General features: G+C 45.3%; 2 protein-coding genes across 5 annotated transcripts; both read right to left on the bottom strand.

The window, feature by feature from the left end:
* Window positions 1-54,408: 54,408 nt before the first annotated feature.
* On the bottom strand, window positions 54,409-73,370 carry MAB21L3 (mab-21 like 3). Its single transcript, XM_061454038.1, has 6 exons — window positions 72,167-73,370; window positions 68,024-68,164; window positions 63,241-63,532; window positions 60,222-60,403; window positions 59,269-59,463; window positions 54,409-56,456 (listed from the first exon to the last, which is right to left on the bottom strand). The coding sequence occupies exons 1-6, from the start codon at window positions 72,212-72,214 to the stop codon at window positions 56,223-56,225; spliced, it is 1,092 nt and encodes a 363-aa protein (XP_061310022.1). The 5' UTR covers window positions 72,215-73,370; the 3' UTR covers window positions 54,409-56,222.
* A 10,094-nt stretch (window positions 73,371-83,464) lies between these two features.
* Window positions 83,465-121,865, bottom strand: SLC22A15 (solute carrier family 22 member 15). 4 transcript variants are annotated; one of them, XR_009743501.1, is made up of 13 exons: window positions 121,538-121,865; window positions 111,628-111,840; window positions 108,226-108,358; window positions 107,049-107,213; window positions 105,898-106,027; window positions 104,013-104,228; window positions 102,643-102,783; window positions 101,796-101,881; window positions 100,319-100,439; window positions 99,337-99,409; window positions 95,802-95,990; window positions 92,359-92,692; window positions 83,465-84,589 (listed from the first exon to the last, which is right to left on the bottom strand). XR_009743501.1 is itself a non-coding variant. In XM_061454040.1 (13 exons), exons 1-13 carry the CDS (start codon window positions 121,622-121,624, stop codon window positions 84,568-84,570), a joined length of 1,659 nt encoding a protein of 552 aa, XP_061310024.1. In that variant the 5' UTR covers window positions 121,625-121,865; the 3' UTR covers window positions 83,465-84,567. The 4 variants fall into 4 exon arrangements, 3 of the variants coding, with proteins under 3 accessions (XP_061310024.1, XP_061310026.1, XP_061310025.1); XM_061454040.1 differs by having other exon boundaries at window positions 92,610-92,692; XM_061454042.1 differs by having other exon boundaries at window positions 92,610-92,692; window positions 95,865-95,990.
* Between the last annotated feature and the right edge of the window lie 9,476 nt (window positions 121,866-131,341).

Genomic DNA, 131,341 nt, shown 5'->3' with positions numbered 1-131,341 from the left:
GGGGTAGTTGATGCATTTCTTCTCAACATGAAACTGTAGCATGCAACTGTAATTCTGTAAACTCAGACCTAGAGTCTCTTTCAGGAGAAAAAAGGGTGTCTCAGATCTGTTCCTGGCAGTGATTTAAACAAATTGCAAATCCATATAGGTCAAACTCAATTTTATTATGTCAAAACAGGCAGGGAGGGTAGAGTACTTGTGTTTTCCAACTGTAATAGGTATCGGTGAGATTAACTGAAGAAAAATCAGGAGAGCTCTGTTTTCAGTATCTACAAGCAATTACAAACTCTTTTTGATACCTTGGCAGGGTGACCAAGAGCAGCAGAGATAACATACAGGGAACTTCATTCGTGCCAGCAGGTCAGATTCAAATCAGGTTTTACCTGAAAATTCCTGCTCTTTGGCTTGTATTTCCCTCTCATTTCATTCTGGGAGTAACCGTGAATTGTTACTTTGCAGATTTGCAGCAATACATCGTTGTTCCCTTCGAACCGCTTGCTCTTTGTGGTGCGATTGTGGGCTGCTGAAGAGCAGTTGAATTCCAGGGGTAGGCAGCACAGCATGCACTGAAAGAAGGGTGGGCCTTAGGTAAACAGTGCAGGGTGTTAGATGCATGCCTGCTGCTGCTGCCCTTCTGCAGCTCTTTTTACTTTGAGAAGTGGTTTAGGGCAGAAAGTTTTATTATGGCCTGTTTAAGGACAGGAAAATGGAGTCAGGCATGCAGAAAAGCTTTCGTAGGTTCTAGTTAAGAGTCCAAAGATCTAAAAGATGTTTGCCCTTGCTGCTACATATGACAGCTTCTGCTCATTCATATTCCTGCTTCCAGTAGCACAGTACATCCAGCTTGACACAGAGAAACAAATCTTCTTTATCTCTTTGCAACTGCCACAGCCAAGGGCTACATTTGCTGGGAAAACTAGGATCCCAGCAGTGGATACTACCCAGAATAGGAAAGAATGTCATCTCCTGCATGTATTTTCTTCCTGTGACATCTCCCTTGCTCACCAGCATTTTGCATGTGTTGCAACAAGTGCCTCACTTTGGCCTTCACCTTGAAAACCAAAGCTTTGGTGGCAATGAATACATACATGGTCTGCCTATGTTCAGTGCAGTGCCCTTCCTGGTTGGTAAGAAAATCTCCTGTGGCTCCACTTACTCAGCAAAACATAAGGAATGGAAGCTGGGCTGAAATAAGCTATTTTCCTTTATGCACTTGCACCTTATTTCACTTGTCTCCAGAGGGTGGGGAAGACTAAAGCAGGCAACAAAAGCAGTAGCCGTGCAGACGAAGCAAGATGTGCTCCACCATGATACCTCTATCAGTGTGGTTCAGAAAGGTGCTCAAAAGGGATTTGTGCTTTTTGAAGGATAATTCCACTAACAGGGGACTCAAAGAAGACAAGGTGGTTGCATATAACTGTATTTCTATCGACCTTCCCTCTGTAATTACAGATTTCACACCCCCTGCTGTTGTGTCCCTGCTTTTAATGAGATCACTTTAAGAGATAAGGCAGTGACTCCATTAAAGGAGTGCGTGTGAGGGAATATCTGACTATGAGGTGAGCAAAGATCAAGATCCACTATACCGATTGCATTTAGTTAAGTTTCTTCCTCTGCTTTTTTTCTCCCCCCATCTGGGTGTACAAACGTTTAGCATTTTTGACAGTATTTTGTATTGTTCTGAGCCCTTCCGTGCCATCCAAATGCTGTTGCAAAAACATGACAAAGGCTCCTCACAAGGGAAAATGAGGGCTGCAGCCTTTGACACTGCAAATAACTGGTATTACCTTCCTTTAGAGCACTGGTGTTGAAGGCTACAGAGGCGAATGGCAGAAATATGCAGCATTCCTGTCATTTCAAGTGCCTCAGTGCTATGCCTGTATGAAATTCCTGGGCACTTGGCACTTCCGTAGGTGGGAGCTCCAGCTGCTCAGCCCTCCCAGATAGTAAACTCAAAGTGCTTCACCCCACAGCTAAAAACCTGGATTTTTTGCATTTTACCAGAGAGGAGGTGGAGGCCTACTAGAGTCATGCAGTGAATCAGTTCAATGTGTGGAATTTAGGAGAGCGTGGCTCCTGTCCGGCTGCTAGGAGATGGGGTTTACTACTGGTTCATAAATCCCCAAAGACTGCTTCAAGGAGGGGGTGTGCTGTGAGAGCACAAAAAGCAAAGCCAACACCAACAGGTTGAAATCCACTATTCAAGGATTTGTGCTTCTCCAAGAAAAATGTTGAAGAATCCAGAAATGTAAGAAATAAAGGCTTCAATTCTTGCTCTGGGCAAAGCTGTAACATGCATCGAAGTGACACTTCTTTTTAAAGCCCATAATCATAACCTATCATTCCATTTTTAGTTACCAACGCTGGTTTTAGTTTGCTCTTCTTTGCCAGTGGGTTATCTGAGAGATAAAGCAGCTTTGTAATCCCTAGACTCCGTGGAACCACAGTGTATATCTCTGTGTGCATGTTGCCATTCCAGAGCAGATAAACTAAGTGCCATGGAGCTTACACCTTCTCTGCAAATCGTTTGAGCACTAGTGGCTGTAGGGAATATATCTAAAAGAGCATAAGGCTGAGCCAGAAATGTCTGCATGTACTCTTTGTTTAGGGTTTTTTCCTTTTCCTCCCCTTTGCACCTGCTTGTATTCAATGGCAGAAAAGTGATAGCATATAAATACATACAAGCTGGTGAAAAATGCCACTTTTTTATCCATACCTCGACTCTTTTTTACCCAGCTGAGAAGTTAAGTGGGTGTATTACTGATAAGTAAAAGGGAGTTGAAGACTGTTGCTCAAGGGTGGAGAACAAGAAATTATAAAGTGTATGTCACCATATGAAAACCAGTTTGACATTTTACTGTGCTACAAATACATTTTCAGGCATTGATAATTTCCCATTAAAAATTTTGTTGTTAGAAAAATATGATATTTCCAAAGAGAAAACACCTTAATGTCAGGATGTGCCAAAGTGCAACCTCTGCTCTCTCTACCTGACTGCGTGCACTGTGGTGCAGCCTTCAGTTGTAACATGTGAAATGCTGCACAATGAATGAGAGGGAGGCAGCTTTAATAGACAGTTTTAACTTCACCTGTCATCATGCTTCATTTTCCAAGACTAATGTTCTCTGAGTTCAAAAGCCCCTTTTAGCAGGACAAACAGAGGTATTAGAGGAAAGTAGGCTGACAGAGACCCTTGCTGGCTGCAACCACAGAGACCAAGGTCAGCATGAAGCTCAGTGCCTTCCCTGTTGACTGACAGCCAAGTAATGGTGATGGCAGAATCTTAAGACCTGGCTGGTGGTGCTCAACCACGTCAGCCGTACCTTCTAATATCTGATCTGGCCTACAGGATGGTGTGCCTCACTTCCCCATACCTTAAACAACCAGTAGGGGTACTAAAGCTGAGCCTTCCTGGTAAGAAACAAAGAGTATATGGCTAAAAATTGTTGATTCGAAGTAGCCTGAATGGGATGAGTTTCTAGGCAAGCTACATAAGCCATCAAATTGATAGGACACTGCGGGGAGGACTTAGAATATTCTTCCCAGCATGACAGGGATGGATTTTCTGGAGGTGGCTGCTTCTGTTCCCGTACAAATGATTACTTTAATACAATAAAAAATGAACAATGTGAGCTTGGGCACCTACAGCCTTAAATAGCCACATCTTTAATTTTCATTTAAGTCTGTATCCATCAATAAAATATTTGATATCGTTCGCTAGACAACTGAGTTCTGCACAAGATGTTCAGTCTGGCCCTGGTTCATCAAAACACTTTAGTGCTTTGCTGAATCAGGGACTTGCTTCTCATTAGAGCAGGCATTTTTTATTCAAGGAAGGAGAGATCATGGTGCAACCTCACTGTGTGGTCTCTTGGCAAGTGCTGCGCACAGTAATAGGTTATGGATTAGGACCCTATTCTCAAGGCCCAGACTCTCACTGTGGGTCTTCCACCGGACACATTTTTCAGCCTGTAGTTATCAAACTGTCATGGAAGTACTTGAGCTTTGGGAAGGAGGTAGTTGCTGTTTAGAAGTGGTATTGATTTGTTTTATTGGGGGTTTTTGGTTGGTTGGGTTTCCCTGAACCAAGGAAATCCTTCTGTGCAGCCTCAGGATTATAGAGGGAAGATTAAAAGTGCTCTGACACAGAATCACTCATTGTGCAGGTTCACTTTTGGGATAATCCAACTCCCGGGAAGACTTTCACAAAGAACTACAAAACCAGGTATTGTGATAAGGCAAACACTGCAGAGCAGACATTGTAGTAGTTCCTCTACGTAACTGTCTCAAAAGCAGTATGTGGTAAGGAAGAAACCAAAATGAGTAAAGGCATATCCCCAAGGTGCATTTGAAGGATGTGTCACTAAGAAAGAGGGAGAGTAATCTCATTCAGGAGTCAGGCTGTGCCTGGGTGTCCCAAAACATCCATCACCACTAGCAGGGCAAAAGCTTTGCCTCACCACCATAATCTCCTGTCCCTTCCTTCTGCTGCCATGGCACTTGCTAGCTCTCCCAGCAACTGTGTTAACTCAAATGCTGTGAACAAATAGTATGAAGCAGGTTGGAGAACTGATCCCAGTTGAAACAAACATGTAGAAAGCATCCCATGTTTTCTTCTTGGAGTCTTTTACTCAAGGATCTGCTCTCACATCAGGTCCTCACAAACAGCAGTGCCAGCACGAGGCGACATTGCTATAAACTGGCATTGCCATCGTGGCATGGGAGCCAGGATCCCCACATTTGCTTATAATTGAGTATAGTTCCTATACAGGTCCCATAGTTTAGGCCAAGTGCTTCACAGTTGTTAGGTAAAGCACATGGAATTAGTAAGAAAATGCTCTTATCTGCCTGAAGCACAGTGGTAGGGCCTCAAGTAAGATGTCCCTGGGGTCCTGCAGAAGTGACAGAGCCAGGGAAGGACCTAGGAAACACCCCCTTCTGGATTTGGGACAGTCTGAATATGGTCCTAATCCCTGATGCTCAGAAGTAGTCCTGGAGTTTATGTGTAGAAAAATTGCTTGTCAACTTAGCTGGATGCATAAGAAGTCTAGCAAAGAGCAGGGATGTCACAGTAGTTCTCCTAAACCATGTTTGTAAAAGGGAGTTTTCTACCCTGGGAACCATGAAGCGCATATGCATGGTTGGTGTTTATACACAGGGCTATTTCAGGACAATGCAACTGCTGGGAAAAAGGGTGATTAAAAAAAGGTTTTGAAATAGGCAAGACAGCTCCATAAAATCCTCCACTGCCTGAGATGGAAGGCCAGCAAAAATAAGCCTCACCATCAAATACAATTCATTTCAGCTCTTGTGGTGGTGAAATAAAACAAGAGAACTGCCAGAACAGTGGGTTGCAGTTCATGGCACGAGTGCATCAGTATCATTATAGCCTTAAGATAAGCAGTTACCCTTAGTAAGAAATGCACATTCAGCAGCAAGATTGTTCTGTGCAAATGGGCTATAGCCAAGGACGTGTTGTATTCCCAAAATGTTTACTGCCCAGAGCAACTCCAATAGGCATGAGCAAGCAAAGCAGTGACCAGCTATAGATTTTTGCTTCAAGTTTGTGAGTCTTTCTTGTCTGCAACATCATTTTAACTCAGTAACAAGTTCTGTTTGCAGAACATCTTTCTCTTCAAGGATTTTACAAACTACCTGTTTGCACTGATCACTGTCCCAGAGAAAAAGAATAGAGCTGCTTTTCAACACTGCAATATTACTCTATGGAAAAATAAGGAAATTCATGACAATAAGAGAACCGATGAGTGAGAGGGAGAACTCAGATGACAGACATAGCTGACAAGGTTGCTGGCTCTTACAAAAATGTCATTATAAAAATGTTGTGTCTATATGTTCAGAACCCAAACAAGAAAGCCTAAAAAGCAGCCTCGACTCATGATAACAAATTTGGAGAAGGGTTCCTCAGCATGATGAAAAAGTAGAGCAACTTTTTGAAAGCAAATACTTAGAAATCCATTCTGTTTCTTGTTGCAAGAGCTCAGCCTAACCTCCTCACCATTACTGGCATTACTTGGGATTTCTGGTGTCCTCAAGGACAAGTGCTAGCCCAGAGATTTTTCCAGCAGTTTCACACAAATGTGTGCATATATTTTTGCTTCACATTTTAAGTAAATCATGGATGACTCCTTACTCCAACAGTAAGGACAAGATGTAGTTCCCCTCCAGTTTCAGAAAGAACATACATAAACCTGCAGGTTTACCTGAGTGGCGGAAGTTTGTTAGACCTGGGAAAGTTAGAGCGAAGTCCTAACAAGTGTTGTCTGTATTGTTGCTTATTCTGTGTAAAGACCAGAGGACCCGGGAGGTACCATACTTTAATCAGGTTCAGCATGTATTGCAAAGAAAGGGTTTGAGTGGAATGGGCACGAATGTCTGTCATACCCACAGGAGCATGTCTGGACACTGCTATCCTAGCACCCCACGTATGCTGAGTGTAGCTGTGGTCTGACTACAGAGCAGAGCAGCGGAGAGCTCATTACAGAATGATTTGGGTTGGAAAGGACCTTAAGATTTTCCAGTTCCAACCCCCTGCCATGGGCAGGGACACCCTCCACTGGGCCAGGTTGCACCAAGATCCGTCCAACCTGGACTTGAGCACTGCCAGGGATGGGGCAGCCACAGCTTCTCTGGGCACCTCACAGGGAAGAAATTCTGCCTAAGATCTAACCTGAACTTGCCCTGTTTCAGTTTGAACCCATCACCCCTTTTCCTATCACTATAGTCCCTGATGAAGCAACTTTCCAAAAGTTGGTGCAGCTCAGAAGTGGCTCAGACTCAGACCAAGGAAGGACCCATGTTGTCTCCTCCAGGCATGCAAGTCACCCCATCTTTTTTGGCAGCCAGCCACCAAGGAGAAGCTCTGGGGAGGATGCTGCTCTGTTTCTTTCTCCATCCCCTGGCTTTGGGCTCTGTAGACTGAGGGGATTTACAGCCCTGCTCAGAGATGTCCAAAAGGCTGCTCCACATTATCTGCCCAGATGTGCTTCTGATTTATAACTTTTACGCACTCCCCTGTATCAGCAAGACACCTCGGTGGTATCTCTGTGCTGCTGACGGGAATAGGGTGGCAGGTCTGACTGGGGCCAGACACCTCCACCCCATTGTACCAGGCAGACTATCATGCAATTGTCACACTTGAGTAGAGCTTCTGGTTGCCCAAGATAAGAGTTGCACATCAGCCAGAGGCTGTGATAGGTCCTGTCTGAGGGATTACACCCAGATTAAGAAAAAGTGAAAAGCCTGAAGTACAAGCTGGCAGTTGACAGGAACACAGACCACGCATATGGGAACAAGTTATTGTTGGGGAAGATCATGTGGATGCATCAGTTCCCTTGGCTGCACAAGGCGATACCCACTGAAAGGAAGATGCTGTCCACTTACCATGAGTAATGAGAGGTACACATGGGTACACCCTTCTGAAAGCTCACTCATGCTCTCATATCCTCTTTGATGCACTGTATTAGCCACTTGTGGATTTACCCAGCTGGCAAACTGTGTCTCCAATTGCAGCCCCACAGCAAGAACCTCATTGTGTCATTATTTACATTGTACAGAAGGGACAAAGAAACACAGCATAGAGGGGCAGGGTGGGATTCATGATGTTTCCATACTCAATTCATTCTACCAACATCCACCGCTGAACTTAGAAGTGAGGTGTCACTCTGGAAGACCCCACATTTCTCCTCTAACTTTGTCCCTGTTCAAAGGCCTAATTTTTTTAAATAATATAAAGTTAGGGACAGCGAATTGCACCAAAACTTGTCATGCCCAAGCTTCTTGGAAAGTTTGTGGCAGAGCCCATCTTCTGCTTGGGATACCAGGCAAAGTTGAAAGCGCAGCCTCTGCTTAGGTGAACATCGTCTCTTCACCCAGATATTAACGGTTCTTTTCAGTGTCTTTCTGGCACCAGCTGCTTTTGGGCAAGTGCAGCTTCTTTCATGCAATGCATAGGTGTACATTTGCCATAATGTTGGGTTAATAGTGCCTGAAGTTGTAGTAAATCTGCTGACTTGTAGCTTGGGGTTTTCCCCTGAAGAAGAGTGAGGTGCCTACCATTGTGCTTTGCTCCCAGCACTCTCCTGTCATCCTCTTTGTTCTTTCCCACAGGCTGCTGAAAAAGCAGCATTCCCTGGGGCCATAGTGTTAGCACTGAGCATTCCAAGAGGCAATTACAGTGCTGATGGTAGACCAGGCGAGCAGCTCTGAGGAATAGCATGTCCCAGGAGAATGTGCTTTGCTCCTCCAGTGAACATTACTTTCTACAGCACGCAGGTATCTGCCAAGTACATGAAGTACATCAGCCCAACTCCCTATCCATCAGTGTGGGGTTTTTAAATGATTATATAGTGGTTTAGGTGCGTTTAGACCTTGGCTTGCCAGCACATAGCTATTGTCTGCATGGGCTTGTCCTCAAGAAGCAATGCAGAGCCCATTAAGGTTAGTGATAGACCTGAGCTGCATAATTGAGATCCACCCTTAAGCCACAAGATGTTCTGATCTAACGCTCAAACCCAGCAGATTCCTCTGTTGCAGATAAAAGCAAAAACCCACCAGAACCAGCATTTCTAAAGGCGATTTCTCTCAGTTCTAAAGAGCCTGAGGATTTTGTTTTAGTTTGAGGGCTCAGTGTCACTTCAGATCTTGTTCCCATCTGTGAGCGTTCAGGAGGACTGCTGGATGCACTAGCTTCTTTTGAGCCTAGTCTCTAGCTGCATTGTAGAAGTGTTTAGTGGGGAGAGGCTAATCATGAGCTGAGTGAATACCTGAGAAAATTAATTTTAAGGCAGATCTGTGAAAGTCTTTTCTTGTGCCAGAATAGCAATATTGTTAAGGAGCATCTTCCCCACACACACACGCCTCTCTTTTTGGCAGAGAAGTTGAAATTTCTGTAATAGTAAAAGCCTTTAGTGCAATGCTGTTGAATGCATTTATAAGTCTTTTTGCCAATATATAGTAATTTTTGTTTCACTTACTGAAATCAGCTAAACCAACAGAACTCTCTTGTGACAGCAAAAGCAGCTGTCCCATGAAGAAGGTTTGCTGGGATGCTCTTCTGGAATACTTACACCTGGAAATTTTAAAAGTAATACCTCCCTGAAATAAACATGTATAAATATGTATACGTTGCAAAAAGGTAGTGAGGAAAACAGCCTGAGTCATCTCCAGTCTATACCAATAGAGAGATGACAAAGCTTTGCCTTGCTTCCAGTTCCTACATAGCATGAGCTTCCTCTCTGTTATTTATGCCTTGATAAGTAGGAAGACACCAGTAACAAACACCACCAGCCTTGTCTTCATTCTTTGCAGCTTATTACTTCAGAGTGTGCCTCTCCAAGGACATTGCCAAACTCCCCAGACAGCCTCCTCGAAGTATGTTCTGAAGATCTAATGCATGTCACGCCCGTGCAATCCTCTTTTCCTGCATCTCCAGGCAAGGGCACGTACTGCCCATAAAAGCATGCAAATCATTCCCCAAGAACTGTACCAACAGGTGAAAGAAAGTATTTCCTTGCCCTAAGGAAGTTACCAGCAATGAAGAGATGGAAAAGACTGGGGAAGAACGGGAGGGGGTCAGCTCTTCCCTGGCTGAAATAAGGGGGCTGGAACAAGATAGGTGATGGAGAAGCCAAGCTCACTGTGCTGGCTGGCAGGACCAGGGAATGGTGCAGAGGGCTTTCCTCCTGGCTCAGTGTACCCTGAGCTGATCATCTATGGTGACCCTTGATGGGCTCAGGGTGCTGCTGGTCCAACGGGACCAGTGTGGCTCAGGCACTGCGCCTGGCCTGAGCTAGCCTGTCTCTCTTAGCCATCATGGAGGGACTTCATCTGGCCAAGCTGCCAGCTGCCTTTGGCCAAGGCTACTAGCTTGGACCTAAGAGACATGTGTGACTTCTGGGGCCTGACTTAGTGCCCAGGGCACTGGCAGAAACACATTATTTCAGCTGCAGTGGGCATGGAGGAGGCTGCTTGGAAGCAGTTGATGTTCTGCTGCTGGCCTTTACAGGCTGGAGTTACTGCAGAAACAGCCTTTTGAATTTTACAGCTATTTTCTAATCTTACTTAACAGCTTGCAGAAATGTCCCTTTTCCTCTTGCTTCATTTCTGGGACGTTTCCCACGTATACTTCCAGTCTCAAAACATAGGCTTCCCTATGCAAGCTGAGCACATTGAGCAAGAAGCTGGCATTACTAAATTGGAGCGGTACCATCTTCTCCTGGAGAACCACGGCAGAGGAAACAAGCTTTGAAAACCTAATCAACTAGTCCTACAGGAAGTCACGAGACCAGCTCCACTCAAGCTAAAGCACTGAATGCTTAAACAACAAATTGCGAGGTTGATTAAAAGGAAAAAAAGCCTTTTAAATCTGTATTGGCCAATACAGTTCTAAAGGGAGGTTTATTGTTGTAAGTGTATATACTATAAATAAGGGGGTTATTTGATGTTCTGAGAGTTGTGCAACAGACTGTTCCATGCAATCTGTAAAGAAATGGTTTTAGCATGAGTGAAGTGGGTGGTTCTCGGGGGCGTTGGATTTCACCAATATGCCGAGGCTTCTGGGAGAGCTTCCACCCTAAAAAAGATGGATCTGTCATGTTGGGTTTCCTGCCTCTCCCAGGCAACTATGTGAGAAAAGGGCATTACCTCTGAGAGTAGAAGCAGGGGCAGGGAAGAATGTTTGGGTAAAAGAGGAGGGAAGATTCACTTACTGGTCTTCCAAAGGGGGAGCCTACTCTGCTTTGGAGTTTAAGAAATACTTTTCATCCATGTTGCCAACACATGCAACAGCGTATCAGGGGTCAGCTAGATTCTAGCAGCACTTTCAGAGTCCTTGACAGCAAAACATGAGTGCTTTCAAGATCTGTGGCCATCTAGCAATCCTGAAATCAGCTTATAAGATAGCAAGAAATAAATCACAGCACAGCAAAGACCAGTGTGTGATCAGACATGGGGACTCCAGACAGGGTGCCATGAGGCAGCTGTGGCAAGCTGGAGCACAACAGAAATATGTCAGCTCCCCTTCTTCACCTGAAGAAGGTGTTCAGGACTGTAGAGGCACTTGGGCAGAACTGGTACTCCACCTCATGCTGTTAACTTCTAACATTTCCACTCTCCTGTTGTGCCTATGGAGCCCAATTTCTTCTGCAATAGATTGCAAAATGTCTCTTCCAGATGTAATGGTCAGAGAAGGCTGGGGTGGAAAACAACCACGCAAGCGGGTGCAGGTTACACATCTGATTCCTGCTGGCAAGTAGTGCTCATGCCTCTGTTGATGCAGGATTGTGTTGTTTGTTTGATGTGGTTGCGGTGGGAAAGCCAAGCTCCTTGCTGTCAGTGCACCCAAGTTAAGGAGCGTGAACTGGGTCATTGCCACTATAAAAGTGAATGCCTTGAAGCAATATCGTAGTGTAATGAAAAAAGGTAATTAAAGTACTGCACCTAATTCTGTGCTTTGCACTGCGTAGCTGAGTAGTTACTCGTACTAGACCTTTACACCTGTCTGACCACAAGACTAGATTTCTACCCTAAATCTGAAGGGGAAAGAAAAGCTTGATCCAAAGGGTAGGGTTTAGAGCTGAACCATGAATAAGATCAAGCTGTAAATTTGTTTCCTACTGTGCCATGCACTTGTATACAAGGTGCGCCCATGCTTCCTCCTACAGAGGTACAGCCAGGACACCTCCGGCTCCCATCACCCAGCCCCACACAGAGCTGACTGAATGTATACCCCAAAAGGCTGCTTCTTCCAAGGAATTGGAAGATTCCTTGGAATCCCAATTGCCTCACCCATCAGTTTATGCTGATCTAACCCACCTGTTGCTCTGAGGCATTATCATACATACCCTGCCCTGCCTGAACTGCAGGGACTTTTAAGAACTGATGGAACTGGTGGGTGGCAGTGGCAGAGACTGTGAGTTCTTACTGGAGGACTGCTGACCCTTAAAAATTTGGAACTATCTCCCCAATGCCTACCATAAATCATTCTTACTGTAAATCAAGCCAGGCCTGCCTTGCTTCTGTGAAGATGAAGAACAATGCATCACAATATGTATGAAAGGGCAGGCTTTCTGGTCTCTCCCCAGTTGCTGTGTCCATAGGAAAACATGCCAGGCTCCATCACATGTTCTTGCTGCTTTCTCTTAAAGTTTTTCTCACCTGTCCAAGCCTTTAACCTGATATAATTCAAACTCAGTCTTGATTCTGACACCAACATAAAATTCCCCATGGCCTTAAGTTAACAATTCCCTGGTGGAGGAATAGAAAACTGAAATGTGGGCCCCATTTGTCTATGACAATACTTGCCCCTGGGTCATAACTTCATAGGGTCTTTTAAAAAAGAAAGACTGAGCAAAACTCTTGCCTTTAGCTGTCTCTAAAGCCTGGATAAGCCTACACTTGAAATGAGTACGTGGGCCCATAAACAGAGCCTGACACACATTAATTCCTGAGCAAAACATTAATAATTCAGGAGAATTAGAACTTGGGATGCTCAGCTTGATTTACCAAAAAGGTTATGTCTACAGATTGAGTTGCAGGTCTTAGCACTGAGGCTTGCATGCCCTCTGTGGTGGTGGAGCTGGAGGAGCTTTTGCAGATGGCATTCCTTCTCACCCTCACATGAGCATGCACAGCAGAAGACATGGTGTGCATTACTGCTCTGGGTTTCAGTACATCTACAAGTGGTAACCAGAGCAGCCATAGCAGAGCCACGGGAAGGCAAGCTGAAATCGATCCAGGAAACATGCTAACATCAGTTATCCTGTTGCAAATCCCACTGAGAGGATGTCAGCGCAGCAATATCAGAGCTACTGAAGAACAGGCCTTCCACGTTTGACAAATACAAAAATTAATGCAAATCCAACAAGTCTGCAGCTTTCCATTCTGCGGCATAGACATTCCAGGAGAACATGGAAAGTGACTGCAAGAGAGCTGAATCTCAAGGGTATCCTCTTGACCTCTGAAACATGGCATCCAGGAGGAAGGCTGACACATCCAGAGTGCCAGGTGATAACAGAGGAGGACATTCCTATCAAGCTGACAGTCTGAGTGTTGGTTGCACAAAAGTTCTGACTGGTGTAATTGCATCTCAGGACAGGGAGGAAAGTTAACAGCCTTACAGCTACCTACTACAGGCTAAAGGCACTGTATGTGCCAAGTCAAAGAGAAAAGGTAGACTGATGTGCCTTCAGGCTCCTGTGTTCTTAGAGAAAGGGACGGTTTCAGGGTGTCTGGGATGCCTGAGTGGCAGGAAACGGCACTGGAGAGCACACAGCAGCACAGGCACAGCTGCACTTTGTACCACCGCAGTAAAGCCAGCCCAGCTGCCCCGACAGAGGATGCTGGGCTGGCAGCTCTCAGACAAAGCCCTACCTGCCAGGCACCCTGCACCACACAGTCTGTGTGTCCTTCCACCCCTGGCTGAGCTATGGAGGGATGCGGAACCACCAGCAACGCATGATACCTTGCACATGATACCTTGCCCCAAGACCTAAGATACCTGGTGCTTCACCCAGCATGCAGAAGGCTACATCAGCACCTACCTGCGTCCTCAGAGGGCTTCTGGTCAGCCTGCCACATCCCCAGGTGCTCAAGGCTCCTCCACAGCCTCAGACCTTGTACAGAGGGTGTGAAATCCACATCTTTGTATTCATCTGCCTCTCCCACCATACCACAGGGCTAGCAAAAGTCATGCTCCCAGTGCTGGGTTTATCTCCGGTTCTCAATGACTCTCAGCTGTGTCTCACTAATCAGAAAAAGGCAGTGCTGCCAGGGCTGTCTTGATGTTTTTAGGGTTCATCCCATTTGTGACCTTGCCTGAAGGAGAGGGGAGATAGAGGTCAGCCCCTGATGAGTGGTCTGACATGGGGTGGTGGGGTTGGGGAACTGCTCCTCCTGCTTGCTGGTGCTGGGGCTTCACTGAGGGGCTGCTCTGTTTCTAAAAGCTGTTCCTGGCAGAACTGCTTTGGAAGCTGTGGTTTTCCAATTGCAGGGGCTACATCCTCTCAAGCCATGCTTCTTGTTCCCTTTGCAACTTACTATAGCAATGAGACAAGAAACAGATAAGGCTGACACTGCTAAGGTACTTCAACTGGGTTACCTGGAAAGCAGTACCTAGATGACAACTGCTACTGAGATGGGATTGTTCTGACTGACTTCTGCTGGACTTGTCTCAGCTTTACCTGTTCTCTGCCTCTTCAGATGACAAGAGTTAATGTCCTTATTCTCCCCAAGTTGGGCAAATATCCAGCTGAACATGGGGAGGGAGAAAGGACAAGGGGTTATTAGCAGCCTCAGGATAATGTATGAGAAACTATGGGCTGTGTCCATCACTCAGCTCCACCACAGAGGCTCAGACTGGGTCAACACTGTTTCTGCACTTGTAGAGCATAGATAATCAGTCCTCCCAAATCTGTTGCTGGGAGAAAGTTCATTATTGCTCATTAAAGCCTTTGAGGTTTTTAAAGGGCAGGCTAGCTGGCCCAAGTACTGGAAGTCTATCACGCAGCTGGAAGGCACTCTGTGACTTGAAATACAACAGCCCTTTGCAGGGGGGAGGATCATAAATTCCACAGGGTACCAGATAAACTGGAGGAGGTAAAAAGACAAAGGGGCAACTGAAATGTCAAGTCCCTTCCCCCCATCCCCTGCCTCCTCCCTCCCACCTTTGCCATGCCAACACAACAATAACGGTGTGACAGCCCTCTCCATCACTGCTCCGGGTGAAAGCAGTATAGGGTTATGCTGCACCAGGCTTGCTGCCCATGGACTGTGTCTCTCCTTCATCCCTGTTCCTCCTCCTTGGTCAGCAGGTGGACAGCCTGAGCAGCCCCTTTCCTGGGAAAACAGAAAGAGGAATGGTAATAGAGGGGGAAGAAAGACAGGGTTGGAGGAAGGCAGGATGAATGGAGGGTTGCAGTATGGAGCGGGATGAAAAAGCTGGAGCTGAGCAGAAGGAGAAAAGAGAGTAAAAGAGGAAAGGGGAGAAAGGAGGACACAGACACCTTTGCAAAAGAAAGGCAGTGGGTGGAAGCAGGGAGCAGGGTCTGGCAGTGGGAACTGGTGTTTGCGCACACTCCTGGCAAGTGGGAAAAGGTCACACAGAGCCTTCTTCGCAGCTCACACATCTCTGGGCAGGTGCCTTGCACACCCAGAAGGTAGCACTGATGCACAGTTACAACCTGCCACCTCTGGAGCAGAGTTTTGGGACCAGACCAGAGATCCACGAAAGTAACACCACCTTCATTTGGCACAAGCAGTGCCCACTTTGCTCATCTCCAGCCCTGGCTGTTTGCCTTCCCTGCTGTGAGGTGGTGATCACTCACCCAGTGGTCACCCAACTTGTTCTACTGCTTTGGTTGGATAACACGGAACAGTTGCAGGAGCCTGGAGAGTTCCTGTAAGGGTGAAGTCAAAGAAAACAAGTCTGTACTTAAAAGTGCTACCTGTGTAATCATTTTGGAAGGGGGCTGGGAGGAAGAGGAAAGGCAGCACTTTGTGAAAGAGCTGTAACAGCCCAAGTCTAGGTACAATTATGCTGCAAAGGAGCACTTTTACCAGGAAAGCTTATTTCACTTGGAAATTCCTGCAAACAATGCCAACAACTGCTTTGCATGGAGAAGTATGTATACAGGAACCTAGATATGCACCCAGGCCACTGTGGCATAGCAAACTCCTGCTCGCCAGCTGCATATTGCCTGGGAAGGAGTATCTTGAGTTCAAAACACATGCAGGGTCATTGAACATAGACAAACAAGGTACAATCGTTATTTATTAGTAGTTTGTTGCCGTCAGTACTTTGACAGTGAGTCTAAGCTCTAAAATGTGTGCTGTGCAAGGAAAATGGAGGAGAACACACACAGCTTTGGGAATAGCATGTTACTCTTTGGTGAAGGCAAAGTCTGCGCTGGTTGCTTTTCAGTGCACAGAGGAATACCCCCAGTATGAAGAAAAATCCCTGTCCACACTGCTGGGAGACTCCTCTGCTACAGCTTCCCAGGGCAGGTACTAGCCACAGAAAGGGACAAAGCCAGGGAGGCTACAGCAGCTAGACTGACTGACTTCAGCCTGGCTCCTTATGCTCTTGGACTCACCTCCAAACTCTCCTTCATTCGGAAACATTAACTCCAAGCACCTGCTGACTGTATCCGTTTTTCACAAGTGATGCATGCTCAGGCTTGGAAAACCATGGGTCATTAATGGACCCGACTGGGACAGTCCAGGAGTGCAGGCTACTCACAGCCCAGAGGCTAAAAACTGCATTCCCCTGAATGAAGGGTAAAAGAATTTGCCTCTTTGTTTTAGGGATTGTTCTTCCCAACCCTAAGCACAAGCTGAATATTCATGAACCTCCTATACGAATTAGTTATCTTTTAAAGGCTAACACAAAGTCCCCATTCTGCATGGCGTGCCCAGACACCAGACAAAGCCAAGTATCTGCTGTAGCAGTGGGTTTCCCAGGGACTCTGCATGCTGCCTTAAACCAGTTTCGTTTGCGTATTAAAGCAGGATCAAAACTGAACAAAGACAAAGATCCTCCCAGAGCTGTTCAAGGCAGCTGCAGCTAGTTCTGTCTTCTATATCTCTTGACCTAACATGCTTCCCAGGCTACCACATTGTGCAGATGGGAAGCCAGAAGGGAAGCTAATGTGATTTTTATTGTAAGTGCTGCTCACCTGTGCAGTCATCTAGTTTAGGTGAAGAGTTCAGGTTGCTAAATAGCTTGCCAGCAAAGGTTCAGATTCATGTTTGAGCTGTATTTGTGGTAGGAACAAATGGGTGTGTATGAGCAGAAACGTCTGTAACGTCTCATTTGCGGGTGTATGTGATAGCATGCAGGAGGGAGATGGGCATCTCTGGGTGGGGCATCAGAGGACATCCTGAGGACATCGGACAATGGTTCATTATATACATGATGGAGCTGGCACAATGGCATTTAGGAAATGGGTATCACTGGGAAGGCAGTCCCAGGTCCAAATGAGATGGCAAGTGTCTAAAAAGAGGTGAGCAAGTGTGTGTACAAAGAGACGAGCCATGCCTACTGTATGTACTAGGTTTGTCTGGGATGGAGCTGGCAAGTTAACTTTCTCCATAGCTGCCCGTATGGTGCTGTGTTTTGCATTTGTGGTTAAGCCAGCACTGATAGCACACCAGTGTTTTGGCTACTGCTGAACAATACTTGCACGAGTGTCAAGGCTTTGTCTCTCTCCATCCTGAACCCCACAGGCAAATAGGCTAGGGGTGGATGAGAGATTGGAAGAGGACAGCTGGGACAGCTGACCCAAACTGACCAAAAGGATATTATATACCATATGACTATACTGTGTATCATACTCAACAGTAAAATCTCAAGAACGGGAGGAAGGAGGGTGTTTATAGTTATGGCATTTATCTTCACAAGCAACCACTATGTGAACTGAGGTTGGGCTTCCCAGGACATGGCTGGACATTGCCTGCTGATGGGAAGTGAACAAATTCCTCTTTTAGCCTTGTTTCCACACCCAACTTGTTTTTTATTGTTAAACTGTCACTATCTTGACCATAAGGGTTTTTTTCATCTTATTTTCTCCCCCTGTCCAGTTGGGGGTCCAGGTATCCTGCAGCCACCAAGGGGCAGAGAGGGGATGTCCTTGGTCAGTTCCCACTGTGTACCCTCCACTTGTGTGCAGATGGCAGAAAGACCCTAGTGCTCTAGAGAACAGTCCTGGCAGATGTCACCAAATTCAGAGCTTTTCTGGACTAAAAATGGTTGGACTCCACTTGCTCCCTCTTCCCAGCCCCTAAATGGCGTTGCCCTTACCCTCAGATGTTGAAGGACACCAGCAGGACTGCTATCTCCACAAGCCAACTCCACACCCCACAGAAGCCACAGGCACAGACATGGTCACAGCATGGTTTATGGGGTCTCCAGACATAAATGCCTTCTGCATGCACCTGACATCCCCATCCCCTCTCCTATCTTCCCCAAGGGCTATGTGTTTTAATCCCCACCTTTCTACCTCACCCTCTCCCCCTGCAGCCCCACCATATCACAAGACCTTGGCAGCCTCCTATTCCCTATTTCTCTCCTTGCACTCTGGATGTGCACAGGGAGAGGAGGGCATGAATGGCAGGGCTTTGCTCTGTCCTCCCCCCAGCTCCCTATTCTTGCATTTTTAACTCTCTGACCTTCATCCCTTCATTGCTCATCCAACATTCCTGCTGTTTTCTTTTATGCCCTTGCACCCTGACAGCTCTCTGGTTTGGTTGGGGTCAGCTGACACCCATGCTAAGGGGTAGGGTTTTCCCCAGCAGTTCTTGGCCAATGGCCACAAAATGAAAAGCAGCAGGAGATGGGTGGTGGAAACCCAATCTGGCATTAATGAGAGCAACAGGAGCTTGGCCAAACAGTGGCATAACAAATGTCACCGTGTGTAGCAAAGCTCCTCTTTAGCATAACACAGATCTCAGTTACACCTGGAGCGTTCAGCCTCCCAGCTTTGCCTTTTCCCAATCAGCTGTCTTGCAGAAGGGAGCATGAAAGACCAAAGTCTACTTGTTATAGCAAAAAAAATAGAAACTTACATATCTACTTTAGTTGGGCTTGTGTCTTGTCCTTCCCTGGAGCTGATGGTGTCCAGATGGAGCTTTCATCCCTTGAATGTTCAAGGCCAGGTTGGACGGGGCTTGGAGCAGTCTGCTTTAGTGGAAGGTGTCCCTGCCCATGGCAGGGGTTGGAACTGGATGAGCTTTACGGTCCCTTCCAACCCAAACCATTCTAGGGTTCTATTCTATGGTCAGGCTAAATAACCTGGGACTAAAAGGTGTGGAAGAGGGCTATCTTGCTTCTGTTTGCTGGGAGCCCTCTTCCCCTGTCAGCTGGTGAAGCTGTCAAGGTATCCATGGGCAGGGAGGACCAGGCAAGACACAAATCATTGTTAGGCTTTGCTAGGAAACAACTCACTGCACGGATCTGAGGTCTGCTTGGACTTTGTAGGACTCAGCTGCTTTGGGACCTGCCTCCATTGTTGCTCTTCAGACCACAGAACCTTTATCCTTTCTTTATATAGGTGCTTGGTGATGCTGCTAGCTGCAAAACACTCTTGGCTGGCCACTGTCTTGCAAGGTATCTGTTAAGAAACTCCTTCTCAAGGTAACTCACTGCTATATTGTACAGCAAAACACACATGGCTTTACACTATCAGTTGTAGTTTATTTCAACTCCTCAGTAAGCAAAAGTTCACGCTTCTTCGCAACCTTGACTGATAGCAGGTGTAGCAAAGACCTGGTCCTGGTGTTCCTGATGTGCATATAATCAGAAGTAACTGTGTAGTTTAGCTATTACTATACCCCTACACACAACTTTGGTCCCTGACTGGAAGCTTGGAGGCAGTCCATAACCTTTGTGAAGCCTTGGGAATTGACTGCAGTCTGAGGAAGCCGCCGTCTACACAAGCCAGAGACATCAAAACAAGGCATTGCCCACATGTTCTTTGCACGGCATTGTTAACTAAGGAATGACATATAATATGTGGTCATATCTATCATCTCTTTTGCTACACCAGCATAATTCAGACAGTCAAAGAAGTTATGTCAGTAAAATTTCCCAAGTGGACAAGCCTCATCATGGTTTTCTGACAACCACATAATACAACATTTTCACACTGCTCAGAGCAGCTAAGCAAGCATCAGACCTGGCTTTCAGTGTAAGAAACCCTCTGAACAAAAGCAGCATGTTAAAAGGTAGGTCACCTTCTGAGAGTTTTTCCACCTTCTGTGGGATAAGGAAATGCCTGAATGCTTCCTGCCCTTTTAGAACATGAATTCAGAATAAATTTTGCCAGGGACTTAAAAAATTGTCATTTGGAGCTGGCAACCCGGTAAGACAGTCAGGGAGCGTTCGGTCTGTATGCATCAGGAGAGTTTGTATCGGCAATTGCAAGTAGAGATGCAACTTGTTCAGACCCCAAGTGCAAAGCAGACCGGCACAAGAGTTTGCACAGAGCATGTCTGTTTATACAGATCTCCACTGCAGAATTCTCATCCTGGGGCAGGGAATCCCACTGGTACCCTCAATAAAAGTAATACATGAGCATTCATGGGTTTGAGGATGTTTCTTTCTCATGCAGCCTGAGTAAGGATCTGTGAGGGCGACCACAGCTCCAAGGCCAGTGAGACAGATGCTTTGGCGGTGGAGATGAAACTGTTCAGTGCTGAGCACAGAGAGACTGAGCTGTCAGAAGCAGTGCTGGGCTGGTTGTGGATGACATGGTGTGGTCCCCACGTGTCAGTGACCAACCCAAAACTGCCACTGGGAGGGGGCACCCAACCACCAACATGAAGTACACCCTGATTTGCAGCGTGCAATTGCTCTGGTTGTGTAAAGCACTTACCTGCTCTTGAAAGCTTGTATGAGTATGTACTGAGGGGGATTACAAAGCTTTGTTATGCAATGACAACAGTACCCCACCAAAAGCCCCAGCACAGGGGCTTCATACTGGCTGTGCATGGCCTTCAGGAGGTAGAACTCCCCAGCAGTAGCACTTTCATGCTAGCATGGATGCCATACCTAGCTGCATCTTTTCTGGTAGAGGCAAGGAGCACCTGGCAGAGGGAACCCTAAAGCTAGGCATTTCCCAGGTCACCTCTATGACCAAGGTCACCATTTCATTACCATACGATTGGTAGCTCAGAGGCTCCTCTTTCTGAGTGCATGAAGAGGATGATACTGGTACAAGCACATGTAGGTGATACAGGCCACAGTCCTGGCTGCAGGAGAAGTGCAAGGCATGCCATTAAGTATGTTTGTGTGGTGGCAGAAAGGATGCTATGACTCTGCAAAGCAGCTAAGGGGAAACCTGTGGAGGATGGGGCCAAAGTCTTATGTCCTGTCAGCAGGCCAAAATGAAGCTATCCACACTTAAGTCTCCCAAGCATCTTAAACATGCCCCAGGCTTCAGCCTGAATAAGAAGAGCTGTTGAAATGTTACCTGAAAACATGATTTTGTCTTGCTGAATGCAGTGAGACAATACTTCTTGCCACTGCAATATTGATGGGGTGACCCCCAGGTCTTAAGCGTAGGAGGGTTAGACAATAACACTAGAGACAGAAAGTGTGTCCTTGCAATAGGTTGGATATGGAGCAATGTCCTGTCATAAACAAAATTTAGCCTCGCTTACGTAGAGGGGATTAGCCTAGGTTTATCATACAACAGCTTTGCAGAAACCATGGACCAAATCCTGACATTTCACCAGCTTCAAGAGTGACGCTGACTCAGAAAACAGTTCAGTGCAGTTCTACTTCTCTGTGGATGAAAAGAATTGATTTCTCTGTAACATGAGAGGAGCACTGTACCTGATTGCTTCAAGGCTGTGGTATTTGCAACAGGGATGGGACTTCGGCAGGCCAAGGAGTAGGAGGCAAGAACAAGCCATGAGCTGTGTGTGTGAAGCCACAACAACAGATGGGGCTGGAGGCAAACCACCCAGATGAAAATTGTCCATGGGTGAAGCAAAGACCTGCTTGCAAAAACCTGTGTCTGAACTTGCCCACACAGAGTGGGTGCTTGAGTCTCAGTCCAAGACTTCCTGGAAGCTCAGTGGTGTAAGAGGTAAGAGTCAGAGCAGAAGAGATCACAAGGTTCATATCGGTAGAGGACACAGACCAGGTAACAGGGTCCAAACCCAGCAGCTTCTTTGTCCTGTGACTCATGAGGATGAAGGCAGTTTTGGGGAGCCACAGCTTCAAGCCTTTGGATGGTTTGCAAAAGGGCATCTTGGTGCTGATGCATGTGAATTGCTCTCAGCTGAGCAATGTGAGTGCAGAGCACTGGTGGCATTTGACCTGTCATGTTTTATCCACTCCCTCTCTATCATCACCATCACAGGCAGTGGAAGATCTGCAGAGAGGGTGGCCCAGCTGCTCCCACCACGGCCAACCCCCAAACTGCAATGGGAAGTCTAGAAAGCATGGCTTTTGTTTTCATCCAGTCTACAGGAGACTGAGAGGAGCCACAGTAATAAGCTTTGAACATGTGAAAGGTCACTGCAAAAGGCAAGGGAGTAACCCATTCTCTTTTCCCACTGGGAAAAGTCAAACTCACGTGCCTAAAACACAGTAAGATCCAGCTCAATACCATGAACTATCTCTAAATAATAAGGTGAATGAATCACTTCCCAAGTAGGCTGGAGGATTGGACTGCTGTTAAAGACATGTTAAAAAACATCTGCCAGGCATGGGCTAGGTTTACTTAATCCTGCCTTGGAAAGGTGGATGGGTTAGCTGATCCCAAGGTCCTGTCCTATTCTGTGTTCAGTGATTTCAACAATCCTCATAGTATCCAGGGACTAAAAGCTTTGTAAGACCCTTACTGGCTTGTGTTTCTTCCATTAAAAGAAAACAAAACAAAACCTAAACCAAAACAAAAACCCTACAACAGACTCAAACATGGTTTATTTAGGAAGGAAATAGATATTCAGGGAAGAAAAACATCCTCCATTTACTCTGTAGCCAATACTTAAGGGAGGACTATGAGAGGAACCAGGTCCTGCAATGCTTTCTAAAAGCAGGCAAAACTTCTTTGGGAATAAAAAGATACACCACAGCCAGCATAGCCATATCTCCTGTAAACACCTCCAGTTTCACTTACTGGTGGCTTTCAACCTTTCTGATAGATCTTCACAATATTTTCTCCCTTTGAAGGCACAAGCCCCACGCTGTGAATTTAAACTGGCCAGCAAGTTTTCTCCTTAGCTACCTTTCATGGACCTTTCAGAAACAGCGTCTGCAGGGCACAGGCCAAAGGTGACTTTGCTGAAGAGAGTTCAACTCTAATCTCTTTAAGACCAAGCGCAAGGGATCAGGCACCTGAACATGCTAGTGCCTGGGGCTCTACCTTGGATTATGCTCCTTGTGTTTTGAAGCTCTCCTTCAGGACAGACCAAAACAGGAGCAGTTCAGAGTCATGAGGATTGTGGACAAGCAGAGGGAAAAACGATATCTTTTGGATGACACACTGGTGTATGAACCCCCCCCCGGGGCTCATCAACAGCCTCATCCTAACTGCCATGCCATTTCTCACGCACGCAGAGCTGTGGCTGGCCGCTTGCTCCGATGCTGCACATGGTGTCTTCCTGGGCCGTTCGCAATCCTCACGTGGTACCCTGGCACACTCATCTCATGATGGTGTTACCCCACAGCTCTGGAGTCAGGGCGAAAGCCTCATGGTGGTTGTATGTGTTCCTCACCGCTGCATTTCCCAGGGGCTGCCAGGAGATTCTGTTTCAGCTCATGCTCTGGAGGGCTGGAGCATGGTGTAGTGCAGCTCGAAGCATTGTGAGCAGAGACCGAAATGGGTTGTGCTTGGCAAGCACAATGGAAAGGAGAAGAAGGGTGACCTAGGAGCATTGCTGTTCTCACTTCATTTTTCCATTGCATCTGCTGCTCTTTCTTTTTTTTTTTTTCCTATCAAGTCCAAAGAGAGAAACAGAACAGAAACAAAATATAAACAGGTTCTCTCACCATACATACTGCGGGAGGGGAGCACTGTCAGAGAGAAAAGCAAGAAGGTCTGGGTTACAGATGTATCTCCATCACTCCCTCTTCTGTCCTTCCAAGCCCCCCTATGCTGGTCTTGCTTTCTCTCCAGCATCCCACCACCACAGCCATTCAGGGAGCTGAGCTGATGTTTGCGCTGGTGCTGTGACAGGGTACCAAAGAATTCTATCACTCACAGGCTGGCTCTGAAGGCACATTTTGGAAGCGCCTCAGCTCTCCCCACAGCGTATTGTCAACAGATACAATGGCTCAAATACGACAGCAGTTGAAGGCAACAGGAATGTTATTGTCGTCTGCGTTGCTGGGAGCAGCTTCTGGCTGCTCTTTGTGTGCCTTTGTGAGGTGTCGACAGGCCCATTGCTCAAAGCTCAAACCATAGAGAAGGTGCCCATCTCCTGCAGCAACACCTCCAAACTGTCCCTGGCAGAAGGTGAATGTCACTGGCGTTAACCTCCCCTAAGGAAACTCAGCCCTTGCCAACTGGTCTGATGTGGCCCCTCTTTTGGCTGGCTCAGCTGAACGGCCAAGGAGTGAGTGGCAGATCCTGTTCTGAAAAGGAGCACGCAAAGGGAAAGATTGCTTTGCCACTGCCTGGGCCCTGCCTTACCTTCCCAAGGTGCAGTGTGGGGCACAGAGATGTGATGTGTCCATCAGGAAACCTGCCTCTCCCTTCCCTGCTGCCAGGTCTCCCCCTCCCCTTGCACCTGCCTCCATCTATTCCCATCCAGCAGGAGAGCTGGAGCACATGGGTTATCCACTCCAACGGTCCGGCAACCTCAACTGCCCATTTCCATGACAGTATCATGGCCCACAGAGAAAGGTTTGCAGAGTATGCCAGAGAAGTCCCTAGAGAAGGTCTATTTGGAGAAGATTCTCTTTTGAGCCAGAATCTAACCCAAGGGACCCACATGTCCTAGAACCGGATTCAGGGAAAAGGCATTTCTTTTCCTGTATTTGACTGGCAGTGTTACTGTCCTGGCAATAGGCACGAGGCAGACCCCTGAACTTGGCTCCCCCTTCACTGGCAGAGCTGCAGGGGCTGAGGGAATCACAGCTCCCACAAGCCTCAGGGCAATTGTGTGCTTGCTTGCAAGAAACGTCTTGGAGCTGGAGAGCCCTTTACTTAGACCTGGAAGCAGAAAATCCAACATTTCTTCCCTCCATAGCATGGCTCTGAGAACAGTCACCATGTGATGAAACCAGACTGCAGCCAAAGAACACACCAGTCCCAGCGCAGGGGAGGAGACTGTTTACACCCTACTGCTGTGTGTAACCTCAGGAAAGTCATTGCCCCATTGTCTGCACCTCAGACCTCCTCAAAGTAACCTTTCCTGATCTTATCATAGAATCAGCTGGGTTGGAAAAGACCTTTAAGATCATCAAGTCCAACTGTTCCTCAATACTGCCAGGGCCACCACTAACCCATGTCACTGAGGGCCTCGTCTACACGGTGTGTGAACACTTCCAAGGATGGTGACTCCAGCACTGCCCTGGGCAGCCTGTTCCAATGCCTGAGCACCCTCTGGGGAAGCAATTGTTCCTCAGCTCCATCTAAACGTCCCCTGGTGCAGCTTGAGGCCGTTTCCTCTTGTCCTATCGTTTGTTCCTTGGGAGAAGAGACTGATTCCCCCACTCCATCCTCCTGTCAGGTAACTCTAGAAAGCAATAAGGTCCCACCTGAGCCTTCTCTTCTCCAGACCAACCCCCCCAGGCCCGTCAGCCATTCCCCATCACACTTGTGCTCCAGGCCCTTCACCAGCTCTGTTGCCCTTCTCTGGCCCCACTATGTGCTGCGGCTGCTGTACCCCTTTAAATGCTGCTCCTTTATTCCAAATGTCTCTCGCAATCTTCCTGTAACCTGAGCAGCCAAAATTGGGTGCTGGCACTGGAAAGCATTTACATAACATCCCTGAAGTGAAACCCTTTTGGCAGGGGGATGTGAAAGGAGATAGAGATGGGAGGCTCCAATCCCTGGGGCTATCACCCCATAGCTCTACCTAGGAGCCTGGGAAAGAGGAGATGGACGGATCCACTGAATGACTGTCTCACTCCCAGCTGTTGTTCTCCCAAACCATCTCTTCCATGAAGCATGGACAGATCTGGACAACAAGGTGAGGGCACTGCTGATAAATGAAGCAAGCCAGACCGTCCGAGTCTGAAAACAGGAGACCCACACAGACCCTGTTCACCCTTCTCAAGCATCGCCTTTTGGTCTCCAAAGTTGTCAAGTTGGCCACGTGTTCACTGAACTGTACCATATCTTCCCTCTCACGGTACCACCCCAGCGTGAGGAGCGTGCAAACACAGGGAACCCCCCCAAGCAAAGCAAAGAAGGTGCTTGGTGATGCACAGCCTGCAAACCTCACCACACTTTGGACCAACAAACATGCCGTGCCATGTTTGTGTGGCTCCTCCACCAGCCAGAGCCCCGCTGCTGCTGCCAAGGGCAGGGCTTGGCTGGCTCTGGCACGTGTGAGGAACAGGGCATGCATCCCACCCCTCTGCATGGGCTCGGGCTCGCTGGCATGTGCACTGCTGTGCGGTGGGACCGTGCAGGCTCGAGCTGCCCTGTCTCCTCCGGGTGATATCTGAGGCTGGTCCCACCCCTGCTGCCTGGGTAACCGCTCCGACCTGTCAAGGCAGGAGTTTGCCTGCAGCATCGTTTTTCTCCCGCCATGCAAATTAATCTGCTGGTAATCTAGAAGCGTGATCTAACCGGTGCTCTGCACCATCTACCCTTGTGGGGGCTGCTGGGGTGCCTGTCCTCCTTTTCCCCCTGCTTAAAAGCCCTGCAGTTGCCAGCTCTCCATAGCTTCCCATCCCCATCCAGAAAGACTTGGCTTCCAGCACTGCCAGCTCACCTGTGAATGAATGAACGCATGCCCATCAGCTGCTTGCTGCTTTCTCCTGCCTGAGCCATGCAAAACACTTTCACCTTGGCTGCAGAAAGCCTTGTACCATTCTTCTTCCTAGCCCTTGTAAGAAACTGCCTTGCTTTTCCCTGCTGGGTTGAGCACATTCCTTCCTCCCTCCCTGCTTCGCTCTATCCTGCAGCAATTTCCAAAGCATTTTTGTGGTATCTGAGACCCAGAGACAAATTTCATGAGATGTGGAGCTGTGGTTTCTGTCACATGCTCTTAGCTCCATGTCCTCCCTACTGCAGGGGGTGGTGGGTCCACAAGGGCACGGACACCAACCGTCTTCCTCTCCTGAGGGTCAGGGCGCACTTACTGTTTCACAGCTGGCTCCTTTTAAGTAGAATTAAATTGTTCTGATTGGGAAAATGTGGTGCCTGTGCTCTCTCCCCCAGGTTCCTGACAGTCACAATAATAATTATGTGGCCTGGGAAACAATGATTATTAACCATAAGCCTGGGAAACTGCTTTTGCTATTCAGCTTTACGGGAATCCATACGGCTCCCATCGAAGGGGATTATTTACCCTAGGCCCTGAGAAAAAGCTGAGGAGCATCCGTGCTCCTTCTGGCTATTGTATTGCTGAATCCCACACCGGTGCGGGTGGAGAGCAGTTTCCTCTGGCTGTCATTAATCCTCGCATGTTTGACTGCCTCAGCACGCGGCATCCTTTGGATCGCTGGCTGCTGGGAAGCGGGGCCATTGTTTCAGGGGTTTTATCCCAGACGGAGGACTTGCTGGAGCTGTGGAACCAGGCTTTGCAGGCGTCCTGCTGTTACAAAGTGACTGGCTCGCAGCCTGATGGTTGTGCAGCCCCTTCCTAGCTCTGCTGCCAGGAAGCAAGCTGGATTTGGCCCCGTTTTGATGAGGATGAAGGAAGGACTGGCTCTGTATATAAGTCAAGTATATAGTATAAGTATAAACCATGCTTGCCCTGCAGGAGCAAGTTTCCCCGCATGGCGGCGAGGGGGTGGCTCCACCACAATCCCCGTGAACAGAACAACTGGGACCCCCCTTGCTTCCTCCTGGTCCTTAAACCCCAGCCCGGTCTTCTAATCATAGAATCATAGAATGGTTTGGGTGGAAATGACCTTAGAAATCATTTAATTCCCTGCCACGGGCAGGGACACCTTCCACTAGACCAGGTTGCTCCAAGCCCTGTCCAACCTGGCCTTGAGCACTGCCAGGGATGGGGCAGCCACAGCTTCCCTGGGCAACCTGCGCCAGGGCCTCAGCACCCTCATAGTAAATAATTTCTTCCTTCTATCCAACCTAAATCTCTCCTGTTTAGGTTTGAACCCCGGGGTTTAACCCCTACAGGGCAGAAACGGGAAGACACAGTTTCAGTTCAATGCATGAATTGAAGTGAGGGAGATGTTCTCTTTCTCCAAGAGCTACAACAGAACTTACAGAGGCTTTTTAACAGGGATGGTGCCCATGGCATGCATGTGCACACATGTGCATGGAAGGAGTTGAGGCATGCAGGGAAATCCAAACAGGCCCTTCATTCCTTGCTGTGGGCTTGCAGAGCCCTTTGTGTTTCCTCCTTCTACAAAAGATGCTTGCAGTGGCCTTCAGAAAAAGGAAAGAGGAAGACGTGGGAGATCAGTATCAGTGATTCAGCCATCACCAGACCATCACCGTTACACACAGAGGAGCTCAAGGGCAAACCTGCAGTAATGAACCTGCACCTACAGGTCAGCCATCAGCAGGATCTTGAGCTGCCCTACAATAACCAAACAGTGTATCTTCTGTTGGATGCCATCAAACCAACCCACTGCCTCCCTGGCCAAGCTAGAGCAAGAGGGCCAGTGGTTAGGAAGGGCCCCAGCTTACCAAAGCGCAACATCGATCCCTGCTAATCAAAACCTCCCATACTGTGTCACAGCCCCGAGCTGTGAAGCAGTGAGCTCTGCAAATGATTTTTACAGTGAAATCCTTAGAGGAAGGAAGAGAAATCTGAGCGTTTTCCAAGTCAGGGCTTGAAAGGGGGTTTATAGCCCCGATGGGAACATCTCTTTCCAAGGTTGCCTCTGCCCCAGCATGAATTACGCTTTAGGAGCAGCTTAGAAGGAAGCTGTGATTTTTTCCCCTTTGATAATGGCAGGTAACACACTGATCAGCCTGGAAAGAGCTGCCTTTTGTTTCTCTAGGTGGGACACGCAGCTGGGAATGCCTACACGAGGGCAAACCCCCACATTGCTCCCAATTCCCACCCCTCCCAGGGCTGCTGCAAGGCCATGGAGCAAAACAGCTAGCCCCTACTGCCCATCCAGGTCTGCCATTGCTATTGGCAGCTCTCCTGGCAAGAGGAGCCTCCCTCCTCCTTCCCTCTTTGAGAGCCTTGGGTGCAGCCACAGCTTTGCAAGTGGCAGCAATGTTATTTTGATGTCGCATTCACTCCTTTACGGTACCTCATAGCTTTGTAAGATGCTAATGGATGAGGAGAGGGCTGAGAAAGCCCCCTTTTATACCAGCCCAGCAGTGATGCCAGATGCCGAGCCAGGATCAGGTCCGTCTGATGGCCCCCATCAGTGGAGCTGTGCTACTGATGGCAAAGGGCATGGGGAGAGTTTGTGGGTCTTCTCAAACTGCACAGCATGGGGCAGGTGCAGAGACCCCCAAGCTGGTGCATCTCATGGCCCTGTGCATGGTATTGGTCCAGGGCTGGGATTCCTGGGCTCCTTCCCCATACCTTCAGTGTGGAGCTGCAGGGACCCAGCTGTGTACCTGGCTTGTAGGGATCACAATGCACTAGGATGGCACAAGATAACTGGCCCAAAATTCCCCTGGGAACCTGTAGCAGAGCAAAGGTCCAAGCTCTGCCAGCCTGGCAACTGCAAAGTCACCCTTATCCCTGGAAAGTGGTACCTGCCTTTGCAATGCACAGGGGAAAGAGGTGATGCTGGTCTTGGACATTGATCCCTCCATCCTCTCCCTGATGTTGTCCAGCAATCAGCATGCAGGAGAGCAGAGGAACTGCCTTCCCCTCCCACATGCTCAGCGGATGTGGAGTGCGGTGGCAACCGGACAGAGCTGCTTTCTCCAGCACAGTGCTGCTATTGTGTGGCCAGGATCTGGGGCCTGTCATCCCCGCCAGGCAGGCACAGTCGGGATCTTTCCAGCCCAGCGGCACAGATGACAAGGTGAAAGGAATGGACAAGCTTCCAGAATGGGCAGCCCACCTCTGCATCTCCCCATTACATTTTGGACTTCTGTGCCAAAGACAGTGCAGTGAGAACGCTAAGGTGGGGCTAAAGAAGGAAAATCTGAATGGAGAGGGAAAGGACAGGAGAGTGCACTAAGATGTGAAGGACAAGACTGAGCCAGCAAGGCAAAGCTGGGCTGGGAGCTGGAGAGGAAAAGCTGTGAGCCCCGTGGGAGCCAGGCTGTGGGAAGAGACAATGTGATGGAGGGGAAGGAGCCAGCTCCCGCTCTGGGCCACACAAGCCCTGCACAAGGCTGCAATTATTGAGAGGAGACAGCATGTCTGCCCTGGGCTGGGAAGTCTCTTGCCACAGACACAGGCTTGCACATGGGCTGGTGCAGAAAGGAGCTCCATGCCCCTCTGCACAGCATCCCTTCAACTTGCACCCCCAAGGGCCCAAAACCCTGAAGGGTGGATGCTGGCAGCATCCGTGGAAATTTCCTCCAAGGTGCAGGAAGCTTTGCTCTCCAGCACTGGGACAAGGTGTCTGGTGGTGTTTTGCGCTTGCCATTGTGGCTTCATGGTCACACCAGAGCCCCCTCTCTAGGTCAGCCCTCCTCTCCTAAGGAGGCAGCCCCTTTCTGCCTCCTAAAAGATCCACTCAGATACCAACATCCTCAAGGCAAGGCATCCTTCAGCAGGCTTCTGGGATTTTCCCGGGCGAGGGATGCTTCAGACACATGCGACTCCCAGCACAAGCTGTGGTTTTAGTGTCCTCCTCTGCACTGTGATTATCCAGCCCCCACTGGAAAACTAAAGTTGGTTTGGAAACAAAGTCTATGGGTTTGGCTTGGAAAAGCTCAAAAAGTACCATGCAAGGGTCACAAACTTTTAACACCAACCACATTTGGCTGAGGCTGTACATGAGGAGGAAGTCAGAGAAGGGATAGGAACACACACCTTTTTCTGGTACCGCAAAGCTTGGCTGGGAAACTCTTATGTACCTCGCTGTCTCTGGACATAAAGGTACAAGCAAAGGGTTAGATACTCTAAAAAGAAAGCAAACAAGCAGTGCAGCCAGAGCAACTTGTTTCCAAATTTGCTTTTACAGCTCACCGCCCAGCCAAGAGGCAGATGAAGCAGAACTCTTGCGACCTTCCGCTGGAGTAGCAGCAAAGGGAGATGCTTGAAAAGAGCCATCAACTCACTGGAGGGAAAGAAGAAAGAAGAGAGCCCTAAGTGGGGTTTAAAAAAACCCAACAACAGTGGGGTTTTTTAAATGTAAAATAATATACTTCAGACTTGCAGTGGTTTTCTGCTTCCTGCTCGACAGTTTTAAACCAGTACAACTGCTTTCCTCTTTTTGTGGTCATTTAACCCAGGGGAAATTAAATATGAGGCACGGGAGGAGACCTGCAGCTTTTCCTGCCATTCTCACCTGCGTGGGAGCGGGGTAGCAATGAGTTAAGGCAGCACCACGTATTGACCGACCTGTCACAGGGAGAAGCATGGAACACGACCGCAGTGTATCCAGAGCTGTGCAGCAATAACAGCTAATTTGTTTTTGCCTAAAGAGCGGTTAGGGTTGGTTTTGTTTCATTTTAAATAAAGACACTTGGGCTCCAAAGGTCATTTCCGTGGAATAACAATGCTCCTTTCAGCAAGGGGCACCGGCAGGGTCTCCGTTACACCCAGTGTGCCTGGTCTGGTTTGAAAGCCAAGCCACAGCTCAGCTGGGCGAGTGTCCCCATGCAGCAGCTGGCTGCCCTAGTGTCCCTGCCACAGAAAGCACAGGCACTTGGGAAGGAGTTTTGCCTTCTCCACTGCACTGTTTGCAAGCACGCTGTGCCTATTTGAGAGCAAAATGAGGATGGAATCCAGCCCCTGTCCCCCTCATCCCTGTGCCTTCTGTGTGAACTGGCACAGAGGATGATGCATCCCCAGGGTTGTGCATTTCTCTCATCCTCATCAAGTACAGCATGAGGATGAGATATGACCAACAACACTGATATTAAATATAGTCTATTTGCAGCGTGTGAAGCTTTTCCAGGTGCTGCTGGCCTTAAATGGCAGGTGAACATGCCTCACTGACTCCAGTGAAGTTGGTATCATGATCTGTATCCATGCAGGTACATCAAAGCAAGGTGATTTATCCAGCTCACACAGAAAGCTTTCAGCAGAGCTGGAAGAAAAAACAGGCATCTTGCTTCCCTGTTCCAGTTAGATTACATAGTTCTTTACCTATATGGTTCCTAATAGCTACTCACTCAGGCTTTCAGCAGGCAGAAAGTGATGGCGCTCTGAAAGAGAAAACTTGAAGCTTTGGCTGTTCTCTGTCTTACAGGCATAGGTTTGCCACAGATTTTCTCTCTGCTGTAGCACAGTCCCCAGCATCACTTTCTGTGAGTCAGATAGTCTTCAAATTTCAGGTCATTTTGCTCTAAAAGTAAATTATCTTTTATTCTGGGTGGGGAAAGCATCTGCAGAAGGAAAAAACCTTTGGATTAAAACCAGCTCCAGCCCTTAGTGAGCACTGCTGTTTGTCACCCTCTTGGAAATTTATAAACTCTTTTCTCTGTATTTATCTAACTTTGCTATTTTGGGATTTGCCATCACTGTCTGCACCCATGATGTCTGGAGGGAGGAGAGAGTCTGTGCTGCTTGGCTGGTATTTTTGGCCAGTGCATTAGTCATTACTGGGAGCTTGGGTACCACGGGAGGATGAAGAATGGAGTCCTGATCCCCTCATCTCCCTGCCTCCTCTTCCTCCATGGCATGCAGTGCAGTCCCCAACTGAGATGGCCAGTGTAGGTGCTTCTGGGAGTGCCAAGGAGGAGAAAGGAGGAAGCCAGGATGGGTAGCACAGCCAGCTGCAGTGGCACTGTCTGCACCTTTTCTCCCCACCCCAGCTCTCTGATGGCCGCAGGAAGGCTCACTGTGGCAGCTCAAAGAGGTCTGCACTATTTTGCCTCCCAGGAGCACAGCAGGACCGTGATGGTCTGTCAGAGAAGGCAGTTTCCTCCTCTGCTTTTCCCAAAACTGCCCTGGCAGCTCCCAGTCAGCTGGCTCCAGCATGGGGCAGAACAGCACAGGACAAACATGGACACTGTGCATAGAAAGGAAGGAGCTTCATCAGCCTGCACCCTTCCACAGGGAGGTGTGGGTGCGCACATATTGTGTGGATACATGTGTGTGTATGTACCTTAATGTACTCCAGCTTACAAAACACTCATAGCTTTAACTTTTTTGCCTTGCCAGGGGCCTTTGCAAACCAGCTCCAGCCATGGTTAAACCAGGCTGCCCTGTGCTGTGCCCAGAGGTGGGCTGCAGAGGGAAGAAAGGAGGGGGAAAGTCACCTCCACCCCTTTGTTTGCAACTAGGGTGCCTCAGCAGCAAGAAAAGAGATTCGTCTATATCCCCTAAATAGCATCAGTGCATGTTTACAGCTGAGACTGGGGATGAACCCCATCATTGGGCAGCAATTCACCCCTGTCCCCACAGGCAGCAGGGCCACAACAAGGAGATGCCACCATGGCTCTCCCATGCTGTCAACAGATATATCCTACCCCAGCCAGGGTCCCGGTGAGAGCCGCTGTGCATCTACTAATCACAAACACTCCAGGTTTCTTGGAGGCTTGTGGGAGCAGCTTTTTATACTCCAAGAGTTTTGATTAGGGCTTGTCTTCCAGTAGCCAGGAGGTCACAGTGTCTGGATAGATCACAACCTGAACATCTGCATCCTATTACACAGCACCGTGATTATTTTTCAACATTCCCCATGTCTTCCAGCAGTGACAGTAGTGATTAAAGCCTGGAGTGGATTCCTGAGTAGCATTTCAACTTCCTTTACTTTTGCATCCTGACCGTAAACAGGAGAAGAGGGCTTTCCTTGGGCACTAGGTCAGGAAGCCCGTGTGCCTTATGGTGATACGATGCACTGATGAAAGTCCGGAGATGTCAACTGGTACAAAGCAGCTGAACAAACCTGCCAAAGGATGCCAACAATAGCAGGATGTCACTGCGGCTTGCAGGGAGGATGTTTCCATTCACTGGTTTGGCTCACGTGCCAAAAGCCATCCACTGGTCCAAGGAATAAAGCCATTGTCTCCAGGAAGTGACCACGAGCAGATCTTGGTGGCTCAGAGCGAGTGATGGGGACTTGGTTTCCCATCCTCAGTTCCAGAGCAGTGAGAGGAGGTGTGTGAGGTGAGCTCTGGGCAGGGCAGCCCCATTGGCACTTGCTCTGGAGCTCCTGTTACAAGAGGGCTCCATAAACCTTCCTGTTGAAGACTGGGACTTTATCATTCTCCTTCTTGGGGGAGGGAGGGGAGAGGGGTTGAAGAGATCAAGGAGCCAAGAAGAAAAGGATTAGTTGGGTCAAGCCTATAGCAAGAGGCTGGAGCTGCCAAGCAAGTATTCCAGCCCGGAGACAGCCTCAAAATGTCCTGACCAAGTAAGGATTTTACTTCCTCTCCTCATTATGCGAGGAGGCATTAATGAGCCCACATTTCTGGGCCGCGGCGTTTGGGCTTGTGCAGGTCAGCATTCGACATTCAACCAACTTCTTTCACGGTGATTTTTGCTGCGAGGTTTTGTAAGGCAGCCAAGGGCAGGAAACTGTCTATAAAATGAGCACAACTGCTCCGGGTGGGTCCCGGCGCTGAAAGCAGCCGCTGCCTATGCTGTGCATCCAGCCAGCAAGCAGGGAGGAGGCTGGACTCATCCAGCCACTCGCCCCTTCCCTTGGGAACAGGAGCTGTGGCACACGCCTGTGCACACGCCCTGCACAGCAGCTCCTGCCTCTTCCCCTCGCCACGTGCCTCTGCAGCTCTCCCCATCTTTACCTGCCTCCTATTCCTCTGCTTGGCTATGTCTGCCTGTCTTCTCCTTGATGTTTGCAGTTGTCCTGTCCCCATCTGCCTGCCTGCGTGTGCACACACATTTGCATGTCTCCTGTAGCCGCAGAGCAAGTCTTGCTCGGGTTGCCTAGTGCTACACGCACATCTACGTGCACACTGCTTGGTTACGCTCCGTCCACCTCCCCACGCCTGCCTGCATCTCTGCTTGCGTCTGTACATCTCCCTCCACCGGCTCTTTTTGTCGTGGTAAACAGGACAGACATGTGCATTCAAGCTACGTGCATCCAAGTCGACTGGAATACAGTCGGATAACTGGGAGCTGAGTCCCAGGGATGGGGAGGAGGAGGCAGAATGCATAGGGGAGTGAAAGGGCTATGGAAAAGGCCTAGGGGACAGTCCACCTTCCTGCTGCCTGTGTGCTGCTCTCATGGAAAAGATCCTGAGATAAGCCTGCTCATTAAGATAACGACTGGGTGCCCTGGAGCCACCAAGCTGGAGAAGAGCCCAGCTCTCCTTCACCCTCTGAGACAAGAAAGAGCGAGGGTGTCCTGGGGCGGCCACCTCTCTGAGGCTAATGGGGGGCACAGATGTGAATCAGAGCTCAGCCAAAAGGGAAGGGCTGCAGGGGGTGGGAAAAAGCAGACACAAGGCAAAAATACTTTTGTTTCAGAAAAATGTGGGATGAGCAATTAAGTTAATTTAAAATAGGAGTACTATTGCATCCCTCCCTCACAGAGAAAGGGCTGGGACTGCATGACCTAGCTTGCAAATACCTCCACAGAGCCTCAGTTAAAACTTTGCCCCACACACAACGATGCTGGACATCACATCATGCAGCAGCTGAATTGACCCCTGCAGTGGGGGACTTCCTTGCCTTGCCTGCAAGCATGGTGGGGTAGGGGGGATTGAAGAGGAGGAAGGATGCTGCAATGAAGGCATGGCAGGGCTAAGCATCCAAAAGCACTAGCTTAGGGCAGGGGAGCTGGGGTGACTTGAAGAGTACAGAGGACCATGATGGGCCAAATTAGAGGATGCAGAGAGATGTAGCTGGGAGGAGGGATGGAGCAGGCTGGCTCTCGCCTCCCACATGGCACAGGCCACAGGAGTGGTCAGAGCCACCCCAAGGCAATGCTGGTAGCGTTCACATGTGTAGGGAGGCAAGGCAGTGGTTGCACCAGCATGAGGTGCAGGGTGGGGAGAGAGGAAGAGGCAGCCACAGCCCTCAAAACAAGATAAACATGACTCAGCCATACCAGCTGATGACTTGGAGGGGTCCTGGAAGATGTCAATGTTTCTGTCTCACTTGCTGGAAAATACCCAGCCTCTCACACATTCTCTGATGGAAAACTACTGCAGCAGCAGTGGCAACACAGCCAAAACCCGGGCAGCTGGGAGGGCTGGTGAGACTGCCTGTGATGCCCTTCAGAGGGGCCATGGTGCTGGGTGGTACTGGAGCCAGGTACTGGTGCACACCAGCCATCCACCTCCCTGCATGGCTTTCCAAGTGTCCCTTGTCCCCTGCAGCTGGGGCCAGCTCACCCAGGAGCAGCCAGCTCCTGTGCTTGGGTACCTCAAGATGTAATCCACATCCTTGGCTGCTGCATCCCACCCTGCCTGTCTGTGAGCCCCACCATCATGAAGGGCAAATCCTGCTGGGTTTGGCCTTTTTCCTTCATCTGGCACACTAACTAAAGGGTGGTTGCTTTTCTTTCGGCATCATCCCTGATGCTTCTGGGGATTCAGTGAAAGCAGCAAAGCCACATGCAGCTCTCTTCCTGCCAGCAGAGAGGAACCCTGTCCCAAGCTCCTGCTCACACTGGACATATCAGCTGGTGGGCAGCTTGGATTTCCAGCTTATTTCTGGCCTTTCCTCACACATGACTATCAGTTAATTTAAAATACATTTAAAAGGATCAGTACAGCCTAGACTAGAGGTCAAGACAGGAGTGTCTGCAGCTACAAGTGCTCTCAGGTACAGCAACAAGAGAGGGCATCTTCACTGTCCTTGGAGGAAGGAAAGGTTAAAGTTTTCACTACTTTTCTTCCTCTTAACCATCCCATTTAACTCCCTGTGCCTTCCACTGGTTTCTTGCTATCTACATTCCCTCAGATGACTGTTTCAGGGCAGAAGCCCACAGGCACTTGCAAGGACAGAGCATGTGTGTGTATAGGCACTCCCGTGCTCCCCACATCCAGACTCCAGCTGCTTTGTATAGTTGTATGGAGACATACCCAAGGGCACATTGCAGGTTAGGAGATAAGCAGCCCTCCCTTAGTGAGGACATGATATACCTGGCAAGACTATACCCCTCATGGGGAACAACAGGCTCTTTTCACTCCAGGCACTGGCACAGCCGGGAGCAGTCACAGGACACAGGGAACCACAGATGATAAATCGGCTCAGCACCATCAGCCATAAGAAGCTGCCAGGGGCATGGGGCCACGCTGATGAGGCAGCCCCACAACAGTGGCTGTTGGGAAGCCCCAGGATGCCCCACGTTGGATCGCGCCAGCAATCACAGCAGGAGAGCAAATCTGGACAGTTACAGCTTTGTTAAAACTGGCTTTTTCAGGGAGGTTTAGGTGGGAATTGCAGCTTTCCAGCTCTGAGGGGAAAGCTGCATTGCTGCCTCTGGTATCTGCTGAGGCAAGCCCATCCCAGAGGGAAAGGGCAGCATTATCACACCAAGAGACTTCTGCTTGCTGCATGGGAGGCAAAGTCCCTACTGAAAGGGGCCAAATCTTTACTGTGCGTATCTAAAAGCACTGAATTATTAAGGAGAAGAGATATCTTAAGGCTGCAGGTGGAGCAGAGAGCCTTACAGATAGCTGGTATTAAGTGTAATGGACCTCTGATTGGAAAACCACCAGATTGCTGCAGGATTGTTTCTCAGCTGTGTATCAACATAAAGCAGCTGACACAAGTGTGGTACAGATCACCGTCACCCCAGGGAATTACTGGGTTTGATAGTCCATTGCAGCCTTTGGGAGCACTACAGTGAGCATGTGATGAGGAGATACCCCCTCCCACCCTGTTCTCTGAGAATATCCACACTCTAACTCTTGTTTTTGCTGGATGGGCCCAAAACAGCCTTGCCCTGTCTCACCAGAGCAGGCAAACAGCCCTTGCTAGCCTACAAAAACCCCCTTTCTGAGCATTGGGTAAGACCAACTGGTGATACCTGACATGGAGAAGCACCATCACCTTAAACAGGGCTTGCAAGACACACAGGAAAGAGAAATCCAAGCATGTTAAGATCCAAGGCTTAACATCTCTGAGCAGCTAGGATAGATGTGTGCAGCGTCTGTTCTGTAAAGCTCAGGCTGTTTTTCAGCAATGAGGAAGCCCTCAAATACCCTGGAACCAGACTTCTTCCCACCCTCCCGCTGCCACGTGATGAAGGTCATGCAAGAGCTAGCTGTCGTTTCCAAGCCTTCTGGATTTGCCAAAATTAGGCTGGATTTGTGGAAACTGGCTTCCTGAGACCTTGGGTACTTCCTGCTTCGAATACCAAGCCAAAAACAACACAGCAGCGCTTGCTCTCCTAAGTTTTGGTATGATGCCTTTAGTCCCACACGGAGCCACGAGTTGCAAAACTCATTGGTTTTGAAATCTTGAAGGTCAAATGGTTTTTGAGCTTTTTTTTTTTTCCTTTCCAAGGCTGCTCAAGCAGAACATTGCTATGACACTGGGAACGGGAACATTTGGGAAGTCGATACCTCAAAGAAACCTCATCTTCTGGTTGCTAACACCAGCACCAGGTGAGCCTTTGCTATTAAATGACATCCTGAGGTCAAAGGCATCTCATCTAACATCAAGCACTTGCAAAAGCTATTGCTGTGTGTTATGGGGCTCACAGAGCCCCATAATCTTCAGGCCTAGGGGCCTGAAGAGGAGGAAAAGACATTGCAGCTGACTGCCCTGCCACACTGAGACAAGAAAGCCTTTGCTCCAAGACATCATAATTACATACAAGAGGAACAAGAAAGGTGAAATAAACAGGGTGGAGATGAAGCCAAAGGCTGGAAGAAAGCACGATGTATACCAGGGCTGCAGGGACTGAGGCTTTCAACTCCTAATTAACAGACTCACTTGTCTTATTTTCTGCTCTAACCACCATATTAGCCTTTAAATATAGAAGGCTCCTCCCTGGCTATGTACACAGCCAGCCCTGCACCACCACCCGTCTCAGCCACGTTGCCACAGGTTGTATTTTCAGAACCACTTGATGGCTGCATTAATGGCTGCCTTTTTCCTGCCAGCTCCTCAGCTTGCGGGAAAGGGGAGGAAGGGGAGTAATAACAGTAATAGTAAAATAAAATCATATGTGAGACTTTCAAGTGTCGTGAAGACGGCTAAAAACAACCCCAAGCATGCTTTCTAAAGGAATCTGGAGGATTTGTATTCGGTATTTAGTGAAGCTTGAGGCTCATTTTTCACACTTCTCCCTCCCCCATCCCCCGGGCTTGGAAAAATACTTTATTATTTTTAAATGAAAATGTGGTGTTTTCATAATTACATGGCTCCAAGCTCTGGAGCTTTACTGGAACGACTACGACTGTGAGTGCCTGTCAGTGCTGCCCAGTGCAGCCACCTGCACAGATATCCTGAGGTTTCCATTACATTTAAGATGCAGAGCAAGGTCTGTCATCTTCTCTTTAGTGTTTCAAGGAGTAATATTAAATATGAAAATGACAGAAGTGATTTACAGATAGTTGTGATTGACAGAGGGGGAAAAATGGTAAGCTAGAGCTGGGAAGGGAGTATTGGGGAGGTGGAATAGGCATGACTTGATTTCTCCATCACCCCACAGAGCTACGGCAAAGCAGCGCTTTAGCTCAGAGATGAAGCGGAAACCCAACCCCACCAAAGGACAGGGCAGGGTTATCTTAACCTCTCATTGAGAGCCAAGCCTCCAGCCGCACTGCAACAGGCAGCACGCTGGTCTGATGCTGCTCCTTGCTGCAGCACAGCTCCTGCTCCCACCCATCACACGGATCCAGCCGTGGCAGCGCTCCCGCTGCTCACAGATTGGAGATGGTCCCTCGCGCTCTGCTTACGCTGCTCTGGACGCAATGACTCAGCTTCACCCCGGCTTGTTGCTGCCAGTTGTGCTCTGGGAAAACAGGGCAACGTGAGTCATTTGGTCACAGCAGCGCAAGGCCAGAAGCTTTGGGCTCACCTGCACATACTGTCCTCACCCTGCTGGCTGCAATGGGACCATGCTCATCATCTGCCGTTCCCACGTCTGCAGCTGGAAGTATCTATCCTACCATAGGGACACATGGAATCCCAGTGGTTTGGGTTGGAAGGGACCTTAAAGCTCATCCAGTTTCAACCCCTGCCATGGGCAGGACACCTTCCACTAGACCAGGTTGCTGCAAGCCCCCTACAACCTGGTCTTGAACACTGACAGGGATGGGGCAGCCACAGCTTCTCTGGGCACCCTGTGCCAGCACCTCACCACCCTCACAGGGAAGAACTTCTTCCTTATCTCTCATCTAAATCTGTCCTCTTAGTTTAAAACCATTCCCCCTTGTCCTGTCACTACATGCTCTTGTAAAAATCCCTCTCCAGCTTTCCTGTAGGCCCCTTTAGGTACTGGAAGGCTGCCTCATGGGGGCCCGCCAGCATGCTCACAGGAGGTACCCATCTCTCTGCTAGCAGCAGCAAGGGAGCATGCTTTTTACTGCGACTCCTTTGAGTGGGGAGCACCTGTATGGGCCAGGGGCCAGGTCCTCCCTGGCACTGGATGTACTTCCCACGCCCCATCACCTTGCTTACTAGGAAGGGCTGACTTCTGTGCTGCAAGGACATGTGGGAGAACAGGTATCCTTGCCAGGGTCACCCCTTCCCAGCTGCACCCAGGGGATGCTGCGGGGTTTGGGGCTGATGGCAGGGCAGGGGACTGCTCTTGGGGCACATCGCAGGGGAGCAGCAACCCAGCACCATCGCCAGGGCTGAGCCAAGCTGTGCCAGCAGGGAGTCACACCAACCCCCTGCTGCTCTTTGAGCCCAGCCGTACTGCCTTCAGGAGTCACATTACTCAGGGCTGGGCTGACTTGCTGACACAGGGCATGCCCTTGCTTAGCAATTAATTTGGATGCGAGTCGCATTTGCATGTTAATCACCCTGCCTAAGTAACAACACGTGTGGAGTAAAGAGCGAGCGCTTTTCCCCTACTCTGAAATAACTCCATTTATAGACAAGCATTTCAAGATGGATGAGGCTCAAACCAGATACCAAGGTACTGCCTATGGTTTCCCCACGCATCACCCCAGCTTCGTTGAACGGCTGTGTGAAATCAGGGGAGCCCAGGGATGATCCAAATCAGAGCAGGAGGGCAGAAGGACTGTGCTAAGTAACGATGGCTCCTGCCCCACACTAGTTACCCTCATGCGTGGACTTTCCTTCATGCTGGCACAGCACCAGCTGCCTCCTTGAACTGGTATCTGGGTGGGAAGGAATTTGGACCCGGTGGATCTGATTACCATCGCAGAGCACTGCTGTTAAGGAGGCACTTGCCACCATTAACAAGCTTAATGTCTGGCTTTAGGGCAAGTGATTGCATCCAAAGTGCTTGGCTGCATCGGGACCCCACAGTGGGATCTGCAGCGCTTAGCATCCAGGAGCCTGCACTGTGTGGTCTGGGGAAGTGGAGGGCAATGAGTGTCCCTGCAGCTCATCTGCGGGTTTAAAAGCTCTCCCCGAGAGAAAGAACAAGAGGGAACTGTGTAAAAAGGCAGCTGAGAAATATTTAAATATTTCAGTTTCCAGCGTAACTTGAGTCATTTGGAATGGAAATTTTCCATTGCCCAATAAATCCAGCACGCTCATTTAAAAGGGAAAGAAAAAGGACAACGCACCACCCACTAGCAGGTACATGATGTTCTTGGCCCAGGCTGGTGCTGAGGAGGAGCATGGGGCAGGCATGGGGCAATGGGCACGTTTGCTGCCTGTGGAGAGCCTGCTCGGTCATGCTGGCACAGGTAACGCAGGGGAAACAATTCAGGCTTGGATCAGAGCAGGTGGGAATAAAAAAAACCTTTCATTTTTGGATGGAATTAAAATGAGGAGCTTTTCAGGAAGTTTCTTATGGAGCTGCATCAGTCTGAAGCAACGCTTTGCATTACCTGACCATGAGGGCAGATTCAGTCCAGGGGTGCAGACACACTCAGCTGTGGCTTCTGCCCAGTGAGGGAAGGAGTTACTTTGGGCAAGTACCTACTGCCTTGGCTGGGATGCCTCTGGTGCTGGGTTACCCTGAATCCAGGAGCCCCTGTCAAAGCACAGGTAACAGGACAAAGGAGCAGCTCTACCTGCCCCAGGACTTTCTGCCACTGCCCACAAGTTGAGCTTGTTCCTGATGGTACGCTTCCCAGAGGACCACATTCCCCACATCAGGTTTTGGGGGAAAGGAGGAGGCTTATGTGCGCATGAATTGCTATTTTCAAGCAGGCTTTGGCTACCTGATGTGGCTCCCAGATTCAGGATCCAGGGAGGGAAGACGCTTGTGAATTCTCCATCCCTGGCAGTGTTCAGGACCAGGTTGGACGAGGCCTTGGGTGATGTTGTTTAGTGTGAGGTGTCCCTGCCCATGGCAGGGGGGCTGGAACTAGATGATCTTAAGGTCCTTTACAACCCTAACTATTCTATGATTCTACGCTGCGGTACCTTGCAGCCTCACAGAGCCAGCCATTGCCTGGAGGAGCAGACGACCCCAGCATGCAATGGTCTCCCACAAACCAAAGTCCCTGGATGCCTGGTGTAGGCTGCCCTGGGTCTTGTGTGGGGGAATAGGGCTCCCTCTGCATCCCTTGGAGCATCCTCACATGCCTCCCTGTTAACAGAGCCCCAGTGCCTGCCTGCAGCCAGCAGCCCTCCCAACACATTTAAACATGCCATCAACTATCAGGAAAACTTTTTCAGTATGAAAACCACTTTGGTGCCTGAAGGCTTCTCCCGTTACATGGTGTAATACCAGCAACATGGTGTAGCTCTGCTTCCGAAGGAAGAACTTGCACAAGGACTGTGGGTGCAGGGGCTGCCTGCAGCTGGCATGGTCACACACATGTAAAGTTAAGTCAACGGAGCAAGGCCCGTGGCAGCGTTCTCTTCCCCACTGCCAAGTAGATGAGGGGCATAAGGGAGAACACAACTGAGGTAACCTGGAGCCCCCCAGCCCCTTTGCCTCATGGCTGTTACAGGGGAAGGAGTGCAGCGGTTGCATTGTGGCACTCCGGAGGGCACGAGTGGGCACTTACCTGCCCCTTCCTCATCCTGCTCCCACCAGACCCTACAAGCTCAGGGAGCAGAAGAGGAGGAGAGCAAGGGGGGGGGGGGCTCTTTCCGAAAGGTAGAGCTTGAGCTGTGGGAGCTGCACACCCACTGTCACCCTGATGGAGACCAGAGCACCCAGCTGCTGGCAGCAGCGATGCCCTGCCCCAGATATGGGGGAAACAGATACAGGGGGAGCCCCTCCACATGGGGATGCAGCTGCAGTGCACAAACTGCTCCCAAATATAACATTAGGCCCTGCAGTGTTTTCATGAAGCTGATACACAGGCACCCCACAGCGAGGCTCTCCCCCAGGCTGGCCAGGCCAGGTAGCAGGAGGGGGGCAGAGAAGCATTTATTGCCTCCCTGCAACAGGTAAGTGTGATAGTGTTCATTCACACACTGACACCGTGTTTCTGAGCAGGTAGTGATAATGGTACAGATGCTGTCATAGCTTCCTGCTCAGGCTGGAGGAACAGAATTACTGCAAGTATGGCTATTTCTGGTCAGTCTAAGAATCACCGTCTTTCCAGTCGCTCCTGATCCTGCTGCAGGACCACCTTTTAGACAGAGGCCAGGCCAGTAGTATATATAATGCCCTTCTCATGACAGTCTTGCATTTACAGCCAGGAACAATTGAAACTAATGAAACCTATTTACATCCAAGGCACAAGAAACACTGCAAACAGAGCACTGCAATTTAGCAGGAGATGGCTCTATAATCACCAAGAAGGATTTAAACAAACAAACAAAGAACCAAACAGAAAGGAAGTCAGCCATAGTTAACTGTATCAAGTAACAACACAGCATCACTAACAGCAGCAGCTTTTCTGTATACAGGAGCAGCCATACAGTCACAGATAACTTTCTTAGCTCAGCACACATTAAGGAGTCAGAGGGCTGAGAGAACTGGGTCCAGGTCTGCCTCCCCCCCTCTGCTGCATCACCTTGGACAAGACGTTGGCCATCCTTTCACCCCATGTGCAAATACAGGTAAGGAGAAGCCTGGAATATGCAACACTGCAGTCATGCTTCCCTGCCCCCTCGCAAAATGATTCACAGTACTACCTGTGCCAAACGGCCATACGTGGAAGAAACTACAGCTCCCCCACCTTAAAAGCCCTGCTAAACCCAGTTCAAGTCTTACCCAGTTCTTGCATGCTCTCAGAGGTGAGCTGATGCTCATAACACACTCCATCTTGCCCAGGCCAGGATGAGGAAAGGGTCTGAAGATGCTTTTGGGGATGTTGTGGTAATGAAGTGAAGGGAAATGGAAGGAAGAAAAAGAGGGAATCCAGGTGATTTTAATGATCATCTTCTTTCAAAGCACTACCATGTGTCTCATATCACAAGTGTTTCAATGAGGCTCCAGCACCTGTATTTCCTTTGACCAGGGTTTTGTTATAGGGCTTTTCCAGCTCATAAGAGCAGACAACTGAACAAAGATCAATAAATGCCAAGTTTGAATTGCAGCCTCTTAAAGTTTAGATTGAGCTGCGGTCCAGTGTACATAGGTAAGAACCATTATATTGTTCCCACATAGCTCTGCTGTCAGCATTACAAGACTCTTGCTGGGCTGTCATTAGTGCTTCTGTCTATTAAGCACTAGTCTTTGGCACATACTGTAGTTTTCCTTTATTATTGGTCACAGACCAGATCAGTCTCTGTGAACTGAGAGATGTGCCTGTTCATATATATCTCTTGTTTTGTGTGAAATGTCAATGTAGGCTTAACACAGCAAGTCTGTGGGTACCTGACCAGCCTCTCCCAGGCTGCTTTAGGCTGGATGTGAAATAAGGAGTATTGCCAAAGTTTCTATGTGTTTTTCTGAGGTGTTTCCTCCCCAGAGCCTGCCTGTTCACTAACCATGTGTTACACAGACCTCAGTGAGCAGACACTGGGTTCGGATGCTAGCACTGCATGTATTTTGGATGTAAACACTGTTTGTAGAAGCATTGTCTTCTGTTTTGTTGTTTGGATTGTAGGCTGAAGGTTCAAAGACTTCAACTGGAGAACAGCAAGAGTGGCTTTTGCTGTGGTTTCCTAAGTAAAAGGGGAAAGTTAAAGAGCATAACACAAACAAACAGGGATGTGGTCCTCCACTTTGCATGAAAAAACTCTGCTTTCTCAAATGAAAGCAGCCAGTTGCTACAGCTTCTCCATAGTATGATCACATTAATGGCTTTGCCCAGGCTATCTGGTGAGGTTGCTGCCAGCTCCAAGTCCCAACTGCTCTCACATCCCATCCCAACCTCTGTCAGTCCAGCTTGCCATGTGGCTGTTGCACATGCAGGAGGCAGAGCAGGGATCAGCTCAGGTCGTCACTCTTGTTTTGGATGTTTTTTAACAGCTCCTGAAGTACTTTGATTTGCTGGAAGGTTGGTACCACGTTTTTAGGTGTCGCTGTCCCCTTGTCATAGGCCCCATGTCTGTATATGTCATAGAGTTTCACTTCGTCAGCTCTGACATCTTACCACTGTGTCTCAAATTTCCTTCCCTCCATGCATGGAGGGGCTTCATTAAGCCATTTCCAAGTTCGTTCTTGGGTTGCAGCAGCTCCAAGAGGTGTAGTAAAGACCAGGACCTCTCTTTGTGGGACTTTAGCAGGATCACTACCTTTAAGAGCCTCTAACACAGGGGCAGTGCCTGGGCACAGGCTCCTTTGTCTGACAAAGTCACCAGAGAAACAGGACAGTGTTTGATGGGGCCAGTCCCCTCCTCTCAACAGAGCTCTTTGCACAGGGGCAGCCACCCTTGGTTCCAGTTGGGTGCATGGGCAGAGAGCTTGGGCTTTGCCCTGAACACACATTGCCCATGTACCTTTACAGAGTGATGAAGGAAAATCCAGCCTAGCTCTGTCTAGATTATGTACATTATATAATGTATATTGTATGCTTATCGCATATGATCATCATCCATTATTAAAACCTTCAGCAAGACCTGAGATGCCTTTGCTGGGAGCAGCCTCTTTCATCAGCAAGGATGTTTATGGGAGTGTCTTGTGCCACAGAGGGAGCAGCTCCTTAGAGCACACAGCTGCTTTCACCCCGTGCAGCACTGGACACTGCTACAGCCAAAGTGGGCTCACTAGCTGGAGCAGGATTTCTGCCCCTGCTCTGCTCCCACCATTGCTGAGCAGAAAAGCCTCTAAGTGCTACCAAAGGGATCTGCTTCCAGAGTTTCCCTGGCTCCAACCAGGGAAACAACAAGCCAACACAGTGTGCAAAGGTCCAGGGGGCAGCCCAGGACTTTGGCTGGCCCAGGGGAAGCAGTGAGCATCCCTCGGTCCTGCTGCAAGGTTGAAGAGTGTCATGGCTAGATTTTTGCTCTGCCGTTGTGCGAGTGCCCTTTCTCAGTTTCTGTCAGGCACCAGAAGGAGAAGACAGTCTGCTGCTGTCTGGTTTTGGTTGTTAATGTTGGACGCATGTTCCCCCAAGCCATGTTCCGAGCATCTGCCACTGCTATCCACTGCGTGCTGGCACTTCGTCATCCCAAACCAGGGGATGTCATTAGTGATCTGCATGGCTCTATCACAAGGAGCAGGGCGTGAGAGTCTCATCTATCTGCTCCCCACCGAGTGCCTCTCCATCACCCCAGAAGTGGCTGGAAAGGCTCTGGTGGCTTTCCATGTGTTTAGAACAGGATCTCCTCGTTACTCTGAGGTTTCACTGGGGGGTTGCATTGTGTTAAGTTTCAGGAAGCACAATGAAACTGAAGATTTTCCTTTGCTAGGCTCCTGACATAAAGTACTTAGTCTCTAGGGAATGGAGAGCAGACAAAGGAGAAGAAAGTGGGTACAGTATCTGAACAAAAGATCAAGTTGATGAGAGAATATATTATTCATTAAGTATCTCCAGGACAAGTAACAGAAGGAGTACGGGAACAGAGCTTACACTGGCCTTAGGTACAGCTTTAAAAAATTTATATATCCATTTTTATCTCCACTTTTTTGACAGCTGTTTACTTCATTTGGGATGGGACTCAGCCCAGCCACTGGTTTTTGAAAGTGGATGTATTTATTGTTCCCATAGTTTTGACTCGTGATGATGAGATGTGTGCATGTGGTTATGTGAGTGCATGCATCCCTGCTGAACCTAGAGCTCACCTCAGCCAGAGGTGTTCTCGCCACAGATTTTGCTTTGTTGGCTTCTTGTTGACTACAGGGAAAATACAGGAGAGAGGTTCCCGAACTGCTCAATGGCAGCCAATATTATAAAAAGTCCTTCTAGCAGGGTTTGGGATGCCTGCTGCCCACTGCAATGCCCATGGAGCGAGCTGTAGAGGCCTGACTTTGTTTCTGGGGTTTCCCCATGAGACCTGCCTGTAAAATGGGCTCAGGATAGAGACCAGAGCTGCTCTGACCCATGAACCCATTTCTCACTGGAGGTGGCACAGATGCCTTTCCCAACCTGCCAAGTCTTCTCATGTTGCTGCTTTTAATACTAGGCCAAATCACATCAGAGTAGCTCACAGAAGACCACCTACCTGTCTATTTACACTGCAGGGCTCCTGCTGACTTTTGAAGGGTGTCTCCTGTCCCTGGACTGCTGTAGGACTCATAGGATGCTTTGCTGAATGTGCTGGAGTAGGAAGGATTTGAGGAACAGCAGTTCAGCTCAAGGACCTGGGCCTCCAGAACAGAGATAACGGAAATCAGGTGGCTAGAGCTAAGGGCATCCCCATCTCAGAAGTACCCTGCTTCAGTGCACATGCAGGTTTGGCTTCTGGCATCATTTGCACCCCCTGGGTTTTCCTTCTCCATACAAGCCCTCTGTTCAAGCCCTCATTTGGGAAGCAAAGCAGAGTGAACCAACCCTGTGAGGAGGGTGGTAGGGAGCCGAACTACTCCCTGTTTCACAGTGGATGCTAAACCCCTTCTGCTCAAAAGCAGGCAGGAGGCCAGCAAAAGAAATCCTCCTCCCCAGCTTGAGCCTCCGCAATTGTTTTCTAACCCCCTTTGCTGCCCCAACTAAAGTCAACCCTGCACTGTCACACAAAATTAAACTTCCTCTTTATTCTCCAGTCTAATCTTTCCCTCCACAATATGATCCTGGGGTTTAATCTGATTATGATCCTTCATATCACGCTATAACAAATGGCCCCAGCTGCCAAGCTAAGCAGTTTAATGAGATACTGTGTTGGCTATCAGACGAAAGGCAGAAGGAGGCACGCAAATAAAGGCATTGCTTGCTAAGTCCCATCCCTGGTGCACAGCCTGCAAGGAGACACTCATGCAACTGATGTCATGCCTCTTAGAAAAGAAAACCTGCCTTTCTGCAGAGTTTTGATGGAGAACTGTGCTTTACCAGGATGCTCCGTGACCAGCAGCTGAGAGACACAACACAGCATTCACTGGCCATGGGGGCCTGAACACAAGGTAGAGAAAATGAAGTTTGTCTTTGTTCTGGTGTTATTATACCTGATCTAAACGTAACAGCCTGAGAGGTATCACATGGCAAATCAATATTGTTGCTTGTTAATCCAAAGGCAATCAGATACTTTCTCCCCCCCCCCCCCCCATACCTTCTCCCTTCCCCCTCAAAACAGCATCCATAACATAATTCCCTCTCAGAGGCTAATGGCATTCATAAATTACGCTCAAGACCTATTGTTCATTTAATCCTTTTTGCTACTATTAGCTCTGGTCACTGCTCTGTTGCCTCTCCAGTCTATGGTATTTTAATGACACAGCTAGAAAACAGCCAAACTCTTCAGCTTAATGGTAAAAAGCTGGATTTGCGTTACAAGGAGGGATGGTGTCTCCCACTGGCTTAAGGGGATGAAGTGGGGGAGAAACACAGCCCAGAGCCAGCTGTCAACTGGGGAGGGCAGAGAGGAACAGGCTGAAACAGACTCATTGATTCTGGCCTGAAGTCAGCTCTCGCAGAGATGATGAATCTGTTGGCGCACAGCCTAGGGATTCAGTTCACTTCCAGGATAACCAGACCATGGCAAGCCTTGCAACCAGCCTTTCAACCTGCCTAACCTGGTTTGCCAAAGGAAATCATTGACGACAGGCGTACCTCCTTTGAAGCTGCAGTTATATTTTAAGGGAACTTGACACTTAGGTGTACCTTCCCCTTCAGCTGCATGGATTAGCACTATCTATGTGATGTGCTACCATTACAGGAGATACTGGAATATCCCCATCTGCAATACTGCAAACCACCCTAATTATCTGCATTGAGATGAATTACACTTACTGCAGAGCAGGACCAAAACAGGTTTTATCAGAGAAAAAGAGACCATGAGAGTTTGGCATATCTAGTCAAGCTCAGCTAAAGTCAAGGGAGCTTCAGATGGTTGGACAGACAGAAAACCCTATGGAGGGAAAGCAGCAGCTTGATCGTATTGGTATAAACCAGACAACACCGGCTGTGAACACATTGAGGCAGAAAGTTCAAAGGCAGCTCCCGATGATCTGTACAGGTCTGAAACAGTCTGCCTGCCTGAGAAGGCAGGAGCAATGTATTTAACCTTTACCCTGTTACCTTTAAAAGAGCTCTTGGTTCATTTGGGGGATGGACCAGAAAGACCAGTGGATAGATTTGGTGGTTGATGAGATCCTTCCCAACTATGTGCCTTTACCCTTGTAAAAGGGGATCACAGGAATTTACCACTTGATGTTCATTTCCTTAACAATTCTTTTTTTTTTTTTTTGTGAGGGAAGTTTTTTTAAATTCCTGAGCTTTGTTTTCTTTATGGTTCATTACTAGCTTGGTACTGGACTTTCGTAAGCTCTCTTGAATTAATAGTGACAATATTGGCACCAGAAGGGGCTGTGACCTGGCCTTTGCTGCTGGGATGTGCTGCAGAAGCAAATGGGTTTAAGGCTGCCTGCAGCTGCAGCAGAAGGGGTTTGGCTGTTTGGGTTGCTGGATAGCAAAGAGCACCAACCTCCTCCAAGACAACAGCAAAAGTGTGATGGACTAGATGCAACTGAGCCATGATTTGGCATCAGGCTCTGGGTCGCCCTGCTTGTGAAGTGTTGCCCTGCCAGGCTGAAGGAGGCTGGATGCATGTTCCTCTGGGATGTTGGCCTGTGTAGCTGCCTGATTCCACGAGTAGCTTCTCTAACAAAGGAACAAGAGGGTATTTAGCTTTTAATCCAGAAGACTTCAAGCTGCAGAAGCCACAGTTGTGCAGCTGGTAATTGCCACCACCCGGGGGAGTCTGAGAAGATGCCATTCTTTTCTCTAATTACTACAAAGCCTTTCAATCTGATTAATTCTTTCCTTGATGCATTTCCTTGTTGTTTCTATTTGTGAGGATGCTAAGGGTAAATTAGAGAATCTTTCCTGTGGAAAATACATTCTGCACTCTCCACAGGCCTGGTGTCTGTTAGCATCTGTGCATTCCTCATCACCCATCAGGAGATGCCTTAAAAGCCAGGCTCTGATCTAGTTCTTTCTTTCAGACCAGAGGTGTTGCTTGGAGCAGAACTGACAAATACCTGTATCATAACAAAAGCATTCTCCACTTCTTTGTGCTGCAATGGCTTGGGTGAGAATAGCCTAAAGCACATTTGCTACCTGTGCATATTGCTCCAGCCAGAGAAGCGAGACCCCAAAGAGGCCAAGGGCACCACACACCTCCTGCAGTGATGGAAAAGCTTGGCCTGATGAGGCGAGTGAGATCTTTTACCATGTTTTGAGCACTGATGCTGTGTCACCATCTTATGGAACAGTACAAGGGCCTCAGATGAGAGTCTTGGTGGTGCAGGGAGGGAAATAACACAAAATCTGTTTCTCCCTAAAAGCAACAATCCTAGCATTGTAAAGAAAGAGATATTTAGTGTGAAGACAGAATTAGCCTGTTAACTATCACAATATTATAGCCTGTTATCTATCATTGTCTGTGCTGCAGTTTGGCTCAAGAGGGAAGGCTGTTTCCACTGGGAACATAGCTTGCAAGATACTCTAACTTAATAGCTGGGCATCACCCCAGACTAAAGATGGGAGCGTAAGGAGGGGGTAATGGCCTCTGCGTACACCTGGATCCCACGGCATAAAGCAGAGGTGATGTGCACACAGAAATGACAATTCCCACCAGAGCCAAAGGGGTAGCATCAGAAAAACTGTTCAGAGAGAATCTCTTGGTGGAGGGCAGGAGGAGAAAAAGTGGAAAGTAGGAGTCATGGTCATGTCTTCTCACCGGGTCCAGGGCCCGCTCTGTGGAGAGAAGGCAGGACACGTGCTCTGATGAAGCAGAGTGGTGGCTATTCCCGCAAGTTCCCTCCTTCCCAGAACCCTGCCTGCACTTTGCTTGTTGGTGCTCTCCCCAAACCAAGGCTTTTGGGAATAACTGCAAGTCCATCTTTTGCTGCAGAAAGCAATAAATCCACATTCTGGCTCTTGGACTGATTCCCAGAGTTTAGAGACTTTTTTACCAGACTCTTGCTATTTATTAGAAAGTTCTCCCAGGGTCTCTTTCCTTCTCTTCTTTTCGGCAGTAGAATTTAGCATTAAATTAATCGAGTTCATTTGTCTCAGTTGGACGTTAAGTAACAAGATGCTTATTTTTAAGAGTGAGATGCTGGAGAGGGAGACGTTGCCCTCTAGTGACTTAAAAGGCAGACAGCATAAATGGACGAACACCACGAGTTTTGTTAAGGTAGTAGAGCGACACATTTCCAATGGAAGTTTCTGACAGATGGAGGCTCAATGGCATTTGTGGTGAGGTCTGAGAATGCCTCATAGCTGTAAGGTGGCCCTTAGCATCCACCATGAGCCATCTCAGCATCCCTCGTCCCAGTTAAGGCTCCATTAAGGCTCCAGCACATGCCAGGAGAGCAGCGGTCATGCCCCGCTCCTGCCCAGCCAGCAGCTAGCAACAAGCTACCTTGAGCAAGCTACCTTTCAAGTACCTCAAATACCCCTCAGTTAGTGTTCAGGATGAGTGCCATCACTCTGTGCAAAAACAGTGGCGCCCAAGGGCTCGGTCAGAGAAAATCCTCTCGCAGTTGCTGTCTCATGTCTCCTGAACGGAAGATTTCTGTAAACACTCATTGACCCCATGTCTCATCACAGATATGCAGTTTAATTTATCCCTCTTTTGCTTATGTGAATGCTGTGGTAATGTCTATTGGTTTTAAGTGCTGTGCTTCACATAGAATTGTAGAATGGTTTGGATTGGAAAGGACCTTAAAATCATCCAGTTCCACCCCCCTGCCATGGGCAGGGACACCTCACACTAGACCATGTCACCCAAGGCTCTGTCCAACCTGGCCTTGAACACTGCCAGGGATGGAGCATTCACCACTTCTCTGGGCAACCTGTGCCAGCCTCTCACCACCCTCATAGTAAAGAACTTCTTCCTTACATCTGACATGCAAGAAAGACAGTTCCCTTTTGGCTGCTGTTTGCCCCTTCTTGTCTTAAAGGCAATCATTCAGTTAAGGACAGAAAGCAAAACTGAGAGGTAAGCAAAAAGTCGCAGCCAGCCGTAACAAAGTTATAGAAGTTAAGAATTCTCCTTCTTTCCCTGATAGTGCCTTTGGGAGTCAGCGAATACACATGAAAGTAATCAAAAAGGGGGAGAACGAATGAGCATCACATCCCTTCCAGATGCTCTGAACAAAGATAAAACTTCTGATTAAATTTAATGTACTTCACATAATTCTGTATTTGTCAAGGTGCTCACTTTCTTTTGGAAGAAAATTGGAAAATATGAAACGTAAAACTTATTCTGTAGCTGAAACACAATGTGATATCCTTTCCTGGAGGAAAGCCTTGGGATTAGGGCATGACGTTGCAATCAGGCTGGATGTACAAGTGAAAAGCTATTGGCAGGAAGTTTATGGTGATAAGAAATGCAATGAGTACATTTGGCAAGTTGTTTTGTTTTTTTTTTAATCAGAGACCTCCTGCACAACTTTCCCATCACCACAAGAAACTACCTCACATAAAAATCCCCACACACCCGACCAGACCTGCCCTAGGTGATATAAGATAGTATGTAGTATACCTCAGACCTATCTCTGATATAGGAGTATTCAACTGCTTCAATGAATGTATTGGTTCTTTGTTCAAAGCCTTTCCCTTCACTCCTTGCTAGTGGCCAGTTGTGTCATGTCTCACTGTTCTGGAGAAAAAGATGGAGATGATTCCTGTGCCTTTATGGTCAGGCACAACTTACCTTCCAGGGCAGATCTTTATTTTAGAATGGAATCATAGAATAGTTAGGGTTGGAAAGGACTTTAAGATCATCTAGTTCCAACCCACCTGCCAGGGGCAGGGACAAATATAAATGGTCACAATGTTATTTTCCATGGCAGCGTATGCTAACTGATGCATTTGCTTGGGTATCAACACGAAGAGAGAGCAAAAAATGATCCATCATTCCATGCTTACTTACTGGCTCTGCTGATTCATTCCTGGCTGTGAGAGGCTGCTGCCCTGGCAGAGCAGCACCTTCCACCTCGTGACTCCACAGTAGGCAATGCATGCTCACGATTTTGCTTCATGGAAGGCTGTGAACCGCAGCAAGTGAGGACTCAGACATGCAGCTGCAGCCAAGTTAAGATATCACCACTGAAACACTTCCCCCTGGCTACAAAGGGATATAAGTTCGTTAACAGCCATAACTAAATTCCAAACAGATGATGCGTCAGGGCAGCAAAATATCAAATTTAGGATTAAGAGCTCTGAACGTTTTTCACTGTCCTCTCAGTCTGCTTTTGCCCTTCTCCAGCTTCAGAAGGTAGCCTTTTGACCACAAGACAAAACCAAGGCAAAACAAGAGACACCACTGTCACAGCTGCCTGAATCTGCTCAGCAGATTGACATCTCTTTGTTCCTTACCAAAATAGCTCTGCTCACCTGAAACAGGAAGACCATGCTTTAAGGGACGGTGTCATCACAAAGCTGCCACTTGTGCCCCATTTAGGGATGACCCTGGAGAGCAAAGGTTTAGCAAGTGAAGTTACCGGTTCAAAACAGTTCCACACAATGTGGTTATCCACATAGAAAGATGACTTGGAGAGCATGCTCAGGTTCTGAGCAAAGAGGGTGCTGGTTTCATGGTAGGGTTAGGTCTGCACACTGGGATCAGATAAAGGAGACCAGTAGAAGAACAACCATACAGTTGGGATGAGGAAGCAAATAGAATTGACTCGACTATTCCAGTTGGAAGGAATACAGTGATCAGCTAGTCAAGCTGCCTCACCAATTCAGGGCTGACCAATTTAAAGCATGTTATTGAGGGCATTGTCCAAATACCTTTTAAAGGCTGACAGGCTTGGGGCATCAACCACCTCTCTAGGAAGCCTGTTCGGTGCCTGACCACCCTCTTGGGTTGTCTCTTCATACTTCCTAATGTGAAGTCTAAACCTCCCCTGGTGCAGCTTTGAACCATTCTCACGTGTTCTCCTCACAGGACATGCCCTTCAGCCACCCCTCTCCCAGTTTGTACTTGTGCCCAGTGCTACTCCATCCCAGCTGCAGGATCTGGCATTTGGATTTGTTAAATTTCATCCCATTAAATGAACTTTAATTAATTTCATTAATCATTTTCCAATGCTCCAATCTATCTAGATGCCTCTAAAGGCCTCTTGTCCCTCAAGAGAGTCAACAGCACCTCCTCCCAGTTTGGTATCACCAACAAACTTGCTAATGGTGCATTCAACTCTTGAATGCACATCATTGATGAATGCATTGAACAGCACTGGCCCTAGAACTGAGCCCTGAGGAATATCACTGGTCACTAGCCAGATGTGGCTCTATTCACTACAGCCATTTGAGCTCTGGCTTTCAGCCAGTTCTTCACCCAGCACACCATGAACCAGCTCATCCCACAGCTGGGCAACTTGTCCAGAAGAATGCTGTGAGGGACAGCATCAAAAGCTTTACTAAAATCCAGGAAAACTCCATCCACTACCTTCCCTTCACCCACTAGGCAGGTGACCTTATTGTAGGATATCCAATCGGTTAAACAGGACTTTACCTTTGGGAACCCATGCTGACTGATGATTGCATTGTTCTTTAAAGGCACTTCAGTAATACCCAGCATAGTCTTTTCCATAATTTTTCCAGGAATTGAGGTTACACTAACAGCGCTGCAGTTCCCTGGGTTCTTCCCTCACACACTGGTTGTAGATTGGAGTAATGCTGCCTAGCTTCCATTCAGCAGGGATCTCCCAATATTCCTAAGACCTTTGGTGGATGATCGAGAGAGATCCTGCTGTAACATCTCCTTCAGTTGTGGGGTGAATCCCATCAGGTCCCATGGATTCCCATGGACTTGTGAAGACATCCCCGCGTACAAAATCAACCCAGAAAGCAGAGGTTGTGCTAAAAATGCATGGTGAGACCACGATTTGACACAAGGGGGAGACGCTCTACCGTGGATGGTCAATTTACAGCCCATCCACTACAGCAGCTCCCTGGAGTACGGGCTGTAAATGCTATCTCTGCACGCCCCTTGGCAAAGGAGATAATGACTTACTTTCCTGTGCTGGTGTAAGAAAGAAAAACCCAATTTGGTTTAGTTAGTGGTTTAATAGCATCAAAACCAACATCCTTTATACTCGTCCTAGAACTCTCTTCTTTTGAAACACTAAAAATGATTTTCTTTTTAAACATCCAGAATATTAAAAGCATGAGGGGGTTGGAGCGAACAGCCTGTGAAAAATATCCTCCCTCTGTGCACCACTCCAAATAACATGGGTGCTAACAACTAAGGAAAGACCTCTCCTCTTCCAGCCTAATGAATGGAGCCAGGAGTGGGAGTGAAATCTGCTCTGGCAAAGCCCCCTGGTATGGCACTAAAACAGCTGGCAAAGGCAAACATGAAGAAAACATCTTTGAAGCAATTGGAAGACAAGTGGAAGTGGAGGAGAGAAAAAGTAGGAGGCAAAAAACCACTGTTCCTCTCCTTGCCTCCCTTGAGCTATTCAACACTAGCAGCGCGGTTATCTTCATACTGGAGCAGGATCCCATTGAACTGGAGATGGAGGCATCGATGCGCCTTGGAGAAAGCTTCCAGCTTCAGTACACTTCAGAAATGTTCCTCTGCTCTTCTGCAGAGCTGGCCTGTGAGGTAAGCAGGGAACTAAACCTGCTGTCCTTGTGAGAAAGGGGCAGGCAGCAATGCGCTAGGTTACACAGCCGGTAGGCAGCAGAGCTAGAGTTCTTTGCACCATCTTTCTGCTTAGGTGCCACAAGACTTAGAGACACAGAACAAGGCAGTTGCCTGCTCTGACTGACACAGAAAGTTGGGCTTCACTGACTGTGGCTTCCAGGCAGACTGTCACTACCAAATGCGAATTAGATCAGCTGGGCATCAAGTGATACCTCCCTTCGGTTTTCACCGCCCACTGCTGCCAACTTGATACTTCTCTTTCACGCTGCATGTGCCAAATGCCTTACAAAGCCAGCTGCAGCATCTACTGGAAGGACGTGAAGAACAGCCACAGGATGGGAGAGAAGGTGGGGGATCGGCTCACGACTGGAGCAAGGAGACCTTTTCCAGCCTTAGTCCAGGCAAAAAACAGGGTTCTCCAAGAAGACTGTGAGCCTGCTGGCCACCATGTCCAGGTCACTGGTGTTGGCATATTTGAGCAGATTGGTGTTCTTGAGAAAGTAATGCTTGAGGAAGTGCTGGCTTACACACTTGTGCAGCTTCTGTACCAGCCTCAGAAAGGCTTCAGGGAAGCAGCGCCAATCCTTGGTGCGTGGGTATTTTTCACACGTCCAGAATAGCACTGTCTGCAAGAAGCAGATGGGAGAGAAGAGGTGTTAGAGGTTCTGTCGAGGGCTCACACAGCTTACTAAGGCACTTTTAGTGCTAGTAAATGGCTGACAGCCTTGGAAATCAGAGAGACTCACACTGCTATCTTCCCCTGTTAACATTTCTGCGACACAGGGATCACAACTAAAGCTTCCTCTGCGAATCAGGCAAAGCAGCTCTGATGTGCCTGGTTAGGATCTCTCCCAGAGGAGCCCCTCTCCATTGACTGGGCCAGGAGCCCAAGGAAAATAGTCTTCCTAAAATAATCTTAGCCTATTTGCCGTCTTCCAGCAGTAACCTCTGTATAAATGCCAGGCCTGCTAGGCTGTAGAAAATAGCCCATTATACCAATGTAGAAGCCAGTCAGTGCAAGGAGGGAGAGAAAAACAACCAGATTAACAAAATTATTTGTCAGCTTCAGCCGTATTTGTGCTGAAAATGTGCACAGATCTGCATCCCAAACAGATTGAGACTCCAATCAGCTATAGCGGGTGCAGAGCACGCTTTCTGGTCAAGTGCAGCCTTGTTTCTTCTGACCTATGATACTTGCAGCATGTGCTTATGTTCTATTCCCCCCAAGTTTATTATATGTAATTTTACATTTGAGAAATCCATAGTTCAACTAACAAAATGCATATGATGATTGCTCTTAGAGTATTATTTTTACACTGCCCACATTGCATTTTTCAGACTCTTCTGACTGAAAAGAATTTTCTCAAGGTACTGTACCAAAACAGTCATACTGACTGCCTTGGTCAACGCCACACCAGTCTGTAAAGTAATAATTCAATAATTTTGCTAAGTTCCTCACTGTCCTCTGAATCCCAATTTAATTTTGCAGATTCAATGACCCCAAGAGACCCATAGACATTATAAGATGTGGCCAAACTACAGCCTTCAACTCCTCTGTTTCTTCAGAGATAGAATTTGTTCAAAATAACCCACACTCTTCTGGGTTGCCTGGGTTTGGTTTTTTCCTCCAATAGACCTTGAAATAGTTGTATTGCTGAAAGATTTCTTCTTGGACACCTTATCCAACGTGAACAATTTTGTGTTCACAGCTGCAATAACCACGAAGACTCTTTTTAAATGCTGCCAGGGAACAAAAGACATAGCGAGGCATTTGAGCTGGAACCCTGCAAAAGCTACTCCTTGGAGACTTGCAGAGCCTTTTGTCACACTAAAACTACTCCAGCATGATCCATGGACAGTAGTTACAATTAAGTTTCTGGAGGCAAGGAAAATAGTACTGATTTTCCAATCAGATGCCAAATCTATCCCCAGCATTTACTGCGCCATCCCTAACTGCTGGCTGTCTACTGGAGGCATAGAGTTGTCTTTCAAAAGGCACCTAGGTCTTTTCAAACTTCCAAGCATTGAACTTCATTCCTATGGAGGTGAGCATAATGTGTGTGCTTATTTGGTCCTCTAAGGCTTTTGCAGCTTCTGGGGCAAGGATTTCCTCTGCCATAGAGGGATTCTTTCAAAGGGAGCCTTGTTTAGTCATAATTTATGGATACCTCTGACAGGGGAAACCTGATAGTGTGAAGAAAGCTAACTGAGCCTCTGCTCAACTGCTGGTTTACCTACTGACTGTTTCTCTCTTGGTTTTATTTATTTATTAATATAAGTGATGTTGAAGCATTTCTTTTGTCTGGAAAACCAATCCTTTGCAGTAAAAGCCTGAAGTGCAGTTACAGTAAAGAACTGAAGAGCTTCTAAAGAGCTTTTTTATTTTGATCAAGAGTCCCTACAACACCACTTCCTGCACCTTTTCTCCCTTAGCCAAAGAAAGAAATTGTTACTAATGTTTAAATGGTTTTCCACTTCCTCCTTTTATCTGTGACAGCTTTTCCACCAGGTTGTTCTTGCAAGCACCGAGAAGTTTCATGCGCTGCTAAGCTATAACCAGCCTTGCCAACTCCTTTTTTGAGTCCGTCTTGACTTACATTAGTCCCATGACTGCAATAGCATCTGATGGCTGCAAACTTTACTTTAGGAGAAATCTTAGTGGCGTATCAGTAATGTGGAATCCTGCTGGCTTGAGGCTTTAAGGTAGGAGAACAGCCTCTCCCTGGTAGCTCCAGGAGGATGGAGGCCCAGAAAACAAGACTGCTTTGCTGTCTGAGAAATGGTGCTGCCTGTTTTCCATCAGTGTCTGCAGCTGTCAGATGTGGAGACACAGCCATAGCAGAGCCTTCTATCTCTTCTTTACAAATGTTGTTTGAAGCCATCTTGAACCCTGAAGCACGTGTGGGGGGAATGCTACTACCCCTTTACCTCTTTCTTCCTTTCCCACCCCAGGTGAAACAGCACCAGAATTGTAGCTTGCATCTCATTCATGAAATAATGCTCACCTAAGAGAGTTCTGGTTGCCGCATACCCACAAAGACAAGTGCACAATTTTCCTCCAGGCAGATGCACAGGCATGGATGGCTGGGATAGTCAAGAAGCAGGAGGTAACCATGCACTTACAGTTACAATGCCTACGTGAAGTCAAAACAGAGCAGGGGCCTCAACTCTAATATTATTTATGTTGCTGCAGTCACAATGTTCCTACAGACTTGAGTTTCCTGTTGAAGCTTGAAACCTGTATTTACTGAACATCTTGCCACTGTAAAGCAATGAAATGATACTGCAGTTTTGACAGTTACCTTAGAAGTTACATAGACACTACAGTGATTTATGCTATGATATTTTGACATTACTGGGTGAAAATTTTGACATTACTGGGTGGAAACCACTGCAACAGATACTAAGACTGTATCTTGGTATCACAGTGATGCCTACCTGCAGGTGATAAGCTGTGATGACAGGCTTATTTCCAGCACACCAGACATCTTCCTTCATCTGCCTCATGACCCTGAAGCACTTCATGCGACAACCACCATCTTCATCAAGTCCTTCCATGAGCATACGCTCAGCGCGGGAGAAGCACAGCTGCCAGTGGTAATTGGAGCGGGCCAAAAGGTCAAAACCAAGTGACTGTGGATAAAAGGGGAAGCTTGGTACTAGATCAGAAGCAAACTTCTCTGAGCAATGCAGAGGGATGTTATGAAAAGGATGTGTGACATCTCTCAAAGCTTATTCTAAGACAGTTTTAGCAAACACGAGTCATGCTCCCACCATAATTCTTAGTCAAACAAACGTGCAATGTGTTTTCTTTCCTTGTGTGATACCCGTTGCTCTGAGGAGATCCAGCTCTAGAACCACCAGGTACAGTACTAGCGAGGCTACTAAAGCAGAGGTGCAGCTCTGCTGGGCACTTTGCCATGGACCAGCTGGTTATGCATGAGAAGGGAGCAGGACTAGAAGGTAGAATGGGAACTGCATGAACATGGCAATAGGGCTGAGCTGGAGTGGCAGAATCCAGCCATGAACATTGTAGGGAAAGATGGGATTAGGCTGGAGCTGCAAGATAGCAGCTCATTTGCAGAAGGTTTACATGAGACAGAGCAGAGCAGCAAGAATGATGCATGTCAGCACTGAGCTATGCAGGCAGAGCTGTGTGCGAGAGACCCATCAGTTAACTCAGTTTTGTTTCCATAGAATTCACCACTCTAACAGGAGGAAAAGTCCCTGACAGAATACCTTGAAATGTCACTTCTTTAGAGAATACACCTTCCAACCATGCTGTTGCCCACCGTCACCATGCAGTTCAGTCCTTCATTGGGGAAACCACTGTCACACACTTGTGAGGTATATTCTGGCACAGAGCTAATGGTGCTTTTTACACTGCTCACCTTGATGCACTGCACTTTTTCCTGGGAAGGCCAACGCTTAAGGCAACGAGGCCACCGGGCTTTCTCAGGCCAGCAAGTTGGAATCTCCACAGCAGGGACCAGCTCCACCTCAACCTGGGATTCCGAGGTCTCCACAGCCACTCGGACCCCTGAGCTGAAGCTCTCCAGCATTGTCACTTTACCTGTGAAGGAACAGCAAGAGAAGATACTAAAGATTAAAAGATCCTTTTCTACAAGCCAAGCAAAAGGCTGTCTAGGGCCTTGCAGTTCTATTGGTCTGTTTGAGCACTTTCTCTCCAATGCCATAAGCAGAACACAAGGAAAAACTTATTGCCTAAATCTACCCATCTACCCAGGGGAACAAGAAGATGAAGGAATGACAAAGTTCTCAGTTTTACACTCCGTAACCATGCTTTATTTTCTGCTGTGGGTCCTCTTAAATCCTTGAACCAGCTTCCTAAAAATACAGATAAGCAACTGGCGCAACCTAACATTTCTAATGGTACGGTACAAGGAGATTACTGCAGATTAGAGGGGACCAGATGGACACTTCATATCTAAAGATGTCCTTATTCCCTCAGAAAATCTGTAATCAGTCCCCATGACTTACCCTTGCTGGTCATTCAGAATGTTTTTTGGGCTGTCTGTAAGTTTTGTTTCTGGAGATGCACTTGCCTAAAAGCCAAGAATTTGCCAGAATTTATGGCCCATTGTGCTGAGCAGTCATAAAAAAAGGGCCGCTTGCCTCACTGGGACTGCTGAGTGTCAAAAAGTGTTCCATGGTGGTACGGAGGAAAGAAGTTTCCTTGGTGAAAGTGGCTCATCTCCAGGAACAACATGCTCTAAAAGAGCAGAAAGGAATGAAAGCTGCAACTAATGGACTTCAAGTGAGATGTCTCCTCTTGGTCCAGCTGAGCTCATGGAAGAAGTTTCTGTCCCCAGCTTTCCCTGTCACGCTGGCAGGGTCGCTGTTCCTTCATCTTTGCCATCTGAGCCAATTGTGTGATCATGCTCTAACCCACTGAAGTAGAAGTTGGAGCACATTTACTATAACCAGTTTAAATAGTGGCATCTTAACCCACCTCATTTTGGCTGGCATGGGCTAAGGAGAAGAAGCATACACAACAGACTTGAAGGGGCAGCGATGACCATTTGGGATGGCAACCTTTCTGCCCTCACAGAGGAGATACCTGCCTACTCCCAGTAGCAATTTAGCATGTCACCCAGAAAGCACAGGGGTAAATAACCTTCTAAGCAATGGAGTCCATCCCAACCAGAACTTTATTACCTGCAGTAAAACCTGCATATTATTTCCCTGCTGAGTCAAGCCTGGCACCAGAACAGGAACTGTTCTGCTCCCAAGCCCTCAGCAGGGATCCCTAGCAGCTTAAAGGGATTAGAGCAACCGCTGTGTCAGCATGTAAATATGTTCACAGCGTTTCCAAAACCATTGCAATTGTGTTGCCTGTTTTTCCACTGATGAAAAGTGACACACCTCAAAAACTGGTTCTGCTGGTGCTCAAAGACTTAAAAACAGGGAAGCAATGAAATCAGGGGAATTTTTCTTTATCTTTTCCTGTACTGTGTGATGGAGGAAATTCATTTTTCACAGAAACAAACAAAAATGGTAGTGACTCCTCTTGACTTTGTCTTAGTCCACCTCCTTTCAGCTGTCCTTACAAAAAGAGGCATTAGAATCATCAGCCCAAACATCACTCACTGGGTCCCTTGGAAGTAACTCTTCTGGCTCCACAACTTGATATACTGCTGCTGAACACAATGTCAGGTTTTCACTTCAACACAATGACTTTCACATAAGTAGAGCCTCAGATGCAAGCCTATTCCACCCGGGTCTTCCCTCTGAGCCTCAATTGTGACATTCCCATTTCTACGAGAACAAGCATTCCCTGGAAGAATGCAGTGATCTAAGCTGAGATTGACTTCAACTTGTTTTCTCCCACAACTAAAATTCAGAGTTCAATCAGATTAGTGGTAATGGCTCCTATTTCTCTGGAATACAGAAGACCCATATTAGGCTGCTGATGGGTAAAGTCATCCTGGAAATGTGCTGTGAGAAGAGGCACCACAGTCTGGATTTGATCATGTCACAGTGTGTTAATGCAAAAAGATGGGCATAGACTATTTAGTTTGGACCAAGCCAAATGGTCATTAGCTGAAGTCTGTAACATGCCTCTAGGGTGTTAAGAATTAAGCATGAGGATCACTGTTCAGGCAGCATCAGCTACAGATGTTGCAGCTATGAAGGCATGCTGCATGCACTGCTGATTGCATTATGGCAGTTATCAACACTTCCACTGTAAATAGCCAGAGGAAATAAACAGGCACAAGATTGCTCAATATACATATACAAAATAAACAAGATTGCTCACAGAGGAATCAGCACCACTACTGAAAGCAAACTTCCCGAGTCCCGTTCTGCTGAACAGGACTGGAGTAACTTGGACACCAAGGAAAAGAGAGCTTGTCCAATAGAGTTTGCTTAAGTAGAAATCCTTCTACTTAGTTCCCACCACCCTATGCTGGAAGGCTATGGACCGCTAAGGTTTCCCCAGAGCACTATCTGCCCTATGCACATCTTCAGACACTTTCTCCTCAGACTTGTGCATCTTCCCTGTATTCAGTTTTCCTATACTAGCTTTCTTGATAGTCTAGATAAATTGAAAGTGCTGTAGTAGAAAAAGATTTTTCCCAAACAAATTCCTTGATGCTCTGAAAATCTGGGCTGCATCGTGGTTGAACTGTGAGGGTGATGCTGCTGGAGACCATACCCACATTCCTAAGAAAGGAGCAACAACTTGGGTACAAAGGATCCAAGAATCACTGAATTCTATCTTCAGTGTGGGTCTATATATACATCACTGCTCCCTTACTTTGTAGGGGTTTAATGTTTCTTGACTTCTGATCGTGTGAGCTAAACAAACACTGTGAGTGGGATTGTTTCCCTCTATCAGCGCGGAAGACATCTAGTTCCTGTGATACCTGTCCCCACTAAACTCACTGGAGAGGTTACAGGAGATAATCGACTTCTCCACCAGCTCACGGAAGACGATAAGGATTTTGGCTGGAACCAGATCACCTTCGATGTTCACATCCTTTTCATGCCACTGCTGAAGGCTTTTGGAGAACTGCTCCACCTCCAGCCATTGATGCAGTTCCTCAGGGTCCCGCACGGAAGAGAGGAGCTTGGCTCCATGCACGGTGTAATAACGCCAGTGCCGTACCTGGCATTCCCTGTACCCGGTCAGGCCACGCAGAGGAACTGTGATGAGGAACTGGCTGGGTGCTAAGACCTAGGAGAGTGCAGAGACATTGAGAGAGGAGACAAGGGCAAATCTGTAAGCCTGAAGTACGGGAAAGAGGCTTAAGGAAGTAATAGGTAAAACTGGGGCTTTGGAGAGATGGAAAAACCATGGTATGATGGGAGCAGTTGAATATAGCCAGGACCTGTTCTGTGCCTGTCTGAGGGTTATTTGGAGGTACACAGACTAAAATGAAATTGGGAAACAAAATAGTGCAAATTGCTGCCTCAGAACTGTTACTAGAGATAAACCTAGATCTCAAAGCAACAATAACTATGGCAAGGAGTGCACTTTCTGATCTCTTTCAAAGTCCCACTACAGGCATCAGAAAATAAGCATGTGGCCCATTCATTTTAGAAGTGTTTCCCTATGTATGGCTGTCCTTTAAGAGACAGAGATGTGAGGCAAGTGACACACCTGAGCCTACGTGGGCAATGGCACTCAGAAATAAACCCAGGTCTCAGCCAGGTACAGTATGGAACAATCTCCTGGTGAGTGGCAGCCACAAACAGTGCAAGAATGGAAATGGTAACCAAAGGAAAACCCTCAGATAGGCTTGTTTGCAAGCCAGTTAATTGACCTCACTTTGGGAATCCCCATTTTCCAGTGAAAACAGTGCTGAAGCAGTATTTGCAAAGAGTGAATAAGGCGACACAAATACCATGAAACCTCACACTGACCCAGGACACAGCCAAACATCTCCAAACACTAGTTTGGAACCGTCTGACAACTGTGGCTCCAGAGAGGGTGTCCAAACTCCTTCAGATTTTACCGTGTTGGCTCTGAAGCTTTTCACCTCCACTTGCTACCAAGCATAACTTACACTGACATTAATAAAGTGAAGTTGCTGCACGAGCAGGATGTGAAGTGACAGTTGTTGCTGCGAGGTGGGTACACCAGAGGTGAACAAGCACTTTGTCACTCTCCTGTAATAAACTAAAGCATTCTGGTGGCTCAGCTGAGTTAAAATATTACCACAGAGGTACCAGTGCCATTACTTGAGGGCACTAACAGGCTTTAGTGACCCTAAGTAGCCTTTCTGAGACTTCTACTCACACCTTCTGCCCCTGAGCCTGGGACCCTCATTTCAGCTCAGCCCCAGGCTATGTCATAGGAGTGCTGGTCTCCAGCTGTGTGACAGCTATGCCTGCCATAGCCTGGCCACGATGTTATACCTGCAGGCTGCTTTCCCAGCCTGAAGGGAAGGTAGGTCTGAAGACTCAGACCTACTTGGCCACTATGGATTTGCCTGGTGGTGAATAGACTGCAATCTGACCCTGGTTACCACCATTGGGCTTGATCCTGATCCTGATGAGTGCTTCCTGGCCTGATCTCACCTCAGACCTGCCTTATCAGCGCAGATCTGCCTGACAATCCGTACTCTTGGCTCACCCCAGCTACCCTCTCTAGTTCTGCCTTGCCTGGGGACCATGGTGTTAGGTGCTTCCATGTTATCATGCTCACCTCCTGGCTCCCTTGCTCACAGGGAGTAGCTGGTCTTCTTTGCTCCTTGGCAGTGGATTGAACATACAAAAGATGGCCAGCAAGAAGCACAGAAACGGCAAAGGAAACACGAGAAAGCCCTTCTTTTGTCAAACGTGAACCACCTAAAGGCAGGATGGTACTGGGAGAATGACACTGTAGACCAGGCTGACATGCACAAATAGGTTTGGTGGGGCTGAGAAATCCATGTGAGCAGCTCAGGAACAAAGTGCTAGGCCCCATAAGGGAAAAATATAGTGTCTGTCATACACCTGCTGCTCATCTCACTGCCTTGGCCACATTGCAGATAAACCCACTTCCTTCTCACACCAACGTGCTGCCTTGTATGCACTGGCACCCAACAGATTTTAAAGGGAAGAGCTGCAGGTGTTCTGTGAGTCACAAGGCTCCTCCACATGGGGCTTACCAGGAAACGCCAGAAAGCACAAGGCTGGGCAGCCGGTGTCCTCTTTGTGTGAACAAATCCCAGTCTCACACCTATGTTCTGTCACACTATGGTCTTGCATGTTATGTGCAGACCACGGGCCCCAGCAAGTCACAGGCTTGAACAAAAGCCTCACATTCTGGGGTGTGTAACTTAGGACCAAATCTGCTGTATTAAAAACCTGCCTGCAGCATGCTAGGCAAATGAAATACAGCCTCGTTCTTGCAGTCCTGGCCAGGATATCCCAGGAAGGCAGAATTATTAGGTCAGAAATAAAGCAAGAGCAAAAAAGCCAGTCTCTCGCGGAGAGGATGAAATAGCCATGGGAGGATCAGTTAGGTGGGTGAAGAAGAGGGTGGGTGAGGAGGAAGCAGGCACATGGACCTGCAGGCACCAGGAAGCCTTTGTACCTGGATGGATGGGTGGAGTGGGCGCTTTCCCCGAAGCATAGCTGACCACTTGGCCAGTAGAGCTGGCTGGTCCTGAGAGAAGCAGAAAGGAAAACAAGAAGAACAGAGAGAAAGCATATGCCAGGTCATTCATTCACAGAGCAAAGCTGCAAGCTTCCTTCGAGCCTATTTATTAAAGGAAAATCCACTCCCCCTCACCACCACCATGATTACAGAGTTAAACACTTGGCAATGCCTTTGGGCAGCGTTGTACTAGTAATAACTCAGGACAATAACCGGCTCATTCCAGCCCACTGAAGCCTCCACAGCTTTTGCATCAGCCCTGCAAAGTTGGCAGCTGCAAAAATGATGGTTCACAACTAAAACAAACACTTTAAAGTTTTTAAAAGATCATATTTTAATTTTATTTCAAGGTTTTTTATTAAAGATTTTGACTTTTTGTCTCCCAAGGTACAGAAAAACATTGACTATCTATAATCACTTTTCTTTCTATTCCTCACCCAGCCCTGCATATTTGAAGGAAGTTTGTAGCTTCTCAACAAATCTAGACCCTTCACCATGTTAACTTGATTTTTTTTAACCAAAAGCAGAATGTTCTGAGAAGTCACTGTAAATTTGAGAGAAAGAAGAAGTTGCAAAATTAAATAGAGAAAAGTTAATACATTGGCTTTCCCTTGAAGCAAGTCCCTGCTAGGTTACATCAGCAATGATATTAAAGATCCTATTTTGCGGAAGCAGAGCAGCACAAGCCAAAAAAAAAAACTTTATCATTAACCCATTCTTTGCTGCTTTGTAGCTACTAGACCGTTTCCCAGGCCCTCCTAGTGTGACTTCCACAGATTTATAGCACTGAGTTCAGCTGAATAACAAATCTGACACTTTAAAATACATTTTGAGGATTTCTTTTAAGCAGAAATTGTTCAGGTCAGCCTGCCATAATACCACATTACTGCTCAGTAATGGTCCCCTTGTTTTTGCCCTGTTAGACCTTGTCGTGGTTTAAAGCTAAGCAGCTTTGTTCAAGTGTAAGAAGTGGATGGCAAACTGTGGCACTAAGGAACACATGAACCAGGATGTGACACCATTTTATGTCACTGTGGTCATTCCTATTGGCAGGACCACATGCCCTGGGATACATTAAGTTCCAGAAAAGATATAAACCTGAATGTGTTTGTCCCCAGAGCAGCGTTTCAGACTAGATGATTATATCCTGCCTCTACCTCCATACCCTTCCAGCAGCTTTATACGCACAGAGCTCTTCCCTTTTAATCCTAGAGAGCTGCAAAAGTTGCCTCATGCTTTTATATATTTGCTATGCTTTGATCCATAACAAGCTACATTTTAGTATAAGGGTTGACAGAGCAAGATTATGTAAACTGGTTCAGATGAAAACAGTCATTTGCATTTGAAGTTGCCATTGCTATAATTGTTTCTTATATCATAGAATAGTTAGGGTTGGAAAGGACCTTAAGATCCTTGCACTTGCATTAAGGAGTCACAAGAAATAACCAGCCTTCTCCTGTCACAGCTGGAACAGGACATTATCATTTTGGTATTTGATGGGCTAAAACAGGGAGACATTTAACTTCTCCCACTAACCAGCATATTTCTTTCCAGTAAAAAAGAACTTTTCAATCCATGACTAAGTAAACCCATATTTCTCTGAAGGAGCTTTCTAATATTCACAGCGGAAGAAGGATTTTTTTTTCCCCTCTTTTTTTTTAGTGGGTTGCCAGGTTTTCCACCTGTGAAAAATGTGACTCATAGCTCGGGAAGACATACATGAGTGGTTTTCTTCTACTGCTACTGCTGTACAGGTTTTTCTTTCCATCTCCCAAAGAGCTTTGGCTCCTGCTTGCAGATTGACAGCTTTGGCAATAGACATTCTTTGTAAAAGCTGCGGCTGTAAAAAGAGGCTCTGCCTGATTCACCCATCCCTCTCTGATCCTCCTCTAGTTGTAAGATGCCCATGAGTAAGTGCCTATAACCAAGTCAAGTCACTAGAACCTCACAGAGAACCATCAATGTGCATCAATAGTGGCATTTTGGATGAGGTAACTGTCCATACAAACACTTACCCAATGGAGAAATCACTTACTGATTCCCACAGGCTGCCAAAGAGCACATTAGAGCTCTTATTCATACCTTAATATTCTCATTGTGAATGCCAGAGTTGGAGATAGCCTGGAAACGTGTGGCCTTATAGCTGATTTCTGCAGTCAGTTGTTGGATAATTTTCTGCACCTCCTCCACTGCTTTGGAAACCAGATAATGTCGCCGTTCTACCTGTCGGTTCCAAGAAAGACACTTCATATTATAGGTAACTGCAGTCCCTGTCTCCAGTTGGAAACAGAGACAAGCAACTTCATGCATCCTGAAACATTTGTGCCTGTGCGGCACTAGGAATAGAACTTATCGTTACTGGTGTGTTAACAACCAACTTGCCATGAGACAGAGCTGGTAAACATCAGCTGATAAACGTCATCTGCTAAACACTCGAAGGCCAATACTTAGGACTGCTGAGCATTAATTGATATTTCCATGCTAATGCCATTGGATGGAAGAGAAAGAGTTCATTCCATGAAATTTCATGGAATTCCAAGAATTTTCATGGAATGAACTCTTCGTATTCATTCCATGAAAATTCCATGAAATTCGTATTCATTCCATGAAAATTCACTATCAACCAGTCTCATTCTTTATCTACTTGATGCAGATAAAGTATCCCCCTGCATATACTAGCCCTTCTTAGATCCAGGATATGTTCCATTCCAAGAGCTAACAAGACTTCAAGAATCAGAGATACTGAGTGCATTAGTCAGGTTATGGGTATATGTGGCTGCATTTAGATCATAGAATCATAGAATAGATGCCTACATTATATGTTAAAAGTATTCATACTGTCTTCATATCTGAAATTCAAAGGAAAGTCTACTCCTAGATAGTGAGCAAGTATCTTTCCAAAGCTGGTCTCATTGTTCACTAGGTGTTGAGATGAATCTGAACCTTCACATACACCTGAGAAATAAAAAGTGCATAAGGGCATGGTCAAAATCCAAACAAGGCTATTCAACAGGAGGAACAGGAAGGAACCATGTTAGTAAAGGACATTTAAATGTTTCCCAAAGATCCTTATACATTTGCCAAAGTGAAAAGGAGATTTCACTATTGATAGATTTCATTAGCATATTCGTCATTACTTATCCATCCATAACTACCTCTGTGGAGTGAAATAGGAAGACTGTTTACTGTCCTTTTTTTGCATCCTAATGCTCTATCTCATTCAGTTTCAATTTTTGCTTTAATTTCTTCTTGTTTGTTTTTTTTTTTGTGTTTTTTTTTTCTCTTTCCTCACCATATTCTACTAAATCTCATTGCCTTCAGGCAAGAAAATGAATTTCAGAAACAAATGGGAAGTTTTAAGATCTGAAAATGAAACTCCACCTGAAGCTAGAATTAAAACCCCAATCGGGCTGTTTGCAGGTATGGAACAAGAGTATTAGAGCATTAACAGCTTGGCTAAAGTGAATGATCAAGCATAACTGCCACAGTCAAATGTAATTACTATAGTCTTTTGTTATTATCAAAAACCAAAGCAAAAGGAAGCAAAAACATATGGTAGAAATATTTTACAATGTGGTGAGGCGCTGGCACAGGTTGCCCAGAGAAGCTGTGGCTGCCCCACCCCTGGCAGTGTTCAAGGCCAGATTGGATGGGGCTTAGAGCAACCTGGTCTAGTGGAAGGTGTCCAACCTCTTGCTTTGGGCAGGGGACTAGATGAGCTTTAATGTCCCTTCTAACCCACTCTGTGATCCTATTCCATAACTTCTGTGTCCTGATAGCTTAACTTCTTCAGCATCTAAACAACACTCTTCCCTTTAGAGAATACCATTGACCAGCACTTCATTAAAAGTCCTTTCGGACACCTTTCTGTCAAAAGTTGACCTGTCAGACAGAACACTCAAGCATGCTGAAATGTTTCCCCAAGCCCTGGGAGGTGACAGATAGGTTCACTTCTTCACAACAAAGACCATACAATGGTAGAAAAGGATTAGTGCTTGTGTAAGTTCAATTAACAAATGAGTAACAATTGACTAACACTGAACTTGAAGATGAACAGAGTTTGAATACTTCCCCGTCCAGTTAACTAAGTTAATGTAACTGGTTAAAGCAATTCAATAAGCTTGACTTGCTCAGCAAGATACGCAATGGTTTCTCTAACAAGAAAACGGTAATGTGTGATAGGGAAAGCTGTCCACCTCTAGGAGCTTTTAGGTACAAAAAGTAGACTTTTTCTGTTGAAAGTAAACAATCACTGTGGGTCAGCTCAAATGGAGATTTAAGAGTGCCTCTGTATGCATTGCTCATGTTATATTCTCTCTGAGGGGCTCTCTGCCACCTCTAGTATCCTGGTCTCATTTAGTTTGCCATCATCACCTATAGGCTACAGCAGTTGCCATGAAATCTCTAAGAGATTATATACTCTCAAAAACCTATTAAGGAAGTGCCACTGAACACCTCTTTCTACATGTGCTCCTCATCACGGGGGCAGGGATATAAGAACAAGGGGCATGTGACAGATGGTGCTAACTGTTGCTACCCATAATTAGCTCTCTAATCATGCTATTGGAAGATAAAACCTTCCTACAGAAGGGAAGGCATAAAAGAAGACAGAACATGACGGAGTGAATGCAGCTTCTGAAGAGCCAAAGAATTTATCTAAAATGTCTTTAGCACCAGCACAGACATGTTGGTAGAAGACACAAAATAAGCTCTTTGTGGGACTGCCATTTCTATACCTACTGGCTCTTTCTACTATTCCCTTTACCAGGCCAAAACAAACGCACAAAACCAGAACAACAAGGTCATTTAAGGGTTTAGTATGGTGGAAGGAAACAGGACTGGGATATACTGAGGACTGTTAAGAACATTTGTTCTTATTTACACAGTCACATCCACTCCATATGCACTTTCCATCAAGTTTTCCCTTTGTTGAGTGACTTAAGGAAGGCATCTTTGGTATCACAGGGATTCAGTGCATCAATTTGACCTGTTTTCAAAACCAGGCAGCCTTTGCCAAGCGGAATGGGGCTACCTGAAGGTTAGGCAGCCTCACTTGGACAGAAGACTCAGAAGCAGGCACAAATTCTGAATCCATCAGAGCTGGAGGGCTGCTAAAAAACAGACTCTCAGTAAAACCTAAAACATTGGCAACTCTGAGCCTCACTTAACTACACACTGCTTCTGTTCCCTGTACTTATGGCTGTCATATGAGCATCTTTCTGTGCATGGCTTCCCTCTGTTCCCTTCTTTGTGGCTCTGCTTCATAAACCTTCAGAGAAGTGTTCACTGTAATAGCTCACTGAACAGATTCTGATGGAATGATTTGCTGGTGCACAACATGGCTGAAAATGAAAGTTCTCACAGAATTATACCTACTTGTCACCAAAACATTTCCACAGAGAAAACAAGCCTTTCTTACAAGCCCCTTCATGGAACCAGAATATTTCCTCCTTTGCAGAAAAGAAAGCTTTACAGTTTTCCCTTTGGAAATTAGTTTTCACTTTGGCATCTTGCATTTTGTTGAGGAAGGCAGAATACAAAATAGGATCTAGCCAAAGTACTGTGATGAAACATGTCTGTTATGGCTCACTTTGAGTTACTTGTATTAAACAGATAGTTCCATTGATGATTTTACTCCATTTGACTTCACTTCATAATGGAAAAAAAAATTGAGTGCTGGAATAGCTCATAAAATAGAAAATGTGGTTCCAGCCCACATGTGCTAATGAGACACGTTATTTTAATTACGGACTACAGAGAATTATCCTTAGCTGAGGTGACAGACTGATGAGTGAATTCTAACACTGTCTCTCTCTAGTTCTTACACGCATCTTTCTTAGAGGCAACCCATGGTGTAGTTTCAGTTTTCTTTCTGTCAAGCCAAGCTCACTGGACAGGGAGAGAGGCAAGGACCTTTTCTTAGATTAAATGCTGGTAAATACATCTAGTCTCACATCTGGAATTCCAGATCAGGAGCAACTATTCAGGACATCTGAAGAAGAAGAGGACAAGCACCTTGAAGAATCAGGCTACCAGCGGAAAGCCCTGATAACATGCTGCAACAGAAACCTAGAAATCTCATTAGAAATGCAGCTCTCATGAAACTTCACCCAATCTTGCCTCAAAAATGAAGACAGCAGGCGAGCAACTAACTGTCAAGTTTGGCACCCTTCAGAATCAACACCTAGTGTGGGAGACAGAAAATCTGGACAGATAAAGCCTTACCTTGCTCTGGATGTGGATTTCTACATCTTCATCTGTGAATGGTTTCATGGCAAGATGGTCTTCACTGCTCTCAAAAGTGTGAAATCACCCTTCACTCATTCACCTGCCTCTGGAAGCAGAAGGGCACTCAGAGCAAGCTGCTCAGAGCGTTCTTGCCCTGCAAAACTCAGGTCACCTAACTCCTCTGTGGACAAAGAAGAGGAGAGAGAAGGCAAGGAAGTATTTTTATTGTGGTTTGAGTTACAATGGTGACAGCCAGCTGCTTTGGAAAACTAGCTCTAATTATTATTTTCTATGGTCAATCATTATTCTTCTTATTACTTTTAAATGATGGGTCTTGCATGCAGGCATACACAGAAATATCCCAGCTACTGCTCTGTCTCAAGGCAGATCTGGAAGTGCCTTTCAGATCGCACTGCAGATTCAGTACACTCATGAGCAGCAGCATTATTCTCTGCGCCACAAGTACTTCCTTGCCTCACTAGTCCTTCGCTAAACCATTTGTTAAGCACTCTCAGCTACCCCTCCTTGACTTCAATCCATCCACAATTTCTGTCTGAAACTGCAAGGGTATTTTTACACTCAGATCATTTATTTGGGTTGCAATCTGCAGCCTCTGTTCCCCTCTGCTCCCCTCTCCTTATATCTCTCCTCTCTCTCTCTGGCTGTATTGACAGTAAATATCCTGCAGCCTGTCCCCTCCCGTAGTTTGCTTTGCTTTCTTTACAGTAAACAGCCGTGTCTCGTTTTCTGCCAGCAGCTCAGCTAACAACCCCATATGGATAATTCAGAGGGAAAAACAATTGATCAGGCTTCATTGATCCAGCGAGGGCTGGTGGCTATTAGGAAAAAGGGTACATCAGCACATGGAAGGGAGGAACAGAGTACAGAGATGAGATGCCATGCTGCTAAGTGTCCCTTATTAAGGCAGGCACACTCCACTTGTGAATAAAATCATTATTTCCTCCTGGAAACTGAACTTTGACATCCCTTGACTGATTTATTACCCCTATAGACAGTGGCAAAAGGCAGTACTTTGGTAGGCACTGGGTGCTACCTCGGAGCAGGTGCTGTTGTTGCTAATTATCCTTCATGATGTTCCTTATGAACAGCCAAATACTGAGTATGTTAGTGGAGTACCAATACCTGCAGGGCATCTGATTCCTCAGGATGTACAAATCAAACCTTTCTCTGTGTTGCCCAGGCATCTGCCTTCATCTTTTTTTCTGAGGGACTTGAGGACTCCTTCACAAAGACGTGTAGGCATTTACTTCCCAAACCAGCTTCCATGAGACCTGGGCACTGAAAAAGATGAGGTCCTCAGTATTTAGGGAATCATACCTCATGCTTGCTCAGTTCTTACTTACAGACTGTCTTTCACTTGAGGGGCTAGCAGCATATGTGAGCCAGGAAGGAAGCCAGAGAAATGGCAGGTTCTGAAAGTGAGTGAAACATTATGTTAGGAAGAACTTGCCATCCCTGGCAGTTTTTCAAGGCCAGGTTGGAAGGGGCTTTGAGCAACCTGGTCTAGTGGAAGGGACCTTACAGCTCATCTAGTTCCAACCCCCTGCCACAGGCAGGGACTGCTGAGACACTGTGCCAGAGCCTCAGCACCCTCACGGGGAAGAACTTCTGCCTAAGAACTCATCTCAGTCTCCCCTCTGTCAGGTTAAAGCCATTCCCCTTGTCCTGCACCTGAGGGCTCTTGTCCAAAGCCTCTCTCCAGATTTCTTGTAGCCCCTTTAGGCACTAAAGCTGCTCTAAGATCTCCCTGGAACTTTCTCTTCTCCAGGATGAACCAGCCCAGCTCTCTCAGCCTGTCTCCAGAGCAGAGCTGCTCCAGCCTTCAGACCATCTTTGTGGCCTCTCCCTGGACTTGCTCCAATAGGTCCAAGTCCTTCTTATACTGGGGGCCCTTGTGCTTAACACAACACTGCAGGTGAGGTCTGCACTGGGAATGGCTACCTTTCTGGCACCTCAGAACCTCCCTTCTTTTCCCTTGATTTTTGAGGAAGGTTAAGCCCCCATTGGAGTCTGGGCATATTTCTGAGAGGCAGGATCATCCTCAGGTAGTTCTTGCTGAGGACACTGCAACCTTCCTTCCCTCTCTGGTGTTCCCCAGGAGGTTATCAGCATTACTTACATAGCTAGCTGACCGCAGGCAGTCCCCCACATTCTTCTTGATGAGCACCCATTGATTTATCCAGCTGTTCTTAAGCATTTTCAAGGCACACTTCAATATCTTGGGTCTTCTTAAAGCCACAGTTCTCTGCCTGCTGATCTCCATAAGTTCATCTGAAATGATTCAGCTATGTTGCACACAACCCCTCCTTGATTTGTTTTATTTCCTACCTCACAGCACCTTGTAATGGAGTTCAGTTTGTGGCTAATTTCCTTTGTACCCGTGTCTTCATTTCCTGCCAATATTCTCTAAGAGGATTTAGGGATTTCCTAATATCTGCAAAAATATTGAATCTATATCATCTTCATTTGAGCCTTTGGCAATATCCACAACTGAGTCTGATTGTGGATCTGTGAAACCCACATAAAACTGTTCTGTGAGTATATACCTTGAATGGTATTAGATTTGATCTTGTATCTTCTGAAGCCGGCAATTATTTATGCTTTCCATGCTTGCCTGCCTTTCCTTTCCTCACTCTTCAGTTTCATAGATCTGACAGATATATTACAAAACTACAATCAAAACCAATCTGAACTGCGAACTGTACAATAAAAACATCACCTCCATCATGTGAATAACAGCAGTTGTATTCACTGGATGAGAAATTCCAATATTTTGCCTTTTTCCGTTTGGCAACTGTTTAGAAGAACTGCTCATACGGAACAGTAAGCATGTATGAAAAACCTCTACTAAATCACACAAATGAGTCAGCCCACTGTACCACTCGTGACTCACAGATGATCTGCAGTGGCAAAAAAAATAAGCCCTGTTGAAGATGCTGCCTTCCAGATGAAATATAATCCCTAATTCACAGTTGCTAATGATAACCCCTCACTTCTTGCTCTAATTACCAGAGGCATTAAGTCTGTTGCATTAACCGAAGCGTGTACTTGGGTCAAGAGAGATTACCAAAACAAATCATCCCAGTAGACTTAATAACCTCTGACAGTTCTCTTGCCTTCTTAAACTGTTACCCCATTTCTCCCCATTAGTGGATTAAGTGACTGTACAAAATGAGTAATTGCAGCTTGGATCCCCTATAACATTTATGCTGTGACAGTCTTTAGCAGCGGTGATTCAGTAGTGTTGAGGGTCTCCATTCAGATGATAGTAGCACAAGAAACAGGCTTTTTTGGGGCACAAATTCTGTGGATTTATTTGGGGTTTCGCTTTGTCTTTTAAACAAGTAGATATGGGCAAAGGGGCTGCTTCAATGACAAAAGCTTGGGATGGACTACAGGGAGAAAAAAGTGCTGCTAATTCACTATGACAGCATCAGAATCACATATGGATGCCAACTTGAAATGCTTCTCCACTCATTCCCACCCCTTCCCGATCAATACTCGGCAGGCTCAAAAATGCTCCACATGCCTACACTGCTTGTTCTCACTGCCACGCGTTCTCACATGAGCCTTGGGCCTGCACTTCATATCAAGTAAGTTAAAGGTTTCTATCATTTCCATACAAAGCATAGCATTGGATCTGGTCCAGTGGTTTATCAAGCCCGAGATCTTTTTTCCATTCGTGGCCAGTTCGGATATGTCAGGAAAAGGCAGGGAGTTTTTGCTTGGAATGAGTTCTCTTAACCTGGGAAGAGTTTGAAACCCAAAATCATTTACAACCCTGAGTGGTTTCAGGCTGCAGTGTAGCATTCCCAAAGGATCACTACCTTAGGATGCAGGAAATTCTGACATGATGGTGCTGCTACTCACCACTGACCAGCCTCAACTTAGCAAATTCACAGAAGTCAAGTTTTGCAGCTTTTAAGAAGCAAGCCACTGTGCAGCAAATATAAATCATGCAGCAGGGCTTCTAGTATTGACAAGATCACTGGCACCCAGTGCGGTGAGCTTTTAGAGAGCCTGGAAAATCCCAAGTTCATTATGGACAGCTCAGATAGTGGCAGGGGTGCAGGAAGCTGGGAGCCCTGGGTGCCTCGGTTCTGAGGCTCCCAGGAAAGATGACTGAGATGCTGGGCAGAAAAACTAGCATTTTGAGTTCTAAATGCATATATTGTTCTTTGGAAGTTCACTGAAATAGTGCAAGTTCAGTGCATCATGATTTAAACAAACATTCCACCAGACCATTTCCAAGCATCTGCAAAGGATATTTTTTCCTCTATCACTGTTTTATCCATCACTAAACTACAAGTACTGATCTATTGTTTCAGTCAGGATGTCCCACCATCTTGAGAAGCTACCTGTGGCCAACAGTCACAAAATCAGGACTTTTATTTATACGCCCAGGTAAATGGCCTGAATGCCTAAAAGGAAGCACTCAATAAATGCCAAGAGGCTTGCACTGATTTAAACACATGGTTGAAAGAGCAGCATCTGGAGAAAACATGGTGTCTGGCAGAGCACAGTGCAACTGGAAAAGCATTTAGCACTGGAAGTCTTGGCAGGTGAGAAAAAGCTGCCTCAATTCTTGATCCTAGCATAGGTTTGCCTGGCTCTTGGTAGCCTGATTATTTTTAGCTGTCAAGAAAAGGACCTTGAATCTAGAAGCACAATAACTCTGGGACAGACAGACCGACCACAGTCAAGATTTACAAGAGCCAAAGCAAGAAGCACAGTCTGTGTGAGGGGCTGAATCAGGCTGGAGCGCAGCATCTCCAGGAGCTGGTATTTTTCATGTGGTTACCCTCCAGAGCACAGTGTTAGCTTGTATTATTATTACACTTTGCTGCTATGTCCAAATTGACCCACTTGAGAACTTAACTGCTCGAGTTTATGGCAGTTTGAAGCAAATTGAGTAAGTCACCACTACTAAGTGGGAATAGTCACTCAAACACAAACTTGGGGGAGAGAAGATTCAGCCTGGCATCCCTGTTTCTGGGCTTCATCCAGTGACTAGTAAAATACATACATTAGTACATTACTAGTAAAATATGTGTTCATTGGAGCCAGAACTAGAAGCTAGGTCTACACGTCTCACAAGCCAGTGACAGCTACATACCCGTAAGATCTATTGCTTTCTCTTGATGAAAATATAATCATTGCAGAACAAATGGGTCAGCTTCAGCAAACAGTTGAGAAGGGTGTCCAGACCCAAAGAGCCACGTCCTTGGGAGCTACTTCTGAGTGTTGGGAAAGAGATTTGTGTAGGAGGAAAGTGAGATTTTAAATAACAAAAACCAGAGTGAAAAGGGCTGGACAAGCACATTCTGCAAGAGTTTGAACCACATTAAAGCAGCTGTGGTGTTTTATGATCTTGGTTAGTGGTATGGCCAATCTACTGTAAAAGCTGCCTGATCAAACATCTCAGCATGGGTCATCTCACACATACCAGTAATAGATATCAAACTTTTACAACTAATAGGTGATGCCTAGGCTGTGGCAACATAAGGTGTTATGTTCCAAGGCTGACATGGCATGGAGGAGAGGATGGAAAGGAGAAGCTGAAGAAGCAGTGAGGGTAAAGGAAGGTTTTGTCAGTAGAAGTGTCTCAAGCAAAGCACAGGGAAAGAAAGGGCCAGACAACTGCATGCTTTGGGTGGGAAGAAAGGAGGGGAGAATCATTGACTCTATAGTGCAAGAGCCCCTGAGGGAAACAATTGCTACGAGAGAGCAAATACTATACAGATGAGAATGAAAGCACCAGCGGAATGAGAAGAGAGACAGTCTTTATTAGAAGCATGATATATGTACCACAAAGCAGATCAAGAGATTCAGCAAACTAGTGAGAACCAGCCTTGTGAGAGAGGATTTCAACAGAGGCTTCAGTAAAGTCTTTTGAGAAAATTTCTAGACAGATGAGATCATGACCTTCATTGCTACACACTCCAGCTTCAGTGACTGGAAAATGAGCTAACAGCCCTCAGTCTGTGTCTGGGAAATGTGTATGCTATTCTTTTAGTCAGTAACTTCTAAATATTTGTCATCATCAAGAGCAGGCAGCAGGAGAAACGAGGAATGTCACGGCATTCTTCAAGTGAACACTTCCCCCTCTATCTTGGACTATAAAACTATACAGCTTTGAGCTAATTCCTGTGATCAGCTCCCCAGCCCTATCCACTTTATTGGCTGTTTTATGCAGTCAAATCCAAATTGCCACAGGGAGAGGGCCAATCATTCGTGCTGCATCTGCTCCAGGCAGTGATAGGACACAGGGTAGATATTCAGGGCCAGAACTAGCTACATACAGATTCAGGGCACTGGAAGCAGGAATGGGGACAGAGACACAATCCTGGAATAAAAGCACTGATGCAGAACAAGGTGCTTGGCCAGGCTAGGGCATGAGGTAGCAGTAGCAATAGGACAAGGGGTGATGGGCTCAAACTGAAACAGGGGAAGTTCAGGTTAGATATAGGGAAGAAGTTCTTTACTGTGAGGGTGGTGAAGCACTGGAACAGATTACCCAAAGGAGTGGTGAATGCTCCATCCCTGGCAGTGTCCAAGGCCAGGCTGGACAGAGCTTTGGGCAACATGGTCTAATGTGAGGTGTCCCTGCCCATGGCAGGGGGTTGGAACTGGATGAGCTTAAGGTCCTTTCCAACACGAACCATTCTATGACTCTATATATTTGCTCCTTGGGCTTTCATAGAGGGAGGGGAGGGCAGGCAGATGCATGTATGTATACTTACATAGGGAAACAAGATGAATAAACCTATGTGGTAGGAGAGGGAGGGACTGCTTTGCCACCATGCTGAATTTGGGGCAGAAGGGAAGAGGAAGTGGAACAGCATTCATAGGAGGTCATTCAATCCAATTCCTGCTATGAGGAAAAACAACAACAATCTCATCTGAGTGAACTTCTGCTCCATTCACCACTCTCTAGCAGCCAAACGCTGGCAAAGACCAAACAGCCACAGCTGAAATTCAGAGTTTTAGAGAAGATAATGGACCCTCAATTCAAACAACCCAATAGCCCTGAGAAGAGGCCACTGTGCAAGCTGCTCTCTCCTGCTCAGTGTATGCTGTTTCTGAAAGCCACGCCAACCCAAAAGCTCACCCTCCCCATGTGCCATGCACAGATCAAAGCATTAATAGTGAATTTCCTAGGAATTTTCAGTTCCTCTATGACATTTTCATGCCAACTTTAACTCTGCCCAGCATCATCGTTATAAACACTAATTGAACATAATGTGATCTGGCAAATTCACACTGGTTCCAGTTTATAGGCAGGAGTGGGGGTCAAGGTCTCAAGAAAGCAACAAACTCGGGTGAGAAAAAGTGACTTATCCAGAGGCTTAATTTCAGGTACAGTACTCACAGGTTCTGTCCTAATCGCTGCACTCATAGCCTATGCATTGACAGGCCTTGCAGAGGCTTCAGAGGATTCTTCTCCACTTCTTTAACAAGATGTTAATCAAACATTTCACAGTGAATATCAACCAAACAGAATTGGGCCTGTGCAAGCACAGCTCTCCCACTGTCATTTAAAAAGCAGCATACAGCAGGGTGGGTATTACGGCAGTTCAGTCATGCTGATGGATAGAGTCCCGCTGCCCTCCTGTCATACAAGGAGCTCTGCAGTGACCAGCATTCGGTTCCCTGATGCAAAGCATACTGCCCTACAGCTTCTACTTTCATTTGAGAAGACGCACCTCATATTTGAGGAAGAGGGAGAAACTGTCAGCCAATTGCTAGGACCTGTGTGGGGGGAGTCCCTACTATTTGGTGCACCCACCGTCCAACATGAAGTAGAGTTCCATCAAATTCAAAGAGCTACTAAGAGCTTTGGGAGGTGACAAAGCCTTGCAGGAGCTCTTGGAAGAAGCAGCAGTTGGTCAAGAAAGGAATTACCCCACAATGTGCAACTTCCTGTATCAGCAGGTTTTACTTGCACTAAGCACCTGAATGCTGCTTGTGCTTGATTTACCTGCTTTACAGCTCTGTCACAATGTTAGAAAAGGCATCACCTTGTCCTGGCATGGCTGGTAAGCAGAGCAGCTGGAAAACAGATTAGGGATCAGGAGTCTTATACTGCAAGATGTGGCATCTCAGAACTAACAAGCCTAAGCCAATACTAAACAAACCACCTAAGCACTCCAGCTTTGGGATCAGGTCCATGGCTCAAACCATAGCTGAATCAAAATAAAGCTGAACTAGATTTTAAGTCGTTTCTGAACCTACAGACTTCCAAGTAATCCCATCTGCATGGCTCAGTCAGCCTTCTCTTCAATGAGTCCTCGTGGCATTCCCCATTGTAGTTTTGCCAAGCTCCTGCATGGATTATACAAAGTGCAGAGAAATGAACAAAAATCGCTTGCTTTTAGCTGCGGAACAGATTGCAGAATTGTCATATCTTAGCTACCTTTCAGTAACAGAAGTATGGAAGGGAAAATGAGCTCAAAAGGAATGCTTCAGTCTTTCTGGCCCATATTACCTCCTCCCTCCCTAAGATGGGGATAAATCTGAGCAGTTGCATCTTTGTCATCTTCACTAGAAAAGGGAATGGTAAGAATAAGTCACTCAAGAACCACTTTTCCAAGTATGACATTAGATTACCTTATATTATATATAGTTTCACCAGTAAGTTGAGGTTCCTCCTCCACCCTGCAGCAAAGATTGTTCACTGAAGTTGCTCTTAAATAAGCAATGGATGAGGACTAAAGACCTTTATTCCCCAAGAGAGAATTATGAATCACAAGTATTTGTCTTGTCTCTGTCATCTAGCATCTTGTAGGTTACACAACACTGGAAAAGGCAGGAGTTGAGGCTTGGAAACAGTGTGTTTCCAGCAGAACTTCAGTTAAATTTAAGGCTGCTGCAGCTTGAAAGAGTAATTTTGCCTCACAGCTGCTTAATAGGCAATACTTACTATTGCCACCTCAACACCAGTACTGGCTGTTATTGGCAAGCGACAAACACATTTCTCAATGCCCCTGCTTTTAAAGAATGGCACTATAGTTCCACACCTCCCATTTGATGACTTCCAGAGGTGTCTTCCTCTTGTCAGTGTGACAAGTTACTGACAGAAGCAGCATCACAACAAAGCAAAGGTTAAAGATACACTGACGAAACCCACAGTCCTTCCCACATGTAATCTGTGGCCTCTTCCCCCCATTCTTGGTGTCTCACCCTGTTTTCCCTTATTTTGGCTCAACAGACCACAATAAAATGGCTTGGTAGTCAAACAGGCTCCAGTTCGAGTGAGATACAGCCAGTTCCCAGACAAAGCACAGGCAAGCAGAGCTGCATTTAAGAGCAGCCCAAGTTAATCCAGTTCTAAAAGAAAGGTACATCCATGTAAATCAGCCTTTAAGTATGGCAGTGGCTGGTCACCAAGGCACTCCTTTCTCCTCATGCAGATGACAACCAAAGCAGCCTTTGGGGCCAGTAGTTCCCTGGATGCAGATAAAATGTATTAGAGAGGAAGGAACAACAAATTTGTGTGGTATGGGTGGAATTACGCTGAGGACTGAACTAGACACTGGGCCTTCAATCACCACATCCATGGTGAAACAGCAGGAAAAGTGAAAACTAAATGAAACCCTCAATCCTCTCAAGTATGATTTGGGGAAAACTCCAGGAACTCACCAACAAAGTTTAAGTTGAGAAGCAGATACTCTTTACTACGATGTCAAGAGACACCAGGGATAGCTCCTCCTAGTGAGTCTCATCTAAGCATCAACCAGGCTGTGATTATATTGTCCTTAAACATACATATTCTTTAGATTACATACATATTCATTGAGTTACTTATACATTACATCATACTTCTAGAATTCCTCCCTCACACACACTAAAATGCGGTAGTGGGCTTTGGGAGTCCTGGTTGTTATTTCTTCCTCGCCTTCCTCTTCATCACTCCATTTCAGGATCGTTGTCATGTCAGTAACCACCAGGCTGGTTCTGGCCAGTTCTTGCTATGCTTGTCTTAGTCATTTCCTTACCTCTATAGTTGCTGACAAAGCCTAACATCCTTGAAGTTACTTATTTACAAGCCCATTCTTCAATCAACCCCATTCTTCAAGTAGTAATAGCAAGGAATAATAGTAGTAATAATAATAGAGGAATAATAGTAAGGCTCACAAGCATTGGGAATAACAAGAACAAAAGACAGCCATTTACAACTTTAGATCAACGGATGAACAATACAATTTACTTTGTTGGTGTATGCTTCAGATATTCTAATTCCTCATTCTAGAAAGGCTGCTGATGAAAACACTGGAGTTCAAAAGACCTCAAAAATGTGTTTAAATGTGTTTAAAGCTTCAGCAGATTCTAGAAAGCATACAACAGATTAATCTGAAAAGATACTTAAGGCGTTTGCATTTTGCTTCTGCAGTAAGCAACTCAAAAAGGATTTTTCCAGTGGTCTGTGCCCAGGAAGCATGAACAGGGAGTTGTTGTTAGCTCCATGTTGAGGAAGAGTGAAGTGCAACATAACAGAAGGTCTAGTGTACCATTTAGACCACCTGCCTTCTTTAGCATGTACACTTTGAAATCCTGACAGATGAAGTGCTTTGGCACCTACTCAAGGGATTCAAGGAGAATCTTTAAATTACCTTTTTTTTTAAGCATATACAGAGGTATGGAAGCTCTGGTACCCAGTTTAAACAGAGGACTGGATCCCTATTTCCCCACAGTCGTTTTCCCCCTCCCAGATTCAGACGATTACAATTACTTTCTTTGTCACTGGCCAGTGGATAGGAAATGCAGTCAAGCTATTTATCACCTCACCTCCAGGTAATGAAGTGTTCAGTTTTGCCATTCCATGTTTAAGCAGAGGACAGTGAGTATGTTTTTATGCATATGCATATCACTTTATCCTCTAAGTGCCAACTAGTGTTCCTGGAAACTCCCCCAGTCCAAATGTTAGTAACACCACAGACATCTTGCTCTGCTAAAACCCCCCAAAGTGTTTCCAGTCTTTCCACATCAATCAGCACAACTGAAGCCAGTAGTAAATTGATTCTCACATTGCACTGGTGCCTGGTTTTGTTAGAAATGATTTGTGATAGATATGGTGGAATATATTGATGAGTACTGACAGTCCCAGTTTCCCAGGCGCTTTGTAGCGCTGCCATTCCCAAATGACCCGCTTTCCACCTTGTCAATTTTCTTCTGCAGAGTGCAGTAGAAATATCTGGTCTATTATGAGAGCTTCATCCCCCTCCAGAAAACAAAAGGATCAAGCAAGTAGAAGAATAAGCACAATAAAACAGGTTTGCGGTGTTGCAAAAGAGCTGCTTTTTATTGAGATTTTGTGTCAGGGGAAAAAAAAGGCACAAAATAAGTTACAAAGACATTAATACGAACTGTATGAGTCGGAGGCAGTATTAGAGCTGTTACAAATCACCTAGAAGTTGGTTTACTAACACAGATTAGCCTCTACAAAATGAGTAGAGAGAAACTGTATTTCAAATGATCAAAATAATTCAGAAATTGAATGAGACTGGAACGACCACCAATATTAGCTTTTGGGTAAATTCACATGGGCTTACCACCATCGCCTCTTTTAGAAGATAATATCACAGGAAAATATGCAGTCTTACAGAATTACTTTCAAAACTCATTTACCTTTTGTAATTTAAGAACCTGATATTTACCTTTCATACCTCCAGTGAAGTACAGCACATACAGGTTAGTATGCATAGGAATTACATTAGGAAAACAACAGATAAGTGCAATTATTCTGAATATTTCAACAGTTATTACAGCCCCTCACCTATGGCAAAGAGCATCTTAAAAAGATGGATCCACGAACATGTGAGTATACCACCACAAAAGCTCCACTGTGGAAAAGCTTATGCTGTCTTTAGTTGTGACTTCCCAGATCAAGTATTCTAAACTCGGGCTTCTCAGCAGTGCAACTCTGAGTTAACAACAGCACACTAATACAGTTAAAGAAGAGGAAGTACTTCTGAAGTATTTCAGTCCTCATTTTAATGCAGGAAGGCTCATACAGTATTCAAGTAAGCCAAATTACAAATATTTAAAAATACACACACCAACTATATACAACTTGATTTTTGTTTGAAGCAGCGAATCTATTCCCCCCTATTCCCACTTCCCTGCTACTCAGCTGGCGAGGACTTCTGATTGTTGATTCAAATTAAACTGGCATGAGGAAGCAATACAAAGTCTCCAGGATAGAGACTATACAGAGATTTGTTTTCATGATGATAAAGGGTTGAGTAGAAAGAAAGTAGTTTACCCCTCTGGCTGCTCCTCTGGTCAAGTGGAGGTCTAAGTTCTGTCTTTTGAAATCAGCACGGATGCAAATGTAACCAGACACAAAACTTGGCTATAAATGTCTGATTATATCCTTAGGAGTTTCCTTTACTTGACCTAAGACAACAGTAACACAGAAAGGGAATACAGTACCAACTACCACTCACAAAAACTGCCATCCCAATGTGTAAGGACTTGATTTGCAAGAAACCCTTGTTCAGTCACGTGTTGGACATAACTGTCAGGGTTTTAGTTGTGAGAGGTCTGCAGGGTGTCGTGTGTGGGAAGAGGCCAGGGGCTACCCTGTGCTAGTCCCAGCAGCAGGGAGCACAGACATCACAGAATAGCTGAGGTTAGAAGGGACCTCTGTAAGTCATCTGGTCCAAAACCCTGCTCAAGCAAGGCCACCTATCAAAGTAGGATGCACGCATATAGACTCCGCAGTCACCCCCACAGTAACAAACTGCTTCCCTATGTCCAGGTGTTTAAGAAAGGGCACTAAGTGACAAGAAAAACAGATTACAGTGCTACAACAGTAGGAGGAAAAAGAAAAAGGTAAGACCATGTCAGCACAAGAGGGGCAGAGAGACAGCTGAGCAGGAGAAATGCCAAAAGGAAAGTCCTAACCTGAGCAGAGACAGAGCAAGACTCAGGAGGAACTACGACACTAAAGGGACTGTGGCTGGTGAAGAAACCCACGCAAGAGCACTTCAGTAAGAAACAAGGAGCAGTGAAAAGAACAGCAAGCACAACAGACTGGTGCCTATCTCCTGTGCTGCCTGTTGCCTTGCTGAAGGGACCAAGGATAACATATAGCCAAGGAACTAGAGACCACCACGGGGCTTATGGCATGTGGGGAGAGAGGGGAAGAGTGGTGTCTGGAAGAAAGCAGGAGTGTTTTTCAAGTGTTTCATTTATCTTCCCCTTCAATTCCAAAACCAGCAACTAAAAGCTCTTTAACTGGCAATAAATTAAATTGATGACAATGCCCCAACCCAGATTTATTGCTCCTGAAAAGTCATGCCCTCAGCTGAGATTATTACAAAAGGGCTTTCTGGCCTTTCTAAAAGCAAGTAGTACACACAGGAGAATCCATGCTCTAAAAGCGTGTCATTATTTTGCTCCTTCAAAACCTAACTACATTTAAAAGCTCTTTAAGAAAAACTTTAAACAGGAAGACTCTGTGTCTTCAAGTCACGGATTACCACTTAAATAAACAAGGAAATATTTTGTAGTTTCCTAAAACTCAATTAAATACAAAATTGGCAAAAAACTCAATATAAAGAGGTAGCTTAAAAATCAAAGTATGATTAGATTCAAGAAGGAAGATAATGCAATAAAAGTATCCACATGACAAAAATACACTTCCAATTTCTACACAACTTACTCAAATTTTAATGAGAGCAGAATAAACCTTGGGTTAGACTTTGCAGAGTGACAAAGATCAAATACTCAAAAATCAGTCTTTTAGAGGCATACTGGAAATCAAAGGAACCACAATAAATTCTTTCATGACAAGTCATCCAGCAGTTTCCTGCCCTGTGAGTTGCATGGGTTTGGTTCCCCCCCCCCCCCCCAAACTAATGTCAGGAATTTTGTTTGAACAGAGATGTTCCAGATAACTCTCATGGAACATCTTTAAGTCTGTAACTTCCAATACTGGTGGAGGTTTTCTTACTACCATACTTTTTGCTTGCCTCCTGATAAATTGGGTAAAACATGAGCACCTCCAATGTGCTGGTGGGAGGCAGAAACACACATGCTAAAGACTTCTTTCCTTTACAGCCCTTTTGTAAATGAGGATAGGCAAGCACTTGGTTTAAACATACTCCATTCTGCGAGGAACAGGCTGACTCACAGTGAACTTTAGTTGTAATAGGGACTTAAGCTCTAGACATTATTATGTAGCAATGCCTCAAACAGACTGTGCATGACAAATCTGCTAGAGCCTATGAAGCTCCAGGCAAGCTGTTATTAGCAATGCTAATCTGAAGGGCTGATGAATGATTTAACAAATTCTAAGGTGCAGTTTTCAACCAGATTTTATCAGTCTTGTAAGGCTTTGACATTTGCAACTTAGAAGCAAACAGGCTCCGCAGATTCCTCTATAATGGCTACATGGTATAAGTTCTGCATGTTCTACAAAAGCTACACTGAAAATCCTTCATTTAATTTCTTTGGTTTCACAGAAACAAAAGCTACTTAAATGAACTGAGTAATGAAAGGCAAGCAAGCAAAGGTAACTTACTTTCGTCTCCGAAAGCTCCGGAGATGCTTGTAAATACCTGTTTTATCAGGTTGTGTGGAAGAATTCCAAATGAATGCAGCTAGAACTAGTTTTGAACCATCACTTTCCAGCAGAAAACTGTCTTTGGCACTTACATAATCTAATTCTATGATGTTACATTACACACAGTCCCATGTCAAGTTGACAGAGGAAATTAAAGATGACTTTTGTAAAACAGGCACTTTAAATTAGAACAGGAAAATCTGCTCCCCATTAGGCAATACAGGAGCTTTTTTTCCAGCATGGCAGAAGCAGCATGAAGTACCAAAAATAAGATGGAAGAGTTCAGTAAATTCAGACTCTTGAGGTGAAAGTTTTACCCAGCTCGATTAGACTTAAATAACAGCAGCACCTGCAAAATCTGAAGGCTACAACAGACTGGGCAAGGCATTAAAAACACACAGCGCGGAACAATTCTGTATCAATCTATTCAGCCTCCAATTTACACTTATATCTGTCGCAATGATTTGCTACATAGGTATCCTTCTTCCACTTAAAACACCTTGTAGTAAGATACAAACAATGAGACTCAAAATACAGCTATATCCCAAGCCTCCTGTTTGGTAAATGGGTGAATACAGGCATTTCTGACACAGGTGTTGTGTCAGGCCAGACTAACTTCCACCATCAAATGACATCGCTGCTTTTGGGCTTTTCTGATGTATTTACCGTAAGGCTCACAGCTTGCATGCACAGACTGAGTTCTGTCAAAGAATATGATCAAAGAAACTCTAATAGGGTGGAAAAAGGTATACATAGCACATCATCCTTCAGCTAATACATAGTAATAGTAACCAAATAAGCATTCAGTGATTAAGCAGAAGACTGGGAAACAAGAGTTTTAGCTTAAATGCTTCCATTAAAACGCTAGGAAAAGTAGGTTTGTTCCTCACTTCCCCTTTTGCTCAGGGCAACAAAAACATGCTTTTACAATCTCCTTTTATATGTTTACTGAAATAGGCTGGAAAATGTACTGCTCAACTGCATTCCCTATGGCTCTGCAAAGGGTATTTTGCTAATCTCAGTACATCCATGGAGTCTGGAAACCCTGGCACGGATCACACACTGCAAGTAGATGAGCATGTGGCTGCAACCCTTAAAGCCACCTTCAAAGATGGCAACCAGCTACAACCTGCTCCATGTTAATGAGGTGTGTCTGGAGAGGTGTGGGCATGTTCTTCACTCAGCACCCCGACCTGAACACTGAGTCATCCGTGTCCCTCCTTTAATATAGAGCTCTTAAATTTCCCCTGTGTTCGGGAGTCTCTGAACAGCACTTTCCCAGTCTCTAAATGAAAAGCACTGGCTTTGTTTTCAGAGGACATAGTTTCAAAAAAAAGACTTTTCAAATGAACTCCCTATTCTATTCTCTTCAACCTACCAAAAATAGCCACGTAGTAAAATCCTTTCAGAAGGCTGAGAAGTTGTGGAACAAAAATTACATCAAATAATTCTAATCTTCCTATTTTTGTAAAGGGAAGCTGGCAAATTAAGCTACAGCCAATTCTACAGCATTATCCAGAAGAGGGCTTCACAAATGTTAATGATTTTCGTGGCATGCCACTTCACAGAAAAACTGAGTCCAAAAGAAAACTGAAGCGTGCCCCGTTTTATATAGATCCAAAGAAATGTTTCATTACTAAAATAGTAATACTGAAGGAAGTTGACATGAAGAAGAAATGATGTCCCAGTAGGATACCCTGGAGCCAATGCTAGCTCTGAAAGAAGTCTCAAGTCAACACAAGCAGCAGAAGGGTATTTACACCCAACAGCTACTATCTTGTTTTCACTTACCCTTGTCCTAAAGTGTTTCTTTTTACTCTCTCTAGCTAACTCTCCTTCACTCCTAGCTGTATTCAAGTGTCACTTGAGAGGTCTCCAGGTAGCAGAATCCCAAACCTATCTCACCTGAGACAGTATTAAGGTCTGACTAATCAGAACCACTGGAAAGCCTCTCCTCTAGCATAATCCCACTAGGAAGGAATTCCCATCTTGGGGGTAGGTATCTCAGTGCCTGCACAACACAAAAAACAGTTAACAATGCAGGCTGCTTAGTACACAAAGCTACTCTAGCAAAAAACTGTGGGTTAAGGTTGTCATACTTTACTGAACTAGCAAGGATGTTGGGTCCTAGTAGCCTTTCAATATGTCATAAACTGCGATCTATCTAGCGCTGTATCAACCTCTGCTCTCCAGTAGCTTCTCAGAGCAAATTTACTGCCCAAACACCAATATTGGACCTACACAGATTGCTTACACTACTTCAAAAAAATCACAAATTCTGTCTGGCCTTTTGACTTGTGCTGTCAAGTTGTGAGACCCATAAATAGCAGGCTCTGCTCAACTCAAGAACTTCTGCTCAGCAATAATGGTCCATCTAGATACAGAAAGCGTTGACCACATAGGCTACAAAACACTGTGAAGCATCTCTTCCCAGTGAATGCTACATATAGCACAAGTATCTTATTGCAAACCATTACACTCTATGGGTAAGAATAAAGTGATCCTACAGGCTTCTGTACCAGATGGCAACTTCTTATAAAACAAACTTCTCTGAAAAGAAACTTAAGCACCTAATAGATGTGGACTTCAGAAGATGAAGGGGGAGAGCAAGCAATTGTAAGAAGCCTGGTACTACACTGCTGAGCTCCTTTTAGAGGGACCCTCTTCTACAAAACTTTTGAATTAACTGGCCAAAAAAGGTAACAATAAAGAGTTTCTCTGGTAGACACAAAAAAAGATGCTGCCCTTTAAAATTCCAAAGGTGCCAACACAGGTCAGACTGAAGGCTAAAAATGAGCAGCAACTTTTATGGAGAAAACCCTCTGTTTTCTTCACCTTTGGTTTTGCACATGTATACTTATGATATAAAGGTGGACAGGTTAAGTTTAATGATAAGTTGAAGACCATCACAAAACCCAGCTCAGGTCTGGGTTTTGTGATCACCTCCACCTGAACCATTATAGCATCCTATTGTTCTAATGAAAATTACGTTGAGGTGTCCCATGACACGACCAGGGTCGCCAGAGGCAGACAATGGCAGTAAAACTATGGAACAAGAAAGGCTAAGAGCTCCGGTCTGCCTCTCAGGTGACTTACTCCACCTACTGTCCAAAGAGAGACAGAGGCAGCAAACACCTAATAAAACCTGTTGGGTCGTGGCAGCACAGAATCAGAATCAACCAGACTGGAAAAGACCTTTAAGATCATCCAGTCCAACTGTTCCCAGCACTGCCAAGGCCACCACTAACTCATGGCACTGAGGGCCTCGTCTACACGGTGTGTGAACACTTGCAGGGACAGTGACTCCAGCACTGCCCAGAGCAGCCTGTTCCAATGCCTGAGCACCCTCTGGGGAAGGAATTGCTCCTCATCTCCAGCCTAAACCTGCCCTGGTGCAGCTTGAGGCCATTCCCTCTTGTCCCATCCCTTGCTACTTGGGAGCAGAGACCGACCTCACCTCACTTCATTCTTCTGTCTCCTGTCAGGTAACTGTAGAGAGCGATAAGGTCCCCCCTGAGCCTTCTCTTCTCCAGGCTATACCCCCAGGTCCCTCAGCCGTTCCCCATCACACTTGTGCTCCAGGCCCTGCACCAGCTCCATTGCCCTTCTCTGGCCCCACTCCAGCATCTCCATGTTCCTCTTGCAGTGAGGAGCCCAGAACTGAACACAGGATTTGAGGTGCAGCCTCACCAGTGCCCAGCACAAGGGGATTATTACTTCCCCAGCATGTTAATACCACTGTTTGCTTCTAAGTAAACAGGTTTTATTTATTCTGAAGCTATTTCCCAGCTGTCTGTAATTCAGAATATGGATGAAAAACTTAAAAATTCTTTGAACAAACAGATTCAACCTTTCCAAGTATTTTGGGGTACCCGATTTGGAGCCATTTTCTTGCATACAAAAGGGCCAAATAAGACAGACAGACTATCCAGCTGGGTTTAAAAGTGCTCTGCCACATCTAAAACTATTTAGCAGTCTTAAAAAAACCCCAACCCCCAGAAGTGAACACTGGAAGCTGGAATTCTTCTAGTGAAGCTCACAACAGGCAAAAAAAATCACAACAATATTGACACATTCTCCACAGGGAATGAAGCTCCCAACTTTGCTCTCAGTCAATGCCTGGATTAAGTTCAGGTCAATTGGAAGCACTATGTGTATGCACCTGCAGTCTCTGGCTGCCTTCTGCACCAAGCAGGGTAGCTGCACTTTGCTCAGCGCAGTTGCCAGTGAACAAAGTTCAAGTTCAAACCTCCCATGCTCTTTCTTTACTTTCACTTCAGAGTAAAGGAGCTCTGATTTTAACCAGAAAATATTCAGCAGTCAGCTCTCCCTTAGTCTAACATGCACAACAATGGCTAGCGAGCCTGACAATAGACTTGCTGCCACTGTGGGGCTCTTTGCTAGGAACTCCATGTATAATGACTAACAAATGTTTCATGGAAGTCAATTCTAATCAGTAGAAAGGTACAGGTTAGAGGATGAAGATAGCAACGTCATCAAGAAAGCTGAACCCTTGTAAGGCCTCATCTTTGTAGCTGAAACATCTCGTATGTTTATGCTTCATATTTCAGTACTCCATATCCTTCTAATGAAGCACTCAGTGTAAACTGGAGAGTGAAGTTGTCTTCCTCAACAAGGTCAAGTAACTAAGTGCTTGAACAAGCACCTGGTTAAGAAACGACATCAAGTAACCAAATGCTATCTCAAAGAGGTTTTGCCTTCCCCCCCCCATTTATTTTAAATAACTATCTACACACAAGATTTTAAAATAAATACTAGCAGCTTCCTGGCAATAATCTCCAAAATGTAACAGCAACCCACAGTTCCTCGTATCACTCCAGAGTTAAGTTTCTTTCAGAAATAAAAGACACAGACAGGTGAACAAAAGATGAGCTATATATTCTAACACATACCTCACAACACAGAGTATGTGATAAATACTTCGCCTATGTCCCACCCAGGAAATTATATCCTTCACAGAACATTTCACTGCACAGAGAAATTGCTGAGGTTCAATATTTATGGCAAAGTGAGGACAAGGTAAAGGTAGGCAAAGCTACAAACAGCAGTGCTGAGACGGGGAGGAAGATGTGGCAGATGTAGGCATAACCCCAAGAAAACGCTTGGTAGATGAAAAGAAGGGAAAAAAGAAATCAGTAATGTCCTTTATTCTGCAGGCTTTATAGTTGCTCTTTTCTGTTGTCCTTCCTCCCAGCCTTCCATTATAACTAACCTAATGAATGCACAGCTCATGACTAACCAGCTGCACCCTGTAACTTTATACAGGTGCCTATGTGGAGAGAGAGAAACCTTATGTTCATAGTTGCCTCTCCCCTATTCAATATGCAGAAGCCATTTTAACATACAATTTCAGGAATTTGCTCCCACTGAAGTAGCAACACAGCACATTCTGAGACCACTTTCACAGTATATAAAAACAGTGGATGTTTCCAAGTTTATCAATTTATACTGAATCAAAATCAACCACCTTGAAAACAGAATACAAACATGTGCACTGATGAGCTGTCCAAACATGTCTAAGCCTAGGTGATTTCCCAGGCTTCACACACACACAGTCCTACCATTGCTGTCCCACCTAGCTTCAACTGTGGTCCATGCACTGTCACCACGAACCATAAGAATTTGAATGGATGCCTGGTATGGAGAGCATCAGTGGTGCAATTAGTCTGAACAGTACTCAAACCCCTCTGCTAGTCAGGAGAAACACAGGCACTTGCCCAATGACATTCCTTGACAGGTGAGGTCCCCAGTACTCATCTTACAGCCGGACTGCCCAGACAAGTAAGAAAAGGCATAAAACAGGACAGTGTTTCTTCTTTTCATTACTTGATCATATGAGTCTCCTCATCAGCATCATAAAACTCCTCGTCTTCACTTCCACTCCCTGTAGAGCTGTCTTTGTCTCCAGACTAGAAATGAAAACAGAGTCACTGGTTAGCAAAGAAGCCCTCTCCAAAAATACATAAGCAATCGTTACACCTCTGTGGGAATGCTAGGAGAGAAAAAGTAAGAAAACCTAGGTCAAATCATGGTATTAAAACTTACAAAAGACATTATGTGAATTAATGTTTCTTTGTGACCTTGGTTCTTCAAAACATCTTTAGAAGAGATGGGCTTCTAATAGATGGTCTTTTTCTGCTCTATGAGTACACTAGAGAATACATGCAGGACAGAGACTGGAATGAAGTGACAATCTTTTCAGCTTTCTTAAATTCATTCGAAGGTCCCTACTCTGTGGTGAGCTACTGGAAACAGGCTCAGAACACTCAGATTACTCGATTAGGTAAAAGTTTCTCCATCTGAATTATTACTTCTCCATGTGTAGCATGGGCATTTTCCTATGCAAGTTTAATTAAGATCATCCTCCTGCAACACTAAGCGAAGAGGTTATAGAAAAGTGAAGAGAACATTAGCACTTTATACGTTCAGAGAGTAAATTCCCTATTATAAGCATACCTACTCCAGCCAGTCCTTTTAGCAACATAATTTATATCATATACAGAAACTAAAGTTAGCTATTACAGCTAGTTAATTCTTATTTGGCCAGCATAGCATTTTTCCATGGAACGGATACAAATCATTCCAGTTAAAAAGTATAAACTCCATCTAGTTCATTTAGGATTTTTTCCAGTATGCTTCCATCCACCCTAAGACTTCTGCCTGCTTAGTTATATGCAAAGGGTGAGAGAGAGGGCAAAAAATAGAGAAATGGAAATTATGTTCCCGACTGACAGTACCATGCAAGCAAAATCTGTAGCTTTAGATCTGTCTTCAGAGGGAGTTTTGCTACAGCAACGTGCGCTAACTGCAAAGGAATTTCAAACAGTTTGAGCACTAAGAACTGTCAGAAAATATAAAGGGAATCGTGTTATGCTTCTTTCTGGATTTCTAAAATTATTTGAGGAAAGTCAGGCTATCACTGGATGCTGTCCAACTTCAATATCACATTCATGTATGTTAACAGGGACAAAACCTCCATCCTGGGCAGCCAGAAAATGGGTTATCTTGAAAGTGGTACAAAAGGACAATGAATTCCAGAGGCGGAATTCAGAGTATGTGAAATAATTCTACGTCTTTCTTACCACAGCTTCATAAGACCTCTCCATGGCCTTGTCAAATAAGGTTAATGTTCAATAGTTTTCCCTTTTATCAGTCCTTTGTGAGCTTTAAAATAAACCCCTAATGTGTCACAGACATTCCAGATATAACATTACTTCAGTTACAGGATAACTTCAGGCCTGAACCAACTTTCATTTCATTTGGATTCAATAATTTTAATCCATCTGGGGAAAAGTTTTCCTCAAAAAGAGTCTTTTTTTTTTTTCCCTTTTGTGGATCCTGTTCAGGTTAGGATTTTTAAGCAGCCCGTGACATAAGTGAACCAAGTTGGGCACATACTGATAGGCGATGATACTTATCCCCTCAAAGAGCAGTACTGAGCTTACTTGGTTAGAAAGGAAAATGAAAATGGACATGTGACTTTCCCCCACCTCTAAGTTGTAACACCTGCACTGTCTGCTGGAATTATTTGTTGTTAGTAAGCCATCTGCACAGTTAAGATGTAATAATGATATAATTACCCAAGTAGCAGCTGGTGTAAACTTGAAGTAAGTGCATGTGATGGATTTGTGTAGCCAGCAAGAGTGTGGTGCCATAACACATTACCAGTATGGTTAAAAATGTTTGTAAAATGTGCATGTAAAGTAGCTAAAGTATAAAATTAATCATTACAGGGCTGCCTCTTTCAAGCTTTCTTCAAGGATGGTTTTGTCACTAAACTGCACTGTCCTGTCAAGAAGTATTAAAGCTAAAACTGGGAAACAAGGCAGTGTGTTGAAGCCTTTGAAAAGAAGCAACTGCTCTCATTCTAGAAATAAGAGTTACTCTGCCTCCTGATTTCTGTGAAAATAAGCTTATGAATGCCTGCAAATCCCAGACTGCTTGACTGAAAATTAAACAAAGTAAAAGATGTCACAAGGATCCCATCTCATCACAGCCTTATGGAACAACAAGCATTTTTGGTTAGGAGTTGCCCTTCAAGTTTCTGACCATTTCCATTTGGATTAGCCCATAAATATTTAAAATTTTGGGACTGGGATTTAAGCATTAAAACCTTATCCAAATTCACAGAATCACAGAATCAACTCTGGTGGAAAAGACCTTTAAGATCATCAAGTCCAACCATTACCCCAGGACTGCCAAAGCCACCACTAAAATATGTCACCAAGGACCTCGTCTCCATGGTTTGTGAACACTTTCAGGGACTTCCAGAGATACTTCTCTCTACTCTCACTCCAATCTCAGACGTACAGGCACGTACAAAGCCAACCCTTCACATGACTGGAATATGTGCATTACCTCAAAAGGTGTGCAGGAGTTAGACAAAATGAAGTATAAAGTGATATGAAAAAACAACATTCAAGGAAGCCCCACTGAAAAACATCCTGCTGCCACATTTCGTTATGCTTATGCCTGGGAGTTTTGTAGCTCTGATGTTTTCAATGAAACTCATTTCTCAGAATCAACAGTAGAACAGATCCTAGAGGTTAGTTTAGCCTTAACCCATTTAAAGACTCTCTAGGATAGACCTAACAACTGACATAGCAGAACAGCGAGTGCAGGTCAAGGCAGTAGCATGCTGTCTTTTAGAACAGCTCTTCACAAGCAGGCTTCTGCTTTCTTTAACACCTGAGGCTTCTCAAACTTCAACGGCCAGCTTTGCATGAAGCATGCTCCAGCAATCCTAGATATTAGAGAGGCTCTTATCCCAAAGGAAAAGATCATAAGCTTTTGGCCTTGAGGAAAGGAATTAACCCAGCTGTGTTTCAGCCTACAATTCCAGACACATTTCAGATGTGACAGTAGGGTTACTAAACTACCTTCTGTATTTCCCCGTGGCTTAATCTCCACAGGCCCAGAATCACTATCCTCGTCTATTTAGAGTGGCATATTCAAGCTGACAGCTGAAATAAACACAACAGAATAGTAGGAAAAAAAACCAACAAACTGTGAATATACCTGAGAGCCATCTAGGGCTTGCAATGACATGGCTTCATCACCCAGCCTCCAGTATGAGCATACTTGCAGGTCTGAAATAGTTTCTAGCAAAGGGCTGTTTAAGGTCTCTGGCAATAATAAACTTAAGAGTCCAGACAAAAGACCAGTTGCTCCAAAGACAATATAAGGCAGAGACCACTGTACAGATTTCTGACAAAAAAAAAAAGAAAGAAGAGAGTTAGGTTGAGATTGGTTCCCTCTAATTCATACTGCATATTAAAGCACTCAGCCTTGACAACCATTCCACCTGGCAAGTGTTTGCATTCATATTCAGCATAAAAGTTACCTATCCTACTCTTTTTAACCAATATTGTCAATTGTATCTTATCAATACTATTAGATCAACACAGATTTAGGGATGGACTTTAAAGAAATAGCTGCTGAATTTACACTGAGTTCTTGTCCATAACATACACACTCTTCTTAATAAATGCAACATCACTTTGTAGTAGGAAAGAGGTATCACAGTCATAGACATGCTGGTTGGAAGAGATCTCTTGAGGTCACCTAGGCCAAGCACCTACTCTGAGCACAACTACAGCCAAGACTACACCACATCATCATGTAACCAAGTATTGAAAAGACTCCAAGGACAGACTCTCCCTCTGTGCAGGCTCTTCTAGGGCTGCAATAAGCCTCTAAAAGAGGCTTTCCAAATTTCCTATCTAATCCCCTGGCCAAAATTTGTCCCCCTGACCCCTGCTGAACTGTTCCACACTGCTGGGACAATCAAAGGTGCAATATTCCCTCAAGCTTTCATGTGAAGCCATGGGCCCTAGCCCTGACCATCTTGGTTTACCCTCAACTGGATCCTCCTGATTTTTCAACATCCCTCTAGAACTGGGAGGAAACTTAATCTGTGGGCTACACACCGAACTGGGCCTGACATAGCACAGTGTGAAGGTTGCCTGTTTGTGATGAGAGGACACTGCCAGCTCCCATTTAACTTGACATCCATTGCTGTTTCCAGGTCTCTTCCAGCAAGGCTGCTACTCAGCCAGTTGGTTCCCAGCCTGTACTGACCATGTAATAAGTCCATACCACAAACAAAATTTTATTCTTCTTGTTGGTCTTGTTGGCCCAGAAGATCCCACTCAAGATTTACCACTTGGTGTGTCAACCTCTCCTCCTTATTTTGCATCCTCTAGAAATAAGGGGAGGATGTATTCAGTCCTCCACGTGCCACCAGCTACCAAATACTGAGCCTGTCACTATTCCTTTGAGCCTGGTAAACATGCAACATTCAAATCAAACATTCCTTTCATCAGGACTCACCTCCTCAGCTTCCAAACAAGAATATTGCAAGACAGTGTCAAAAGCCTTCCCAGCCCTCCTCATCCATATTACTTTCTGCAATGAAAATGGCTATCAAACCAAACTGGCTGAGAGCAAACTGTCCTTCGTAAATCTACATTTGCTGGTCCTGATTACCTTCTTGGCCTTCATATGCTCAGAAGCAGACTCTGAGAGGCCATGTCACATCATCTTCCCAAGATGAAGTTTGAGCTGCTCAGCCTGTAACTCCCTGGATCCACTTTCTAACCTTAAAGAGGCCCACTGCATCACCGGTCTCCCTCAGGAGTTAGCAGTGACCTCTCTCTCTACAATAGCCTGTCACAGATGATGGACACTTGCCTCACTACCTCTGCCAGCTCTTTCACCGCCTCTTAGGGAACCCTACTGCATGGAACAGAAAGCTTTCAGCTTTAACTGTTCTTGAACCTATCACTCCTTCAGTGCTTGCTGGCTCTTTGCTTCCTCACCAGTGCTGGTATGAAGCGCCTTGGGGTTAGGCTTTGCTTATGAAGACTAAAGGAAAATTATTTCAGCCTACTGCATCTCAGCCACCAACAGGATGTCCATCGCATTCAACATCAGTCTAAACATTTTCTTTAAATTACCTTTAGCTGAGAGAATCCCTATTTATGCTCCTTGCTAGTTTTAGCTTCAACTGAACTTTGGCTTTCCTGTTATCCCCACAGCCTAAGCAATGTTTTTACTCCTCTGATGCCTTTTCCTGTTTTTACATGGCTTGTTACAGGCAAAACTACTCTAGGAGATGGTGTGTGCAAAAATGAGTCATCTACAACACAGCTCCAAAATGTGTATGTTCACTGTACAACCGGTAAAACAGGCTTGTTTAAAAGGTAAGATTTTAGCTGTTTGTGTCAAAAAGCTCATTTGTATAGTAAAAAGCAATTCTAAATTGAGAAAATGACTGGCTGTGATCAAGTAGAAGAGCAACACTTCATCTCTTATCTCAGCAATTAACTTTTTCCCTTCCTACCCTTTTTATAATATCCCCAGACAAAAGATACTGAAAAAGCATTAAAATAGTTGAAGAAATTCCAAACAACAAAAATATTTCTTTCCTCAAATCAGTGTTAATTTGTTACTTAAACCGAGCTATTTTCACTTTAACTGGATGCCTTCAAACATTATGATCCAAGATTTGTGTCTCCTGCAGTGCAAAATCTCTGCTAGGCACAACATAATAGACGCCTCAAATGAGACATAAAAGCTACCTATTAAACCTGCCTGGGAGACCTGCACCAGTCTTGGCTTTGCCTGCTGTACCCCAGAGGTGCTCACACTCTCACCTACCCAGTGGTTTATTCTGTAGATTAAAAGGCTCACTGTGCTCATCTACCCTTTTGCCAGCCCTCTGCCTGACATAAGGAGATGGCAAATGGCAGAGAGGGAAGTTATTCCAGATGAAATGTTACATTAAAGGAACTGTCACTTGACCTGAGCAAGCAGTTTGTGTGAAAAACTGGCACACTTTTACCTGCATGCCCAAGTCTATGAACACAGAGGAAAATAACAGTATCATGCCCATGTTTTGCTCTTCAGAATTTTCTCTGCCTTAACAGGCTGCTGTGAAGTTTGTGCACAAAAGCTTTGCTGGTGTATCAAGTCTCCACATAAAGACAATCAACTAGGTTGGAAAAGACCTTTAAGACCATCAAGTCCAACCACTCCCCCAGGACTCCCAAGTCCACCACTAAGCACCATCACCATCTCCATTCATTGGAGGATAAACCGGTTTGCTGATAACTATAATCTATGGATATTCAATGAAGTGCACAGATAGCAAAACTAATTTATTCTCAGATATATAAACTAAACCCATATGCTTTATATTGATGCAGCAGATCTTTTAACTATGTGGGTTTCTTGCTACTGCTCACTTAGGGTTTAAAGTTGAGTATCACCATTTTGAAACTGAAATTACTGTATTGCTAAAGTCCACCAGCTAAGTCCCAAAATTCTTACAGGGCTAAAACACCTTCTGAACTAAATAATGTTGATTTTTGTCTAATCACAAAGATTGCATTGCAATGCCTTTGGCCTACCATGTTACTGTTAAGACATGTAATTTACATATCTTAGTTTATACCCATAACTTATCCAAATTATTCCCACCTCTGTAAGCCTCTGCTGAGTCAGAGCCACAAACCAAAAACATATGTAATAGTAAGAAGTTCAGACAAACCAATGAAGGGACGAATGGAGCAATGATTCCACCAACCCGGGAGAACATGGAGCAGGCACCCATTCCAACATTTCTGAGAAGCAAAGAAAAGTCATTAATCAGTGACATTTGCATATTGAAAAGGGCCACTGAGCAAGGAAGAAACCCCACACTTCAACCATGACCCCGACCACAGTAACTGACAAAGTCAAATGAAAGTGAAAGAATCCCAAGACAGGAATTAAAACATGCTTTGTGCTTAGAAGCACAAATCCCTTTCATGCTCAGAATTCTAACATAGATACATATAGAGGCATACGGAAGTGCAATTTCAGTTAATGCATCTTCTCTGCCTGAAACTTTGGCTAAATTCCTTTATCCAAACCCTACTTATGAGCAGACTTGCCCACCCATGAAAAACACCACAGTATAGTTTCACTGGTGGCAGATCATCAACAACAATACCTGCTTAAAATACCCAATAAAATTACATCCATATGACAGATGCCTCTGTCTGCTCTGTCAGCACAAGCATGGGGTACTTCTGCTTCTAGTTAGTGAAACCTGTGGCCTATGAAGTATCAAGTTAACGTTACAAAGCTTATAGACCAGTCATCTTCAGTGGTGCTGGTTAAGCAAGCATGAATGTTTAATACAGTTGTATGGCTTATAAAGCACTGAAAAAGTTAGGTATCATTCATTAAAGAAGTATCAGCAATACTATTGTTATCTTCGTAGCGGAGAGAGGGCTGTGAGCACACCAAGCAGCCAAAGGGATACTTCACTGTTATATAAAGAATATGGTTAGTCTGAAAAAAGCACCACAAATTTGAGGGAAGAGGAAATTAAAAGATAAGGGAAGAAGTTGAGCATGTAAACTACATATAATCATTATATGTAACTGAAAACCCCAAAAGGTATAGTTAAAAAAAAAGTAAAAGAAGTAAAGGTGATCAGGTAAGAGACCAGAAAACATGAAGACCTTAAAATTAACTTGTGTTACCTGATCACTGTGGGATAAAGTTCTGATGTGTAGATGTAGACAATGTTAAATGCAGCACTGATTGTCAGTTTCCCCAGCAAAGACAGAGAGCGACTATTCACCACTGCGAACACTCCAGTATCTGACAGAGAAAATGTGATCCCTGTAAGGCTTTTCAGCACTCAAATATATCTCTAATCATTTCAATCGCACAACAGCATGGAGTGAAAGCAAACCCACTGAAGAATTTGCTGAGAGCCAAGCAGTTTTCTGTTAAAGGACAGTTTGTCCGAGGTGATCTATACCTTCAAGTACAGAACGAAACATGGGCTTGATATCGTTGGTCAGAACAGCCAGTGCTTACTCACTTATACCAAGCACATCAGAAGACACGTTACATGCCTATCAAGGAAGGCTACAGAATAAACCACTGCCGCCTTGAATAAATCGTGCTTCCTAAGGCACTTTGCTCCTGGCCAACTTCAGCAGTTCAGCATATGGATTATTTCCTGGGTCCTGGATTATTTCCACAGTCCTCTGCTCTGAAAATCTCTTTCATATGTTGTACTTGAACTAACATGCAAAATGTACCTGATATCAGCCTAACCAGAATATCTGAGTCTGGGCTCCAGCATCTGGGTTACTTCTGGAAACCCAAGTTGCTCCTCTTTAAAAGTTTCAACTATTAGATTCATAGCCATCTAGAGTAACTTTGGCACGCTATCATAAGCGTTTAATCTTTCTTAATCATGCTTCAAACCTTTGCAGCTTTCGCTCTCCTTACAGCAGGTGTTAAACATACACAAATTTTACAAGCTGAGATGAATTTATGCACCTAATTTTAAAAAGAAAAAACACTCATGGTATACTTTTGTTTCTATTCTGCTGAATAAATTTAGAAATGAAGAAATGAGCACAGTGTGTCTACAAGAAAAAAGACATTTTATTTCACATTTCTTAAAAACCCCTTGCTTCAGAAGATTTTCAGACTTCTCTCTTGAAGTATATGTGGCCACATTACTAATATCACAGTTATACCAGTCTTGAACATTACAGAGCAGTGAGGAAAAGATGGAAACTTGCACCAAGATTCAATTCTTAAGATCTTTTGACATCGGTGTTTCACTTGGAGAGATAAATACAAGTTGCATGCATACTATTTACACCAACATATCATTTGGCTTATGGAGAGTCCCCACATAGCATCAGTCTTTGGGTTTAAGTCACAAACACTGGAAAGAAGTGACTGATGTGATCAGAAATACAGGGCAGAATCCAAAGACAAAAGCACAAATCCAACCCTTTCCAACAAGCTTTCCTTAAGATCTTAGGAAGGCTGCTGCTTAGCCTTTTTGTAAGTTACCTTCTCTGGCTTCAAAACTTGGGACTCACATGTGGTATGAACCTAATCTACGAGCAACCATCAAATTCTTAGATTATAGGATGCTGTGTTTAACAATTCTCATCACGCACTCCAGAAACAAAAGTAAGTATTTACCTTTCTTTTTAGGAAGGAACATGACAATAAGACAAGCCAATCCTCCCAGGAACAGAAATGTGCTTAGTGTTCGCTTCCGACCAAACCTGATGTGCAAGGATAACAAAGCTTTATTCTGCATTAGATCTATCGTTTGCAGAGCAGTAAGTCCTCTAAATTCATGCTGCCTCTTTATTTGCAGTTGGGAATCCTGAATGCCATCTCCCACAAACACTTCCTCTCATGCTTTTAAACGGCTTCTACTGCCCTCTTAAAATGAGCACCAAGAAGTCTTTATATGCAGTGGCTGACAGCTTCTAGGATTTTGATTTGTTTCCCACTGCGTGTGCACGTTTGTAAAGCTCCTCAGGAGACACGGGCAGAAGAGACTGGGAGGTCAATTCTACATTGTCCAGAGTATCATGGCTCAGGAAAAGGCTGAATATTTGAATCAATCTCTGCTCACATACTAGTGCACACAAGCAAATATTACATGAAACCACACGACAGCTGCCGTTGAGTTCAGTTGCAACTGCTTTGATCTAATAGTGGGAATGGGGACTACGAGAGAGAGGTGGGAAGAATGCCATCTTGTGTTAGCATGGGGCTAGCACAGCTCGGTTCAACTGATCCACGGGATCAGCACCATCTGAGCCAAATTCAGACAGCTCGTTAGTAAGTGAGCTATTGAGAACAAGTTAAACTTTATTTGAAACAAAGACATATCAATGGCACCTTGAAATTGAAGCAGGAAGCTCCATACATAGATATAAACTAGGAGATGCAATATACAGGAAACCTATCTTTGAGTAAAATTGAAAGAAAATAAAACCCTGAATGGGTTTGGGTTAATAAATTTCATACTTACCATTTTTGGTTAATCAAGTAAATACAGATTGGGTATGCTGGGATTTCTATCAACCCTGACAGGGCTAAATTGGCATAAATACTTCCACCCAAGTCACCCACATTTAGGGTAAGACCATAGTAAACCAAGCTGCACACAAACCTGCAAAAAGGAGAAAAAGGATAAAATCAGAGCTGCCACTTTGCCTGCCAAATCAAAGCACTGGTCTGGCAAATCACCATAAACCATATTTAGAGTTTCAGAAGGTCTAACATGTTACCCTAACAAGTATATGGTGCTTCCAAGGGAAAGAAACCATTTTGCCTCTGCACAGACCCAATCCCTGACTTACTACTCAGTTAAGTTTAGGACTACACTTGAGAAGAATGGGCATAAACCAGAATAAAATTAAAATATGACTATATTAGTTGACCTGAGAAATTATGCCTTGGTCCTTTTTGGTTTTATCAGCTTCCACTTTCATCCATGCTTTTCCAGTTGTGTGTAAACCCTTTCCGAAACAGTTCGGACAACACATCCGCCTTCTTTTAATTTCTACACCCTGGTCTAGTTTTATTCATTTGTATCTTTTAATTTTTCTTTCGTATCACTGCCTGGCTGTCACCTTTATAGAGAGGAAAGGAACCGGTAACTAACTCATCTTGCAGGAAATCAGCAATTCTTATTTAAGGAACAGAAAAATCAACTAGCCTGCAGTAGCCATTCTGGAAAAGCAAAAGAAAAACAGCTGTGTTGTCTACTAACAACATGATGCCATTTGTTTTCTTCTTAATACATCTTCTTCAAATATATGCATTATAAAACCAAATGTATGAACAGAAATGCCAGAGGACTCACGTAACACATCATACACAAGGTTTATTTCAAAGTAGCAGCAAAAGATCTCAGGGCTAGCAGAGCTATCTGTAGCAAAACAGGCACTTTTGGAATTAGTTTTCCGCTGGTGACTAGAGCACCATGGGTTGAACATGTTCATTTCACAAGGTAGGCTACCCCCCCGTTAATGGTCTCCTTATACATAAAACCAAGAATGATCCACGTGACTGGAAGTACTGACACAGCATGGGACAAAGAACAGCCTGACTAACCCTAAGCAGCCTTTGAGGGTCAGAAGAAAAGAGGCAGTTAACTAATTTGAGACTCTCAAAGCATGACGAAAACGCAGAGATAAAACACCTCACACCTAGACTGGCAAAATGGCTTCCTGTTAAAAATGCACCAAGCAAATACTATAATAAAAGGATCATTTTTAGGTACAGTGTCCCTAATCATACAGGCTAAGTATAATCTGCAGGGTGAGCAACATTTCCTCTCAAAGACTCAAAAGAGGCAGCAGCAACACAGCTAGGCCTAGAAAGTATTTCAAGTACCAGGTAAACATCATGATCAATGTGCGTCCCAGGAGGATCTTGTATCGAAACAGGTCCAAGAAGCTGCCAGCCTCTCTGGAGCTCCTCTCTGCTGGGAGTTTTAATGAGAAAGTGCACTTCTGCTTGCGGTTCCTCTTTGCGATGAGGTAGAGGGCATCTTCTGCTTCATTCAGCCGGCCTTGGGAATAAAGCCAGCGGGGGGACTCTGGAATGAATCTGAAACACGCATACATACACACAGACAGCTTTAGGATTTTTTCTTTCTGTGAGGCTGACTTGCCTATGGAAATGAAGCTGAAACACATTTGAGTGTAACAAAGAATTTTCCAAACAACCCTTCAGGTATAAAATTCACTTACTGAAACAGAGACAAGGCATACTGAAAGGAAAGGGAACATAAGTCATATGCAGTTTAGATACCAGGAAGTTATGTTGAATGTATACATACATACACATAACATACATGCACAATACTACATGTTGCAGTATCATTAGGAGACCCTGTCTTCAGAGACTTAAGGATTCACCACGTTGTTACAAGTAACAGATGATGTTTTTGTAACACCAACTTGTTGTCTTCCATTTCTTATTTCCCAACTTTTCCCCAAATTCTCTCCTGTCGACAGGAAGGCAGAGGCTGTGCAAAGGTCACGCTCTTGCTCCCCATGTGCACTGTTCACTTGATACATCTATAACTCCAACACAGTCTACAAAGCAAATCTATTACTTTCAGATTCCCAGAAGTAATTTAAGCTTTAGTCTTTTGCCAGAAGGTTTGTAAGATTTTTGCCTTTGACCAGAAGTGACATTTTACCTTTAATTTTAAAGGAAAGTGAATCTGTGCTTTTATAAATGAAAAGAGCTTGGAAAGGAACAGGTTTTCTTTCCCACAATTAAAAAAAAAACCCAAACTGGTAGTATTTCCTGCACAAAGTAATTTTTAAGCAATGTAGGAGGGAGGCTGTGTGAAACTTGGAGTACAAAAGTCCTTTCTTAGACTAAGATAAGCCTCTGAGCACAGCTCTGAAATCCCATGAATAAGGCACTTCAAAAGACTGTATTTATCAATCTGAAAGCTAAAAAACTTTAACTTCGCGAACAGCCTCTAAAGCTCTTCCCTAAGTTCTGATGCTTCCTTTTGAAAGGGTGTACTGACTCTTTAGCAAAGAGTTTTATTCAAGAAGTTACTGAAGTTAGAAGGAAAAAACCCTTAAGTTTAAACAGCAGCTGAAGTTATTTTCTTCTTTCAGTTACTGAGATTTTACTGTCAGGAAGTATGTAAGAAGAGAACACTGCATCATATAGCTTTCAGTGACGGAATCCACAAACACAGACCCCTGGTGTCTTAATAAAGAAGCCTTCTCCCTATTCCTTCTTAATCGCATTTGAAAAAATAAAAGGAAGCTACCTATTTTTAATTTCATGCTACCTTTAAGACTGTATGTGCAAGCAATTTTAACACTGTTCCTTCTGGGTTAGCACAATTGTAAGAGAAGCATCATGTTATCATAAACCCACATAAATACTTCTGTATCTCTTAACGTGTATATATAGCATCTTGTAGCATACCAGACCAGTTTAGACCTACGCATGCCAGTTAAAAAATAGGATGTGCTTCTGCACCATTCTTGAGACTGCATCTCATCTACAGTAATAATGCATATAGAATACAGTGTACACTTACAGTTTCAAATACTGCAGCAATACTATTTAAAGGAAGTACAGAACATGGAGTGGCAGAGGTTGAGAGAAATACCTTAACTACACCATTTCATGCCATCCTAAAAAGGCACCTTGACTTAGTAGTTTGGTTTGTTCAATGGTTTTGTTTGTTTCTTGGTTTTGACATCTTTCTTGATGGAACTCAGTTTGAAAAATAACTTACAGAGAGAGCAGGAAGACGACTGTTCCTTCCAGGTTAACCACAACAGCCAGCATCCTCCAGGAACGAATGAAGTACCCTAATAACGCATACTGGGCAATTCCCACAGCAAAGAACAAGCCACCAATAGATCCTAGTGTACAATTAGAAACAAACCAAAACATTATTACTCCTGTAAGGAACATCACCGACTCTCAACACATGGAATCAGACAAACTAACACTTCATTAAGAAAAAGTCACTCCGCAATACAGGCAAAACCACAGCTATTTGACCAAAGAATATTGTGTCCTTCACCGATGCAGGGCAGAAGTATTACACCTAACTGCAAAGATCAATGCAAGCCCAAATCACTCTTCTGAATCCTCCTCACCCAAAGAAACCCCATAAACAATTGAATCTTGCAATTCCAAATGTATGTTTCAGCTTTGTATGTGTAAAAATAAATACCATTAGAAAACTGGTACTTTCAGAAGTATGTAGTATTCATTTGTAGTTCTCACGACTTTTAAGATACTCTATTTTAAGACAATCTCAACATAGCACTTTTGGACTTCATCACAGACTGGATGAGGCCCCAGAGGCATAACTGAACAATTTATGCACATCACATCTGAAGGACAGCTTCAAACCTAAGAACCAAGACAGTTATAGGTGTTGATATCTTCTGTTCTAAATTCTAAGGTTGGTTAACGCATGGCAGTTGTCTCATCTTCCCATTATATAAAAACACTTTTGATTTTTTTGAGAACTGCCAGGAATGAAAGAACTGGTATTAGCACACAAACACTAAACTCCATTGTCGTGGTTTAGCTACTGCTGAACCCAGGACACTCCATTTAGCACAGTCCAACATTGTGATGGATAGAGCTCAGCTATTGCGAACTTTGGATGAGTAATTTAGCTGTCTAACATTCACAGGGGATGCTTCAACTGGACCTTTGTCAACTTCAGTGATGCAGAAATCTGAATGGCCCCAAGTCATCTACTGTGTTTGTCTAAGGTTCATATTAGACAGAGCAAGACTCAGACTGTGGTCACACAGATGCTCAAGCAGAGTTAAATTTGCAGCTGCTATGGTGTTAGCTCTGCTGTGTCAACTGTGTAAAACTAAAATCTACCTGGCAGTAAAGACATTGGCACTCAAACTTTACCTGCTAATGCCCAGTAAGCAGTACCCACACACTCATTCAGTAGAACAAAGGCCACCAGTGACATCCCACCATTCATCATCCCTACCAAGAAGCGAGAGATGGCAAAGAATTCGTATGAGGGTGAGAATCCATTTGCAATGGCAAACAAGATGTCAAGAGCAAAACCTAGAAAACAAGGCAAAAGGTTCCATTTCAGAAGATTACCTAAAGAAAACCAGAAGCATTTATCAGTATCTTTACTTGAAGTTCAGTGGCATCTGTCCTAAGTAACACAATCGACAACTACAACACAGGTTTGGGCAGAAATTTAAGTACCTACAGTCAGTATCATAAATTGAGGGACACAAAAAGGAGTGGTTTCTGACAGCTAGTTTGCAGTCCTAAACCTTCAAATTCGGTTCACAACAGATTTTTTTCATATACTCAGAATTACTGTCTGGCTCCAGTTAAGTTGGTTTGATATTTATCCCCATACAGAAGACACAGATGAAACACACGACCAAGTACCTCCTCTCGTTTTTCAAAAGCAGTCTATGCAAACTAGAGATGAGAAACATTACCAGGGGTGGTATATGGGGAGTTTGCACTGCATAGCAAGCCCACCTTTATCTGCTTTGAATGAAGTTTTCCTTTAAGAAAAATAATCTGTTTCTAGCTCTACATGCTAACCCATTGACACACAACTTCATAAAGACACCCATAAAACATGAAGTTCCAAATTTTGTTTGATCTGGGGACAATAAAAAAAGCTTTTGAGCTTTAAAACACAATGAAGAACACACATAAATAAAATTTACCTCCTGTCTGCATGATTTAATCAGTACAGCAAATTCCTAGCAGGTTATACATTAAGAACATCGCCAATAAGTTCTCAGGAATATTAATTGCAACATGTGGAGATCTCATAAGCATGATATGCATGAGTGTATGCCCATATGGTATGATACCTAAATACAGAACACCTCCCAGATATTCAGATGGTGACTGAACAGACAAATATTAATTTCTTGCTCCTGCTTATATTCCTGAAGTATACTGGAAGGACAAAACAAAACCAAAAATTACAGCATATGATTCACTACTACACATTAAGCTCTTGGCAGAAACGGGGCTCTTGCCACCTCTTCAGAGCCACACCACCTCCACTTCATTCATGTTGTTAGGTGGCACTGGTTACCTGTGAGATAGACTTTCTTCCTCCCGAAGCGGTCAGAGAGCTGGCCAAAGGAGATTGCTCCAACGAACACACCACTGAAGTAGAAAGAACTGGCAGCACTCACTTTGTATGATGTGTTGCCGATTAAAAACCACTGGATGGAGGAAAAAGAGTGAATTAACCAGAATCCAAGCAGTTCAGCAATAGGTAATAGTTGGGGGGGGGGGGGGGGGGGGGAATGACACATACTTGAAGGAAGATCAAGCTTTGTGTAAATATCCTTAGCATCACATTCAGTCACCAAACACAACTCCTACTCGGTGGTACTAAACCAACTGCACAGTTCCTCCAAATCATGTGCAGTCTTTGATTCTAAAATCCAGGACAGATCCCTTGGAATACTGTCATTTTTGCAGCCTTCTCCCAGTCTTCCTTTTATTGCCTGTTCTCACATAAATCTAACTCAGACTCAGTCCTATCTCATGACACTACTGTAGGTACACGATGCAAAAATAAAAATTGTGGTGTATGTCCAAAGATAATCCTGCATATGCTCCTCCTTATAGAATAACAGAATGATTTGGGTTGGAAAGGACCTTAAGATCATCCAGTTCCAACCCCCTGCCATGCACAGGGGGGCCTCACACTAGACCACGTTACCCAAGACTCCATCCAACCTGGCCTTGAACACTGCCAGGGATGGAGCACGCACCACTTCTTTGGGCAACCTGTTCCAGTGCCTCACCACCCTCACAGTAAAGAGCTTCTTCCTTGTACCTAACCTGAACTTCCTGTTTAATGTATATGCTCATACACTTCTTTATGAGTCTTGTCACTGAGAAACACTTTGGTAGCATTAGCCAAGTTTTCTGGCTAAATTTGCAAATACCCATCTCTTTTATAGTGTACTTCATGTCATTTCCAGTTCTTCTCCATTCTAAATACAAACCCGACCTGTTTGATTCTTACAGACTTCATGTCTCAGGTTAAACCTGACAGGAAATTTCCCTCCACACATCTGTAGAATGAACAGATGTCATGCTCTCACTGTTCAAAAGTTAGAGTTTTTAGAATACAAAAGGAAATACCTTGTGCTCTTTACTTTTTCTACTCTGCTTGTATCTTGAGATAATGTATCATTTTACTGACACCCAACTTTTCTTCCTCTGCTGGTAAACTCGTGATTATGTCATTATCCCTGTAATAACACTCTAATCTTCTCCTCATAATCTTCTCTTCCTCTACCAAAATCCCATTAGATATCCTTTCTAGCACAGCTTGTATTATTTCAAAGCTCAGTTATGAACTACTTCACCATGCGTGCATAGCCACGCAATTAAACCTCACCAAGATTAGGGAGCTAGCAAAACAAAATCATTCAGAAGCTCCAAGAAAATAACTTGCTTACTCTCAGTATATGCTTCATTTTGAATTGCCACTTTAATGGTGAGGTGTTTACTGATACAGTAGGTAATGTGCCCATAAAGCATCAACATTGACAAAATTCACTTCTAAAACCAACCACGTGACCAGAAATCAGCTTTAGAAGCCTCTCTAGATTTTAAAATCAATTCTCAGAAAAATACATTTGTACAATAATAGCAGATGAGATTAATTTTATCTTGAAATAACATGGCCAGTGTGTTCTGTAAGAGTTAGAAGAATCAGACCCTAACTTTTGGTATACAAAAGCTGTCAGAACTCAAACTCGAGATGCTTTCTGAATCATTCAGGGATTAAGTGATAATTTGGTTGCAAAGCAATATTTGTGCTGCAAATTAATCTCAACAGCTATGCAGCCCCTTAAAGGGCTCCAGGCTTTCCTCTTCTACATAAAGCATGTTACATATATATGTTTGATTTTCACAACTTAACCTTTTTACATTGGATTATATTTCAGTGTCGGTTCTCAATGGTCCCCTTATTTAGATGTAACGCCACAAAACATGCATGAAAAACATCCTCCTCAAATGTAGAAAAGACTTCTTTATACATCAGTAATGAAATTAGTGATGAGAACCACCAAGTAAGTGTGATCTCACTTTTTTAGCACATAACTTCCAAATACACCACATACTCAGGTAAAAACCTTTAAGGAAATGTATTTTAACAGTTGGAAATGGGAGAGGTAACAAGATTTTATACACATGGGCCTTTATTGAGAAGTTTGTTAAAGAGCTAAAAAGCAGGATCTACAGAAGTTAGCTTGGGATTTCTTTTTGGTTTGTATTTTTCAAGTAAACTTTGTTCTTTATCTGCATTTCTTATTTATGTAACTAAAAGGCACAAGAATATAAAGTTTAAGTCCTAAAGCGTTCATAGGCTCCATAAACGTGTCTGACTTGTCAAGTTGAAGATTCTTGGATAAATAACAAGCAAAAAAGAAAAAGCTTAGAGAAAGTTTGAAAACCTTTCTGAGCTTTAAATCACGCTTAAGAAATTCCACCACTCATTAGGGTTTTAAATTAAATTGTGGCATATATACTCATACTCTCTTTATTACGAGAATGAGCAGCAATACCTGTTGTACATAACTACTTGGAACTGTTTCAAAGCTAGCAGCTTTTACTAATATGCTCCTAACCAATTAAGTTAAGTGCTTTGCAGGGCTACTTCAAATTGCATTAATACCTCTGGACAACACCCCTGAATTATCAAGTGGTACTACACTCAACTCAACTGTACAGCTCTAAATTCAGGTCCTTCAGAGATGTACTCAGGGCTCTTTCACAGAAGAATTCGACATTCACAGAGACTGAAGGGCCCAGGAAGGAACGTTGTTGCACAAATCAGTGCAGAGTCTTGAATCATTTCTGTAGGGACTGTGGCTAGATTATGAAAGAAGACACAAAACACAAAGGCCATGCCAATCAGGCTAAAGCTTGTTTGGAGATAGAATGGGAGGAGCTGCTTTGTCCACCTGATTCCCCACAGACCACATCTTCCCTCATATCTGCAGTTGCAAAAACTGCAGAAGCATCTTCCTCTCCAGTTCCTCCACCGCTTGCTCACTGCATGAGGGATGCACTACACGCACCTGACCTTAGCAAGGGAATCACAAGAGGTGGCCAAAAAGAGCTCAGGGTCCATAATGGATTTTGAGCATGCTAGGATGACAAATGGCATGATTCCAGCTCAGTTGTAGAACCAGACTACAGGCTACGTAACTTTGACATGGAAGAAGTGGGAAGTTTTGGAGCAGAACTTTGCTCAAGATCTGAACAGTAAAGTAAAGCTAGTTTTTGTTCCTGCTACAGATAGGAGCAGATTACCTGTTCTCGACCTGGAGGTAGCACCCATTTCACTTGTTAACCAAAACGTGCATTAGTATGACAGCAAGAAGCAGTACAACCAGCCCCTTGTTACCAATCCAGTAAGATTTCCTGCTCACACATGAGGCAGCAAAACCCATTTCAGACTTACCTCAGAGACTATCGACGTGAAGCTGCTGCCGAAGTGTACGTGCTTATGCACCTCACTGCCATTGGCGGTCAGAAGCCATTCCCCAAAAGCTCTCTGCTCGCTCACTGACTGGTTGCCATGGCTCTGATTAGCTGAGAGCTCTTGGAGATCCCAGTGGTAGGGAGGAGTTGCGCCCACCAACGCGATGAGGATGGCTTCAGTGGCCACATAGAGCTGGCATCAAAGACAAAAACCATCAAAGACGCTAAACATGAATCATCTGCAGCTGCATCAAATCCATATTAAGAAATAATCCTATTTTATATTCACCTTCTATCAATACAAGGTGCCATGTATAGCCCCCATTACCAAATATCACACACTACAGAACCACAACACAGTGGTTTATTGCACTTGTTAATCTGTTGATTATTGAAGAGAAAAGAAGTTCCCCTCCTGACACCCTTCCCTCAGTCAGAGGCCCCCTAACTCACACACAGCAAGTAAACCATCTGGATATTATTAGTACTAAGGAGATAAAATACAACTGTTATTTAATGCAAGCATATTACTCTGTTGTATCCTCTTCTTCCACCTGTGTTCATTTCTCTAATTTGATATTTGGAACAGATCTGCTCCTCATTATCCCTTATCTAAACTTTCCCAGTTTTACCAAAATTAAATCTTTCCTTTTTTTTTTAAATCTTCTGTGAACCTCTTTTACTGTAAAAAATAAAAATAAAAAATTTGTACTGACACGAGGTCTAAATAAAGCAAATTAATAATTTTAGCACTGTTTAGGAAAGAATAAATAAAATTGCTGGAAACCAGACATTTCAAGCCTGGTATAGAGCTGCCCCACTGCTGACTGTGAATGATGAGCATTCACAGGCCACTGCTTTAACAGACTACATTACAACTGGCTTAAAACCCACGTGCTTTTAGACCTGTTGGAACACAGAAGTGGCACAAGTTCTACAACACAAGACAATATAAAGGCTGAGAGACAAAAAGAGTTGCTGTTAACAACACAAAGACCCCTTACTCGCCAAATAAAACCACCTCTTGTCTCAAGCTCTCACTGTGGAACAGTAACCCAACACAGTATCTCCTGAAAAACAAGCAAACAAAAAGTCCTGTCACTTATCCTGCTATGTTTCCCATTAAAAAAAACCCAAACCCTCAGGCATGTCACTCCATCCCTCAAACGCCACTTCAGCCACCTCCTGAATGCAGTCCTTGCTCTGCTCTTAGCATCTCCTCCATTCGTTCTTGGGAAGAATGTACCTGCAGGGAGGTGTTCTCTCAGAAGGCTGCTACAAAAACAAGTCTCAAACCTGGAAAGACCATAGATAGGCACAAAAAAAAGTCTGAGGAGCACTGAATTTTGATGTAAGCACCCCCAGGTAATCTGATTCTGCTCTGTACAGCAGTTACACCCAGACCTAAAAGAGAATTGCCACTAAACTAACAGAGACCCTCCGAGTTATTACCTGAAAGCATTTTGTTTCCATGAGCTCCTTTTTGCATTCTACATGAGAAAACTATTTACCTCCCGCCACAGTTCAAGAAAATCAATCTGTTTCAACTTTTTAGCATGAAATTATTGAATAATCAAAATGAATTTAGAAGAAAATCCACAATCTCTTTACTCTGTTATTAAGCTAAAGGACAACTAGACAGACTACGATGAAAAGTACAAGAACTCATCTAGGAAAGAAAGCAATGACTAAGATTACATGGGGAAAGAGGTGTTAAAAAGCTAAGTGTCCATGCTGCTAGGGATGTGTGACTGCAGTACTCAAGAACAGTTTGAAATGAGAATTCCAGGTGATGATCAGTGATGCATCCCTGTGCTCTGACTCACTCAGACAATTCCGCATCAGGACTAAGTAATAACATCTTTGCTTTTGTCTTGTGAAATAATAAACATACTTTTGAAGTAGTTCAGGAAATGAAACCCTCAAAGCACTTGGTTTAGAGAGCACAAGCATAATGCTTTTCATTTTCGTTTTGAGGTGAAACCTACCCCACCTGCAAAAAACTAAATCAAAATACAAGTGGCAGCAGCACGCAAAGAAACACTACAGAGGGTTTTCAATGAAAAAAATTTACCCTTAAGCATCCTAGTGGCTACAGTAAGCAAGGATATGTAAGCAAAGATAGAAACACTTTCAACTGACCTGTTGAATCAGGAAATGCATGAATAAGGACATGTTTTGGTGTTATCCAATCGTAGGAATAGTCAAGAAAGTTAAATGACATTAAGTATCAAGACTCCTCAGTTGAACACCAGCAGTACAGCTCCATCAATGCCATGCCAGGAGTGCCACTCCACTCTTTTTATGTAAAGAAGGACTTATATGAGGCCCAAGCAAAAAAAGTGCCAGAAGTTCCCATCCCAGTTTACAAATACATTACAAACCAGCCCAGGACTGAACTCTCTCAATGGCATTATAGGATAACATGAAGAAAACATCAGGAACTGCTGGTAAAAGAAGGCAAAAATTGCGGGCCAACAAGTAGCAGGCACAACGTAGTCCTGCTTCAACAGGCAGGATTATTCTTCTGTCTGCATTTCACCTTTCTCTCCTATCTTTCAGCCTCCTTTGGCTAAAAATATAACTGAGTCACAGCTTTGTAAGAGGTCAAAGTCCTCACCTTAGCACTCTGGTCTGGGACACTGCCAAAGAATAGTGGGTGAGCCTCTTGGTCTCAGAGGGAGTTCACCTAAGACTATGAGAAAAGCATTCTCAGCTGTGCCTCGACTTCCTTGCTACCAAAGGACTAAAGCTTTTAACATGGTAAAAAGATGCAATAAAAGCATAGACCGTATGCTAAATTTTGGTGTTTATTGCATCAGAAGTTTCTGACATTTAAATATCCAGACAAAAAGAAGGACATTGCTGGTATTTACTGCGCGTAGTTCTGGTGTCCTCAGCATAAGAGGGACATGGAGCTGCTGGAACAAGTCCAGAGGAGGCCACGAGGATGCTCAGGGGCTGCAGCACTTCTCGTATGAAGACAGGCTGAGAAACTTGGGGCTGTTCAGCCTGGAGAAGAGAAGCTGTGTGGAGACTTCAGAGCAGCTTCCAGTATCTTAAGGGGCCTGCAAGGATACTGGAGAGGGACCCTTCATCAGGGACTGTAGTGATAGGACAAGGGGTGATGGGTTCAACCTGAAACAGGGGAAGTTCACGTTAGATATAACGAAGAAGTTCTTTACTGTGAGCATGGTGAGGCACTGGAACAGGTTGCCCAAAGAAGTGGTGAATGCTCCATCCCTGGCAGCGTTAGGCCAAGTTGGACAGAGCCTTGGGTGACATGGTCCAGTGTGAGGTGTCCCTGCCCATAGCAGGGGGTTAGAAGAAGATGATCTTACGGTCCATTCCAACCAAAGCTATCCCATGATTTTATGATGTGTATAAGCTGCACAAGCAGAAAGCTGGAATAAGCTATGCATACAACTCTCTTCAGCTTTCCTTACCCAAGGATCTCAAAAGCTTCATTGTGCCTTCCAAGGCAAATTCTTAACACCCTTTCCCCTCAAAGCTCAGCAGGATTAGCAAAATAACCAGGTGAACACAAATACAATGTTTAACCCGGTTAAATCCCAAACTTAGAGGTAATACTGTAAACAGACAAGACCTAGAAAACAGATCCTATTGCTCTAGAGGGACTCCAGTCCCACTGGGCTGACACTTTGAAACAGCAAGCAGAGGTTTTACTCAATGCAAACAATGTGCATGAAGCACTATAATACCTCTAGGCAATATGTCAAGGTGTATATAATTATATAGTAGGTGTACAGAGGTTAACTACTTCAGAAAACTCCCAAAACCAAGTTGATGGTGTGGCTTGCTTATGGAAAAAGCCAGGTAATTTATTGCCTACAAAACACAGGAAATTAGACTGTGTACGCATGGAAATGGAAGGGAGATAATGTGTCATAATACAAATATTTTTAATCCATAGTCTTTGCTATGCAGTAGAATTGTTAACTCCGAGGCTCAATTTCCAAGGGTGCCAAGAGGGCAGTCGGGCTAGGTGGAATATCTCAGCAGTCTACCAGGCTGAAAGCCATCTTGATTAATGCAGAAGATAGGATTGCTTCAGCTCCCACTGAATCCAAACACCAGCCACTGCAGAAAATATTTTATGTAACAATAACCTTATTGTTACCAATGTAAAAACATCTCCCCATACGTTTTACCCACACTCCATACGAAGACAACAATCACCACTGACATTGTGCCTCCCAGGCACCTTCCAACCCAGCTGTTAAAAAGACATTGCAAAAGCAAATTCAGCCACAGCTACAGAGCCCCAGAGCCAGTTCCTTCTGACAACTTCACTCTTTACACAGCACGCAGCCCTCACTTTTTAAAATAGATTCTTTTATTTTTTTAATAGACACAACAATCTGCTTCCTTCCCTGTGTTGCTAGGCCTTCAGAATGCCCTCTCCCAAAACTCATGCATCTTGCTATGCCCATCAGCAGTAATTCTGTTAAGATCTTTACAACAGCACACTGAACAGGCATCTTCTAGGACTAGACAGAAACTGAAGTCAGCCCGGTAAGTTAAGCTGCAAAAACTGACTGGATGGATGTGTTGATACAGATGTATACACACAGAACATGTGACTGCAATGTCCGAGTGAATCTAGTGATGATTAGAAGAGCAAAAGACCTAGCAGCTGTGAATGACACTTTGAGAACTACCTAAATAAAGAGCTCAATTACATGTGCTTTGCAGTTCAGATGCACCTGAAGAATGGAAGGTCCCAAAGCTGCAGCTCATGTTTGATGCCTCAAGCTCACTCTGACCACACTTTCCCCCTGAACACAAGCCATAAATTGGAGAGTGCACTGGGTTAGATTAAGACACAACAGAATTTTGAGGGAAGACTGAGATGTAGGCAGCTGATAAGGTATTCATGACACCCCCTTCACTCAGGATGATTTCTGGAAAAGTGACAACAAGTTAACTATTTAAAAGAGTCTTAGCACCTAAATCATTGAAATTAAATGTAACAGGTGACTGAAGTAGTACACTTTCTCCCTTCAGAGATGGGCCATGCACAAATGGAGCAAATGGGTTTTCACTTAGAAGTTCCACCAATTTTGAGGTGGAGATATTCTTAGCTAAATGAGCAGCAGTATCTCTTTGTGTGATTAGTTTACATACTTACACTCACCTTGCTTATTTTGCTTCCCAAGCAGGAGTAAGCTATACCAAAAGAAGGAACTACATTCAGTGATGCAACTACTCTAAAAGGCTTCATCGCTTCTGCGAGTAAAGCAACACCATCCTTTAGCATGTTCCAAGTAAGATGCAATGCACAAAAAGATGTAGGAATAAGAAGCTTACCTCAAGAAATAAAAATTTTGGCCCCTCCTTTTTATGTCTGTATTCATGCCATGTTTGAAACCACACCTCTGTGTAAGAGGCTGCACATCTGACACACATTCTGTAACTTTCTTGAGAATCTGAGGGACTTAAAACTTTTACTTCTCCCATAGACATCAAGAAAAAAAAGCCAAACAGGAAGGTAATCAAAGGAAGGTACACAGCAATTCTGCAAATCATTTTTCTATCTGCCACCTTGCTTACGTACCTTACAGGTACTTATAGTTGAACTCAGGCACACTGCAAGTAATTTTGGGTAAACAGCATACCTGTCATGAAGCCTCTGGAATAACTTCAACACCCTATACTAGCAATCTGTGCTAAAGCCACCTTTTCCCTTCATTTTAAATTGTTCATTACATTTCAGATTGGGTTTGTACTTTCTATTCAGATAAAGCCCTATTCAGGGACTGGGAATAAGTTGCCCAATGCATGATCACTTCTGGCTAGTTCAAAGAACAGCTTAATAGACTCACACAAATGTAAGTATTAAGCTAAGACTTGCTGACAAACTATTTTATTACCATCATTACAACTACAGAGTGATGTCTCATGCCACTAAAGACACAGAATGTGTATATGGGGGCGGTAGATAAAAATAATGCCAAGAAACAGAGTCATAGCCTTGTCAAAAAATGAGGCTATGCCTGGGATCACATCTCTATCCTATCTGCAGACAGGCACCACTACTGTAGAATTATTTTGGGACGAGCCTGCCTTACTTAAGCCACAAGCCCCAGAATCTCCTTTCCCTTAAAACACTTGTGCAGTTGGGCTGTTTAAAAGCAGCTTTCTGCATTGGGATATTCCAATGATAGATATTATACATGATCTTGCTGCCAACAGCAAAGAGATATTAGCAGCACTACTCATTAGAGCTGCACTGCATCAAGAATGCCTTTGCCTTAAACCAAACTATTATTCAAGAAACTTGATGTTACCGTCCTGTTTTTCCATCTTCCCTTCAGCTAATAATAAGTTGGAGAGAAAGAAACACCACCTTGGTAATTATCCAGACTGCTGCGCAATACACATTACCCAACTTCAGGCAAAACCTTTTTCAGCTGTGCAAACAATACCTCCCTTTTCAACTCCAACATGTTTTAACATGCCTTTTAATAGAGTAAAACACATTTCCATTCTCAGATTTCTGCAGGTTTAAAAGACACCATTCTTTAATAATGCTTCAATAGAATTTCTTCAGAAGGTAGTGAACACTTTTCTAGTAATCAATAGGTATCAAGCAATGACTTTTAGTTCAAAGTAATGTCCTAAGTATTCCAAGAGTTATCAGCTTCCCTTTACTCCTCTCTCACCCTCTTAAAGATACAGTGGAAAGGCAAGACTAATCTGGCCTCAAATTCATGTTGTCAGACTATCCCTACATTCTTTCAGATAATTTCTGTCTTCAGGTAATTCCACAGATTTCAGGAAAAAAAAAAGTTTCTCTACATTAACTGTTGTCACTCCATTATGAAGTTATCAGAACATTCCTAGAAGTCTTCCAAAGTCCCATTAAGTTGGTAGTGGCTAAGCCAGGATTACCTTAATACAATAACAGCTCAATGAGTTAATGAGTAACACTGGCAGGTAGCAGAGCAGTAATACAGATCGGCAAAGAAATGAAAGCAGCAGCCTGTAAGACTTAAACTTAATCTAGTTTTACGCTGATGACGTGCAAACCCATTTTTGTGACTACAAGCAACCTGCAGGTTTTTCGCCACTGTCAGTAAGCTCATTCCACAGGTCAAGAACCAGTACACTGAAGCCCATTGACTACCATGTGGAAAGCCTCCCCCATGCAGACACAGTTGTTTGATACAACTTGGCTGAAAGAAGCTCTGTGAACTAAACTATGTTTGTAATTTGAATTCAGAGTCAAGATACATCGGCATCTCAGTACGAGTACATGGCAGAAGTAGTTTACTGGAGAAATCTGTACGAGCAGAAAACCACTAAAATGTTGGAAAATACCTAGAAAGTATGAAATTCAAAAGATGAGAAAGATGAATCAATGAAAAGGCACAAAAGCCTTTCAAGGAAAGCAAGAACATCTGCTGGGGATCTTATGGGGCGGGGAAAGCAGAGTTTAAGCTCAGTATATCAGAATCAGTGATGAAGGGACTTGACACAGTAGACAAAAGCAGTTCACACCCATATGGTATTCTTATCTCCAAGTACATAGAAAGGGTTTTTTTATACTAATAGGCAAATGTGAAAACACAAAGCAACTGAGGGAGAACATGGGAAGGGACAGGGAAACAAGCAATTGTGGCACCCATACCCACCTGGACAAAGCCCTCAAGAGCTTCCCACTACAGATAAATGCCTGGATGAGCTTCCCTGCATGCACAGCTCTTGTCCCAACCATGTGGTGAGCTGGTGGGTGCAGGAGTGAGGAAGTTGAGACCCTGAGCCCATGAGGGGCTACACAACCATACCCGACCACAGCTCAGATTCAACCGGGGTATAAAAGAGACCAGAGGCACATGGAGTCAGTCCTCCTTGGAGGAGTGGGCCTGAAGTTGGGGACTCTCCCCTTGGGTCAGTACACTATCCAAGGTAACATGACATGTTACCTCCCTTTTTAGGTGAGGGTGATTGCACATTTTGGATCACTGACCATGAAGTTTAAGAATCAGCAGTGTGGTGCCAAAACCATGGGACATACCGAATCTGCAGTCAGTGTTGGTGGAGCTTTGAGTTTGCACAAAAATTTCACTTAGCTTCAATTTATTGGTTCTGTGACAGCAATAAAAGAGAATAATCAGCTCATGGCAGAACCAGTGACAGAAACTAACAGCTCTTCTGCAGCCAGATGGTGCATCTTGTCCACTAAAGGAGCCCATGATTACCTAGCTCTATGGTGTCACATCCCAGTGACACATTATGTAACTTGGCACCAATAAAGGAACACAGAAAGCAATCAAACACCCAAGCAGGAACCAGTTGTGCAAGTCCAAATCTATTCACAGACTGACAGACAAACTTCACATCCAAATCCTCTACAAACTCCTGCGCCTGCATGATCTGAAGCAAAGAATCCTATCAGTCAGGGGATGGCAAAGTTCAAGAATTAAAGGTAACTTAAGAAGAAAGAAAAAGCCTGCAAACCTGACAACTTTTTCCTTTAGTTATTCTGAATTAGTTCCAAGATTTGTAAAGATCTTTCTTTACTTCTGCCAGTAGAAATGCAAGCTAAACCAGTAAAGAGAAAAAGCAGGCATCTGAATTTTCTGTGGTCATAGAATCTGCTTAATACTTCTGTCTGTCCCCTAGCTGCCCAGATAAGATTAGAGCTGTTCAGCATGGAGAAGAGAAGCTGTGCAGAGACTTCAGAGCAGCTTCCAGTATCCGAAGGGGGCTACAAGGATGCTGGGGAAGGACTCTTCATCAGGGACTGTAGTGACAGGTCAAGAGGTGACGGGCTCAAACTGAAACGGGAAGTTCAGGTTAGACATACGGAAGAAGTTCTTTACTGTGAGGGTGGTGAAGCACTGGAATGGGTTGCCTAAGGAAGTTGTGAATGCTCCACCCCTGGCAGCGTTCAAGGCCAGGTTGGACAGAGCCTTAGGTGACATGGCAGTGGCAGGGGGTTGAAACTAGGTGATCTTCAGGTCCTTTCCAACCCAAATCATTCTATGATTCAATGACACTTAAGTTTGTCCCCCTCTTCCCTCCTACAGCTAGGTAGGTTTCCACAGTGGCAGTAACCCAGTGCTCCTCAGCCTAGCTGAATTCACTAACTGTTAAGTTTTAACACTAAGTAAACTAAACCTCTCTCAGATTTAAACTACACTTTATGTCTTGACCTAACTGTAGAGATGCACATATTATCCTCATCTCCCCTCCGCACCCCAAAGGGAGCAGGAACAAAGAGGAAGCAAAGCTGAAAACAAAGACAAACCTGGTTGCAGAGCATATCACTTGGTCATGGAGCCTCTGAACAACATTATAGCTCTCCACTATTACTTTGGACTCCAATTTTATTATGAAACTTAAGAAAGCCACAGTTTTGCATCTCACAGATTACAAATGTGACTACCCAAAACATAAAGCCTTGTCCAAACACCTGATGCTGAGACCCTACATCCTAAGAGTTAAGTCAAGGCAAACCAAAGCACCATAACCAATCACAGGCCATCAACTGATTAGATGAGAGCTTCCGCACAGAGGTACCTGCGACCTCTGCTTTTTAAACGCTTCCACCACAAACAAGCCACACACAACCTAGAATTCACTCCCCGAGGCCACCGCCTCTAGGTCGCGCAGGATTCCCAGCACAGCCTATGACAGCAGTCGCTGCCTTCCAGTCTAGCTCATGGAAACCTCAGTTTAATTCCACCCCACTGCAGCTCACAAACTGCACACTCCCAATTTGCTCACCGAGTGAGACAAAGCATAACCCCTAAGGCAACAGCCAGCGTCATGCACTCGCCCCACATTCACTTGGGTGCGTGCCCTCCTCCCGGCACCGCATCCCCTGGGGAAAGGGGCAGGACGGGCAGGCTATGTCTCACCTGCAGGAGCACGGCCAGCAGGACGCACAGGTACACCTGGTAGGGCCCCATCTGCCCCACCAGCGGGAACGCCTCCTCCACCTCCATCCCGCTCTCCCACCCGACGCGCAGCTCCGGCCGCCCGACAGCGCATTCCCGGCCCGGGGCGGGGCGCGGAGCGGAGCAGCCGCGGCGTCCTCACTGAAGAAGAGGAGCAGGAGGAAGAAAGGGCGGGATGCGGCACTCGCACGCAGGCGCCGGGATGGGGAGGAAACGGCCCGCCCCGGGCCGCGCGCGCAGAGATTCCTCCTTCCCGAGCGCCAGGCTGGGAAGCGGAAGCGCGGCCAGTGCCGCGTTCCTGGGATGAGGACCAGTGCGAGCGCCCGTCCCCCGTGTTAAATGAGGGCGGGGGATGCTATTGGCTGCCCTCGGGGTCCGAAGGGGGGTGTGTGGATGGATAAGGGCTCTGGGGTGGGTGTAAGGGATGTGAGGGATCTGGGGTGTGGGTGAGCCAAGAGGTGTAAGGGATGTGTGGGATCTGGGGTGTGGATGGGCGAAGAGGTGTAAGGGATGTGTGGGATCTGGGGTGTGGATGGGTGAAGAGGTGTAAGGGATGTGTGGGATCTGGGGTGTGGATGGGCGAAGAGGTGTAAGGGATGTGTGGGATCTGGGGTGTGGATGGGCGAAGAGGTGTAAGGGATGTGTGGGATCTGGGGTGTGGATGGGTGAAGAGGTGTAAGGGATGTGTGGGATCTGGGGTGTGGATGGGCGAAGAGGTGTAAGGGATGTGTGGGATCTGGGGTGTGGATGGGTGAAGAGGTGTAAGGGATGTGAGGGATCTGGGGTGTGGATGGGCGAAGAGGTGTAAGGGATGTGTGGGATCTGGGGTGTGGATGGGTGAAGAGGTGTAAGGGATGTGTGGGATCTGGGGTGTGGATGGGCGAAGAGGTGTAAGGGATGTGTGGGATCTGGGGTGTGGATGGGTGAAGAGGTGTAAGGGATGTGAGGGATCTGGGGTGTGGATGGGTGAAGAGGTGTAAGGGATGTGAGGGATCTGGGGTGTGGGTGAGCCAAGAGGTGTAAGGGATGTGAGGGATCTGGGGTGTGGATGGGTGAAGAGGTGTAAGGGATGTGTGGGATCTGGGGTGTGGGTGAGCCAAGAGGTGTAAGGGATGTGAGGGATCTGGGGTGTGGATGGGCGAGGAGGTGTAAGGGATGTGTGGGATCTGGGGTGTGGATGGGCGAAAAGGTGTAAGGGATGTGAGGGAGATGTGAGGGATCTGGGGTGTGGGTGAGCCAAGAGGTGTAAGGGATGTGAGGGATCTGGGGTGTGGATAGGCGAAGAGGTGTAAGGGATGTGTAAGAGGTCGTGTGTGTGTGTTTGTAAAAGTAAAGGACATGTAAGGGGTGTGAAGGGGATGTGAAGGGGTGCAAAGGATGTGTAAGGGGTCTGGGGGGTATGTAAAGGATGTGTGAGGGGTCTAGGAGCAGATGTATAAGGGGTGTAAGGGATCTGAGGGATGTGTGTGTAGGGGTATGTGAGGGTTGTCAGGGAGGTGGCACAGAAGTGGCTGGGTGGCTTACAGTGAGCCAGACTGGGGAGATGAGTGCTAAGTGGCGGTGTGTGGTGTTCTTTATGAGGTACAGCAGCTTTGGTCGCAGTTGTTTTGAAACCGGAGGAGGACAAAGGCATTAATGCTGGACCCTTGATCGGACCAAGGCAGCATGCTGGCCCTGTGTGCTTGGCAGGGAAGGCTAGTCTGAGTTCATTGTGGTTCTAGGTGTTGTGGCATTCTCCATACAGCAGCTTAGCTCTGATCTGGTTTCATCAGAAGAGCGCAGCTAAGTTACAGTCTGCCCTCGGTGGTATTGCATCTTTACTGAACAGTGCTAGCCCTGTGTGTGGGAAGCTGTACCCACATAGTGCATGTTTCTTGCATACCTCAACACACTGCTGACATACCTCAACTGTGATTATACTTCATAGCATATGTGCTGGTAGTTGAAAAAAGTGCATTTTATATGAAACTGCTGTAGCTGGAGTTCAGTTCTGGACCTACACAGATTGTGATGCTCCTGCTTAAATGCCTAATGAGGACATGACTGTCACAGCAATCTTCACAAATAACTGTAATGTGTGGTGTGAAAAGTATTTGCCATTTATTTGGAGAGCCTTCACTGTGAACATGCAGTAGAAGTTCTGATTTAGTAGTAATGGGGCTGGATTTTGAAGGAACATGAACTCCATGGAGTGGGAAGGGAAATAAATACATGTATGAAATAATAATCTTCATGCAAAGTGCCAATGAGCTTGTCACGGTCTGTTTTCATTCCACCTTTACAGTAAAGCTCCAGGAACATGAAACAACTTGGATTGTTCAGTCTTTTTTCACCTTGTCATACCAAAAAGCAGCAGCAGCAGCAACATCTTTATGCTTATGGCTTTTATGGTATGAACAACAGCTGGAGAGAAAGGAAGAGAGTCATTGTGAGATGTGGCCTTTAAGACCATGCCAGGAGCCTGGGAAATAGTACCATTTCCTTGCTGTAAAGATCTTGGCAAATTGACAAGCATCAAAGCAATTTACTCTTAATATGAAATTCACCTTTGCCCTAAGCACTTCTTTTCATATTTGAGGCTTAGTACAGATTGATTAAAGGTAAAACAGCAAAGGATTTCTGAAATGTCAGGACCTTTCTGGTGTGCACCCAACCGCACTTGTCAATTTTATTACTTGGCAAAGATGCAGAGGGGGTTTCCTGAGGGTGCCCAGGACACTCAGTGTCCTCTTCCCACACCCTTCCTGCCCTCCCAGTCAGTTCAGCTGCATTCTGTGGTAACTGCAGCTTTATTCCAGCTTGCCCAGCAGTGGGGAGGGCTGTTGCTATCAACTCTCAGCCCCTTCTGGAGCTGAGGTGAGCAGAGTTAAGAGAAGGTGATGGTACTTGCTCCCTGCCAGGAGGGCACTACCTCCTGAACCCATCTGCTCCCTTATTCTGTCCCCAGGCATTTCTCTCTCTTGGGACCTCCAGCACCCCTCTCTAGTAGTTTTCCATCCTATGTTCACTGCTTCCTTACAGCCACCTGAGCTACAGGCTTGCCAAATTGCTTGCTGGGCAGCAATTGGGACTGGTTGTGCTTTGCCACATAACCTCCGTGTGGTGCTGCTTTTCAGTCAGTTTTTGATTGGAAGGGACCTTAAAGCTCAACCAGTTCCAACCCCCTGCCACGGGCAGGGGCACCTTCCACTAGGCCAGGTTGCTCCAAGCTCCGTCCAACCTGACCTTGGAAACTACCAGGGATGGGGCAGCCACAGCTTCTCTGGGCACCCTGTGCCAGCGCCTCTCCACACTCACAATAAAGAACTTCTTAACCTGAACTTCCCCTGTTTCAGTTTGAACCCATCACCCCTTGTCCTATCACTACAGTCCCTGATGAAGAATCCCTCTCCAGCATCCTTATAGATCCTATTCAGACACTGAAAGCTGCTCTGAAGTCCCCACGCAGCTTCTCTTCTCCATGCTGAGCAGCCCCAACTTTCTCAGCCTGTCTTCATAGGAGAGCTGCTCCAGCATGAGTGTTGGCAGAAGGGGCATTGTTTGGGGCTCAGCCTGGAGAATGGGGCTTGACTGGTGTCTGTCTATGGAACACTGACCAGAGGTATGAAGCAAAGAACCCAGGTGTGGTGTAGGGAGAGAAAAGGAAGAACTGGCTGAGTTAACCATTGCCCTAACCCCCCCACCCCCCCAGGTTACTTCATGTCCCATTCTACAATGACCATGTGGTGAATTTAAAGGAAAACAGGCTTTTTAGTCTTCCTGGTTTTATTGCCAGTGAAATCATTGCATCCACCACCCTCATGGGGGTTGTTGTCTGCCCCATGAGGCTGATGGAAAGGATTGGATGCAATGTTCAGAGGTTTCAGCATTTTGTCAACCTAATGATAGCGCTGCGCTCTACTTGCCCAGTGGTCTTTCCTCACAGGAGCCCTCAGATCTGCCCAGAGTATTATCATCTATGAAGTTCATTAAGGTGCAATTTGCTCTCTCCTCCTCCTCATTAATAATCATGTCAAATAAGAATAATCTTAACAATCCTGTCTGTGGGGAATTTTAATGAGAGCGATTCAGGCTTCTTCCTTAGACATAAATATGGTATCCCCCCAGGGTTTCCCACATTGCTCCCAACCCCCTTCCATTACTACTGCTTCATGGTTTTGTTGCTCTTTAGAGTGTCAAGTTCACGTGGGCATCCCAAAACTGAGACAGCTGCATGGCTTCTTTTCCAGCCCTTCTGAAATAATGTATGCTCAGTCCCTTTCTGCCTGTCTGTAATGATGGCCCAGAGCAGTCAAAGCACTAGATATACATACATGCAAAGGGATACCCCTAAGTGAAGTTCCTCCTTAAAAACAGGAAAGAAAAAGTTTAATCAGATATTTTAAGAGCTAAAAACTTCAGCTGGTTCACTGTGTTTCTGATTCTGTCCCATTAATTTGTAGAAGATTCTGATGTGGCTGTTAGTTTGGCTTGGAAATGCAGCCAATAATACTTTGGGAAAAAAAACCCTTAAGAGAACTATGGATGTTCCTATCTTCTGGGTGAGAATTTCTCACTGGGTCAGAGGGTGGCCACACAAGCCATTGATGCAGCACTTAGCACAGTGGAGATCTTAAGGAGATCTTCTCCTGGTGGAGGAAGTTTCAGCTCATCCATCAGTGGATGTCTGTGAGTAAGCTGTGAAACTCCTTACTCTGGGCTGCGGCAGATGCCAGAGGATCAAGTGAGTTCAAGCGAAAGGCTCAACAAGTACACAGAAGGAAAGTCTGCTGAGGTTTGTCTAACAGAAAGAGGAAACATCTCTGGCGGCGGAAAGTCCCTGCGAAATAAATTGTTCAAAGCTGATATCTGGAGGAAATACCCTCTCGTCTTATACTCCTGTCTTTCTGGCCACAGCAGGAAATGGGGTCTGGGGCAAAAAGGGCATTTGCTCTCCTGCTGCACAGTCACTTTCATGATGTTGCACTTCATCGGGTTCTCATCCCCTCCTGACCTCCATCCCCTTAATGCACAGGAGGTTTCCACCACGTCAGCTGAGCTGAATGCTGAACGACTGAGCTCTGGCTGAAGCAATGAGACTGGCAGCTATGGGAAGAGGTGGTGGAAACCTCTTCCATAAGAATGTACAAGGGTTATAGTTCATAAAACCAGTTAGTATTAAATAGCCTTGAGCTAAAGGAGGGTCCCTCCTTTAGGACAGAAATAAAGCAGAGGTTCTCTTGCTCTCTTAGCTTCACCTGATCCACAGGAGCAGTAATAGGGGCTGATGGTACCTGCTGGAATGTTTGATTTTGCTGGCCCCCTCTTATGGAAAATGAAGGTTTTTCCAACCAGACCAATCGGCTTCACGTTGCAGCTGGCTTACCCCGTGAATACTACACAAAGCTAGCATATGGCTCATTACAATATACCCTAAGTGTGCAGCCAAACAAGCCACCAAGGCATTTTTACTTCTCTGATGTGCTGTTTGCACTTTTTGCAAACAAAGCAACAAACGATTCCTTTGGAGGCACTCGTCAATTTTAGATGAGGCTTGGGAATGCTGGATTTCTGACTGTGTGTTGTAACTGTGAATGATGTTAAAGCCGATTCCCTGTCCCTTGGTAGATGGACAGTTTTCTGCTGCAAACCAGTTTAGGTTCCATATCTCTGACATCAGGTTTATGTATCTGTGACAGTGGATGGATAGTTGCTCTCAATACTGCCCTGGTCATGTCCCAAGATTCATATCTGCATCCAGCACCTTTCTTGGCCAACAGTGTCTGCAACTACTGTCCTGATAGTGCTCAGTTTCCCATTGATTAGACATTACCTGCGGTTTCTGCCCTGAGGTGGGAGCTCTGGTTTCTCAGCAAACACCTTCAAGGGTTTCAGGCTGAGCAAGGAGTTTATAAACCACACTTTTGTGCTTAAACATACTGAAAACTGAGGCAAAAAGAAAGAGAAAAGAAAATCGATGTAGTCCTAAGAGGCAGGAGTGGCTGCTGTGGTCTCCTAGCAGTGACTAAGACAGAGATAGCAACGCTGAACATAAAGGAACAAATTTTGTATGTCAAAATGTCTGTCTTGGAACAGTTGTGCTACACTACCTCAGAGAGAACCCATGTGTTCTTCATAGGCACTCTTCTTTCCAAGCAGTCATCATTTGGCTGGAGTAGTGCTCATAATCTTGACATTTATACCCTTCATTCTCTGCCTTATCACCAGCTTATGGAAGACTTGTTTGGACTGTGTCTCTTGCTCTGGAGACTGCCGAAGATCCCGCAGAAGTACACAGAAGCCCTTACAGGTGGTTTGTCTGGCAGAAGCAACAGCACTCTGGATTTGGAGGCAGAGAGGGCACTTGGCAGATGACAGCTTCCTCACAGTGCCCTCAAAATGCCCTTAACAAGGACAACCTCATGGATTTCAGGAGCTATTCCTACCCCAGGTGTGCCATTCAGTGCAGCACTGGCACTCTGCTCAGTATGTTTGGCACCCATTAAATGTCTTAACCTCTGCTGCTGCAGGTTATCACTTGTCCTTCAACAGCAACTCCACACTGCAAAATAAGGCTTTTGGTCCTGCCCTCCCCTTGCAAAAGAAGTGTGATAACTTAGGAAAACCCTCAGAAATTAAGGTGTGAATACAGCCAGACATCAGACAGGTACTGCTGAGCATCAGGTAGAAGCTCACAGTCAAAATGGGCAGAAGTTTGGAGAACTAAGAGGACTGTGGCAACAACATAGAAAGTCTCATGAGGACCTACTTGTCTGACCTGGTGGGCTGGCATGCATTATGCTGGCCAGGCACAGTGTATATTCTACAGTGAACTGTGTAGGCATACCTTAGGCTTCAGTATGAAAAAGAAAAAGCATCCATGGGTGATGGGATTCTGCATTTTTAGCTCCAGCCATGGGAAGTAGGGGATACTAATTATGTCAATAAATCAGGATGCCACAGAGAGGTTTTCTATTGGTAGCAGTAGGGCTTTTCTCCAGCAAACAGGTTTGCACCTTGGAGGGGGGGGGTCCCAAGACACAAAGGGCCTTGTGGACTTTGTTTCTCCAAAGAGCTGTAGTTCTGAAAGTGACCTTGGGATCCTGAAAAGATTAAACAAAAGAAAGACCCTCACTCATAACACCAGGAAGGGACAGTGCACACAACCCACAACCAGGGTTTCACAGCAAAGAACACTTTGTTCTTAGAACACTAGTGCAGCTAGGCAGGGGGAAAGGAGAAGGAAACAGTAGGTTTCAGGTCATCCTTGTGTTCAGGCATTCTAGTTGATACGTTGGGAAGAGAAGAACACCAAACCCCTCAGCCAGCACAGCATCCCAAAGAAAGAGCTGGCTTTGCCCTGCAGCTCCTAGACACCTGCAGTCAGCAGATCTCTCAGCCAGCCACAATACTAGTTTTTATTCTCCCAAGTTGATTGTTGCCTCCGAAATTTACAGTCTGGTTCAAGACATGAGTTGATGAGAGCAATGAGGGACAGTGAAAGAGGGAGGCAGCAGTGTGAATCCAAATGAACACATAAGTTACCTGGATGCAGAAAACACGGAGACAATGGGGTTTGCCACTGAGGTCAGTGGTATAAATGAAATACATACACCGGCTCTGAACTGCCCATTGCAGCTAATATGTGCTGGCAGATTCCCAAAGGCACTCAGGTAAAAAGGGTCCTGAGAAAGGCTTTCAAATGGAGTGGATTTGGACTGTATGGGGTTTCTCCAGCAGAGGCGATGGCAGAGAATATTACGTATCCTGGATGTGAACGTGTGGACAGTGTGACAACTGATACCACAGTGCCCTGACACCAGGAAAGAGGCTGACTATATGCTAAGGACATCAAGAAGCCTGGAGGCCTCAGCTGGGACCCTCCTATACGTTTGTTTCAGGATAACTTGCATTCAAACCACTGCAAGAGGATGGGCGTCTGGCTGGGGTGAAAACGCAGCTGGACGTACAAAGAAACAGCATAACTACATGTGGATTTTGGAGAAGGACAGATCAGTAAAAAGGCTGGCTGTCCCGCTGCTTGTTGTCTGAACATTAGTAGCTGTTTGGTGAGTCTGGGAAGGAACATTCCCACCCAAACCAATCTGCCCTCCTTTTTAGTATGCTGTTACAACCAGCTTTAACAGAAGCTTAACTCACCCAGACAACAAAGCTGAGCGTAACTACTGGAGTAGACAGACCCAAGAACAGCGCTTTGCAGCTCAGCTGAGCATCCTTACTGCTGTTTTCTTTTGTACAGGGCCCAGTTTCCCACGTTCCTACTCAGCATCCCCAGCAATTCAGGGCGGGAAGAAAGCAAAACGTGCCTGTCTGAGGTGGGGTGAGGCTCCTCCGAACCCCAGCGCAGGAGAACCGGGATAAATAAGCAACTAAACAGACAGATAAATAACCAGCCGTGCCGTGCGTTGTTGGCTCCGCACCGGGAACAAAGGGTGCCTGCGCCGCCGGCCGGAGCCGGCAGGGAGCGGCCGAGCGCTGCCGCGGGGCTGGCGTTCAGACAGCATCCCTTTTGGCATGTCTCCTGAAGAGCGAGTCGCGTGGGGCATTACAACAAATGGCACATCTTCCTGCTTAACTGTGCTGTTTAAATATCATAGAATCACAGAATGGTTTGGGTTGGAAGGGACCTTAAAGATCATCTAGTTCCAACCATCCTGCTACGGGCAAGGACAGCACGCTGGCGTGCCTGAAATCTGGGTTTGAATGGTGTAGCCTGGATTAAGCTTTGTCAGAATATGAAGACAGGCTTGTCAGATGTTTCTGGCAAAAGATATGCGAATTTGCTATTCAGATTTGTAAAGATCCAGTTCTTAATTGCTATTATGATCAGTCACTGTGCCTATTACTCTACCATCCTAAACAGCTATAATATGCAATGAAAGAAGATCTTTCTACTAGCAATGAGAGAAGCAGCTGCTCTATAGAGGACTGACTTGCTCAACATGGCAATGCTTACCAACATATTGGCCACTTGGCCATGATGGTCACATTTCCCAGACTGCTGGGGACTGTTAAATTGCCATAACAGGTACAGAATATGTTTATAATGGCAAAACCTGGAAAAGAAGGAGAGAGCGCATGTGGCCGTTCCAAGTCTAAAGCACACAGTTGAATTCCTGGAGGTAAAAGCAGGTGGTGGTTTTATATCTATTTAAGCCTCTGGACTAGAGCATAGAAGCAAATTTGTCTTAAATTAGCTTAGGCTGAACAGGAAAAAAATCTTCCAGAAAACTGCAATGTGAGAATGCAAGTCTTGTGCAGCAAATTCAGAGGATCTGGACCATGCTAAAATGTGAGAGAGTACCATTAGTATGCATTTCATATAAAAGTAGCTGTACTGGGTCTGACCAAAGATCAGTACTGTCCGCCACTGACCAGTTGTAGATACCAAAGGAAGAGTATAGGGAAAAGGGAAAGCATACCCCAAGGCTTCCCAGCTCATTTTCCCAATCTTGCAACATTTGGCTGGTGCTTAGTAGGTCTGGATGGGTTTTCTTCCATTGCCCAATCCTCTTTGGAAGTTCTGCCCATCCAACCCCAGACCTGTCTCCAGGAGAGCAGTGTGGAGCCAGTGGAAGAAGTTTCCTGAGCAGAAGGCAGTTCACACAAGCGGTTCTATTAGATTCTGGTGACAAGCAACATTAGTAGGAACTGACATTAACTCCAAGCCCCAGTAGGCATCGGCAGTAACGAACTTCCCTTCTGCTATTTCCACTACTGCCACATGGGGCCTGAGGCCTCCTCTTGGAGACCGGAATCATTCTT

This window comes from Pezoporus flaviventris, unplaced genomic scaffold (assembly GCF_033815535.1).
Source record: "Pezoporus flaviventris isolate CSIRO_AGI_PZ_B2104156 unplaced genomic scaffold, CSIRO_AGI_Pfla_v1 ptg000015l, whole genome shotgun sequence".
NCBI classification, from domain to species: Eukaryota; Metazoa; Chordata; class Aves; order Psittaciformes; family Psittacidae; genus Pezoporus; species Pezoporus flaviventris.
This window is presented reverse-complemented; position numbering and strand designations above follow the sequence as displayed.

Bases quoted from the DNA above. Each gene is read 5' to 3' on its own strand.
- MAB21L3 (XM_061454038.1), bottom strand. From the start codon at position 72,214: ATGAAACCATTCACAGATGAAGATGTAGAAATCCACATCCAGAGCAAG. The intron at 60,404-63,240 runs GTGAGTTTAGTG...GTTCCTTCACAG, and splicing joins TATCTCCTGTAACCTCTCCA to GTAAAGTGACAATGCTGGAG. The intron at 56,457-59,268 runs GTAGGCATCACT...TGCTTCTTGCAG, and splicing joins TCACAGCTTATCACCTGCAG to ACAGTGCTATTCTGGACGTG.
- SLC22A15 (XM_061454040.1), bottom strand. From the start codon at position 121,624: ATGGAGGTGGAGGAGGCGTTCCCGCTGGTGGGGCAGATGGGGCCCTAC. The intron at 107,214-108,225 runs GTAACCAGTGCC...CTTGTTTTCTAG, and splicing joins GAAGAAAGTCTATCTCACAG to GTTTTGCTCTTGACATCTTG. The intron at 99,410-100,318 runs GTAACACAAGTT...TTTGCTTCTCAG, and splicing joins CTTTATCCCACAGTGATCAG to AAATGTTGGAATGGGTGCCT.